We start from the raw sequence: 118,797 nt of genomic DNA, 5'->3' as shown, positions 1-118,797 counted from the left end.
TTTTACAACACTTTCCCACTTCTTTAGTTCTTCTTGTCTTTAAATTTGGATTTAGTAAAAATCTGTTCTTGTTGTTTTAATCAATAAAACAAACACCTCGTCCGAGATTGCACCCTCCCCTTAAAATTTTAGATGAAATTTCCGTGCGATCAGTCATAATCCGAAGGGTTGGCGTCGTTTTTCGCCCAAGCGACCTATGCTAACGAAATTAGTCCAGTCGATTTAGCGTAGGCATCGTCCAGATTGCGAAAATTCGCAACTATCAGAAATATTATTTGGGTTGGACTATTAGTTATGAACGCTTATCTTCGCCGGAATGCGGCCGATTCGCGCTCGACGCGCTCGAGCCAAACCGGAAACCGCAATAACTCCGGGTGAGGGCACTCATAAAGCACCGGATCATGGAAAACTTGCACAACTCTCTGCGCTTTTTACCGCTGGCGGTCGGTTAATTGACAGCGAAACTGTCGATTGAGTTCGAGCAAGTCGATTGTGAGAAACAGCTTGGTTTATGTATCTGCATCCAGGGCCGGGTTAATATGCAAAAATGGAATGCAACGTGCACAGGCACGTATTTGTTCGTGGTTTTCGTATCGCTACGGGATTTGCTGCATACGTGGCCCGATAAATATTAAAATATAGCGGCATTTGCATGCGGATAGGCTCCAATTTTACTTTTGTCGCTTTTTGTTTAAATTTTTACCATTGACAAATGTAATGACGGTACGTTGCGGCTCGCGAATTTGCCCAAAAATATTTGATTTTATTAAACAAAGCAAAAATAAAACAATGGCTTTCGACATCCTTGTCCTTTGATCCTCGGTTTGTATTAGCTCTCGCGACACAAAAACATACGGATTTTTTTCAATTAGGATATTCGTTAATTAAACATTCTTTTTGTCGGCGTGTTTGAGCGTAAATAAAATATTTTCGTCCCGGAAGCTTCACTCGAAGAAAATTAGTTCTGTGCATTGTCGTCGCTTTTTTGGGTCAGTCGACTTCATGAATATATTATTTGTAATATTTTAGTGTAGGCATTCTACGATTTTACTCTCCGAGTGACCCTTCGACGTTTCGAGCGAGATCAGTCGGATTACTGTGTCACAAAAGCTGACAATTGAGACAATTAGTGATAAAATAACCAGTATTATTCGCAATGGCTTCGAACTAATTTTGACGAAATGCCCAACGGAACAAGCGACATGCTCACAATAACGACTACACAAAAAATGAGACACAATTTCATTTGGAAATTTTAGACAGAATTCACTTTTTTTGATCCTCAAAAAATAACACACGCAATTTACTCAAAGTCATTAACACGTTTATATATTCTTAAAATTCATGTAATTAACTTATTTGCATTTTGATGTCTTGTATGTTTGCTTTTATTTAAAATTTAGATAGCGACTCGTATAATGTAAATGATTACAGTGGTATAGAGTTTCAGCACGATACATAAATAAAGCAAACTTCGCGTATTCTGCGGAGCATGCTTTCTGATTAAAAAGTGTTTAAGGAAATAAAATATTTTGTTTAATTTCGCTCCGCAAACAAGTAAGATTTTAGTAGCTGTCATAAATTGCGGAGTTATTGTTCCGGTGTTTCATGAGTGATTTCATGCCAATGTTCGTCATAATAATAACGCTGAGCATTGTAATAATTTTAATGACGAGACGTAGTTGAAGTCAGTGACGTGTTCGAGTAATTTGAAACAAAATAAGATCGCACAGAAAGCTAAGCTTCAAATTGAGCTTATTTCATCCCAATGAAGGCAGAGGCAGGTCTAAAATTCAGTTCTTATTAGTGTTATAGTTTATAATTTATTACGTCAGGATTATAGGGTAAATAAACTACGATCTTCTCAACAGGACCTTTTAATTTTACTTTACTCTACAAAAGCCAGTTACAGACTAACTTATTTTCTAAAAATCCAGACATTCGGCATTCATCTTTAACACATGTTTCCCATCTTTCACACTCGCCCTAAAAGCCCTCACACACACTAACCATTCGGACCTCCCAAGCATCCCTTACAATTCTACGAATTCATATCAACTCGGCCTTTCCTGACAATGTTCTCGTCCTCGAGAACACATCCCAACCATCTAATCACTCATTCCCCTAATGACACTTACCATAACTTAAAATAACGAAACTAAACACTCTACTTATGTCCCCAAATTTTTCTAATAATAAAATTCCGATAAAAATTTAACATTACCCTTAACACTTGTACAACCTACTTTATCTTAATTATTACTCCTCTAAATTACTAACTAATTTTAATCTGTCTACAGAAATAATTCCTTTATAGAAGCGACTACTTTGTTGTTCGCCTTCTATATCTTGCACTAAATATCTATCATTCCCTATAAATTTAACAATCTCATAGGGTCCTCGATACTTAGGGCTCAATTTACGACTTTGGCCGGTCGACGGTACCTCAGCCCGTACCAACACCAAATCCCCTTGCTTGAAAACCCTAGCCTGACGCCGCGATTTATTAAAATTCGCGCACATACGATCCGCATTTCTTTTCAGCCGATCCGCAACTAAATTTTGCTCTTCTTCCGTATTTAAGCGTGTATTTAAATCGCGTATTTCGGCTGCTAACGGATTATTAGTGAACCCGTCTCGCGTGTATGTCCGGACCAAACTAAAAGGCGTTCTTTTAGTGACCGAATGGGTTGCATTATTAATAGCCCATTGTACTTCGCTTAATTTTTCGTCCCAATCACTACCTTCTATGTCATCCGTACTTGTACTTAAGCATGTTATTATCACGTCGTTTACTTTCTCCACTTGTCCATTCGATCTAGGACTTGCTGTTGCAATTTTTACGTGTTGGATTTCACAATCACCGCAAAATTTTTCGAACAACTTCGAAATGAACGCTGTACCTCTGTCGCTAATTATTTTATTGGGCTTTCCATAATTAGAAACGAATTCTTTCAAAAAACTAAGAGTTCCCTCGGCTCCTACATCCGGCAGCGCTTTTAATACTGTGTACTTACTAAAGCCGTCTATAATAGCGCATACGTATTTGTTTCCTGTTTTACTTGACGGAAAAGGGCCCAAATGGTCGATATGCACCACCTGAAACGGAGTACTGCCTTTGTCTAACGGGTGCAGCATTCCCGGTTGCCTCCCCCGCGGTGTCTTACTATACAAACAGTTAATGCATCGATTGATATATTTTCCTACCTCTTCCCGCATTTTTGGAAAATAGTAGCTCTCTTTTATTTTGTCCAACGTTTTATCTATTCCCAAATGCATAAGTTCTCTATGAGCGTTACTAATTATATCAAATCTTAAATCGACAGGTACATACAATCGCCACTTTCCATCTTTTACCCGATAAACACGACCATTGCATAACGTAAATTTAGAGTGCGTTGCCTGATCGCCCTCTTCTAATTTCTGTAAAACGCTTTTAGTTTCATTGCAGGTACGCTGTAATGCCGCTACCCAATCCGTATTTATCTTTATCCCCATGACATCTGGAAGTCCACCCACTGGCACGGCCCGACCAGCCTCTACCGCATTTCGGCTAAGGGCGTCTGCTACTTTATTGTTTTCGCCCCGGTGGTACTCAACGGTATAATCAAACTCTGACAACCTAATAAACCAACGCCCTATTCTTGGATGCATATCTTTTTTATTTGCCAACAATTTTAAACTGTTACAATCAGTACGAATTACAAAATGAATCCCTAACAAATAAACGCGAAATTTCTCTAGTGCCGCTACAATTGCTAAGCATTCTAGTTCATAGCTGTGGTATTTCGCTTCCTCGGGTGTCGTTTTTCGGCTGTAAAATGACACCGGTCGCAATGTTCCGTCATTCTGTTTCTGCAGAAGCACGGCACCTAACCCCGTTGAACTCGCGTCTGTATGAAGTTCTGTATAGGCGCCCGTGTCGAAAACGCAAAGGATTGGTTTGTTCATTAACGCTTTCTTTAACGACTCGAACGCGTTTTGCTGTATTACCCCCCATTTAAAACTACCTCCTTTTTTTAATAAGTCACTGAGAGGACGGGCAATAATTGCAAAATTCCGGACAAAACGCCTGAAATAACTAGCCAACCCCAAAAACGATCTGACCTTGTGTACGTCTGTAGGTACCGGAAACTCAGCCACTGCCCTAAGTTTATCCCTTCCCGGTTCAATACCCTCTTTTGAAATTGTAAAACCCAAATAATCAATTTTTGTCATAAAGAAAAAACATTTTCGCAAGTTTAACGTCAAGTTCGCGTATCTAAATCTATTAAATAACAATTTTAACTTAGCTAATCCTTCCTCTACAGTTTTGGACGGAATAATAATATCGTCCAAATACGCCATCGCAGTGTCATATCGCAAATTCCCAAGAACTATGTTTATTAATCTTTGAAACTGCGAGGGCGCATTCGCTAACCCAAAACTCATTCTCTTAAAACAGTAGACCCCATCAGGGGTAATGAAAGCCGTCTTACCTCGCGCGTCCCTCGACATTGGTACCTGGTGGTATCCCATGGACAAATCCACTGAGGTAAAGTAGATTTGGCCCCGAAGTCGATCCAGCTGATCGTCGATTAACGGCAAGGGGTAGTGCTGTTTCACTGTTTTCTTATTGAGCGCTCGATAATCGACACACATCCTCACTTCCCCGGACTTTTTCTTTACGAGAATTACCGGACTTGCAAATGGAGAATCAGTTTCTTCAATTATATCGGCCTCTTTCAATTCGCGCACTATATTTCGCACTTGTTCTTTTTCGGAAAACGACATACGATACGGTCGATAGACAACTGGTTTATCGTCTGTTAATTCAATGTCCATTTCTACTAGATTCGTACATCCAATTTGCTTAACATTTCGGGCCACTAAATCTCGATAATCATTTATAAGTTCCAACACTTTTTCCGCGTCTTTCCCGGCCAAATCAGTGTTGATTTCACACGCGTCAATAGGTTCCGTGTTAACATCTCGCCGATGTGTATATTCTCGACACACGTCCCCTCGCGCAACACTTTGATTTTCAACAATTTTTATGTCCTTTCCACTTATATTTAAAATGGGTAACACCGTGTCACCGTTCCTGTCTGTGCTTATTACACATCGTGGTACCCACTCTCCCGACTCGCGTAGTCCACCTTCGACACAAAGGGTACTTCCTGGTGTCTGTGTCCTGACTGTGATGTGCCCCAGGAAGTTATTTCGAATTACAGACGCCTCACTCGCCCACAAAACCGTTCTTGGAGCATTATTCGCACCGTTCTCTTCACATTTTCTTATTATAAGTTCGTGAGGTGTTTTTACAATTTCGATGTGCGGCTGTTCGGTGTATGGATGCCCGATTATCACTGGAATCTCCTGGGTTTCCCTCGGCACCACCAGGAGTTCGATCTGGGCGTTGATGCCGTCGATTTCTACATCCACCTGTGCGGCTCCTAAAACACTTGTAACTGCACCGCCGTAGCCCGTAACGTCCTTCTTCTTGTCCCAGTCACACATAAGTTTTAATTTGGGTACATAATCATCCCGGATGACACAAACTTCCGCTCCCATGTCCACGTAACCCCTAACTTCCACCCCGTTAATTTTCACGTCCTTAAAATACTTTAGATTGTCCGACTGAGCATTTATTGTCTTTACTTGCGCCGCCACTTCGTTTGCAGTAGCACCCCGTTGCGAATTTTCGTTTCGCCCTACTACTTGTCTTTCTCGCGAATCGCGACCCGGTACTTGGCACTCGCGCGCGAAGTGTCCCATTTTCCCGCACTTAAAACACGGAAAACATTTGGTGTTATTTTCCACTCTCGGAGTGTTACAGTTTTTAGAAATGTGGCCCTCTGCTCCACAGCGAAAACACTTTCTCTTCTCTGGCAAAATACGCCTCTCTGGAACCGAAATTAAATCCAACCGTTCATTGTTCCTCAAATCACGAAGAAGCTGCCACTCATCGTCGTGTCGAACAGTCAGCAGAGATCTCGCAACTTCCCTGGACTTCAACCCCGTGAGCAGCATTTCTTTCGTTTCCGCGAACGACAATTTTAAATCGCGACACATCGCCATTTTTGCGTAAAAATAATCTTCCGCGCTTTCACTGGTTCTTTGTTTTCTCTCCGACATCTCTCTAAACCTTTCGGCGAGCGTTCTTCGATCCGTATAATTTTCGCGGAATCGCATCTCAAACGCTGCCCACGTTGTTAAGGTATCCTGGTGATATCGATACCACAACAACGCGCTATCTACGAGGTGTTGACGCGCCACCTCCAACAAAATTGCATCACCCCAAAATTGACGTCCCGCCATGGTTTTGATGTCCTGTAACCACTGTAATGCGTCTGATGCACCTCCTTTTCCATTGAATACGCGTAAACTTTGCGTTAAATCGGGCATTACGCAATACCCCATGTTTCTCGACGCCCCAGGCGCCTCCACCCGGCCCAACGGAAGACTGTTCTGCAGGCCACTTGTCTCCGACACCACCCCGTTTCCAGACGACCCCAGCGTCCCCGACGCCTCCTTATCTCTGGACAACTCCTGTATGTCTGGCGACCCTGCTACCTCCTGGTCAACCGCCGCCGCCGCCGCCGCCGCCGCCGCCACTGTCCCTGTCTGAGCCTGTAACGCTTCGCTCACCGCTGCCTTCACTAATTGTAAAATTGTCTCTAAGTTCAAAAATTCCTGTCCTGATTGAGGGATGATTTCCTTCGGGCTTTCTTTATTCTTATCGTCCGTCATTTTCCTTTATTTCTTTGACCACTAACAAACTAACACTAATAAAACCAAACTAAGTCTCCACGAATAATTTTTTTTTTCACGATCCCACTTCTGATAAATTGTTATAGTTTATAATTTATTACGTCAGGATTATAGGGTAAATAAACTACGATCTTCTCAACAGGACCTTTTAATTTTACTTTACTCTACAAAAGCCAGTTACAGACTAACTTATTTTCTAAAAATCCAGACATTCGGCATTCATCTTTAACACATGTTTCCCATCTTTCACACTCGCCCTAAAAGCCCTCACACACACTAACCATTCGGACCTCCCAAGCATCCCTTACAATTCTACGAATTCATATCATTAGTGTGTCGAGTAACTGGCGCACATCATGTTACCGAAATAATTGCCACATGATATTCAGGCCTCATAATCGCCCGTCAATTTATTTAGCAATTAGGTGAAGCAGCGAGAATTGTCTTAATTAAACTTTATCCACGTTGCGAAGTGTAAAACACAATAAAAATACTTCGGGACGTAATTTAAAACTTAATAGTGTCGTTTCCGAGCCGCTGATTTTTCAGAGCCAGGGCGCAAACAATCTATTGATCGTTTTCTGATCGGTTACTTCATATTAAAATAACCAAAAACCCAACTTTTGGAACAAATAGCCGTCGAAAAGATTGATGGTATTCGGGTGAGTGAAAAATTGTCTCGAGGAATTATCCTTGATAATTATAATGGTGGCAGCGGAGTATTAAACTAAGCGGAAAAGTCGCTCTCCATAAAAAAATTTGCTCGCCATAAATATCATTTAGTGCACAGCCGTTGTTTCGCATTAAAGATTCGTAAAACTGTGTACATAATAAATTTCAATTATAGAGTTATTTGAAGTTCCCAACTTAGCATGAAAGTATAATATGTTAATTCTAACGCTCTTTTCATTGTGTTGTGATAACGCTGAAATAATGTAAGCGCTACACCAAAAAGCTGTTAACAATTAGCTAAACAAAGGTTTTTTTATAATACCATGCGAGTGGTCGTGCTTCATCCGTATACGAGTTTTAGTACTATTGATCATGTTATGTTAATAATCAAGCATGGTTTTAATTTTGACATAAAATTTTTATTTTTAGAATTTGTACAAATATAATGACAATTTAGGTTCGATAAATAAATGATTCGATATTGTTTCCAAGTTTATAATAAATGAGTAAATAAAACCTTTTAAAGCTTTTATAAAGTAAGTCACATAAAGTATTAACTGGACCTCTAACGTCTCATAAAATAATCATTTGACTTTTTAGCTCCGTGTACGTACTAGACTTAATTTAGCACAAATTTTGTTCTATTTCTGTGTTTTCGAAAATTGCGTGTCGCAAGTGTATTTAAAATTAAGGCAAACAAATTAATATTTGATGGAACTGAATTGGAAAGTTTTGTATAACTATTGATTTTTCCACTAATTGAAATATTAGAAACGTTATTCGCTTGATTTCTTGGTAGTAGAAATTCTGCTACCCATGTGTGTTTATATGTTATGCCTCCCTTATCTATAAGTCATAGCGTATTCAGCATGTTTATTTAATTATATCAGTTCGAGTCAACATAAATTCTGCACTTTGCAGCGCAATGGTGACAAACATGTGGAACCACAAACCGTGTTGCAAATGTTCGCAACAACCCAATTAAAAATTGATCAAAACCCTATATTTAGTTTTATGTTTTTTTATTGAAGACAAGTGTCGAGAACTGTGCACCAGAACATAGTTAAAACTTTGAATTATGTTCATATTTTCAAGCTGCAGCCAGATAATTACTTTTATGTCCATCTCTGAACTTTACTACTTTGCAAAATGTTTTAGTATCGTTGACAGCCCGAAATTAAAAAAGTCGGGAAGAAACTATAAGCGAAATACGGCCGGCTCGTGCATAAATTTTAATACAATATAGTTAAAAGTAAATTTTCCCGGGAAATGAAATGATAATTAGCATTTATATTGAATAATTATTGTTAAACTCACGACACAACTAAAATGTGATAAGTGTTATTAGCAAGTAATGAAATGTAAACACGACACTGTGATTTGCACAAGAATGGGGCTATGATACAAATTATTAAATTATGTAAATAAGATTGCTGCTAACTTTAGCATTGTTGTATTTGGACGTGGCCTCATGACACCCAAAATTAATCACAATGGTTTGATCGAGCATTTTTTGCAGAGTGCATAGTTTCCACCAAGAGCAATAAAACTAAACGCTTGCAGAAATAATGTAAAGTCGGAACGCTAGAAAAAGCACAATATTTACGGCCAAGTTTGCATGATGTGATAACACGCTTTCCTGTAAAGCGGCACTAAATCTTTTAAGATTGAAAAAATAAGTTAATACAAAAATCGTACTCCTACAAGCAAAAAGGTTTAACGGCGGCGTGTAAAAAGGCAGTAATTAAACCATTCCCATTCGGTATGAGTTCGAGTAAAATCGAGCAACAGTCTGAATTTTAATCCAAGTTGGTTCAAAATCAGATTAAAACATGTATGCACGAAATTGTGTTTGTGCTAACCCAACAAAATTAATTGGAGTAATTAAAATTACTAATTACTTGCGCTTTTTTCGCTATAATAATAATGATGCTTTAATTTCGAATGGATACAGATTAGCGGGGGATAATCGTATCAATCTAGATCTGGCCTGAAATATTTATGCTTCCATCCACCTGAGGTCGAGGCAAAGTGACTTATAGAGGGCCCTGATCCCTCTTCGGCTTTATTAAATAAGGAAAGTCTGTGTATAAAATAGCGTGCGGATGACGATTTATCAAGGATCTGTCAGAATGCATCATTGTTGGAATATCGTGATCGCTCAACCCACTTTTTCTTCAAAGTTCTTGATTTTTCGACATCTGGCATCGATTGGCTCTTCAGACCGATTTTCATTATGAGAGATAAGACGAAGACACTCATGTATAAAGATAATTAGAGCATCGCCGGAAAGTGACAGCTGGAACGGAGATTGATAACCAAACAAGATAAAACTTTTATATTTTCTCTCCTTCGATCAATTAAATACGAAATTTCTAAATTAAGCGATTTCAACCAGGAATGGTAATTATGCAAATTGAATTAAACGGATAAATATACAGCCCATATTAATTAAACCCCACTGATTAGTTTACACGTAATTACACATTATACCTGTACTATTAGCGAGGCAGATCTTTGCTTCAGATTGCTGCTAGAGGGTACGCTGAAAATAAAAAATCGGACGAGACAGTTAGTTGAACTCGGTTGAACTATTATTCAAAAAACTGCTCTTTTTCTAGACTAAAACAAAATCGATACACCTCCTGATAGGTGCTGTCAGCAGCATCCAGCGCAACAAAAATATTTCTGTCAATATTTCTTGCAAGCGTACGAGTTTAATTATGTATCTCCTACAATTTCCATAAACAATGCAAAAACTGGGCAAACTTTTAATAACTTTGACACTGCTGACTCGATTTTTTAACACACAGTGATTGCTTAAATATTTAGCAAATTACATTCGTTCGCAGTAATTTTGGGAGGCTCTTGGTGACTGTGAAAATCCTCATCCATGTAATCCCAGCCCTGACCAGCTAGAAAATCTCTGGAGCATTAATAATTGTTTGTGGTCGCCTGCGGCCTCCATAATGAACCAGGAGACGGTTGCCTAAGAAGTGCCCAGTCTTGGACCATGTTATTTGGCCAGCGATTTTAATGTAGTTGCTGTTTATTACAAATATTGAAACTGCAGTTATGTAAATATTTGTCCTCCACAAATCAATTAACTAAAAACACAAAAATGCCACATTGTGTTAATTTATGAAATTAAACAAAATGAGTTTCATGTAATTAATGAATGACTCTCTAAAGCATCCAACCAGACCCTGCTAATTGAAGTACTAATTAGTACGCCGGTGTAGTACCCTTTGAAAACAACAAATCGTGTCGATAATTAAAAACACAAGCGGCCATTTATTTGTTTCACAAAAGAGATCAAAGTTCACGTATTTACGGGCTTAATTAGTTTAAAGAAATTAATCCCACGTATGAGCGTATTGATTTTAACGAGAATACATTTAATTATCGCTAGTGAAATCTCGAATAACACATTAGTAAATTTTATAAAATGGTGCATGACATGGCGTTGCGTAGGTGTTGCACAGCGTCAACCTTTCTGATATGTATGGAATCACGTTTTATAAAACTTTCAAAGCTCCATAAATGAATTCATTGCCAGATACCATCGCACACTCGCGTATTATGTTTAAAAAGAAGTAGTTTTTACCGTTGACGTGTCGTGTAGTAAACAGACATGCAACTTTATGAAAAACTTAACCTGCTATTTGATATATTGCGCGAGAGGCGTTTTTTGCAAAGTCAGTGCTGGTAATGTCTGTATTTGCCGTACACCTATTAATACGAATCTCAAATACATTGTAAAACACGGATTAGAAGTGGACACTTCAGGAAAGTTTCCATTGTGCGAAGGAACAAAACTTGGCTAAAGCTCTAGTGCAAAACTTAGCAGTCTTGTATCTTAATTAATAGTCTTGTCATAAAATTATTGCCAAAAGCGAAGTGTTACAAACGTTTGATTCAATTAACCCGACTAGAAAACTGGGACATCACAAAAGATAAAACTTTAAAATCGAATTAGCATCTAAAATTTAAACGTCACTCAGATGAAGGAAATAAGAGTAGCTACTTTGAATGATAAAAGCATTTTTTGTGGCTAAATAAATTAGAGCGTCTTCAAGCAATTTAACGAGAGTGACAGAAATTTTCAATGCGAGTTACCTAATCTAAATTAATCCAGTTAGCTTTGTGACGAGAAAGGAGCAAATATGGGGCTTTAATTGTTATTTTAACGAGCTAATTATTTATTATGCGTCCACAGCGGAAAATGCACTAATATTTAAAATTTTCCAACGCGACAATTGATGGATTAGCGAAAATCAATTATAATTTAATTAATAAATGAGCTTAATCGAATCAAAAATACCAACTCAAAATACTCATAGAACTGATTTTGGTTTTTTCTGCATTAAAAAAACAAATACACAAAAGGGAAAAAAAGCCAAATTCATGCATGTTTATAAAAATGGTACATCATATTCTCCATTTTAACAAAATGTCGCAATTTATATTACTGCGCCCTCTGCGTGCTAAGGGTTTAACTTGCTGAAATCGTGTTAAAGGTACTTGTAGGGTGAATTTTCCAATACAGATTTCTGTGCCAGTTCTTCTATAGAATCCTAGAATGCTGGAGGAAATTTACTTAGAAATCGGCTACTAATTTATAGGTGATTTCATCTTCAACTAAAATAATTAATTGTAAAAAATAATAAATAAAACCGCACAAAAATTGTGCACACAAGTCACTCCTAGTATTTCACAAAATAAAAGATACATCTTTTTTTATAAGAAAAGATACACAGTTGTTTCCTAATAACATAACAGTTTACTTTGGGAGTGATTACTGATTATGTTTATTAAATTTCAAGGTACAATATTTAATCTGGCGGCACCGAATCTTGATGAAAATGTATGCCCTTGATAATCCCGACATTTAATTGATGTTTACTTAGGTTTAATTAATTTCTCTGTTAAATTAAATTCGATTTGGTGATTTAGTGGGCAACAATTTGTTGCCTAATATTTATAGGTTTGAAAATAATTACATACTTTCTTTGCACTTCCTTCGTATAATTATTATGTGATTGTTTGATGTTATCCTACTTTTCATTTAGATATCCTTTGTGATCCATTTCTCTCAGTGGGCGGACAACACTGAACTTACCTTAATAAAATATTATTTTATTTCTTTGTAACATACTGTAATCTCTAATGCAAGCTAGGCTGTAGCTATGCTTTTATCATTCTAAAAATGAAGCTTAAACTTGACAAATTCCAGAAATGACAAGATAATCGATGTTGAATAAGAATCAAAAACGTACTTTGTAATTGTATTTGTTTTATTTTTTTAATATTTGATTTAGTTGAAATGTGTCCCCAGTTTTAAGAAAAAAACTTTTAAAATCTTGTCTTTTGTTGAATGAAATAAATTTGTATCTTTGTGAGGAGCTTTCTGTTACTCGTCTTTATTTTATTTGTTGTTATTACAAATTAGTTATTTATGATTATTATTATTATTATTATTATTATTATTATTATTATTATTATTTATTATTATTATTATTATTATTACACGTTTAAAGCAACAATCGATTTTTATTACTGCGCCCTCTGCGCGCTAAGGGTTTAACTTGCCAAAACCGTATTAAAGATACTTCTAGAGAGGATTCGAAATTGAAATTTTTGTACCAATTTTTCGATAGAATCCTTGAATACTGGAAAAATTTAACTTAGAAATCGACTACCCATTCATAGGTGACTCTATCTTTAATTAAAATAATTAATTGAAAAAAAAAACGCTCACACATTCACCAAGAAATTATTCCTAGTATTCCACAAAATAAAAGATAACTTTCTTTTTTTAATAAAGTACAGTTCATTATTTAGTAATAGTAATTTCGGAGTGATTATTGATTACGTTTATTAAATTTCTAGGTACAATATTTAATCCGGCGGCATTGAATCATGATGAAAATGTATGGTCCTGATAATCCAAGCATTTAATTGTTGTTTATTTAGGATTAATTAATTTCCGTGTTAAATTAAATTCGAGTTGGTGATTTGGTGGCGGTGTCATGATGGGCAACAGGGTTCATAATTTGTTGCCTCATATTTATAGATTGAAAATAATTAAAAAATAATTAGCTAGATTTTTTGCACTTGCTTGGTGGATGCTATCCTACTTTGCATTTATCCTTTGTGGTCGATTTCTCTCAGTGGGCGGACAACACATCTCACCTTAATAAAACATTATTTTCTTCCTTTGTACACACTGTAGCTGTAGCTACGCTTTTATCATTCTGGAAATTCGGGCTTAAACTTGACAAATTCTGGAAATGACAGGCTAATTGTCGTTGAATAAGCACCAAAAACGCAGTTTGTAATTGAATTTGTTTTATTTTTTTTTTAATATTTGGTCTGAGTTAAACACGCCTACGCGAAAAGGCGGCTCTTTTGTCTCCTATCTCCGTGAAATGTGTCCCCAGTTTTAAGAAAGAAACTTCTAAAATCTCGTCTTTTGTTGAGTGAAACTGAATTTGTATCCTTGTCAGGAGCTTTTCTTTTACTTTCCGATTTTCTGTTACTCGTCTTGTACTTTACGACTCCTTTATCGCCCGTTAAATATAAAGCAACAACCGATAAGCCTTGAATAGTGCGTTATATTTTATACATCTCTGACACAGTGTTTTCAATTTTTGATATCAATTTTTCCCCCGTCTCGTGCCAGTCATAAAAAATACTCCTTAGTTGGCGGTCCCGTCCCACCGGTCTTTATTTATTAACAGCAACCCTGATAGCATACATCGTCCGCGACTAAACAAAATTTTACTTGAAGCTAAGAAATTATTAATGCGTGATAGGGATCGTTAGGGCTGTTTGTAAGTGAATAAGTCGCGTTTTTTCAGCCCTCGCCCCTACCTTAGAGACCGGCGTTATAGCCCAACGTCATGTGATGATAATGATGATCTATACAGTGTGGTTGCCCTGCTGTTTTTCCATTTCCAATTGAAATACGAGCCTGCCGGAAATTAAGGACGCAAAGGCACAAGATGTATCAGTTACGGACGTCAAGGAAAATCATCTTTTTACTTGGAGAAAGTGAGCACAAAATAGAAAATTGCTTGTTGACAGATTTGTTATGTTTCCTCAAAATCTGGAGGCAATATCGGCTGAAAATTGGAAAGTATAAGTTTCGAATAGGATTTTAAGTGAATCAGGCTGACAATGAGCGAGCTGTCATCCCTTCAAATGTAGCGAACATTGAACATTCTATTTAGGGCGCCGGTTGTATGTTAGCGTCTTCAATTCCCTCTTTACGACAATTCGAGCGTTTAAAATCCGCCATATAAAGCGAACAAATTAGCATATTATAGCGAGATAGAACCGGCTGATGACTAATACTTTACACCCCCGATACGGTATAATATGCACCCTACCCGCAATTCCGCAGAATTTATTGACTGTACAGTATTAAACATTGAATAAGTGTGATCTGGTGGCGTCAAGTCGCTTTCGCGTCCCCTTACACGTCCCCGAGGGGCTTTACAGGACTTATTTAAGAATGTAATCGGCCTGTTGTGCGCCCACATATCCGGATGTTGGTAATATCACCAGACGAAAAAATTTCCTCGTATAGGAAAAATCAATGGCTGCTAAATGAGCTCCTGATTGTATTTTCCGTCAGAAGCTTTATAACGTGCTTTCAAAGTTTTTCATTATCCCACGTAGAACAACAGTTTGTTTAGTTTCTCTAATCCTCGGTAATTAATCCTTTTGAGATTGCATACGTGATTCTCCCTGATTTAATTCTGATTTGTTCCCTGATTTGTTTAGTTAATATCTCTATTCTCAAAGTAAACAATAAAAAAGCCTCGCCAGGAATTAAATTTAAGTCACGAGAGTTATCGATCGACATGAAATTATTATTATGTCAGAGAATGAAACGAAAGGTTGCTTTTAATTAATAAAACCTACAGAATGAACAATGAATAGCGGCTGACATCTATGTGGAAAGGTAATGAAAAATGTTCATGTCAAATAAATAACTTCACAAGGAAATGATTGGAAAAGTTTTAATTAGGTAATAGGAACATAACAGGAGGGCTATTGTCTGACAACATCAAGACAAAACGCCAAATTCAAAAAATTTATTCGAGCGTAGCTATTGTCCAATTCGAAAGGGTGAATCCTATGAGATGTCCGTTCCCCTAGGCGATACACTACGAGCTCATGCGTGTTTAAAATCTCATAGGACAAAATCTTCAAGGGTAAATTTTTAAGGGATGAGTCTATAGAATATAGATTCAAAAGAGGGGACTTGAAGTGCACTTGACGGATGACTGCAACCGGTGCGGAGCTTATGCAACACTAGAAAAACTTAATAAAAGCTTTGTATTCACAGTTAAGTAAACCCAACTTCGCAAGTTTAAAGCTGATTGAAAAACCAAATCAAATGATTAAAGACAAAAAATCACACAACTAAAAATTTGCACAACATGACACCAAGGTTCGAGAAGTTTGCCCAAGCAGTGCTCAACTCATTTTAATTTTACATTTTTATTTATTACAATGTTTTCTCCAACTTATTTTACATCCTATTTTATTATTTTTAAAAAGACCAATTTAAAATTAAACTAAGAAACTCCCTTTCAACAATTAGATCAGTATGGAGCTTTGCAAAAGCTCAATACGCCTATTATTGTTTGATAAAAAAATAAATGGGTACTAATAATGCGATCAGTAGTAAATTCGATTTTGATCATTAAAAAATAATAAGTGATTAGTATTTAATTAATTTTTGCACAGAAAAAAATTTAAATGACAAGTAAATTACTCACAGTATTTAATTAAAACTCTTCAGTATAAAGTGCCCAATAAAAAATCATATAAGCACAGTATCTAATTTCCGTTTGCTCAATTTAAATAATAAACGCTCAGTAGCAAACCTGGAGGTTGGGGCTCGAAATGTGGGATTTTAGACTCTCTAGTTCTGAAATGCTATTAGTTACTGTGCATTTATTATTTTTACTTTGCATCTATCGTTTTTACTGTGCATTTATTATTTTTACTGCGCATTTATTATTTTACAGTGCATTAATCACGTTAACTGTGCATTTATTATTTTACAGTGCATTTATTATGTTTACTGTAGATTTATTATTTTTACTGTGCATTTATTATTATTACTGTGCGTTTATTATTTTACTGTGCATTTATTATGTTTACTGTGCATTTATTATATTTGCTGCTCATGTATTATTTTTACTTTGCCTCTATCATTTTTACTGTGCATTAATTTATTATTTTACTTTTGGACACTGTCAAAATTTCCGGTTTTTCTTCTGTGTAGGTCAGTTTTGACAACAGTTTGGTATTTTTCAATAAAAAACGTCAGATTATTTTTAACAGATTTAAAGCAATTTTAGGCTTCGTTGAGTCTAATTCGAAGAATAAATTGTTGTATTCAACTCGTTTTCGTATAAATCGGTTCATTTATTTCACCTCGTGGATGATAAACTATTCGTTTTCATTCGCTGTTTGATAATCCACTGGTGAAATTAAACGTCCGATTTACTCTTAAACTCGTTAAATAAATGACTATTACTGTGCAATTATTATTTTTACTGTGCATTTATTATTTTACTGGGCAATTATTATGTTAACTGTGCATTTATTATTTTTACTGTGCATTTATAATTTTTACTGTGCATTTATTATTTTTACTACGCATTTATTATTTTACTGTGCATTTCATTTGTACCCAAAATAAAATGAGCCCAACAATTTAACTTCGTAAGTCGCCACTTTGTAGATGACGATAAATAAAAAAAAAATAAAATTTGTGGAGTGTGAAGAAGCATTGCAAGTTTACTAATTTGAATCTGCAGTACTCATATGAACTCAGAAAATGCATTTTTACTTTTATGGACGTCTCTGAAATCCTATGTATTTGACGATAGTCTTCTAAACTTATTACTTTAGGAACAAAAAAATCAAGCTTTGCTTTGAACGATGTTTTGAGTCGGAATTATTAGGCTTCCTATTGTAAATTCAACTTTACTTGAGTGCATTCTAACATAGTTAGTTATACAAAATTAACCACCTTTACGTAGTATTGTAGGCAAAAGTCAGTGTCTTACACATTTTTGTATTTTTTTCCGTTGGTTTAAAATGGACTGCTATTTAAAAAAAAGTGTGAACATGGTTCAGATTTATAACATTATCACTCCGTCGATACAATCACGGCGCGGCGTCACGGCTCGTATTTATTAGCCTTGTCTTTGTACCCTCATCAGCCCCTAATTTCTCATACGCGCAGGCTGCACAATGCACTTAACCGCAGCGCTTCCGTGACAGTCCAATTTGCATTCGTTTGTCCTCATCATCTGCGTTGTGTAAATTCGAGCCGGTAATTTTTCGCCCAAGTGGCCTAATACCAACATCAAAGGTCTGGGTCTTTGAGTGGCGCAAGAATCCGGTGATTGAAATCTGGCATGATATCCATTTTCGAGACAAGTGATAGTGACGCATCATCCCCTTCGGGGCGAAAACATCCCCGTGTTTGGCGTGCGTGTGACGTGAGTCGGCTCGCCGCAAGGTCCCCAATCACAATTGTAAATCAATTAGGTGCTGCCTGAGGATATAAGCGATCCAGACGTAGACTTCGGGGGCGAACTCACGCGATAGTCTTTGTTGAAAAGGCAAACAACTGCTGCCGAACGATAAGAGATTGTAATGATAGGTTGCGAGCTCTAATCACTCAAAATTCAATTTTCTTGGGGGAAAATGCAGAAGTCGCCAGGTGGAGTTAAATGTTTATTTTAATTATGGAGGGCTGCGCTCTCGGAACGCGATAAACTGCTTATCAACTGCATATTATTAAAACTGCAGCACGAAAATGTTTCGGCCCTTGGGCTGAAAAATCGCGGCAGGCGATGCCAAATCGGGAAACAAATAATAAATCACGCCCTCCGAACGGAATGTGTTATAGTAAAAGATGTATAAGTGAGTAGGGTAGCTCGATTATCGTCTCAGTTACTGGCGATCTGTCAGAGTCTCCCTTGACAGCGTGCCTCATGGGCGCAGAGGCTCCAGAAAGCGCGCCTAGACAGATTGATAATCGGAAATGATAAAGGGAGGACGTGATCCACTTTCAAAAACGTATACTCGTAACTGACCACCGCAGAAAAATGCCCCGTGCGACCTCCATTTGTGTACACCCTCGAACTATTTATCACGTAAACGGAAGATTAATGACTTCGGAACGAAAAATAAATAAACTCGCACCGTTTTTTCGATTCATTTCGTTTATTGTGGCTTCGAAATTAATTAATTTCAGCCGAAGGGAGTGAAAGACTGGTCACAAAAACACTGGTTTATGGTCCTTTGGTGAGCCGCAATCTTTATTTCTGCATTTTAATAGCTGTTTAAAGTTCGGAGATAAATAGCAACAAATTATTCACTCCTCGCACTTTGGCGGTGGTCAAGTGTAATATCGCTAGTTTCGTGCCCGAGTTAAATAAGCGTTCAATATGCATAGCCAGTTTTAATGTGAGAGTTGTTGATATTTTGGTATCGCGCAAGAGTTCGTATTCACATTTCGTGTTAGAATGATCAGATAAGTATGATACATGAGTTTTTCGTATCTTTGGACAGTAGTGGAATAAATTGTGCCTTAGGCGCACGACTCCGTTTAATTACAATTAAATGAGAAACACACGGATGGTTTAATAAAACGCCAATCTTTTCGCAACTTTACAAACACGCCGCGACTCCGGGAACGTTACACCCTTCTCACAATAGCTTTAAAACAATCGTTTTCTTACTGCTTTCCCAACTGGGAAAGGGAAGAACCATTGTGCCCTGTAATCGAGCCATCAGACCTGACTATAAAAGTAATACAAGGCTGAAACTGATTGTTTCGAGTTAATTACATTACTGCTTTGACACAACTCCTTTCAGTTAACGGAGTTCACATCCTGGAGGTAATACATTTTTAATAGAAAATCGATTCTTGACGATGATCTTGCGCGTCTTAATTAAATATTTGAGACGACTTGATGAGGATTAATTGTTGTGTCGCCTTGCAACGTTTCCTTATTATATTATTTAAAATGGCTTAACGGGGGCATTATTCACTCTTCTTCCCACTTATTAATTTAAAAATCTCTGATTTTTGTCCTGAGTTAATAGAATTTAATATTAATTAACAACTCGGGCCCGTGTTTACTCCCAATGCATGATAACATTCCTTATACGCGTACCAAAGCTGCCGTTCATATTTATTTTGAACGTAAGCTTTTAAACTCCCGAATTGCTTGGGGCCTAAAGATCGAATATCGCCGACTACAAGCTCAAAAACCTGCATGTTATTCCCAAACAGAGATGAGATCAAACTAATTACATCCTTTGATTACACTCATTCCAAGTCGTAGTTTCAAGCATTCATTTTTAAAACACTAAAAGTCCATTCACTACTTGTGCTAACAATCTCAAACTAGTTACAACTTCGCAACTTTAAAACACCCTTTATTTGTCCAATTCTTTCAAAGTGATTCGTTCAGAAAGCACGTCGGGAAAAATTTAAATTTTGTTTCAACTAAGCTACATTTAATTATTACTACCGTAATAAATATCCCGTGGCCGGATAATGAAAATTTATGAACAATTACTGCAGAACTATTTTCTGCTCAACCGCCTGTGTTACTAAGCTGAATAGGAAGCAAACGATGAGGTTGTGGTAGGCTTAAAACCCCTTACCAAGCGATACTATCAATTACAAGCTGCGGTGTATAAAATGACAAATAAAGTTTAGTTTTTATTGCCTCACGTTACAAAAGATCAAAGTTTAAAAATACGCATGCGGGGGCGGCTTATTTTTAATATTCACTAAAAGCGTTTACGTATATTGTTAGCAGAAACGCTTTGTAGTAGATAAAATGAAACAGTAACTCATTTTTATCTAAATTAAATATAACTTTTTAAAACACACAACACAACGCGAAATGGTTTGTCCCTTCTTTATACGGAAATTAACTAAAACGGGTAAACAAAATTCAAATTGATTTAAAAAGTTAGTTTTCTTTGCTTTTCCAGTTAACGAGTGACACGCCCATCTGGCCACAATGATTACCAAAGAAATAAAGGATAAACGAAACAAACGCTAACTGATAAAGAATGATCAAAGATGATTGTTGTTCGTGTCAGCCGGTAATTTGTATTTTATTTTTCGTGTGCTCCTTTAATATGCTTTGACAGTTACATGAGAAGTAACGCCCTTTCCCAGATATTAACATGTGATAAGGCTTGATTTTGTGAACAAAATAACTATTTGAACAGAGTTACCCACTTTTCGATTTTTTTTACTGCCGGGTCGCTAAAAAGATAAATATTTTTAGAACGGTTTAACAGAGAACTGTGATGGTCCGGTGATGGGAAAGAGAAACTCCAGCACTTTACTTCTAACTACTACTATAATTTATTAAAACTTGGAATTTGGAATTGACATTAGGTCGTACAGTAACAACTAACTTATTCTGACTGCCCTATAACATAAAAATGATTTCTTATATATAGAGGGATGAAAGGCGATAAGCGGAAGAATGTACAAATAAAAGTGGACTCGAGATAGTAAAGTAATTAGGTACAAAGTTGAACATGCCGGATGTAGATGATACAAATTAAATTTAAGACGTTTGCTAATGATAATGAAAGATGTTTACTAATGATAATGATAATTATAACGTTAAAGGGATATTTATAATGGGTACATTACACCTCCCTCCGTAAAAGAAAATTAAGAATACGATTTATCGGTTCTTAATTTTGGTAGTGATGACGATGTATTTGGCGCAACCGGACTTATATCTACTGCTGATGAATGAGATTCTGAATGTGAGCCTGCTGAACTATCATATTTTACATTATAAGATGGAGCTGATGATGATTTTTTACATAGATTAAATATCGAGTGATTTGAGTGACGTTTCTTACAATATTTGGACAACGAATATAATGAGAATATTATGAAAATTACGAAAATCAAAAGAAAAATATGATTAGTATAACTAGTATCCTGGAAGAAAGTTAAATCTTTATTTAATAATAATTCGTCTGTTGATTTGGCAATATCTTGTAATTTATGGCTTGCTTCTTTTAATGTGTCGATGTGAAGATTAGTAGGTGTTATAGGTAATAGATTTAAAGAAAAATTTTTTGTTTTAGTTAAATTAATGCAACAATCGTCATTTAATTTTAACTGAGGTACAACAGCATTGTGTGTACTATTACGAATTGTTTTATCGGTTAAGAAAGTTGCGGAACTTGTGTATAATTTACAATTTGAGTTAATTTTTAAAATTCCAGTATTTTCTAAGAAAAGGGTTATGTGTGACATTTGAAAGCAATTTAAGGCGATATCAGTTCTTTTGGGTAAAATATAAATCCATGTATTCGGTTTATCCAATTTATGCCAAATTTCTAAGCGAGAGGTTATAATTCTTATGTTGCAATTTATTGGGATATTGAGAGGAGATTTTAAAAGTTCGGTTTCACATATAGGTCTAGAATTTGTATAGTAGAAAGGTTCCGAAGTTACACAAATAAAAGTTGATTCATCTAAATTTTGACAATTAGTTAACTCATTTAAACCTAAATACAAATTATGGTTTTCGGAGATTGCTAGATAATTGAATGACGGTAAAATAAATTTATAATAAGAGGTTGAGTTGTCTAAAACCGGTAATGGAATTAATTTATAAAGATTAAATTGATTTCGATTTACAAGAGGTATTGATAGAACATAGCCAATTCTGTTGTCGGTGAAGAAACATTTGATTGTGAGTAATTCTAAATATTTGTGTGCATTTTCGCGGCTAACTGGTAAAGGATACGTAGATGAACTAGGTAAATGTGGAATTGTTTTACTCAATTCTTCGATCAATTGAAATGGTGTTATGACATAAGGGTGTAAAATGTTTGATCTAGAAAGTAAAATCGTGTCCATAACGGTCGTTATTTCGTTTTGTAATGTTGTAATAACTAGATTTAATAAAGAAAAGTGTTCGTCTAAATTTTGTTTTAATTCTAATGCAAGATACCTATTGTTTATTTTACGGGAATAGTTACTTATTTGTATAAGATTTTCTTCAAAAATTTTGGAGTTCTTATTCAAATCTGTGATGGTATTGTTAAAGTTCGCTATTGTCGAATTTACTACCATTATTTGTTGTTTTAAAAGTTTGCCTAAATTATATTCGTTTTTGTTTATCTGATTTATAATTCCATTATAATATTTAGCATCTGCTTCATCAAGTGTACCAAAAGCAGTTTTTAGAGCATCGCCAACGATATTTAACCAAGCGCGTTTAGTTCTCTTATTATTAATAAGATTTTTGAGATCTACTTCTGATTTATGCAAATAAGGTACTATATGTTTTAATAGTTTTAACGATGATTGACATAACGCCATTAATGAATGTTGATTACTTTGGCAAAGATGCAAAGTTTGATTATAAGCATGATCAATGAACGATAACTTATCTTCTAATGAACTTATATCGAGGTAGGATACTATTTGCCAATGTGTCTCTTGAAATTTCACATTATTTATGTGTTCAAAATATATACCAGAGAAATGGTTAATCGGTGTTACGGTGTACTGTTGTTGATCGGTGATTTGTGCGTATTCAAGTGTTGCTAATAAGCTGATAGACAGAATGAGTTGCCTGGAATAATAAAGGAAAATTAGTGATAAAAATTGATAAGTAAAAATAGTATAAAAATGCCTTAAATATAAGCAAGTTTTAATTTATTACTATGAACTTTATGTTTTTTATTTTTAATCAAAATAGTGTAATTTACTGGTGAATTAATTTCTGTAATTTCATAAGGACCTGAATAATTTGGAGAAAGTTTCCTTGACCTATTTAATTTTGATTGTTCGTTTAATAGGAATACTTTGTCACCAATTTTAAAATTTTGGTTTTGACAGTTCTTATCATAATATTTTTTAGATTGTTCTTTTGAATCTAAGATGTGCTTTCTCGCAATTTCGTGAGATTTTTGCAGTTTTAAAGTTAAGTTATCCATGTAGTCATCGTAAGTGTACTTAAATTCAGGAGATTTTGTTATGCTTGTAGGCAAATTTGCTTTAGTTCCGAAAATTAATTCAAAAGGTGTATATTTGGTTGAAGTATGAACTGTTGTGTTGTAGGAAAACATTGCAAAATCTAACCATTCATCCCAGTCTGTTTGGTTTTCTCTAATGTAGTGTTTTAAATAATCAGCTAAAGTGTGATGACTTCTTTCCAATGCACCATTAGATTGGGGATGGTATGCCGTACAGTTTATCTGTTTAATTTTAAACAGTTTTGCAATTTGTTTTAATAAATTTGAGGTAAAATCTTTTCCTTGATCAGTTACAATTGTTGAAGGTATACCGTGTTTGCAAATAAAGTCGTGAACTAATTTTTTAGCAATTGTTCCTGCTTCATGATTTGGAATTGCATAAGCTTGAGAATATTTAGAAAGATCATCCTGCAATGTCAAAATAAATTTATTACCATTTTCTGATAACGGTAGCGGTCCTACTATGTCCAAAAATATGCGTTCAAAAGGAGTTTCACTTGTTGTTGTAATCACCATTGGTTCTTTACTTTTCTTTCGAACCAATTTATTTTTTTGACATGACTCACACGTTTTTATAAAATTCTTGATATCAGATTTCATTCGTGGCCATTTATAATATTGTTTGATTCGATTATAGGTTCTATGAAAGCCCGAATGTCCAGCACAAGGATTTGAATGATATTCCGTTAAAATCTTCTTAATTTCTTCTTGAGTGTTCGGAATTACGATTTCATTTGAAAGTATGTAAATTTTAATGTTAGTTTTTCTAAAAATGTATCTTATCATTGAACGAATTTTGTGAAAATGGAGTTTATCAAAGGAAGAGTTTAATTTAGGTAAGCTTATGGATTTTACGTTATCAGCAATTAATCGGTTTTTTAATTTTTGTAAAATATTAAACAAATCTTCGTATGATATAGATTCCCAATAATGTTCTTTTGTTATCATATAGTAAATATTTTTGTTATTTGCTGAATTTATTGGTATTTTGATTACTTCGTTGACGTTTAAAGTTTCTGTTTGTAACATTTGATAGCTGTTAGTAAATTTCTCTTTTATTTGTATTTGGACTAATTCCTTACATTCGAGATCCTTTGAAATGCATAAACAGATGTTATCGGTTGAGTCGATAATATTACCATTAACTTCTTCAATATTATCATTGGTGATAAGAGTTGTTCTTATTTTTTTTAAGAAATTCGCATATGATTCATCGTCGTCCTCAGTTCGGAAATGATTGACACACAGATTATCTAGAGGAATTCGGCTGAGGGCATCTGCATTTTTATTTAATTTACCTGGTTTATAGAGAATTTCGTAATCATACTCCTCTAATGCTAGTCGCCAACGTATTAATCTAGAACCCGGATCTTTCACATTAAATAACCACGTTAATGGACGATGATCAGTTATGATTTTAAATTTTCTACCATATAGGTACGGTCGAAAATGTTTTACACTCCAAACAATAGCAAGAAGTTCTTTTTCCGTCGTTGAATAGTTTGATTCGGCCCTATTCAAAGTTCTACTAGCGTAAGCTATTGGTAAATCATTAGGAGGTTCACCTTGCGACAAAACTGACCCGATAGCAAAATTACTTGCGTCCGTTGTCAAATAAAATGTTTGTGTAAAATCTGGATACTGCAATAAAGGTTCATTGGTTAATATTGATTTTAAATTTTCAAATGCGCGTTGTTGTTCACTAGTCCAAATAAATTCTGCGTTTTTTCTTAATAATTTGGTTAACGGTTGTGTTAAAAAAGAAAAATTTGGAATAAACCTTCTGTAATATCCGATTAATCCAAGGAATGTTTTGACATGCTTTTGTGATTTTAGAATAGGATACTCTGAAATAGCTTTAACTTTATTGGGATCAGGTTTAACACCTTGATCAGTGATTTTATGTCCTAAATACATTACTTCGTGACGTAGAAATTCGCATTTGTTTGGTTGAATTTTTAAATTGTGTTCTGATAGTCTTTGAAATACCTCTCTTAATTTTTTATTATGATTTTCTAAAGTATCTGCATGAATTACTATGTCATCTAAATAAACAAAACAACGGTTATTTTGAATTCCAGATAAAACATTATTCATTAATCGTTGAAATGTCGCTGGTGCATTTTTTAATCCAAATGGCATACGATTAAATTGATAGTGACCTGTGTGAGTAGAAAAAGCAGTTTTAGGAGCATCTTCTGTAGACATTTTTATCTGATGAAAACCTGATGTTAGATCTATTGTTGAAAAATATTTTGAATGTCCTAACTGGTCCAAAATTTCAGAGATATTAGGAAGCGGATATGAGTCACCGACAGTTATATCATTGAGCTTACGATAATCGACAACTATTCGCCATTTTTTCATTCCGGAAGAGTCTGATTTTTTAGGTACAACCCATATAGGAGAATTCCATGGTGAATTAGATGGTTCGATAATATTTTCATCGAGCATTTGATTAATTTGCTTATTGACTTCTTCTTTATGAACTTCTGGAAATCGGTATGTTTTAGCGTTAATTGGTACTTTCGATGATGTAGGAATATTATGCGCGATTGTATCTGTAAATGTTAGTTTGTCACCATCGATATAAAAGATATGATTAAATTCATGACAAATTTGTAGTAAAGATTGTTTTTCTTCTGAATTTAGATGATCAGTTCGTAATAAATTTGAAATTTTTTCTAAACGTTCTGATTTGAAATTATTATCAGAGGTACTCGTACGTAATGAGGAAATATTCGCACTATTTTCACTATAATCGATTGGATCTAATGTGACTTCGATATTTTTAATATTAACGATTTTTTCGGTAGTGTTTAAAATTGAGGTTATTATGTTGCTATCTTTGTCAACCTTTACAAAACTTGGACAGAGATAAACGCCTTCAAGTATATCAATATTTGGACAAATGCCTTCTTTTATTTCTCCGTTTATGGCTTTAATTTTTACAATTGTTTCTGTTCTAGGAGCTAGTTGAAATTTTACATTTGAATCAGTTTGATTGTTTTTTATTTTATTTGAAGAAAATTTTTCATTGTAAGCAGGAATGTTCTGACTTAATGGAGGATTAGAATTAGATTGTGAAAATTTTGATTTGTAATCGCGTTGAATTTGCGCACGTATGGGATATTCTAAATGGAATATATCTAGATGTTTATCATTTATAAATAGTTTATCATTTTGATAATCAATTAGGCAGTTGAACGATTTTAAAAAGTCGTTACCTAAAAGACCGTCGAAAGGAATCGGGAAATTATCGGGAACTGCATGAAAAATATGTGTAAATTTCTGATTGCCGATATAGAAATCTAAATAAGTATAGCACAATGTTTTCGTATGCTGAGTCACGTTTATATCAATACCCTTCAGAGTGATAAGATTGTCTTCATAACAATGAGTTTGACCTTTAAGATGAGAAATTTTTACAAGCGAAATGTCAGCACCGGTATCTAAAAGGAATTTACCTGGATGATTTTTTAATTGAGCAATATTTAATGGAATATAACTTGTTACAGCAGCAATGTTTAATGTTGCAATTCGGCGGAAATTTGGTGGGCAGTCCTCGAGTTCTCCGCCAACGTCGAAGAGCCCGGGCAGTTTAAATTACTGCCGTTTGAATTTTGTAGGGACTGTGATGAAGATCTAATGCGGGAATTATTATTTTGTTCCTTTCGCGACTGGTTATATTGTAATTTACGACACTCGTTAATTAAATGACCATTGTTCTTGCAGTAATTACAGAATTTTCTTTGAAAATCATTGTTAGATCTTGGCTGGATTTTAGAGGAAGAATTATTATTATGGAAATTGTTACGATTAAATTTTGAGGAATTACTGGTACTTGGAGAATTGATATGTGTGTGATTCTGAATTCGGTGAACATTATTAAAATTTTTGTTCTGGTTGTGTTGTTGATTTTTGTTCCGACAATTAAATGAATTATGACCCGATTTGTTACAATAATTACAAAATCTACTTGACGAATTATTATTTACGTTTTGATATTTATGAATTTCGTATTTGGATTTAAGTTCCTGTTCCTCGTTAATCGCGATCGAGATTGCTTTTTCTAATGTATCCGGTTTTTGAGCTTTAACTAAAATTGACAAATCTTTATTTAATCCCGTGATAAAAACGTTCAAAGCTTCATTTTGCAGTAAATCAATGTTTCCGTTGCGTACTTCTTCGGTTAAATTGTCACTTAACGAATTTATTAATTTTACGTAGCATGTTTCTACACGATTTGAAAAAGAAACGACACTTTCATTGTGATTTTGCCGACAGGAATTTAACTCCAATTGCCATTGACCAACTGTACGTTTATCTGAATACAAATCTAGTAAATGTTTCTTTAATTGTTTCCAATTTGTAAATTCTCTATTACGTGTTAAAGTTCTCGCGTTATGCGTTAATTTGGTTTTAATAATTGAAAGTAAAAGTGGTTGATTTGCAACTCCAACAAGATTATGAGCTTGATCACAATTATCTATAAATTCGAACAACATTGATTTGGTTCCATCAAACTTAATTAACATTTTTTCTGCTAACTCTAGTGAAATCGACATGTTGGTGAGATTTAAGTTAGGGTTAATTAAATTACTAGATGATTGAATACTTAAATTATTGAGGCTACTTTGATCCGAATTGGGCGTAACGGAATCAATCGTGTTAGTTTCTTCTGAACCGATTGAATGTGGATTAGACGCGGTAGCTCCTTCTAAATTCGTCGTAGCTTCCTTTTTGTGTTTTGACATAGATCTCGTTGTTGGCATCAAACAAATAAATTCACTTACACAAGGGAAGATAACTGCTGGAATCCCATTATGTTACACTGGACCACACGATTTTCGAAAACCTTCACGTCTGGGGTTGAATATCGCCGTTTGTCACCTATAGTAGCGACGATGCAGCAGGTAGCACGAATACACGAACCTTGAAGACCTGGATGTTGCACCACTGGATGATGGACGATAGCCCAAATCGAAGTTTCCCAAACTTGCTGATTGAAATTTCAAATTGAATTTGAAATAAATTTTCCAACCGCACTATTACGATCCCACTTCTGACACCAATTTTGTGATGGTCCGGTGATGGGAAAGAGAAACTCCAGCACTTTACTTCTAACTACTACTATAATTTATTAAAACTTGGAATTTGGAATTGACATTAGGTCGTACAGTAACAACTAACTTATTCTGACTGCCCTATAACATAAAAATGATTTCTTATATATAGAGGGATGAAAGGCGATAAGCGGAAGAATGTACAAATAAAAGTGGACTCGAGATAGTAAAGTAATTAGGTACAAAGTTGAACATGCCGGATGTAGATGATACAAATTAAATTTAAGACGTTTGCTAATGATAATGAAAGATGTTTACTAATGATAATGATAATTATAACGTTAAAGGGATATTTATAATGGGTACATTACAGAACCTTGAAATTTGGGTAACTGTTAAAAGTGTTTAAATATTATCATCGGAGAATTTTTTCAAATTTTTATCGTCATTTATTTTGAAAATACAAGGCTGACTTGATTTTTTTAAATAGCACGAAGGGTGAAGTTTAATCATTATTAAAAGAGCATTTTTTTCTGAATTCAGGTAACATAATACCCACCTTTACTTTAATTAAAATGTAAAAAAATTAAAATTCTAAAATTTTCTGTAATAGTAAAACTAAGTAAGGTTTGAAAATGCTGTTATTGGCGATATCTATCACTTGATATTAGCCAAAAATTAAACTTGGGTGCAATAATTAGTTTAATAATGGTATATTTAAGTAAAACTGAGCTAAAAAAATTCTCATGTTGGTTTATCATGGAGACAGAAGGCCAAAAAGTTAGTGGAAATCATTTTTAACATCTTTTGTAGCACAAAGTTTTTTGTGTTTATTTTTTTTAATTTAAACGTGTTCTTTTTCAATTAAAAGTGTTATTTTAACAATTATTTGTAATTTTTACTTATTTTTTTCAGCAAAGAGCTAACAATAGTTAAAAACAACATTTCCAAAAGTAACAAAATTTTACAGTGTTCAAAATTTTTCGAATTTTTTTTTAAGTTTTGAATAAACTATAGTATGCTGTGTTACACCATAGAAATCAGAAAAAAATGCTCTTCTTAAAAATATTGAATTTAAACTTTGCTGCTATTTACAAAAATCAAGTTAGCCTTGTATCCGAAGAACAAATAGAAATAGAAATTTAATAAACATCTGAAACGATACATTTTATATACTCTTAAGTATATACCAGATTTCAATAAGTTTTGATGAATAGTTCTAACAATATTTAACTGAATCCATACTTTTTGCGATCCTGTATAGCTAGATTGGGATTATTTGTTCCTTGCTGTGTAATTCACTTTTCCCCTGCATTAAGAAAAACGCAATTACTCAGCCTGCAGTGCTTGATGAGCGGCATTTCCATGCCGAGGCCCCAAAAAACGTAAAATTCGTGTAAAGATTTGCACAAGTGTTCGAAAAATTAACTTAATTGAATCCGGGAATGCATAATCTGGAAAATGCAGGACGGAGGTCCTGCGACGCATACAAATCCGTCTTAACTGGAGTGTTAACTGGTAGCTTTCCTCCCCTGCACTGTGCTAAGTGCATATAAATTGCAAGCAGTTAGCCGGAAATGTAATTTTGCACGGCTCTAATCTAATTTATTTAAGATAATGCTATCAATTAAATCTAGATTGGCGAGAGGCATTAAGGTTTTATTGTAGAGCCAGTACTTTAGTGAGGCAATGAATATTTCATAAACGTGACAATAAATTTCATCTGTTGTGAGAAGATACAGTCGGAAGATTTGTTGATGGGAAAACAAACACATAAATATCAAAAGCAACTCCTGCACCTAACAAACGCTTTCAAATTCGGATTTTTCCCCCTCGAACGTCATTAGGATGCGATAGCGTGTCGATACAACGCAAAACCTGCACTAAATGTTCCAATTCCAGCAAATGAAGGATTTGGTGATGGTTTTTTATTTAATAAGTGTCATCAACATTGCATTAGCCCCGAGTTTTTACCGCTGGGGTGGTAAAAATGTCTTTGGACTCTTTATAGTCTGATAATAATTGACTTTTATTTAGCCAGTGAAAGAAAATGTCTTCGGGGTCGGGTCGATGACTTCGAGAGGGGAATTAGGCGGTATGTAATATTCACTGGGAATTGTACAGTCGTGCCGTTGGAAATTCAACAATTGAAAAACTTAGACGGGGCAAATGTGGAAACATAATTAGAGTGCAAATTCGTCCATTATGGAGACAATCAAATCCATTAACAAACAGTAAGGAAATGTCCGGGTAATGGCAACATCAGCATGCTTATGGATGGCCTTATAATATTATTCACTTAGTTTAGGACGTCCTACAGCCCTTTTAGCAAGAAATTTCCCAGTCAGGCTGCCAGATGTTTGAACAATAAACCTCCTGTTGTTTGATTATCTAAAGTTCCGTAACTAGAGCATACTCATATGATGGTTAAACTTCGTAATAGCAGTTACTTAAATATTGAGCTATTAAGCCGTTTTGTGTCAGCGCTGACCTAAAAAAGACCTTAAACTAAAAGCTTCTATGAAACAGTGACTGTGTTATTGTCTTTACGGCGTTGCTTGTGCTAGGTAATGGCCAATTTTCCAAGACTTTCATTTCAAAAGGCTTACGGGCCTTGCCATAATAAAATGATATTATTATAGACACACTATTATTTTGTTCTATTAGTTCTGTATTATTTCTCGCGCTACGAAATGGGAAATATGAGCCATTTCGCAAACATGAACACTTCTATTTGTGTAATGTAGCGTAAATAAATTTTAATTAATTAAATAAATGTGGTGCGGTTTTAGTGCCAGGTGCAATTTTTTATAATGTTTATTAAATTATCTACTGTGTCACGAAATGGGCGTATTTAATAGAATTTAAAATTCAGCTCCAAGGAAACGTATCTCGAGCTTCAATTCTTGCCAAAGCCCCAGTGAAGTGGCTGTCACATCGTGTGTTAAATGCACAAGTTCCAGTCGCTATCATTCAATAGCCATGTGCAGGGTGTTTGCATATAGTATCGCCAACTGTCATCTCCGGCAGGAACTAATTTAACTTTGACAAATCTATAGCTCCAATCTGGCACAGAGCTCGTGGGACCAAGTGCAGTCTCTGTATTTAAATGGAAATTCGCAAAAACTCGCGAGGGCGAAAAACACTGGAGTTAATTAACATTAGTGTCTTCGAGTCGCCCCATAAACCTCCTCCAATAACTCAAAGCTACCGCGCAATAAAAGCTTCATTAGTTAGAATCGTCATAGCTTTAATAAAGCAGAACTTAATGGTAGCAGTATTAGATGAAATTAGAGTGAATAAATCAGAAGTGTAACGAGTAAAGCGGAGTGTGAACCCCGCTCGGAAATGTGCCCTCGGGACCGCTCGACACACGACCTCTTGGACTACGTCCCAGAAAATTACAGATGGGACCAAAAATGAAGGGTTGCCGCCACTTGCGAGGTGACGAGGCGGACGTTTATTAAAACTTGTTGCCAGGACAAAGGAATCTTGGATTAATATGCCCTTAGGCCACTCAATATTAGCAGCGATTCCCTTGATTAAACGTGTCGTAACGCCCATCAAATATTTACAAACAGGCATTTCAGCTAGACTTCTAAATAAGTAGTTTTTCCTCTCGGGTTCATGTATGCAAATGTCCATAGCCCACCACACGATTGATTTCTAGGAAGAATTTCCATAATCGATTAGCCCCGAAGATTGCGTTTGCAAGTTGTCTCCAATAAGTTTTTCGCGACGTAAAAATATTCAATAACCAATTCAGCTTGGCCTCACTGTCGTTAACCAGATTCGCTTCCTTATTAATTTCAAACTTATTTCCTTGCCACCTCATGAGATGTTCGAAAGTCCGCCGAAATAAATTCTCGCCGCTTCATAAGAGGAAATTGCACCTTGCTCTAACACTATTAAATTTGGTGCTTGAAAAATGAATAAACACTTTGTTAAGTCGGTCATTAATATCGGTTTAAACCGTGCGTGGTGTCCAGTCCACTTTTAATTGACACGGCCAGCTAATAAACCAGTTATTAATGATTTAATGATGACGATGTAGAAAGGGGAGAAAACCCCAATTGTCGACACGGCCACATAAGAGTAAACATTACAAACAGTGAGTAAGCAAATTCCGGTGATAATTTTATTATTTAACACTATTACACCGCACCTGAAGTTGACTCATAAAACCTGGCCGCTGGTTCAAAAAGTTCGCTGCAGATTATTTGATAAAAAATAAGAGAGTGCGAACACTTTCGCAAAATGCCTCTGTTGGGAGTTATCTATCATCTCCTAAAATTTTTATAATGCGTTACCCTAGCGTGTTGCTCTACAAGCCTGTTTAAAATTTAATTTAAAAAAAAAACGTTACTGTAATAATTACAAGTTTAAAACTGTTCATTTTGATATCGACAGATTGGTATTCGGTGCCATATGTTTCCGTTAGTTTACGGATTTTCTGTGTTTACCGAAGTTCTTTAAACCCCATTCAAAAGGAGCTTAAAAATAACCATAAACACACAGACGTCTCTCATGCTGCCGAAACAACCCTGTACTAAAAAGCTTTCTCAATTCCCGATCCAAATTTACAACATAATCTTGGCCGCTCCGAATGATTACGTTATAATTCGTGGGAATCTATTCTGCATTAGTTTTAAATCTTGAGGAAGGTGAGAATGGAGTGCGCGGAGTGGATGTTTTGTATTCGTTTTCGGTCTAAGTCCCTCTATGGAGACGTAAACTGAAGATAGGTCATGGCCTATAAACCCGAGTTTATCTCTTTGCATACAAACAGCTGTTCTTTAAAACAAAACAGCGTTTGTAATTTGTAAAGATGGGGTCTGTTCTCACCAGGATTTTTCGGCCGTTAGGCTGTAGTCATGAATTGTTTTTCGAAACAGTAAAATGATAGTTTACTTGACCCTTGGAGAAATTTTAATGAGGTTCTTGCGGGTTAAAAAATAAATCTAAAATTCAGAATTCATCCAACGGGGTTGTTTTACGATTGGAAGTGCGATTTATAAGCTTGGCGTACGTGCTGTTCGAAGTTAAATTAACTTCCATGTCCTTAACACACGAAATAAACAAGCACTCGGAAACCTCGATAATTTTCCGACACGTATTATTATTTTATTAGTAGAGCGCCGCCCTCTTCAGTATTCCGTGCATCTCCAGGTATCCTTCACCACGTTAATTGACTCCTTCACTGCCGTTTCCAAACTCTAATGACCTAGGAACCTCTCTGAAAGCTTACGCCGAGAAAATTGCTGGAACGCTAACAGGAAAATTTCATTTGGAGGCATCTCATTAGAAAATCTACCGACTGAATTTAAATAAAGGTGCATTGTTTATAGTGTTAATAAATGAAAAACGCCAGCTTTCCTCATGTTTTGGAGAACTTTATGGTGCTTCAAATCCAATTGTGATGGTGATGTAACCCTTGCATATTCATTTAACGAACACACATTTTAAATAAAAACGCTGATAAGCCAGATGTGCTTTTCCATCTGTAAAGCGAAAATCACTGCACACAATGGGTGCCGGCAAGCGGACAATTTGTTCAACGTTATTTTTCCTATTTTTATTAATGGCAGTTTTTCCATATTCATATCCGCCGACTTTTATCTCTTTCATTGTTCATCTTTTTGGTTTCCATTTATTTTAATGTAATTGCCGCCGCAATTAATCCGCGTACATCACAGAAACTAATCCAGACGGATGACACACATGAATTGATCTAAAACGCCAGCATTTATAAACAAAACTGTTCAAAAGCCAAGCGGTTAATTATTGATTGACACGAAAGAAACTTCTATCAATTCAGATCCAAATCGGAGATTTTTTTGGCCGTTTTTGGCGAAACAAACTAGTGCATTAATCACTCGCCATGTTTCCACTTGTTGTTTATTATACGGAATGCTGAGTTGGTCTAATTTAATAACATGTCCGATGTAGTAAGCGAGTAGTTCTGCACGTCAACTTTTGCTTTATACCGTGCCATTCATCTAAAAAGTTTGCCGGTCCAGATCTGCCATAGATCGTTAGAGTAGATTCATGCCATCAGACGAATAGAGTGATTCAAAACTCCGTTAACTACCCTAGTTTCAAGACAATTGTCTCGCGAAATTTATGAACTAGAGCTTAAACGCTTTTTAGCAAGCGTTACGTAAACGGGAATAAAACGTTCAAGTTGTGCGCTCCGGAGATTGTAATATAATTAGCTACATCTCCAATCTCTGATCAAGTAAATATTTATCGGAGATGCTAGACACGTTCCTAGACGCCCTTCCATAATCGAACCTATCAGTGTTATTAACACGAGTAAGAAAGGTTTGAGTGAGCAATTGCAGAAATCTGAATAAACAAAAACGGAGACTTTATTAATGAATGTTGGAACTGTCCGTCTAGATAATGAGAGTTGTAATTAGAAACAGCACTTAAACGGAGATTAACCTAAGGGATTTAATAATTCAGGCTTGCAACAATGATGAAGAAAGAGTTTCGTATCCTGGGGATCCCGGCACACTCCAAATATTTGCCCAAGTTATTTCAACTTTTCATATATTTTATTTGAAGCGCCGTTAATCTTGGCAAAATCGTTAGGAGGCGAACTAATTACCGTTCGCTTTGTGGACTTTTTCGGACTTCTTCAGCTGCTCCTCGGATAAATATTTAACCCAGCTCAAGGAATTATCGTGTTGTTCGTGGCTCGTAAACGCAACATTCGATCGCAATAAAGGAGATCATCGTGACAAGGGGCCAAAATTGCTAGGGCGGCCGGCCATACATTCGGTTTTAATTTGTAGTAGCGGATCTAATAATGCGGTTAATAAATGTCCCCGGGATGGCTGATTTATTGCGCGGCCGAACTGATTTTTGCGGCGAAGAATATCTTACAGTGCTGTCGCACCTAACGGTCTGCATGCAAATTGACCGAAGATAAGCTCTATTTATAAAACGCTCCGATATAAAACGACATGATGTTGCATGCCCGACAATTTCTATAATTTACGGTTATTACGCGTTTGCGGTAGCGCTACGTTTTGACGTACACTTGTATATCTTTATATGCTAATGCGAATTCTTTCACAATGCAATATATTCGAGGTATAAATAAGAGGTATTAGAACTGCGACGAGGGTAAAATATCGGGTCGGAGGTTAAGCTTGCATTTTAAACCGGCCGCACGTAAAGATACAAATTACTGTACGAGAAACCGTGGCGACTGCTTTATAAGAATTGGGACAATAAAATATAAATCCGATTTATTCGCTGCGAAATGAGCAAAGAGCGCAAACACATTTAAGACCCAAATTTGCAAACTTGGCAACACTCGAAAAATCAAAACTGTGATGTCTTTCATCACAAAATCCAAATTAAAATCCTTCTTGTTTGGATCGATCTTACTTTTACAAAAAAAATGTTCCAAAAAAAATACAGGCTGGTCCAGCCCAACTCCCATCTTCTGTAGCTCAGTTATAATTATCGTTAGAGTTTTGTTATTTTATAGATGTTATTTATACTCTAGGACACATTTCAGGAAATTATTTTTGATTATAAACTAGACAGAGTGTCTTCTTACATGTCTCTTTTTTCAAATCGGTTTAAGGATTACTGTTAAAAAAATAAATACCAAAAAAATCGGTTTCACAGTTTTAGTTTTAAAAATTAATAAAAAAATAGAAACAGAGCTTTTTAATGACATTATTACTTATTACTAGGTAAGTGTTTAAACAAGGTCTAACAGACATATTACGTGCTTTAACTGATTACTATAGAGTGTTTACAATTTATTTCCAAATTTTTAAATTTTTATTTTATTTTATTTTATTTTACTTACTTTAAATGACAACCTCTGTTTATTTTTAGAACGTTTGATGGGAAATTAGGAAATGAACATTGTTTTTGATTACAACTCTAACGTAAATCCTAACACATTCGGAGTTATTTGCCACAAACTTGTTTTGTCAGCAATTTTATTGACAAAAATGAATAAAAGTCAAAGATGGCTCCAACCCTGTTGGAATTAAAAAAAAGCAACATTTTTCTTATTACAACTCTATTGCAAATCCTAACACATTCGGAGTTATTTGCCAAAAACCTTAACCATGTTCCACTTTTAATCATTAGTCATTTTGTTATTGACAGAATCAGTTTTTAGCAAATAACTCCGAATGTATTAGGATATTTACGTTATGATTGTATAATAAAAAGTTGATCGTTTTTTAATTCAGCATCGAACGGTATAAAAATAAATAGGGGTTGCCAAGCAAAATAAAAGGCTCTAAACATTAAACTGTTTGGAAATAAATTGTAAACACCCTGTAGTAATCCAAATAAATCAAACTCACTTAGTAAGTCCCCTAGATCTTGTTTAACACTTACGTAGTAAAAATGTCTTCAAACAAGCACTATTTATATTTTTTATTAATTTTTAAAACCAAAGGTATTTTTTTTTATTTTTATTTTTTAACAGTAGTCCCTAAATCGATTTAAAAAAAACTTTAGGGACATGTAAACAGTTAAAAAGGTATTATGGTATTATAATGAACACAAAAAAATAATAGCTTGCCATTAAAAAAAAATATGACTACGACGTCATACTTTGTATAGTCAAAAATATATTTCTCAAATGTGTCCTAGAATATAAATAAATACCATCTACAAAATATCAAAACTCTAACTTTATTAATAACTGAGCTATAGAGGGCTGGAGCTGAGCTGGGCCACTCTGTATTATTAGATACAGAGTGATTTTTCTAACGGAACACATATGAGTATGAAGAATTCACAACTGAGAATGGAACATCCCGTATCTAAATAAAATTAAAAACCATCCGTTGTTTCTACTTTACGACGTACGAACATTTTACCCTTGTTAATGATAACAAGGGTATATCTCACGACAAAAACACATGTACCTAATACATATTTTTTGTAATATCCAATTTGTTGTTCCATTAAGACCCTTATTCCAATTTCGCTACTTTTACAAAAAGCGTAAGCATTCCATTCAGTCAAATGCCTTCAGAAGTTTATTAGTCCTTTACTAAAAATCCGTCTAGCACCTCCTCATTGCTCTGGCTGAGTATTCCGAACCGCATTGCTATCCGCCGGGTGTTCTAACTCACAATTACGTTCTCTAAACGCGATGATTACGCTGTTGAGCTCCTAAAAGAGCGAATTTTTTGTTCGGCGTTTTCTTTCCGTTGAAACGTTTCCTGTGTTTATTAGTGACCATATTAGTGATAGTTGTATCATCCCATCAGCGGCAGCGTCGCTGACGTTCCATTACCAGTGGCGGACGCTCCCCGAGTTCCCTCGGGAAGTGCGACCTTCTCACTACCGCCGTAATCGTAAATCTTCCAATAATTCATTAAGCTCCTGCAATTACTCGACATTGCACGCCACTCGCTTGCCTCGACTTATGTCAGTGACATTCTCGCCCTGCTATAGCGACCCCGTAATGGCCGTGATAGTCAGTCAGGACAAATATTTGACACGTGTGCCGTCCACAAATTCCCCCAAAAATCAAATTAAGCCCGACAAGATGAGAACGGATCAAAAATTCAAACATTAGCGAGCTTTAGCATGCGAGTTTTTAGCCTACTGCGTGTTGTTTTTGGATTAATTAAATTTAAAAGCAGCAGTTTCGGGTTTGTTTGCCACGTATGGAGGAGTGGAAATGGCGAAATGCTTTTGCCAACAACATGACGTTTGAAGATATTCGTATAGGTAGTTACTAGCGATGAAAGCTGAAAATGAGGCGCCAACTAATGTAAGAGTTTCGCGGGCTCTCAGCTACACCATTCAGTCATAAATTTAGCTAATGAAGCGCAAAATTAATTTCATTTAAATTAACAAAGTGCCAAAACAGTACAGAAATTTCATAACTGAAAGTATCTAAAATTGGCTAGACCTTCAGCAAAACGCGTTTCCACTTTGATGTCTTACCCACATTTTTTATGCGCCACTTTAGTAAGCTACCAAACTAAAGAAATTAAATTCTCTCGTCGTATCGCGCTCTCGACGCGATGAAATATCCTCGGTGTAATCCTAAGATGAATATAAAAATGAGCAACCTTGCAGAGGCAGGTCGCAAATTCATGCGCACAGCGCTTTGTTATTTGGAACCACTCGGGTGATTAAAAAAATTAGAAAAATATGTTGTGGGTATTTAAGGTAAAATATTACTTTCAAACGTAATTTTATACCACAGAAATCAACAGCTTTCGATTTGCGTTCACCCCAAAAAAGTATACCTTTTTTTCTAAAGGAGGATTTTGGTGTTGGAAAACAAAAATTCGAAATTAACCAGTTGTCAGAACAGGTGCTACAGTTCTGATAACAGTAAATAATTTTTGGAGAGGCAGACATTTCCACAAAGGAATGTTGACGATATCAGAAACTGTCATTATTAAACCAGCATCGCGAAAGCGTTTTCCGAGAGAAAGCCTTCGAAAAAGAACGAGCCAATAATGAGATTATCAACGAGCCTCGGCAGAGATTAATTTTTTGAGAACATCGTGAAAGGAACTCTAACTATTTCAATTATATTGTTGGCGACAAGTCGAAAAAATATTAATACCTGATGAAGACAGAAAACTTTTCTTGCTCCCACCAGTTAGATCAATGAACCCAAAGTTCGACAACGACCCGTTTATTATGATTTCCCAAATAAATAAACACAAATTTGAGTCTTTGTTCTTTAAACACGCTGTTAGGCGCACAACGAATTCGCCTCACAATCTCCCATAAATTTGAGGAATGGCAATGATCAGAAAACAGCCCTCTGAGGAAATGCATGAACTTTCGTTCGATTTATGCGCCCAACCGAATATTTGCTGGAATTACCAGCAAATCGTGTTAAACATGACGAGAACTTGTTATACCAAAGTCAACTTGCCACTTACACATAAAACGGCACTTAACAAGGTGACAAACTATCAAAATGAAGTTGGAAGGCGCAAGCGCCTCCCTTTCAACTGTTGATATCCAACCGAAGAGAGTCGCGATATTCTGGCGCACCGAACCCTCCAGTATTTCCCCGGCGTTTGTCTGAAATCTATCGGAGCTTTGGAGGTTTCGGCGCGCTTTCGGCAACTTTCAAACTCGTGAACTGTGCTCTCGAGTGAGAATTGTGAGTGAAACTGTGACAATGTACGTAACGTGTCTCGGGCTAATTAACCTGGTGGTGCTCACCTGGAGCGTAGGTAAGTTCGCGACGTCTTGAGTTTCCATTCGCTGAAATTACAAGGATTGGCGGCCGTGTGCCTACGAATTAATTAATTTGATTTAATTGACATAATGAGCGTTAACTTGAGTTCGAGGTGATTTAATTCGTTTTTAAACCGTGCAGTCGGCGGTGCATGAACTGATTTGATTGATTTTCAAATCCGGAGATATTAATTTATTGCTGCACAATCTGCTCTATTTTTTTTAATAAACAGTTGAAAGCTTTCTCATCTGAAAGTTTTTTTAATTTTTTTTCAGTTTTTTTCAGTTTTGAAAGTAAACATACTTCAAAGTTTACATGTAAACATGTCATTCTGGTAGCTGGAGTGTTAATTAAACAAAAACATTCGAACAGACGTCGAAAAATGGGCCAAAGTCTCAGCCGATGCGATTTGATAATGAGGCTGCTAAATTATAGCCGGTATCACTTAGCTAATAGCTGCGGGATAAATCTTGCTGATACAAATTTATGAGAGCGCTTGTTTCGTCGAAAGACAAATTTCTTCCACCCACATACTCAGCATATTTTGAAACGGAATGGAAAAGACAGTAAAAATATTTTACTTTGCAATCATAGAGTTCGCGGCTCACATTTTTGTCATAATATATTACTGTTATCTCGTACATTTCGGTTCCATTATTTTAAAAATTTCTAGATTTTTCCAATCGAGGTATGAAAAATGTGTTACGTGACTGAAATAAGAGTGAAAATCTAAAAGTGGCTCTAAAACTAAGGGAATTGAAGGCGTATGTGGCTGGGGTAATTTAATTGTACTGTATTTTATGGAATGAAATCTTTTAGAAAATTTAATTTTGTGGGTTGTGGCTTTCCAGCTAATTTCTTCCCGGGGTGGTATTTTGGGTCAGAAGCCTTAAATATTAATTGAAATCGTGGTTCCTGGTTTCATTCATTATTTAAGGCGATTGTGGCTGGAGGAAGATAAATTGTGACAGACAAGTGGAGCCGAGATAATGCGTGTTTTTTGACCCCAGATATACCACTTTTGAGCTTTTAACTGGGAAAAAGATTCATCCTAACAATAATAATTGCAGCTCTTGTTATTACTTTTGAAAGAGTCATTTGCTTGAATAAAAGTAATTTTTTTGCGCTCTTTAAATGGTTGTTTACCTGCAAGTTAACGAGTAACGACTTGCAAGTTGTTTGTTTATTGACTCTTATTGCTTGCCCGTTATGAGTGTAACTTTTCCCAACTACAAAGCTCAACTTGCAATTTGCAATATTGGACTTGAAAGCAACGCAAAAATAAACTCAAAGTATGTTCAATACGCACAGTTCCAGTCTTACCAACTTGAATGCTTCACTTTTGATTAGATTAAAAAGTCTGCTTGATCTAGCAAGTAATCAATTATTGTTTTATGACCGACTAGGTCAGGGATGCACATTTATTATTCTATTTACCAATTTTCAATAAAAAATGTAATCAAATTTGAATTATGCAGTTATTTTTGAATCGATAGTTGAACCTAAGCAATTCAGTCAACAACATTTATAAAAATTTCATGACCGTCGACTTAATCTTTCTCCAGAGAATACAACTTTTTATCGCTCATGTTGCTTATGCATATTTTAAACTATTTCTGTTTTAATAATTTACGGAAAATTTGCTGAAATTTAGAGCAGCTCACGCCAATACGTCACGCGTCCGAGAGAAATTGTGAAAATTTAATTTAAGCTTTATTTTTTTTAATCGAATCTCAGAAAAAAAATCCGGAGCGCCTCATGATGAATGGCAGTTTGTTTGAGGAAAAAATCGTAGCTTGTCACTTCATCGCGTGAATAGTCGGGTGGTTCCCCGTGTCAGATCTTGGGCATTGTCTGCAATAAAGCGCCGAGGTTGGCAACCTGACCAATCTATTCACCCCAATGGATGCATGGAGCTTCCGTCCGCCCATGTGTCAGTCCAGCGGATGCCGTCCGACACCATTCCAACGTGCGGTTTCTCTGCCAATTTGGCATCAACCACTACTCCCAACACTAAATGCGTGAAATTTCCGACCCGTGCCACTACCCTAAACAGATGTGGCGGCTGTTGATGAAAAAGCCCGCATTACAAACCGCACATTAAAAACTTAAGTACCTCCGGCAAAAAGAGCAACTGTTTGTGCAACTTGCTTTGTCCCGGGATTAAAACGGATTTATTCCGACCCGGGCGATGATTTTTTCACTATTTCTCCACGATGGTAAATAAAAGTTTATCGGCTGTGAAGAGACCAACATGTTTGTGGACGGAATAAAGTCGGCTTTGTTTGGCGGATTACGGGCAAATGTGTTGGGAGTTAACGCTGGGACACATCTGCGATTTTTCAATGGAACACCTTGTAGCGCCCCATGCTAGGCCCGGCAATGAGATTTTAATTAGGGGATTTATTACTTCAATTAAATTTCATCTGCAAATAAGGCGGCTGTTATTAACCAAATTAATGTTAAAGGCCTGTACTTAATAATGAACGAAAGGAACAAAGGGTTAAAGTAAGAACGGAGAATTTACGACTGTATCAGCTGCTAACGGCGGGGAACAAAAAACACAAGTGGAGGCTTTAAATCGGAGGCCCCTCATACATTTTATGACCATTTATAATAAATCGATTTTTTGGTTTGTAGGACATATTATGTACAAATATTAACCGATCCCTAGGTCCTGTGGGATTATCATCACATAACAAATCTCCCATTGCTGGAGGGTAACCTATCTTAATCGTGACAATATGGCTTTGGAACGTTCGTACAAACTAAAGCTGGCTGTCACAGTTCACTAGCCATAAATCCCTTCCTTCTCTTTTCTGATTATAAAAGCACAAGATCAGTGGCCATTGCTAGGAAAGATCGCGAATTAAGCGAGTTTTAGAGGTTTTCGCTATTGATGACTTAAACTATCCGGAGGGATAATGAGGTCAGATGAAGCTCGAATCATAAGTGGTTGGAAGCGAGTCCACAAATGGGGCTTCATTTTGCTGAAGCTTCAAGGAGATTTGCTTGTTTCAACAAATATAAATTTTATTTTACATGATTAGCAATTTTTTTATGACCACATTACCAAATCTAATCCTCATTAAAAATGCACGACATGCTTTAAAGCTTAGCTTTATTGTTACACATACGTAGTAATATAAAATTCACTATTTCTAGCTTTTTAAATTTTATATTCTTTCAGGAAAATATAACATGATAACTTGCAATTAAAGTTAGAATTCCTTTCCAAATGCTACATTATAACAAAATGGGACATGTATTTTAAAACTATGCGTCTTTATCAGGAATTTGAAAAATTAAATTTTTTGAAGGCATTTAATCACAAAAATTTGGAGGGTACAAAAACGCAAACTCTAATTTATTCAACAATTTTGGCTTTGTTTGAAAATAAATGTGTTGTGTGCATGCTTATCTAGGTACAGTCGCGATCAAAAAGAATGACACCCCTAAAATCGCAGTCATATATCTCTTCGATATTTATTTATTTAAACACCACCTTAAAAAAATTGCTACAAAAAAATTGCTACACTTTAAACGAATTCTTTTTCTAAAGTTACATTTGTGTGACTTTATACAGTCATTATATTATTTTATTATATTTCTAATTGACAATACAATTATCTGTATTATGAAATAAAAATTATTATTATTATTATTATTATTATTATTATTATTATTATTATTATTATTATTATTATTATTATTATTATTATTATTATTATTATTATTATTATTATAAAACGCTTAATGTGTACGTTTGGCTAGTCTATAAACTAGGTGGATATTATGTAACCTAGCAGGACAATTTACAAACTAACTTGTTTGTTGAAACTTATGACTTAAAATATTTTGCTTGTATTTTTGCTATCCGGTCTGGTTAGCTCGGGTGTTATTCTTTTTGATCGTGACTGTATATCGTAGCTATACAAATGTTACAAAGTTGTATGTTTTTCTAAAAAATATACAAGGTGAATCTGCTCAAACAAATTTTTTTCGGTATCACAAAAACGAATAATCACACAGAAACCAATTCAGTTTAACAGAAAGTGTTTGTGTAAAACTACGAATCAGAATAAAAAAAATGTTTTTTTTAATTTATCCTTCAATTAAATGATCACGTGACCGAAATGAACAAAGATTGGTGTTAACTTTTAACAACGAATTAAATTTTATAAAGCTTTCTATAAATAAACCGGCCCTCAATGCTTTAATGCATTAAATTTATTTATCTCCAACTCTCAAAACGAAAATTTCGTTCCGGCCAAATAAAGCTGATTGGCCATTTGTTCCTCCGACCAGTATTTGCGAGCGTGTAAAATAAATTTAAGATCTCATTTAGTAAGTTGCCGCGAATCGTTCTTTAGATGACGGTATAAGGGCCCGACTCGCGGTGTTATAAATAACGTCTAGTAGAAGGCAACCCAATTCAATTTTCTACAAGGAATCTCTTCGGCAACTCCATAATTTTCACATGTTTTAAAGCGTCCACTGGAAAATTCATTACGGCCACCTTTAAAAATTCCGGTCTGTTTTTCTCCATTCCGGGAAATTACGGCCGACATAAAAACACGAGTAACGAATTTACATGGAAGACGATCGAGAAATATGAAGTGAGCGGAAACTGAAGCAATGACTCACGTTTCGGGGGTCGAGTTGCGTCCCCTGGGACCTCGCGCTTCCCAAATGAATAAATAATAGGTAACATTTTGTTTACGGGGGAAGATAAGTACAGCGCTATGAACTTGACGGGGTTCGAATTCAATTATCCGCGCACGCAAATCACAATAACTGGTTTTATTTTCGAGAATTATTTAGATTTATGGATGTTTCCGAACTGTTTCGCCGAGCTTTTTATTTATTGACCGAGCTGGTATTCCTTCCTGTAATCCCACATTAATACCCGAGACACTCGAGCAATTAGGGCTGAGTCATTCCGACACTTCATTGCATTAAAAAATATCGGCGAAATTACGGGAACAATAACCCCTCCATTAATTACATTCCTTCGCTCACACAAGCTGTTCGAAAAAATCTTGTCCACTTAATAAGGCTTGATTGGGGCACGTGGCGACTGCACGCCTGTAAATTTCGCTGTCAGAAGACAAAAAGGCCCATTAAAACGAGCTTTACAATTGGGTTCGATTTCCATCACCCTCTTTGTTGCAAATAATGTGGGACAAAAGTGCTGTTTGCGATGAGAAACGGGACAGGACGTTACAGATGGAGAGTAGGGAAATTGATGATGTTGGGGCTGCTGATTACGTATATCTGTGCTGAAGCAACAGATGCTGCAAAGTCACAAAGTAAAACGCCATAAATAATACACGCGGAATGAGCTAAAGAACTTCTTTGAAAATTCCTCGCTAATCTGCCGGGAATCGTACTAATTGAATGCGTTACCTGGACTAAAAACGCATGAAAGCCATGAAAATAGGGATGCATTCTTTATTAATTAAATCTGTAAAAGCGGTGGAGCTTTGGAAATGGAGCTTACGGGCTTTCGACTCTTTTGTGCAAGACATGCAACGTACAACAATTACTTTTACCTACACTTTGTTTCACAAAAATTTACTTCAAATCTTACAAGCACAGTACTCCTAGATTTGAACTAACCGACTTTAGTCCCAAAGTAAACGTGGAAATTTAGTGTCTACACGTTCAAAATCAACAGGAATTTAATTACTTGAGAAAGCTCCGGCAGTAAGCTCAAGAAATGATGAATTTCGGCAATTCAAATAACAGTGTTGTTGATGCCCCATCGCGAGTTTATGAGCCTTGGGATTGTTATAGTTGGGTTCGCCTTATTTTATTTATATAAAAACCGTCTTTGTTTCCATTACCGTTTATTACTTTTTTTATTCGCCTAGATCACGTCATCGTAAAACTTTGCCGTTTGCCGAATACCTGGCCTGAACAAAGCGCATGTTCGTGGAAAGCTCGCGTAAAAGACACTTAATAAGATAATGAATACATCAAAACACGGATGGAGAGAATTGAATTTTCACTCTAGTTTCTAAGCCCGCCGTGCACCGGAAATTAGGCGAGAGATGTCAGAAACAGGCTCGATAAACTCGCAGTCGTGCTATTTTGCCTTCACTTCGGCTGTCTGTCAGAAAACGCTCTACTCCTTGAACTCTTGAATATCAAGCATTCACATGTGCGCTTTCCTCGGGCTAGCTGCGAATTAATGGATTTCCCTGTTAATTTTTGTGACTTGTTTGTGTTTCGAACTCTTGAACTTTCGACGATTGGAAGCAATTAAAGCGCTGTGCTGGATTAAGCCGAAACTAATCGATTCGCTCTGCTTCGATCCATCTGCCACTATTGTCAGCATCCAAATTGAAATTCGTCGCGCGGTTGCTTTTAAAATGCACCCGAAACATTGTAATTAGAGGGAAAATGGAGCTTTCGTTGGAAATTTAGTTCTTTGGCGGGGGTCGGACCCATAAACTGAAATTTGTTTATTCTCAGAGGTGTCATTCCCACATATCATCATTAGTTCGGTTTTTTGGCACGGCTGAATAATGGGGATTAAGCCAAACTTTTGGGTCGGTTGGTACCCGACTATTGTAAAAATGTCCAAAATTATTGTTTCTCATCAAAACCACAAAAACAGACATCAGATACAGTTTCTATACGTAATGGCGCATTATTGATATTACAAAATTTATTACCCCAGTGCACAAGCACATTTCCATCTTTACATTACTATTATCGGTGCATTATCGTTTATTACTATTAGAGTGGACACGCATTAGAGGGATGCTTGAGAACTGCCATCAAAAACATTTGGTTTTGTACCATCCATAAGCCATTATTTTCTACAATGCATTTCGTGCTGATTGTAATAGTGGATAAAATAATAAATTCATTTGGTCTTTATCCACAAACGTCTATTGCCTCAATTTTCGTCACAAAAGTGTAAGCAATAATCAATACTCAGAGCGGCTTACTCTAAGTGTTGCTTAAAATATTGAAAGCTCGGCGATACCGTTAGCTTATCTTAATGGTCACAGTAAGCAGTATCCAATGGTTTCCCATTTTTGCATTTAACACTCACGACCAGTAAAAATGTCTTTGTTATTTGTCTCTATGTGCGCTAAGATAGGAACACCCGAATGGAAATAAATTATTTCCGTTCGCATCGACCAAATAAAATGGAATTTATCGGCAGGCGAAATCAAATAAATCTTTTATTTAACATTTTATCCACTCGGGGTGCACACATCGGACTTGTGGTTTATCAAGTGATCTTTCGATGCCGCAGCTAATTAATTTTGATGAATGACGTATGTATTTTAAGCATTTTGCTTATCTTTTCTTGGAGGCGTGAGGATATCTCACGAACAGACGGCCGGGGTTCAAGTGGCAGTGTTAATTGATGAACTTGGTGGAAGAATTTGCCACCCGGTCTATAAATTCTAGCCAAGGAGATCGGGATTATCTTTTGAATAATTGGCAATGTTCTGGAGACGCTCTGTCAATCTTAATAGACTCATCCTAGGTGCCAATCAGCGGGATTTGGAGCAATGTTTCGGCAATGAAAATTTTCAACGAGCTTGGAAGCAGGCTATAACCGCTGACACTTCAAATTTACGGTCTAGTAATTAACACCGTTTGGGGATGTGTTAGTTGACACAAAGGAAAATATGATTTCATAAAGCTTCTTTATTGTACGTAAATTAGGACAGAAGGGACTATTTTTGTCGGTGGGTTTTCATGTAGATTGGGGACTGATATGTAAGCGGAGGCGGTACTTTCTAACCTTCTGATTACGTAGCATTCACATAGATAACATAAAAAATTCATGCCGGAGTAATTACTATTTGTGGAGGTTTATTTTTATATAAGCTGAGTTAGTCGTTAAACCTCGTCATTACTTATTTGTTTGAATTTCCATTTATGTAATTTGTATATTTGTGTATTAATATTCTAAAAATAAAACAACATATTAATTAATAGTTTATTATTTTATTTATACCCAACTCAGAGAAGTGGGGTACGAGTATGACAATTACGTCGGTTGCTCAAAACAGTTTCCATTTTATTGCTTTGGGAGTTTGTCAGAACAATTCTTTTATATGCGTCTAAATGTCTACAAACTCCTGCGATACGGAAGCCCGATTGTAGTTAATAAATCTCGAATTTAGTTAGTGGTGGGTTTTACATGAGAGATACTGTTTATGTCGAATAGAAAGTTTTAAAAGTTTGATAAAGGCCAGTATCTGCTACTGACGTGCTGTTACATTTATTCCAAAGGTGGATATTATTACTTCAGATTCCACGCTAGAAAATGTACAAAAATGCAATGATAAAATAAACAACAAGATTTTCGCATTGCTGATGAAATGAGGATAATAGTGATTTTGTAATTTTCAACATTTTGGAAAGGCACTCCTGAAAAATCTTGTTACCTCTATAGAAAAATGGTTTTGTTTGTAAATAAATCCATTAGTGAGCGTAGAATGCAGCATTGTTGTATGTTTTATAATGGAATACCCGACTTTGTGAAAATACACAAGATTATTAAAAACATTTCCTGCGCCAACAAAGCCTTGTTTCGGCTGACGCAATAATATTTTGTCAGTTATCCCGTATTATCTTGTCCGAGCTACAAACCCATAATAGCAATTCATGTGTTGGTTTGATTTATCCGTTTTGATTTTTATTCCGTTATATTGTTTGCTTTAGTTATAGCACATTAGCAGAATCAATCGACGTTGGAAACCGTATTTAGCTTATATTTTGCCGGCCACAAAATCAACACGGCTCCCAATTTCGCCTCATATTACCCGACTAATAAATCAAGCTAATACGCGAAATTAGAAAAAGTTCCTCCTCTTTATGTGGGAACTGGGGCTAGGAATTGGCCGCTCAACAATCTGCTCATTGTTCAGGTCGCGTGCAAAAGCATGTGCGACATGAATAACCGTTTCCATCTTGCTTTCACCCTCGTAAATCAAATAATTACATGGGGAACAATGCGCGAATCTAGATGTAATCCGGTTAATTCTGCCCACGGGCGGCCACCCACAAATCGATCGAAAATTATTTTATTGGAAACGGCTTGGGAATATCCACACGTTAGCGAGGTCTTTCCTAATCGAGAAGAAAGCGTGAAATTAAGCAAAAACCTTTAAGGAGATTGGCTCCAAAGTACAAAGTGTCAAATGTCTGAATCTCACGGCTTCGTTGCCTGAAACTAAGGCTGGCGGAAGATCGAAACGGAGAGAACCTCAGGTGTTCGAATTCTCTTTTTAATATCTCAGACGAAACTTACTTGTTAACGCCGGGAAGTTAGACACGTATGCTTCTTATGCCTTGAGGGTGAAACTCAAGTCCATTGCGTCAGGCACACCACTGATGTTTAATTAAAACTCATACAGGGTGTACGTCTAAACCCCACATTAAAAGTATTCAAGTTCTAGTAAAGGTAAGTATTTGAAAGTTATCAACTTTTTTGTTTTAAATGAAAAACTATGTTTTTCACTGCGTTTTTGGATTAGTTAAGTTATTTTAAGGCCGTCTTTGTTAGCTTTTCCTATACCTAAGTTTAACCTTTTTCGAGTTATTTAAGCTTTTTTGAAAATTTTTGGATTTGCATTTGTCACTTAAAAAATCGGCAACTCTCTTAGTTTTAGGGATTTCAAAATTATATTTGGAGAATTAAAAGAAGGAGTCTATATCTATTCGTCAGTGTGTTCAAAATTTGAAAAGAATTTAATAAACGCAAAAATTTTAAGATTAAGTTTGGACAACTTTAAGTACCCATAAGTTAATTTTTTTAAATGGGATGTCTCAATTTTTATCTTACTAGGTGGAGGAGAATTTTTTCTGCGCCGATCTGTATTAGTATCCCCTATACCTATCTGTGATAGTTTTCAACCTATGTTGTTTTTTTTTGACATTGTAAAAATTTTCTTACAACAGCTATTTTTGCATAGTTTGCCATAAAAAGATTTCTGATTAATCAAACAACAAACTCTGTTCAAAATTGTATTGTCCGTCTTGTGAAAATAAAATAAATTTATTAAAAAAAATATTTTTTACATTTTTTCTCTCCTTTCTATGACAACTTATGAGATATGGCCTATGGCTAATGAATTTCTAATTTCAACAAAAAGTTTTTGTAACTAAATATTAACCATACGTATAAATAATCCTAATACAGTTCGATGCAGAATTAAAGTCTCTACGATTCAATGAAATAAAACTTGGCATTTCAATTGAAAAAAGTGAGTTATGGGTGCTTGAGGTTTTAGAAACTTAACTTCAAACATTTGGAGTTTGTTATTTCTTTTTTATAAATTTGAAAACACCAAAGGAAAAATCTAGGCTTTGTCTTTGTCTAAAAAATATTTCTGAATTAAAAAAAATGGTAGAGTAAAAGTGGAAGGTGCATATTCAAAAAAAAAACTTTAAATATTTCGTAAACTGCTAAATTTAAGTATAGAGAAACCTTATGAAAACTACCTTAAAATAACTCTAGTAATCTAAAAAACGCATTAAAAAATATAGCTTTCCATTTAAAAAAAAAAGGAAGTTGATAGTAACCAACTTGAAAATATTTTCATTGAGCTAAGAGATTATGGTTATATACAAATTTTCAGATAACTATTATTATTAGAACTAGCAGTACTTCCAATGTGGGGTTTAGACGGAACACAGTATAACAATCGTTAAAACTAGCCTAATTTTTTGTTAAGCTGAACTTCTAACGAAAGTAAATTAAAGGATTAATTGATTTGACATTTAAAAAAAGTTGTAAGGGTGCACGGCCAGTTGTCGCCCTGTCGGGGATTGGTGGATACCGACAAAAACAACAAAAACTCTCCTCTTCTCTTAATGTAGAAAATAAGATAAATTGTTTAGAGATTGATTAATTCTAGCTTTGCTCGACCTAAATGTACTTATCTGTGATTAACCACAAATAATTGCATTACAAATTAAATCTTAATCACATGAATTTACCCAAGAAAGATTCGCTATCTCCTGTGTTTTGTGATTTTTAAATAAGCTTGCTTGAAATGAAGAAAAATAATCAAACACATATCTATAACGCGAATTCGTTCAATTTGGAAACACAATACGTTTAGTGGGTCCCTGAGCGCTTTTTTCAGTCGCTTTCCCCCGAATAGATCTACAAGAGTACGTTGTTCGAGATCTATCAAATTTATCTGGTTGGCTCTTTCAGCGCGCATCCATTATACCGAAAAAGTCGTCTTATACCCGGCCTATAATATATTTATCAGCACCTCGCCTGGCTAGACACGTCCTCCCGGAAGCAAGTTTGCAAGAGGTGACGAAGGACTACTTTTTTCACGTCCGCGCTTCATTAAGAGCCCTACTCCATTAGGAAGACACTGATATATGCAAACACACAGGAAAGCTCTTTGCATACATTAATACCCAACCTGAAGCCCGTAAAATCATGCCACTGAAAACATCTATAGACGTGTTAGAAAAAACGCTTTAATTCAACCAAACGTCTTTATTTTACGAGAGCTTTCAACTGCGGAAAATGCACGCTTGCAGATTCGTATCGCACGCCTTGGAGCAAGTCGATTTCAATTTATAACATATTTTAAATTGTATTTTTATTTAGAGACGATTCAGCGTTTGCCTTATTCGACACCTTTCTGACACGGTTGAAGCAAGTGTTTTTTCAGTAAATTAATATCACGTAAAGCTGGTTCGATCTACCAGGAATTTGAAATAACTACCTGAAAACATCATTTAGGTGCATTTTTTAATTAATTCAAACGTGCAGTAAAACGCAATTTATATTGTTTGAGTGGAGCTTACTCAAAATTCTGTGCAAAATGTAATTAAAATTGACGAGTTGTGTTCAGGACGCAGTTGCCACGGTTTACGTTTTAACTCAGTGACAAAGTTTTGAATATGTATTTAGTTTTAAACTCCACATGTAATTGGGTTTGGTAAACATGCACAAATAATAATTTTTTAACAAAAGCAGTTATAATAATAAACAAACTCGTTACAGTAACTTCTTTAAAAATTGCAAAAAAGCAGGGAGTAATTTTGAGAGTTTATCTAATGGATGGAGCAAAAGAATTTCGAGTTCAACGTCCGCTTCCAATATGTTTGGATTTAGATCCTCAAATATTTAACTTTACTCTATCCTTGTATTTCGCTTCATACATCATATCCTTCACCAGACCATCAAACAATCTCGCCTTTCTGTTAGCTCTGTGTCCAAATTTCAGTTATTTGGATTGTAGAACCATTAACCCTTCTCACACTGCACTATTTTTTTTGGGCTTAGACAATTCTTACGTTTTCGTCCTGAATGTGTAATGTCGGTATTTATAGCAAGAATGGGTATTTTCGTCTCCTGGTTCTATTTTTAAGCCTTCCTGTAACATCGAACCGAACTGACCATTCGAACGCGATGGCATCGCATTAAAAGGATAATCGGGCGTCCGATAATGTGAAATTTTAAATTTGGAGAGCGCACTGTCCGAGGTTTACGTCAGCAAAACGTGTTTGTAGTCACGTGAAATTGTCGTTACCGAACGTGCACGTAATACCTAGACCAACTTATGATCCGTTTAGTTCAGCCAGACTGAAGAGATTTACATATTAGAGGGACACTTAAAGGAATAAGTCTCCTGTATCCTCTTATTATCGCAAATTTGCCACTGGCGCTGTCCTATTTGAATATTATTGGGCCAGCTTCCAAACTTTGCTGCCACACATTTTTTTAATTTGTTTAACAACTCCACAGGATATTTTATCGCTGCCATAAAATTTCTTTAATGGATATTCAGAGATGAGATATTATTTCACGGAAAGGGGATTAGATGTCATGTCATATTTTACATCCGGAATTTCTCCTTCGAAGAATTTAATTTGGATGTTTTGTCTGTTTTGATTTTTAATAACAGGAGCACAAACAACATTTAGCAACTTTGTAGAATCTTTTGTTAGGAGAGACCAGTAATTCCGATAATTGACCGGCAAGTAGTCATTTGACCTGTTTCGTCCCGAGAGCCCGGTATTAATTATTATAGCACAAAACCACTTGCAATTGTGATATATGAGTGCATTTGTGATATCCAATTAAAACTTTATTTATTTCATTAAAGGACGTCTAAGAAAGGAAAATTCAATTTTTAGCAAACAAGTACGGAAGGTTTCATGCGAGGCAAGTTACACAAATTACGCTCAGGAGCATGTTTGCCTGAATTTAAATATCTAAAATTGAAGACGCAAATTGAAGTCGCTCTGAATTATTTATAACTAGGACTTGGGTTATCTTCGAATCGTTAAACAACGCAAGATCTTGTGTTTGATCTGAAATATTGGAATTGTGTCTGAGTTCGTGTAAATAAATTGTGTAAAAGGCGCTTGGAATTAATGAGTTATATTTCTGCCAGGGCCAAGCGGGTAATGACTGTAACTCGCGTTATGCCTACCTTTGAATCAATAAAAATAATTTATTGATGGACACAAACCCATCAGCGCAAACGTCACGCAATTATTCTTAGGATCTCCTAACAATTTCAATTATTGATTGGATTAAATATTAAAACTCATCATTATTGAACTCAATGTACCGTCGCTCCCAATTAGATAAATGCATACCATTCCATTTTGCTAATTTTTTTATTGCAAATTGAATCGAACTAACTCTGATACTGACCGTTTGCGCTGGCTATTCATCCAGTTGGCCCCCCTTATTTTAATTTACAGCCATTGTTAATAAATCCTACAAATAGAGTAACGTATAACGGTGTTAAGTGTGAGCCATCAGCCTCCACCCTTGTGACAACTCCATAAATTCTGTCACTGCAAACAATACAAAGGGTGCATAAGCCCGAGCTCACCCTCATGCCCTCAAGTTATTTTTTAAATTCCCCAAAAATGTGATAGGGTCGGATATTTACAAACATTGTTTCGAGACATCATCCCGAAAATTGCCAAAAATGTGATATTGAATATTGATAGAATCCCACTTGTTTTACAAAGATGAAAAATCAGCCACGGTTTGGTTTATACATCGACGATTATATTGATGTTCGGTTTATAATAACCGACTGCATGTCGAATGAAATGTTTTGAATGGGGATGTTCATTATTTAGGTGTCACATGTCAATAAGTGTTGGTGAATGTGTCGGGGCTCTTTATCGCAATTAACTCCTAAATGTTGCCATGACTGCGTTTTTGAAATGGAAGTGCAGTAAGAAAACTCTAGGGGGAAATTTAATAAAATGACATGTTTGCTTATCTAAAAGATATCGCTGTTTTCGCAGAATCTAGACTGGAAATGTTGGTTCTAGCGAATGTTATAAAGATCGAGTGAAAACACAAACAAATAAAATAGGTACACATACACGAGCAATGTAAAAACTAATCGAATTTCTTGGTTTTTTAAGGACAGTTGTCTTAATAAATAAAAAATGAACGAGCTTTGAGCCTATTTTGCGAAACCAGTACCGTTAGTTTTAATAAAAGTAAATTAGAGCTGATTCCCGAGGGTTAATTTTGATTTAGGCGGCCGTTAATTAAACCAATTTACAAAAGCAGACGGATGTGTTGCATTAACGTGACATATAAAATAATGAAATATACGGCGGTCCACTCTGGATTCCAAACTTTTGATGAAACACTTTCATGCGAATATCTCGTTAGTTGGCCCTCTAAATTATTTTTAGAAGACCCCATTCTCATTAAACTTTATTTAAGTTTCATACACAAAAGCCTACAAAGTCGCTGCTCCGCATTTGATCCCTTTCACCAGCGGAATTTCTTAATTTGAATATTTGAAACGTAAAGTTTTTAACTTTGAGTTACTTGGGCTAGTGTCCTAACACAATTAACTTGTTAGTAACAAACAGCAAACAATTATGTTATTCCGTAAAGCAACATCTGGACATGGTTTTTTCCACAAATTGCCAATTTGCATGAAATCAGGGCAAGATAAATGCAAGCGGAACAATAACAATTAATTCTTAACGAGTCATTCTAACTTTTTCTCAAGGGCGTAATTAAAGGAAAATTGAGAATTTTACAAGCCCTTTGTGCGATGCTTTACACTTTATTTTACTTTAGCGGACGTAAAAAGCATTAATAAAACTGCACAGACTGCCGGTTAGTTTGTGGTAAAATTCAAATCAACTTTACGCAAGTAAATAGTTGACGAAATGAGGGGTCATTTTTTGGTCCCTAGTGTCCGGACAAATTAGGGCTTGCTGCGAAAATAATTTAGCCTTCATCAATTACCGCGTTTCGAAATTCATCACAACGGCTTAAGCCCTCCAGATATGTGAAAATCGTTGATTAAACGTAAAAAACTTTTACAGAATTTTTTTGTTTGTCCACTCGACGTAATTGATGGACAGGGTATCGAACGGTCGGATAAAATATTCTGATCGTAACCGAATTTTCCCGGACTAATTAGGTTTCGTGATAAATAAATTAGAAAAGTTTTTTCAAGATTGAAATATCCAGCGCGTCTCAGCTTTAACCGACATAAATCAGGAAAATACTAAAGGCAGGTGCATTGTCTTGTCGTTTGGTATTGTAGGCACAGACACAATAAAATTGTTAATACAGTTTCTTTTGTTGGTTCCTTGATAATGCATCGCTGGTTTATTAGCCACCTTAATTTATGTACGCGTCGGGAGCACATTTCGGGCTTTTGTGCCTTAAAAGGATTTTCTATGGAAAATAGCTTAAGCATAGTGATGTATCAATACAGTGTTGACGTGTATCAGCATTCTGTGTATAAATAGTGTATGGTGTCAAGACTCGCCGCCTATAACTCATTCTGACACGTGGAAGGTAAACCATCCCTTATGTTGTATTTTTACAAAACTTCCTGTTTACCGTTTTATTTGTACTTCGTCCCAAATTTATTAACCTTTTCCTATGTTCTTTATTTGTCGAACGCGGAACAATAAATTCGCACCTAAAACCCATAACAGGACGATAATTTTCGTAAATTATTTTACGCGGGAAATTGAATGGGGCCGATTCAGCCGGAAAATAACAAATCTTTCATTTCAAGTTATGTAACTGAAACGGCCAGCGCTTTCGGTGACCAACAGCCGGCAAAAAATACGACCATTGGGAGCAAATGGATTTCCACAATATTGGAAAATATACATGTTTTCGTTCGGATTTAACAAAAACGTAATCGTGAATAATATGACAAGAGTATCGCGAAAATAAATCATCTTTAAAAACTCTAATTTATGCAATAAATTCAATTTTCTGCGGTCACTGCTCATCGCATATGCTCCAATTACGGGGGTAATAGAATATGCAGTTTGTCATAATTTAAATCTATGAACCCGAATCATCTGCTGGTAGCATTAATTAACAAAATTAATTCACTCCGGATCAGTCCTTCTGCATTTTGTTGTTAATTATTAGTTCCATTTCTGGATTAAAAACCCTGAATAAACTGAATAGCAGAGCCCAAAGAATGATTTTTTGAAAGTTGTGATTATTTGGCGGCTTTGGGAGCGTAATAAATATAGATGAATTTCGGTTTTGATTAAGGCTACAAAAGGGCCTTTTCCATACTTCGCTCCTCATACGGCGGATTAGTTTAGTTTCGTGCTTCTTCCCTAGAGGATAGCACTTAATTTCCTATCGCAATTACAAGCAACGGGTAATATTGAAGTTATTATAGTGAGAATAACTTAGCTCACCGTTCATCGCATTAGCAAAATAGAGCAAAAGCCATTACAAATTAATTGAGCTTTGCTTCGGTGTTAATTCCTTATATTTTCACACCCCCTGGCTAAAAATACAACTGATAATGTTTTTACCACGTTTTGTTGGTAACGTGTTCCGCAGCTGGTTTAGAACACACAAACTATTGTCACGACGATTGATTGACGTTGTTCATTAACAGCGGAAAAGAATTACGTCCCACCCTTTGCAGTTGACCGTTAACTAATTAAATGTAGTATCATGGTTGTGAATTACATGCGCCCATATTAGATTAGTGGTCCGGTGTAATGGAGGGGTGGACTTGAAATTTCATTAAATTTTTGCAATCGGGACTTTACGAAGATTAATTGGAAGACTGCCTGATTAATTAAAAGTGGGGTGTTTTTAGAAGGACCAAGTTCTAAACAAAAAAACTTGCGAGGTCGCAGCCAATCGATAGTGACAAAGGGTTTAATAAATCACGTTTATGATACCTTTTAGGGGCGGAAATAGATTTTATTTATTTAGTTGGAATTTGCAGAGTTTGCAACGATAAATTTAGAGGAAAAGTGCCTCTCTGGAGATGCATTTGCAAATGAACACTCGACTGTTACAATTATTGAGTGAATGGCCCTCTCATCGAGTGTCCACTCGCCTTTGATGGCCAGTCCGGAGTCTGACATTTTCATAATTTAAAACATTAAATATATTACTCATTTTGTTATCATTTGCGCGGTTCTTGCAATAAAGATGCCAGTGCGGCTCGAAAACTTATAAATTATTACCAAATTCAGCAAAACCCCAATATTTTAAAGGAGCTAATAAGCTGAATAAAGTAGCGAATTCTAGGAATAAGGTGCAGTAATAAAACTTGAAGAAACTACTTTCCACTTACCGCATTGTTCCCACTTTGTTGTACTTTGTAATCCCCAACTCTCATTAATTTTCTTTTTTTTTACATGCAAGTTGCGTGCCAGACTTGACCTATTAGGGAAGTGACAAACTCACATCATCAAAAATTAAGAGCGGACGCTATCATAGAATAGAAACTTTTTTAATGCAATTAGACTTCCTCTTACATGTTCAGGCGCCGATAGTATGATTAATTTAATCGAAAAACTGCAATTTGACATGCGAGAAAGAAATTTTAGTAGACCAATTACGGAAAGTTTGCAGCCGACTAGTTTATTTTTTACAAGATCGGTTATAAAGACAAGTACTGGGTAAATTTATTGCCCATTAAAATAATGAACACTGCAGACACTCAACCAAAGTTCTTGCAATTTATTGTACTCAACCGTAGTAATAATTTGTTCTTACTTACACTTTTAACTCACCTGGAACTGTTCATATTAATTTCTGCGACCTGTCGTCATACGTAGGAGTAAATTTTCAGACGTTTCTAATAAAAGGAGAGGCTTCCTCAAATAGAATACCGGTTTGATTGAATTATTTAAAATTTAGCGGTTTAATAAATAATCCGACGTTGGAGCTGCGAGTTTTTAAAACGTTTAATTATAAACTAAAACTAAAGTACCGTAGTTACGTATTCATGGCTAACTCTAAGATAACTAACAAAGGATTTGGTTATCAATTTATAATTACTGTTTACGTGGCTTTGATTTTATAATAACTCGAAGGTTTCTTTAACTTGCCTATGAATTTTTCATGACGTTGTTTTGAATAAGCTGCGTCTTTGATGTATTATTTAGGAGCAAGCAAGTTTGCAACTACTCATAGGAAATAAAAGAAGTCCCCCGATTAATTTTTTTAACAATACATTTCGAGCCGTCCCTAATTCCCACACTGCACCGTTATTTACTGCTTGTTTGCAATTAAAGCGGCCCTGGTCTTACATTATCTGCCAGGTTCATCTGAGCATTTTACTGATTTACAACATCCGATAGCACAAGAGGGCCAGTGTGTATTGCGGACCTTCGCCTAATCCGATAAGCGACCACTTGCTATCAGGGCGTCCTTAATTAAGGGTCCACCAATCGGCGTTTTTTCAACGTCCGAATGGACTACGTCATGCTAATTGGGTTGTTTCTTGTGTCGTAAACATGCGGAGGGTATGAGCTTTGACCCAGTGGTTTCGGTTAAAAGATGGCATTTTTCCGCCTTCCTTTTGTGTTGTTTACGAACAATAGGTTAAAACTCTACTCTTTAACCGAAACGGAAAAGCGGGGCTGTAATCCAAGAGAGAGCACATTAAAGGGGAAATTCGACGATAAATGATGAGATTTTCGAAAGACATGAGTGATAAACTGGCACTTGACCTGCTTTATTGACTCGTGTTGCGGAATTATTTTATAAATTTTGGATAAATTCGGGTCTGTAGTGCGGATAGTTTGTGCAATCAGTGCCGGTTCATCATCATCAATCATACAATGCTTGGATTTGATGAGTGGGGGCTGATAAAATACCCTTCTCTTTGCTTTCGCATTGTTTTAGTTTATTTGTAATCATCAATGTTTTGTACGATGGGTGGTTTAATACGAGTAAATTGCAGTAACGGTAGCTTTACATCCAGTTTCAGTGACACTTTATTCATTTTTATATTGTCGTAAATGTGTGCTATGACATTCAATTAATGGGCAATGAAATAATTATATTTTTAACGACACATTTGAACGAAACTGAAAAAAACCTCGAGTATCGAGGCCACTGCATGAAATTAGTCTGTTTATTAGAAAAAATAGTCTCTGCCAAGAGCTTATATCAATTTTGATTTTGAAACTGCAACTCTCTATTTTCAGGATTGCTTTTTAAAAAACGTAATTTGAAGTGAACATGACTTTTATTAGAATGAAAATCGCTAAACGTGTAGTACACACTTGTTTAGTGTTTGAAAAATCGACTCGCAGTTTAATTAAATTAAATTTATAAAATGCTGGAAAGTTAAATTGGTGATAACAGGAATTTTACCATTTAGCATTTTATCAGTGTTTAAATAGAGCCGATTTTAATTTGCTTTGAAGTTATGTTCACGTTACAAATGCAATTTAAAAATGGTAGGAATGTTTTCATTGAATTTGTTTAAATAGTTGGACCAACAATTCAAACAAATTTTTATTTCAGTTCTACGGTCGGTGCTATTTATAGTTCATCAATGATTTGCCGGATTAGTTTAACTAAAACCAGCTTTAATCTTGACACTGTATTAATATTTATTTTCGCAATAACGTCTCGCTAACATTTTTTGGCTGAAATGTGGATTTCTTGCATGCCATCGCAACAAACAACCTGGGTATTTAAGTTACACAAAAATTTTGTATGAATATTTACAAGTGAGGGCCATAATTTCGTTTTTGGTTGAATACGGGGTTCAAAAGTTTAATGTCAAGCACTTGAAGAATGGGGTTAAGGGAATACAGACAGAATTGCTGAATTAGGTTTCGCCCACTTTGTCCCAACAGCTAGCTTTGAAAATCATTCAAGCATCAATAACAATCTAGGCCTGTTATCACCCGAAACTCGGCTTTGCGTTATTTTGTATATTTTTCGCAGCTTCGCCCGCTTTTTGCCATATATCTGAAAGTTTATGGGTGATTTGCTGGAAGTGACCCTGTAATAAACTAAAATTGCCAATAAAAACATATCACATGTTCAAAGGTGGTTCGTGCCATCCGTTTAATGAAGGAAGTTTAATTGGATCCAGTTAGTTAGGCAAATAAATAAATGTAAAGGTAAATCCATGCAGCTGATAACGATCTTGCCTAATTTGTTTTGTTTCCTTTGGATCTGTTCGCATAATTAATTTACAATTTTTCCCTTCAACTATGGTAAAAACTCGATGCACACTTCGTATTCTGCATAATAAGCAAAACATTTCCGCTGTAATGCAATTTCGGAATAAAAACAGCGTTCGCACTCTTGGAATAATAAATCGCGAATTTTTACGTAAACATTTAAGAGATAAAATCGTCTGAGCCACTCTGTTAACATGTACCTAGACAGCAATGTGTCTCTACATAAGCAAAACTGCCCGATTATTTAATTCTATTGACGCGCATGTTTGTCGTGAAACTTTATCAATTTGAAAGCAAGTCGGAATTCAGCTCGAAGAACTTTCCGATCTCATTGAAGTTGTCGAGTGGATTCCGACGCGTTATGAGCTTGAATCCTAGAAATGTTTCAGTCAACAGTGACAGCTTTGCGTTTTCTAAATGCCGGAAAAATAAACGGTAACGCGATATGATTAATTTAAAAGTCGCCAAATTGCATTAAACGAATCGATTGTGCAAACATATTTTGGACGCTCTGCTGACGCAAACACAGCCTCACAATCAAGTTGACGCGATCTTTAATATAAAAGCCCGGCTTAGTAAAATGTCTTTAAAGTTTGATTAATTTTATAATGAATCCATTAGTGCGATAGGTCGGCTATTATTTGCGCGCTTAAAGAACAGCTTAATAACAAAATTCCGGACAAAATTGATAGGGCTAGTGATAACCGGTTAAAGAGTAAAAACAGCCAAGTACGAGCTTTATAATGTCGTCTCGGGGCCGCTTAATGACTGATGATTACGATCTTTTTGAATCGGTTTCCAAGAAAGGATAAACGTCTTCCTCCCAAAGACACTGAAAAATTATTTTTGCAACAATACGACAGTTTTATTTTTTGACAATCGTTATAATTTTTTACTGTCGTTAATTTTACTGACAAAATGACTATATGATTGTTGTTTTATAAAGCTTTGGAAATATGTCGCCCGGCGCATCCACCATTTTTGACTCAAAAGCATGTGTGTGTGTGTGTTCTGATAACATACAAAATAATTTTGCCGTGTTTGTTGTGTAATAAAGTTGGCGAAACCGTGTTGTCTCGTATATTTATGCCCCTTTTATTGCACGTGAATTGATTCAAAGTAAACACGTAGGTGTGTTCCGTAACCGTAATCGAATAGAGTCCAGAATGTGCGCGATAACAATTTCAGGCAAGTCCTTTCAACCAGTTCAAATATTCATAGTGTCCAATTTTAAACGTAACAAGGGCGATCACGTGCAAGATACACGAGGGTAAAAACGTGCCTCGGAGTATCACCGCCTCCGGAGGTGCCAGAGCAATTGTGGCCCGACCCCGCCCCTGTTTTGCCGCCGGTTGCGACGCAACATGTAATTGATTTACAATAAAATTGCATTTTTTCTCTGAAGTTATGTATTGGGTTGTTGATGGAAGGGCGCGTGGGCGGAATACGCTTCGTTACGGCTGGTTTTATTGTTACACACTTACATGTTTTTGTGATGAAACTTGTAATAATATTTTCCCGTGGGGTTCTTACATTCCGATTACTTCTGCGGCCGAAATGTGATTTATAAACATGGTTCACATCCGAATGACTTCGAGTGTGTTTGCTCCGGCAACGGGAAAAATACCGGAATTGCATTCGAATTATTCCACAAAAGTCGATTAGAAGGCCTATGGAAACTTTATGGAAAGCAAATTTGTTCAAAATGCAATCTTGAAGTAATAACAACTTGGCGATTGAAAATTCATGGAATATTCAGCAAAATAGACTCCACAATATCGGCGTTTTTAATGGAAAATACACACCACCAACCACTATTTTTAAACAAGATAACGAAACGCGGTTTTAATTAGAGAGTTGTTGCAAATGATTTCCCAGGCTGTATCAAAAATGCGGCATTAGATTTTTTAACAGTATTTATTGTTAAAATGAAATGATTTCATTATATGAAAGTCACAATTTTAATTTTGCGTCAGTAGCTTTAAAAAATAGATCACAATGATTTATTTTCCGAATTTGGCATAATTAACACCGTAAAACTGACAAAATGAAATTGAATTCACATACGTGAATAAATTAAAACAATAAAAAATATTTGACGTGTTATTCTCTAAATGCAGACTTATTTACATAAAACTGAAAATATTTACTCACAAGCCTTTTAACTATATTTTCGCATTAGATAAAATGTACAAGTATAACATGATATTTAATGAAGCATTGCATATAATAAACAAGTCAGATTTGCATCCAACAAAAGCAAGTAAATTCAGTTCTTAATTTTGTTTTAATGGAATAATATTCTTATTTTTGTGATTCCAACATTTAAACAGTTAATTTCAGACTCGTGGGATTACTTTGCCGGTAAAATTATCATTAAAATTCAGATTTACACATTTCTTATAGAGTCTGCGATCCACAGTGCAATAAAACTCGACGATATTGCCCCACTCACGAGAAGTAATAATCGTTGGGGTTTTGAGGATAATGGGATGAGTTTATAAGTCGTAACAGGTGGAAATAACAAACCCAAAGTCGGCTGACTTTCGTTTTCAGGGAGCACCATTTCAGTGGCAGGGGGTGCAAAAATAATGATTTTTGATGGTCTATCCATTAGAACAGCAAGCATCCCTCTTGATATATCTGCGGCAATGATGGCGTATCGTTTGCACATCGTCCCCATGATACATTAGCCCGCAACTAATCTAACGACCCTGTTCTTGAGCAAATACGAGCTTTACGTAATGGCCCAAAGTGTTGAGCATACAAGCGATATATTTAGTTCAAATCCGTGTCAGCTACGACGTTACGTTGCTCCACGTGGGCCCTGTTGGTATAATCATGTTAACTGCGGGTGGCCGGTTTGTTCCACCACACTAAATTACATTACTCAGCCCCCGAGCTTGGAAATTTTTGTCTAGTCACGCAGGTGAAACAAATTACGCGTTTGTATTAGCAAATTGGAGTCTTTTATTTCCACAAATTTAAATGTAAAATGTCCTCAATCTAAACCGACGCCGGAAATTAATATCAGGGGTGTCCCGTTTTTTCATAATCCGGGAGAGCATTTGAATAATTGCGGCACGTTTCTTCACACCCTAGCGTTTGACAAGTCTATAAAACACTTGAGGCTGACTATTGTGCAAATATTCAATGTTTAATGTCTCACGCTCGATAAAGCCGCCACAGCCTGGGAGGAAAGCCGCTGTTTTTCCAAACGCCGAAACAAACAGATTTACATTAAAAGCGTCAATTTTCACCTCGAGTGTCATTCATAATTACATTTTTACAATGGACTTTCTATGTAAATGCACTTTGCCGAATTTAATGGCCATGCATTTCATTTGTTCCATTACCAGGGGAATTACTGTGCTGCAAGCTCATCTAAATTCAAAATTTTACTATGTGGTAACACTATATCAAGCTCAATGTCTTGTTCAACACGGCGACGGAAATGTGTTTACTTTGTACCGTGGTCCATTACTGCAGTTTACTGAACAGTTAATCTAAATATACAAAACTTAACAATATTATTATAGCGTCCAAATTTATTTTTTTATGCAAACAAGGTTTGTTCTTTGAAAAATCACTTGCGCTTCGAGATAACGAATATCATTCCAGGCGGAGTGATGACGATGTAGCGGTTAAAACTTCATGAATTTTTCATGAAGCTGGAGCAACAAAAACAAACATGTTTTAAACAAATCTCAGATAATGAGCTTCCAGTTAAGTGGATTTTTTGATTTCGGGTGAAACATGTTTCAATTACTGTCACTTTGGAAACGAATTACCGGTGTACCATAGGCGCTAAGCGCCAGAGGCGCTCATTTAATGGATGTTTAGTTTAGCATTAAAATCTGTTATTACAAAATTTCATTAAGAAAATTGTTAATAAAATTCTGCCCCAAGCTAATTTAGATTATTTTACGACCTGATTTTTAATTCAGTGTAAACTCCTGAATTCCACTCAAAGTATTCGTGCTTAATTACATAGTGGAGCAGAAAGGCGTTTTTATTATTTTTCGATTTTTTTACTTTTTGAAGGAATTTATAACAATACTTTTAATTGGACACACAGACTAGTAATAATACAAACTTCCACCAATAAGTTCCAACAATTTTTTGAATTAGTATGTTTTTATTGGAGGATCGAATTCGGTTGTAATCTGCGCCTCATTACAAATAAGCTAATTAGTTTAAGCTCGCGTATTCAAAACTTGGGTAATATCGCGAAAAGTAAAACATCTGTTGCAAAGTTTTAATGCAGTTTGCATTTTTGCGAGACATTAATACGAGCAGCTAGAACACATCTTGCAGTAAATTAATTTGGTGTAATTGGATTGGGTTTTAAAAAGTAGACACACTTGCAAAACCCAGTTAGCAGACATTAAAGTTGTTATTACACGGTCCACGCGGCCTAATATAAACATGCCGAATCAACTTGGCTAATTACCATATCAGATCTCGCATTTGGGCTGCAATTTATAGAGCAAGCCTATCCATTACATGACAACATCCATTATTTCTATGCGTGACAGAATTGTGGAGGTTTTCCCCAATAGCTCGACAGACATCCCATTTTAACCAGCACGTTTGATGTGATATATTACCTTAGTTTATTAGCTGTGAAATCGCACTGTGGCGAATGCAAATGAATTACGCATCCTCGACGGCGAATCCACCGAAAAAATATTTGCAGGAATGCAATACGTTTTAATTAACGTGGCAAAAGTATTTCAATTAAAAATTCTCGTGTTGTGTAATTTCGACAGTTTTTTATCATTTTTGCTGTGATTTCTTCGCGTTCGGAATGGAGATATTTATTTCAGCGCCGAGCTCCGGGATGATTTATGAAACGAGAAATGTTAAAATCAACACGGAGGAGCATATTTTGTGTTTGCGTCTGTGTACCTGCTGCTCGAACATCAACCCAATTTGTCGTGGAATGAAAGATGCATTTCACCGACATTATTTATAACCGGTTAATCAAATATTTACATTCCGATAAATAGGACAAGGAGGTGCATTATTTAAGTAACGATTTTTAAACGACTAACTGCAAAAAATCAAAATATTCATAATGTATGCGATCAAGAGATAAAATTCAGGCTAATGGCCAACAATTTCAATAAGCTATTTATGTTATATTGGTTTCAACTCATTGTATTTTAATATTTGAACACACTGCTGGAAGTTGGAGTTTTATTTCCGATGAAATGAACATTATCGACGCGAAGTTTATCTTGAATTCTTAAATTTTCATGTTTCAAGTAGTTTACAGCAAGCATGATTTGCAACTTCTTATCTTTCTGTCACATTTCGCGAGAATAAAAAGTTGCCAAAGTTGGGTTTGAGAGGAGGAATTCAAACATCTACATCTAATTTTAATGAAGTCGTGAGCTGGAGTCGTAAAAAAATGCACGTTTTCGGCGAGTATTTTATAAATTTCGAACTGGGTGGGTTTTTATTGCACTTCCTTAACTAGTTTATTATTACAAGGGCAGCGGTTTTTCGATTTATTGTTAATGCCGCCAGAGAAAATCGCTGTAATTACAGCGGAAAAACTTCGTCAATTTTCCCCTAATGTCACTTCTTTGAATATCCATCGAGAGAGTGGTTTGTAATCGACAGAGGCTTGATAAATGGGAGTTAATTAAGAGTTTACGTCAAGCCATTTGTGAATATTTTCAAGAAGTTGCTTTAGAAAACTGTCATTTGCATCAATTTGAATCGAATTGTGCTAAAACATTAGGAACTATTTCTAGGCCAATTAATCATTCAGCGCTTTATCCGGGAAAGTTCCTAAAGGATGACTACGGTTCATATAACTTGAACACATAATTAATATCTAAATCATATAACTCAGTAAATTAGTTAGGGAATTTTCTTAATCTTTGCTTGCCGCAAACATAATCGTCGCGGATGCGGCAAAAGTAATTATAACTTTGCGACGTTCGTTTCAATGACTCCATCATTGTTTCGTTCTATCAGTCTTGGTTTGAACAATAACCAAGTTATTTTGCTAAGCACGGCATTTGCCGTAATAAACCGTGTTTTGTAATTTCTTACCGTCCAATTAAAAAAAGCAATTCGGAGTTTTTTAATTAAAGTAAATTCCGCGACTTCCCACCTACACTTACCTCCAAAATTAATTAATTTTAGAGCACACAACTTACGATTATCACATCAAAGCCCCAATTAAACAAACCTCGCCTCAGTTATTGTAACATGGTGAAACCGAGCACCTTTCGTTTATTGCCACTTATGTGTTTAGTCAAACATTACGCGAACGCTGTTTGAATTCTAATTGACTCGAAAGCTTCCGAGCTTTTTCGGATTGAGTTGATTTCTGACTGCAACATATGGCTTCGTTCGGAAAATCTCGAGCGGATTCCGTAAAGATTTAATACATAACTCAATACCTAAGGGGCCCGATGTATTGAATATTGTTGCCAGAGTCGGATCCTTGAGCTTGCAATTCGGTGGAAAGGGAATTGTAATTCTTTTTTCGGGTTACACAATGTTATACCGATACACAAACTCTCCACAACAGGATTTTGCGATTATATTCGCAAAAATATGTTCGGTTGTTTAACCAAATTTTGCTTAAATATTTAATTTTCGTTGCTGGTATGAAATGCTAGCAAAAATGTTGATTTCCTGGTGGAAAATATGAATAATTCAATAAATCAAACGTCACTCATTTTTTGCTTTTGTTTGGAAATAATTTTATGTATGTCCAATATAATACAGAGCAAACAGTGTGTCACACTATAGGATATAGTGTTGAAGGCAATTTGTAACTACTTTACGTGTAAACATAATATTGGCACATTTATTTTTACTTTTGCCCGGCGCCTCCACCATTTTTACAATTACAATTTTTTTTTCAAATCGAGAAAATAAAAGAGTCATAGTGTATGCTGACTATTAAAAATTTAAAATGATGCATTAGAAAAGATTTGTATGAATTTTTAAAAATTTATTTGATTCAAACTGTGAAAAATGCATGTTATCTGAGATAATAAAACGGATATTCTTTATTCCAATTCAGCGAATTTACGAGGGATAATACGTCGGTTCGAATCTTGTACAAGACAAATATCGCTGAACTATAAACTGTGCGAAACTTTTAGACATCACAGAACTTGAACAGGAAGTATGATTCTTGCTGCGTTTTTCCTGTCCTATCTATTGTCTCCAATTCCAAATTTTCACTTTCTGAAAATTTATGTATAAAGGTTGTTCTTGGTAGTTTCATAAAACCCCAATTTTGTTTCAGACGCCCAGCACTACCAAGGCCTCAATGACCTGGACATCCTCCCCGAGGGCAAGCCCCCAAGTTTTGTAACTCCGGGCCAGACTTACCGCATAGCCGCCGGAAGCACGGTGGTTTTACCTTGCAGGATAACTCCGGCAGGTGATTATTTTATTTACATGCTAATGGAGTTTCTCGCTCTTGTTTTACTTAGGCGCTTACGTGCTGGCGTGGAAACGAGGAATTGCAGTTTTGACAGCCGGACCAGTGAAAGTCACCCCTGATCCGAGGGTGAGACTGCTGCCGTCCCCGGTGAGCACTTCGAGCTTAACCGGAATACCGGAACTATCCGGAGAAGGATATAGTTTGGAATTGAAGGATGTTAGACCGCAAGATGCCGGAGATTATGTGTGCCAAATTGGAACAATGGAGCCGAGAGAAATTACACATACTTTGGAGATATTGGGTGAGGACTGGTTGTCTCTGTAGTTTGATAGGAACGACAGGTCGTGGAGGACTTCACTGTTTTGATTTTTTCACGAACGATAGATGAGTTAAATTCACATTACAATCGATCTTGTAGCGTTTTCGTGCCAACAACGTGACATTATACGTTACGTAACAAATAAATTAGTTATTTGAGTGTTTGTCGCCTAATATTCAAATTGTTTGTAATTACTGAACGACTTTGATTTCATTAATTTGGAAATAGTCACCGCTGCGACGAACACAAACTGGAAATTGCGGTTTTCCTAATGTGTTATTTGATTCAAACTGATGAAACTCTAATTTGGTTATCTTTGATTGCAGCTAGACTTCAACCAAATTACTGCGTAATGCGCTCAGCAATAAACACAATGTCTCCGACAGTGTTTTGAAACTTGTTCAAAACTTCACGGCTACTTGTTAATTTTACAATTGTGAGAAAATAATTCTAAATAAACGCCACTCAATTTCATAATTAGTTGTTTAATATTTCATCAATACTGTGATGATATTTTGCGCAAAGATGAATAAATAAACTGGCCGCTGATCTGATTTTGATTCTAATTTGTTAATATGAATCACTTATTTATGGTAATATTATTTGCAAATATGATAATTTAAATTCCAAATCGTTCACCATGATCAAATATTTTAGTTGATTGACGATTTTATGGGTAGATATCGTTTAAAACGAGTCTTATTTAGTCGAAAATTTATTGTTGATAAGATCGCAACCCGAAACAAGGAAAACTTAACACGTAAGAAATAGGCCTTTTATCGTGTTTCCCTTTGTTGCTATAAATTTATCCCGATTACAGGGCACACATGAACGATTCAAAATAAGCGAAATAACAAGTCAAACTTAAATTTGGTCGATGTGACTGAATTAGTAAATAAGGTAATTAATTCACCAGCGCGCTCATTAATTATCACGTTCGTGACTCTCTTATTTATTTCAATGATCACACTTTTCAGACAAAGTTTCTTAAATTATACGTAATTACAACATTAGGGCATGGCTAATTAAATGGGTAATAATTGATATAATTGAATTACCTCTCGTCTCCACTCATTTATTTAAGCATCAGCGCGGTATTTTTACCGATTAAATTAATGCGAATAAAAAACTTTTTGTGTCTAAGTATGACAATTGGAAACAGAAACAAGACTGTAGTTCATAAAAATAAAATAATTTTATTGACCGCGTTCTTCTATTCACCAATCGCAATTGGAGATCTTGCCTAGGGTCGCTATCAGTGAAAAATTTGCACAGTGCTGCCATTATCAAGATCAGATAATATGAAATCACTGGAACCTAATCCCGCTTCTCTTGTACTCTCTGAAGATATCTTACCAATACAGCGGTATTATCTCCTCCTCATATATCTCGGAGAGCTTAACTTGTAATCGTAGGATCACAAGTACCGCTTTGCAATCAAATCAGTACTGGGGTTGAAATTTGCAAAAACTTGCAGTCAGACCCATATGTTTCTCTAATTACGGAGAAATATTACAAAAAGCGTATTCGAGCTGCCACTAAACGGAATAGAATCCGCACAATTGAATTAAATTTAAATGTTTATGCACTGTGAAACTGTAGTTTGTTTGTGACAGCTTACATTAACATATTTTTGTTAATTAATACCATTATTCGGAATTTTGAAGTAAAATATGATTTAATCTGCTACGTTATTATTTAACACGCTACTATTTTTGATTATTATGTGAAGTTATAATAATCATTAGTTCACTCAAATCGGTAAATGATTCAACATTTTGTTCAATAAAAAAAAATAAAACAAACTCTGTTTGCTTTGATGGTGTTATAACTGTCAAATGTGAAATAGTAGAAATAACTTTCCTATTGTGTTGCTTTTGAGTCTAACTTTTGCTTCGTTGCCGTAATATATCTTAAATTTTTTAATTAAATCCGTGGAAAAATAACATTTCTTTTCCGGCCGGCGCGCCCGGAATAATCCTATATGTTTTTCCAGCTGTTTATGAATCACATTTCTGTTTTCAGTGCCTCCCCGAATCCATTACGTTTCCCACACCGGTCCATTGGAAGTCCTCCAGGGTGCTACAGTGAAAATGGAGTGTCGAGCGTCGGGCAATCCCGTGCCGACCGTCGCCTGGACCAGAAAGAACAACGTTTTGCCAAGCGGCGAGCGTTCGGTTTCCGGTTTATCTCTCGTAATTCAGCGAGCGGACCGCCATTCCGCAGGCCAATATCAATGCTCGGCTGATAACGGCGTCGGCCAACCTGACACACGTCATATCACCCTTAACGTTTTATGTAAGTACAGCCCCTGTTTTGCTGCAAAAAGATGCGACTGGCCCATCGAGATAAAATGCGACATCGTTTATTTCGCTGGACGGCATAACACTATCGTTTCGTTACTCAAAAAATTACGTGTTAAAGCCATTGTGACACAATATTGGATTTGTGACAATGGCGCTGCAAAAATTACACTTCCGGGCAAAACTGGTCAATCACGCTATTGTCAGACACACGGATTGGGACAACATTTGTCCTACTTTTTTTAATATCAGACGAAACAGTTATGGAGTTGCTTCTAATAAGCGATCTCTAATTTGGTTTCACAAATTACTGAAAAGAATTTTTGTGCAACAAAAATAGAAAGTAGAAAAAATTGTGTATTACACTCGTTTAAGACTTAATTGTATAATAACATACTATTATTGTATGAAACAGCAAATTACCAAAATTATTTATTGGAAATAGTGCTTAACGCTCGGCAATTTTTAGCGTATTGCCTGGTGATAGCCTAATACTGAAACCCTTCTCTAAAACAAACTTGAAGGGCCTTATGAATAAACACGAGTTAATTTTAAGTCCGGTTACAGGTGCTAAATTTAGTTGTATAAACTTGTGGACAACCAGAGTTTGCTTTCGGTGTAAATTGAGTTTTGCGTAAGACCACTTTCGAACTTTAAACATACAAGATTATTATCAGTTGTATTATTGCAAAAGTTTGCCCAATATTGCAAAAGGTGTCAACGAAAATTGTTAACTTAATTACGTCTTTTTGAAAGGTTTGTCTTTGAAAATAATTTTCGAAGCATGAGAACCTTTTAAGCTGTTTATGTAGGTAAATAGCGCCAAGTTTTATACCATATTAAGAAAGTTTGTCAAAGAGAAAACTCTTCTAGCTTTCGTTTATTTTTAAGTTAACTCTCAAAGAACTCTTTAAGCGTTTCTCTACTTTACCACATTTATCCGGCAAGACTTGTAGCACAATTATGTAATGCATGTAGTTAAAACTTTAAATTTTAATGTAACATTGTTGGAATAAAAGTCAGGTGTTTTTATTTGAAAATTTATTGCGACATAAAATAGCCCAGTGGTTCATAAAACTCGTGTCATAATTGCGCATTTAATTCGATTTGATGGTCTCTATAAAATTATTTACTGCTGCGTGGAGGGTAAACAAATGTGGAATTTTTGTTAAAATCATTGTTTCTTATGTTTGTAAAACAAGAGAAGACGTTACATCATGTTTCGCTTTTCCACAAAAAGTACAACACATAATAAAGGCACTAATTTAAAACAAAGTTCGACATGTTTTGTTTTTTATTTTGCAGCATCAGGCTCTTTGATATTTGGAGTTTCTCGGTAATTTAATATGAAATTTGCTTTCAACTCACACAAAATAAAATTGCGTTACATAAGATTGCAGCAAACTTTGAAACAAGTACAAATAGCTGTACAACTTTTGCTTTGATATTTGTTAAACGCAATAAATTATTTAAATCACTTTGATATTTTTTGCTCAACCGCGCTCTCAATTTAAAACTAGGACTCGAGTTATTGTTCGGAATTCCAGTCGTGTAGTACAAGACAAGCAATACTTGTTTGAGAGATAATCGTGTGTAGGATTCAAATCCGTCATAAAGTTGGATAAGGTGTACGATGTTGCGACGTGACGAAATTCCCTTGCTAACTGGAAGCATTGTTAGTTCAGCTCGAAAATAGAAACTTTATATACGGGATCGATACTTTCGGGATTTTCCTATTTTTATCCTATTAGGTTTAACCGTAAACACAGCTTCGCGTTTTCCCGGCGCATCCACCAAAATTATATTACCAACTAGCAAGCATTAAGTGAAAAAACGCAATTATCGGCGCTCTTCGAACGAAACAATTCAGGCACTTGGGAGGGAAATACTGTCAGATTGGCGAAGCTCATTTCGCTTTATTAGGGTTCGGGAACCTCGCACTTTAAGAGCTTACACCTAGAACTAGGTATTGTAAATCACGCGGTTTTAGGCTGCTCGCTATGCGTTCGAGCATTACATGTCTTAGCGCTGCTTAGATTAGCAATGACAAAGTTTTGGCTGTTGACTAATCCGCGTGTTAGTTGAACAAACTCCGCCAAAAACTTACGCTCTAAATGGATTAGCAAACAGGACCGGCAAATATAATTTAATTGCTTTCTATGAAAATGAGCGCTGAAACAATGAGCCAACATTTAACGCCCAAATTTCGGCGCGGTCTTGGACACTTTTCCAAATTATTAAAACTAAATAATAAACAATGTTGATAATGGAGATGACAAAAAATTTAACACTCCGAGACGGCGATTGAAAAATGTAGATATTTCACGAGCGCACATTTCTTACATTTTCATTCACTCGCCGCTCAGAAATATCTCTCCACTCTTCTTCTCGTTTCAAGTTAGTGAACATGATTTCCTCTTGTCGCAGAAAAGGTCGCATACAATTTTGAGCGCTATCACATTTCGCAATAAAATCCGATTTGTGTTTGCATAAATAAGTTGTAGCAACAATGACGGAAGCGTCCCGATTGTTTCAACCTTGGCATGTTTTTACTGTTTTTCTCTTACAGACGGACCAGAAGTGGAAACTGAAAGAGCGACTGTACACACGGGAATTGGACTTGAAGCACAGTTGGTGTGTATAGTTCATGCAGAACCAGCTCCACAGGTAACTTATTTCAAATATTTAGCGTTAACGCCGCCGTTATTGCATTTTACGTGTTTTACTTTTCGTGAACTAGAACTGAATTTTTAATCCCACGATATCAGCGCTTTTTCTCGACGCGGAACCGGGGGAAAAGTAAACACAAAGACAACGTGACTTGTGTTTATTGGAGTGCTTTTAGCGGAAAACCGAGTATTACAGAAATAATATTTTTAATTGCGGCGCCGACAAAATATGAGGCTTTAATTCCGAAAAGTCGAATTAAAAATTATAGAAATCGTAGCTCGGGGCGAGTTTCTCAATTAAACTTGCACAGTTAGTTTTTATGAGGTCATCAGGATTAATTGAAATATTCCAGGCAATATTGTGTAACTGCAGTTCGCTCTCAAGAACTTCGAACGTAACAACTTGAGGGAATTGAAATGTCTCGTGGGATCTCTTAATGAATCGATTGGCCGAATGGTGGTCGTTAAGGGTAATGGGTTTTTTACGCAACTGCCCCTTTGATTAAGAATGATAATCGCTGCTTATTAAAACAGAAGATGTTCATGCTTGTGTGTACAAAATCTGGAAAAGTTTTTATTTTCCGGAAGATAAACAGAAAGGAACACTCCAGAGTTACTCACAACTTATTTTATGATTTTTATTGTGGAATAAACATTTTTTACTGTGTTTGATACATTCGCCCTCACACATTCCTCTTTGTGTGCCGAAAAGTTGCGATATAACAATACCAACGCAGTAAATATAATAATAAAATTCTTAGTTTGTTTACTGTACGAAAGTTCATAAAATTTTTATGGACTCGCTTGGAAATCACTTATTTTCCCTCGTTTCAATCGTCGGCATTCGGCCGTATTTTTGTCTGGTATTTACATTTTATTTTCGGCACAAAAAGCCAACGAGGAGCTAATCAGCGAGCCGTTTGATGCCGTCAAGCTTTCGCAGTTAAGTTCTAATTGCCGCTTCCTCATTAAATTAATTTGTGCTAATAAGACGCTCGCGTCTAATTTTCACGGTATGGTGGGTCTTAAAGTGATAAATTTGAATCAAAATTTCACTTTGATAAAGCAGTTTTTATGCGAGATACGGATCATATCAGTTTTTAGATCGTATCAGATGATTCGTTTGCAAAATATGGAAAGCTTCCTTTTGCATAAAGCGATTTATTTTATTCAGCCACATTGACGCGACTCGGGGGATGTAAAACAGTTCAAAACTCGGATAAGGCGGCGTTTGCGGTGCCGGGAAATTAAGACTGAAACCTTCATTTAGGACCTTCGAATAATGGAGTTATTATGAATAAAAATAATTTTCTTGCGGCGTGTGAGTTCTTGCGAAAATTGGGTTCCCGTGGAAATATTTTATGCGTTGTGGAAATGCCAAATTATTCAGGTCGTGTCAATACACCGTCTCGAAATATTTAACAGTGTCTACTTTTTCTCCCTCGTCACAACTGTGTGAAAGACAAGTTTTTGTGTTATACCAAACCGTGAATAAATGTTTGGTATATGTCTCGTTAATTTTAAATTGGTAATCGATTGGAAGTTTGCTCTTTAACGTCGGTTACAATTTTCCTTTTATGTTCAAAGAAATAGCTAATATAAAATTAATATTCTCTAGGGATACGAAGTGATCTCGCAAGTTCAGTACTAAATTATTTTTTCTCTAATTGCTTTCTTCATAAAAAGTACATGCAACGAAACTCTTTAAATTTATCGTAATCCTCACCCAGGAGCACTTTACAGAATTGCTGTTTTCATTTTGGTAATGTCGATAATAGCACATCCGTTTTGCTCTTTTATTTTTCTTAAAGTTAATCCCACTCATCCATCAAACTAGTGTACTTATATGGTTGCGTTTATCAAAGCCAACAATAGCGTTGTCTTCATTGAGTTTGCCAATTCAGCAGAATAAATTTCAGTAAAATGGTATTACATATAAAAGGAAAGAAGTCAAAGAGAATCGCATCTGTAAGGAACAATCAAATTACGTAATATTAAAGCTGACTCTCTTAAATCCGCAGAAATATTTAAAAGATTTATTCTCTAAGTCGGGATGCTATATTAGGGAATATTTTCTACTAAATTGGCTTGTTTACAAATGAAATAAGTTGTAAGTATGAAATATTGTTACTGGAGAAGCCGGCGAAATTGTGTTCGCTGGTGCAACCTTCCCGGAAACTACGAAAAATTTGAAAATATTGTTTTTGTCTAGATTGGCGCATTATTTATTTTAAGGGCAATTCCAAACGGCAGAGCTGTGCGGCAGAAAATATACGAATTTATTCACTGATATTTAAAGTGCATTTTCTTGAAAGCAACATATTTTATTTAAAAGCAAACTAAATATTAACTACGCGATCTGAGACCAAAGATAAAAACGGTTCAGTATTTTTTCAATTTGAAGTGCATTTTTCCATAAAATATTCACAATGTTTGGCTTTTTTAGGCCGACTTTATTTATTTAAAACTTGTCGCAAGGTTTGGTATTCCTAATTGAATTACATTCTTGCTGAAAAAAAAAACAAGTCGATCGATTTGGACGTGTTTTGACCGGGTCTCACAACTTCGCCTTTACCATTTATTTCCAAGATAATTTTTTAAAGTGGAATTGACATTTCTGGTATCGTCAGATGATTTACTTCAAGTTTCCAAAAGTTATCAACAAAACTTCTGTATACTAAGGAACGCTTTTTGCATCTTTTACGGTTGTGTGAAAAATTCCAGAAATTGTAATTATTTGTAACACAGATTATTGCTTCAAAAGGGCGTACAACCTTGAGCGTTCTTCAATTATGTTTTTTTCTAAAACCAATGTCGCATTTTCGGAATTACATATCCGATCTAGTCGATTCCTTAAAGTTTGCAAGTTTGAATGCGACCGGGAATCGATTCCCGCCCCGAGATAAAAAGCCCTTATTGGTAGTTTCAACATTGCAGTTGCATTCGGATTTCACTCGGGCATGTTCAGTGGTAATTAACGTCGAAGCTGGTAGACGTAAATCAAACGGTGCGCCCGTGCCGTAATTGAGTTTTCACGTTAGATGTTTTCTTTGCAGGTGCTTTGGTTTAAGGATACGGCCCAACTGGGCACCACAGAACAACATGCAGCGCACGCAAGAGGCAACAGATACACCCTCGTTATTCGCAACGTCACTTCGGCGGACTTTGGAAACTACAGGTTTGAAACTAGTTTCCGACTTAAACTACTCGAGCACTTTGATAATTTAATACTTTAAGTACGAGGCCGCTGGAGTGGATTAGTGGAGGGCCAAGTTAACGCGACGGTTTTTCATTTCGCCGAATTTGCAAGGCAAAATTCGCCACAAAAATGTTGTTTTACATTATTGCTCGTTAACCTCCTTATCTCAGTTTTGGCGAAAGGAACCATCGATCCTTAATTATCTGATTGGGCGAACGCGAACAATGGACAAAAATTACTGATATAATTAATTAGCTTCTTCCTGATTAGGAGAGTTTTTTTGATTTCAGCTGCGTTGCGAGCAATTCGCACGGGAAAGGCCGCGGACAGCTCACTTTAACCGGGACTGCAGGACTGGCTGTCTTCGACTCGCCGCCTCTTAGCTCCGAGAAGGACTCGTACAACGTGTCCTGGTCGGTCAACAGCCACGCCGCCATCACCGAATACCGCCTGTTTTACAGACAACAGCCCCACCACCACCACGGACACCACGTCGAAATGTACAACAACACCAAGTTTACCTATCGCAACGACTGGAACAGCGTTGTGCTTCCTGGGGCCGGGGTTGTCAACGTCCAATTCCCCCTACCGCCGCCCTATCCAGGGGTGACCCGCCAACGGATGTTTTACGTTATCAAGTCTCTGCAACCCTCCACAACCTACGAGGCAAGAGTTCAAGCCAAGAACCAGCACGGTTGGAACAAGTTATCGCCCATTTTCCACTTCACGACTAGATCAATCGGTAGTTTAGCAAGTTTTTGCAAACTTTTTCTGATTTTTTCTTTCAGAAATGGAAAATATGGTAGAACCATCCGCCCAACCGGCAGTTTACGGGGTGAGTCAGCAGGGAATGGCCCCCTTCAGCAGTGGCGTTCGCGAACAGTTCACCTCCGCCAGTGTGATTCTCGTGCTAGTGCTGAAGTTCTTTTAAACCGAAGTGAAGTGAATTAAACCAAAGTGTTGGTACCACGTACAATATTGTGATAACTGTGGATTTAAGGTGAGAATTGACAACGCCTCGATTTTTTCATGTGACAAGTGACGATTTTTTCCGATGTTGCTTATTAAGTGTATAGATATTACATTTGTTCATCTAAGATAATTCACGTTTAGATAGAGGCGCGGAACATTTTATTATTTCTAGGCTTTGGAAGACACTTTGTTTCAATGAGAGGGTTCAGTCGTTCACTACGTGTACTAGTTATCATAGGACTAACTTTATATCGTTATCACTCTCCATGGTGTCTTTTCCCTATTGTTGTTTACGAGTGTTTTGCGTTCGAACCAATTGTCAATGTAAATTCGGTTACATCATTTATCACTGCTTTTTTGCTTGCACATATTCGTAAATGTCATTGTATATAAAGACTGAACTATTTTTATAAGAGTGCAATAAGATGTATTAGTTCTATAACTGTTTCAATGATAACGATGTCGAATAACATGTAAATAAAGCTTAAATAGTACCCAGAGAGACTTTTACTCCCACCCCTAAAACCACATTCTTTTAAATTTAAAGCGCACTCGCAACGGAGAATCAGTCAACAGTAAGTATTTGCTTCTTTACTTATTATTTCTTTTTTTTTCTTGTGTTAAACGATGACAACAAATGGATCAGCCATTTCTATTCTACCAGTCCTTACGTTCCTAACGCTATGTTATTCAGCACTGATCGAATTATCCGAACGCAATAACTATTATGAACTATAAAAAAATGGGTAATTTTTAAATATTTTTTGTAGGTAACATTTTGTAATTTTTTTTAAATATTTGAATTTCACTATTTTAACACACGCTTTCCATAGCAACGTGTTTTAAATGAATGTTTTCACAATTATAAAACACGCTTCCCATAGCGTATTTTAAATTAAAATTCTATTTAAATTCAAATTAAAATGTTTCAACAAAAAAATTTTTAATAACACTTACGTGAAAACGCTTAAAGTTCTCGGGTGTCTACGAGCGTATGCGAGTGTGTTATCCCACTCGTATTATTTTTGTTGATAACATTTTAAGCCTTATTTTTAATATCTGAATTCTAGAATATAAACACTATTTTAAAACACGTTTCTAATAGCAATCTGTTTTCACTATCCTAAAACACGCTTCCTATAGCAACGTGTTTTAATTAAAAATGTTCCAACAAAGAAAATTGAGCAACACTTAAGAATCTAGGTATGCAACTCGCATAAGCTCGTTGCATAACGACAGTCTTCGAACTTTAAGCTTGTGTTTTCGCACTCGTATTATTAATAACTACTGTGTGTCGAAGCACCAAAATTCGTTTAGGGTTGGAAGTGCGAATCGCATAAAACTGATTTATGTGAAAAATTGTTGGCCCGCCATGTGTTCGCAGGATGTTGTCCGCCTTATCTTCAATTTGTTCATCGAACAGTGAAACGCAACAATCTGTCATCCAGAGGCAGGCACAGCGAATAAATCCCTTGGAATTAGAGTTCGAGTTCGCATGTGGCCCTAAATGGCGTGTTTGCCGAGTGTCCGTTTGAAAAAATGCGTTTGATCGTGCGATAACCGTAATGACGTCCACATTTATAAATATCCCCCCAAGTCACTTTTTGCTTGCACTAGAGATAAACCCATTGTTTCGACTTTAACAAATGTCCTTTAATTGTGTGGCGAAATACGGCTCTATTTCGACCGAGCTGGCACAGATGCCACGTATTATCAGCGCCAGACAAATCGCTATTTCTAACGCCAACAATCCGTTTACCGGTCGGAGTCCGGAAACGCTCTCTTCACGAACGTCTTCCGTCACTTCAGCTCTCTTTAAGTGTTTTAATGACGTGCTTCATTTCATTCTACCGTTTCGCTTTGTTAAATTTCGCGGATAAATCGAAATGGGATTGTAAATCGGACTTTGACGTAATCGGAGCGAGTGGATTGTTTGTGTTAAAAGGATTTGACGAACTGGAAAAGGGAGCAAGGTTTCAAGTTGATAATAAAACAAACAAATTTGCTAAGATTCTGACGAGAATCCAAGGACTTGCACAAGTTTTGCCTGATGGCGAATTCTCTAGCGATATTTGATACACTTTGTTCAGATCTTAGCTAAATAAAACCTTCTCGAGGGGAAAATTTACTTTGCAAATGAGAGTTTAGCTGAAATACGGTTTTACGGAAGATAAGTGAAGCCACAATTAACATACTTGGAACAACTTGACTTTTTCTTTCGAAAACTACTGAAAGAACAGGCACATAATTTCAATTTTGTGAATCTTATATGTAAATAATTTTGCTTAGAACTAAAGCGGCGCCTTCCTCTAAATTGTTTGTTTCCTGTAATTCCAACGCTTGAAAGCAAAGTTGTTACCACGTTTCCGACTCTCGACTTAATGACAAAAATAAACATACAAGAATCTGCAATATGACATATTGTTCCTTCTGCAAAAAATCCCTAACATAATTAAACGACTCGCTGATTAGCACTACAGCTTTTATTCCTCAAGCGTTAAAAATAATTAGATTTATTTTTATAGCACCACATATAAACAAGCCGTATCCCTTGATTTTAAAATTTATACTCATCATAAACTACGATTTTATTTCTAACACAGTCGATAAAAAGTAATATTTAATCGTGGCGTGTAATGCAAATGTGAAACATTGTGTAACGAGAGAAACATGCACACCATTCTAAGCAAAATCTGATTTTTAAGCCACTGTACGGCACTCCATAAATCAATTATTCGTGTAACTTTGTCGAGGCAAAATCGATAATTTTGATTAAACTCAAACTTGTCCTTTTTCCGTTGGTTTATTAGTCGCTTCTGACTTCAAAGGGCTTTCGTAGTCTCAATATTCTTTTTTATTGTGCCTGCTTTGTTAGGTTCGAACGGATTAGTTTGCTTCTAACACCAGAAGTTCAAATGTGTAAATTGTTAGCAACCAAACATTTTACATTTGTCAAGTGTCGCTCACAGAATAACCAAAGCGCATCAGAGCTTAACAGGTGTCAACATCCGTTGCGCTAATTAAAATAGATTTCCGCTTTAGCCCGAGTTTAGATACGTAATTTAAATTAAATTCGAAAACACGGTTTTTCAACCACTTGTCACGGATTTGCAGAAATTATAGGAAAGATAAAACATTATCTCAAGAAGTACAGTTTAGGGAAGCTATGAAGTGTTAACTAAATCAACCTGCCTCACAATAGGGCTGTCCCTTTTGAACAATAACTATTGTTGTCGATGTGAGACACTGGGACTTATCTTGTTTACAACTTAGTTTTGCCGCATCTATTATCATATTAAAGCCAAATATGTCGTAAAATAAAAATGTTACAAATGTGCTACATGGTTAAAAAATTACTGTAAATGGATAGATGTTTCCACAATGTACCGAAATTTACTCGATAAATTATTAAGTTGCACTTTTAATTACAGGGCGCATAAATATCGTCTTTGTGTTTGTAATTATTTTACTGCTAGTACGGCTTTCTTGTAGCCGCTCTATTCATTATTCAAGAAATATGATTATGCTGCAGGTTAATTAATGATTAGAATTTTGAATACGCCAAGCAACATTGGCTTATAAATCCGTATTCGGCACTCGATTAATGGGCAATAAGAGCCCATTTTCTCCCGTTCTCTATCCCACAAATATCATTTTTAAACCTTCTGGGATTACACCCCGAGAAACCCACTTATATCTCGCCGCCTGTGCGAACACTTTCCGTGATTAACAAGTTTTGTTGGCGAAATCCGTCTGGTAGCAACATTTTTGCACGGAATTTTTTCCCTTGTCGACAAAATAGAATATATATTGTTATGACGAAGCTCGACACTCGCGAGATTCCTGAATAAAATATTGATTCCAGCTCCGATAGAATGCCGGCATTAATAATTTGCTGCAGCTCTGTCTCTGGACGACCAAGGAAAGAACTGTAAACTATTATTAGGCGGGTGGACGTGTCGAACTGCACAGGTGCTTGAGTTGCTCAAAAATGCAAATATTTCACCAAAATACGTTTCATTATACCCGAAAATCCACTTTATCTTGAAGTTTTCATTATTCGGGCTAAATTTATGTGCAATAACCTCCCTCACCTGTCGGTATATTTTATAAAAATTCCATCGCATGTCAGGAGATATCGTAAGTTTGTGGTGAGTGGGTATTTGTGTTTCCGTCCGTATTATATTGAGTTTTACATGAATATTCAAAAGGTGTTTGACGAATGATACGCCGCCTGTAACAAAAACTGATCACAGGACACCCAAATTGATTCCGACAACATTCTTCCACCACAACACGAGTTATTTAAAATAGTAATTAATATTTTCTACCAAGTGGAAAAACACTGAAATGGAAATAGTGTGTAACGTGTCATTTCGAAGATAGAGTGCATTTCCTAAATCCCCAGAGATATAATCTCTGCCGAGATTAGAGAGCAAAATAAAAAAACGACATTTTTTATAAAATATGTATTCTACAAAGTTGCAAATTAAATAAGGCTTAATCCACATCTAAATTTTTAAATCTGTTTTTTGCAAAAATAAAATAAAACTGAAATTTTATGACAATTAAAGACACTGTTTTGTATTTTAGGGTTTTACGGTCTTTGGAACTGCAATTAAGCGCAAATATTCCGTAATGTCCAATCGATTTATGGCTACTAATACTGATGAGAAAAGTTTTATTTCCATTGCGCTGGAACGTTGGAACTCAGAAGCACTTACAGGCAACTATTTTACGTAATTTTATTGTTTGAAGCATATTTTCAGAAAAATTCAAACGACGAGTTTTCCTTTTCCAGTTTTTGCATTGCTGGTATGTGTTGAAAGAGCCAGAGACGGATAAGATAAATAAGTCTAAAGACGTTTATCGAGATATTAAATACAGTTGAGTAAGCAAAACGGATATAAAAGATCGTCTGTATTATCCGTTGATCTGGGGAACTTGTTAAGGCCTTTTCGAATACGAGCGACATGGAGCTGGGGATATTTTAGCATATGATTAGTCTATATTCCCGGAGATATAAAAACGTGGTTTTTATTTTATTGCAAAAACTAAAGAATTTGGACGACTGACGTATTTGTAGAGGTTTGCTTACTTCAATGTTAAATTACAAGAAAGCCACGAATAAAAGCCAGCAAAATCCCCACAAAGGAAACGTGAATTTTAACAAATCGCTAAACCTAAAAGGACCTCATCTAAAAACATATTTCCTGTATTCAATTTCAACTCTATCATAAAAGTATGAAATATGCTGAATCTATCTGAATATCTCCTCCTTTCATGTGTAATTGATTGAGACAGGATAACAGGACGGTTTTCATATATAGTACGATTGAGAATTATCTAAATTATAAATAAAGAACCAACTTGTCCTTTTGAACGCGTAAATTGTGACAAATTGTGTTTTGTTTGTGGAAATAATATTTTTCTTGTGGTTTGATTTATACAATGGCAAACAGAAATTAATTGTTTTACCGTGTAGACACATTACACTATTTACATACCAAACAACATGCAGTTGCAACGCTACTATCGATTGCTCGTTTTTGCGAACAAAGGCTTAAATACTTATCCTGCTGGTGCATGTTTTGAGCAAGTGCTTGAGTCGATATGACAATTTTAAATTTAATGCGACGCCTAGATGGCACCGGAAATAAATCGTGGACATCCAAGCAATAATTTCACTTCTTTCGGTAGTTCGAGCTCATATTTTACAACCGACCCAAGCATCTGTACATGAAATATGGGGCATTCGCCAAAACCAAATAGCGCTCCTTATTGTTGCTCCGATAAAAGTAGTTAATTAACAGCAACACCGACTCGGGAAGTATACAATCTCGGCTTTGCCGCCGGTTTACTTCTTAATTATTTCATTAAATGCATTTTGAGAGGAACCGGCTTCGCGCCCTTATTCTTAATTCTAATTAGAGTTCTCATTAAGCAGGAAGCCTTAATTATTGTAAATCGCCGCAAAAACTCCGTCGACGATTTTTAATTAAGCATTACTCGCGCTGCGAGTATGTGAAATCCTCGCTGGCAGCGCCACTTTATTACATTAAAATGAATTATTTAGAAGCCAGTTGATGCCCAATTTCAAACCCCTAAGAGACGAACAATGTCTCGGAATTACTCACACTCCAGCTACTAGCTTAACATTTACATAATAAAACATCAGTAATTTAATAACAAAATGTAAAGCCGTCGTAAACGTACATGACCTAGACTTAATTTGCAAATGTAATTGTCTGTTTTGTCTAAATTCATATTTCAAACGGCTTTGAATAACGTGCATGCACAAGCCACGGTAAATATTAATTTAATCTTCACTTTTTAAATAAATTTTAACAATCCAATCGGTTACGTTATTTCAAGCCTATTGGTAAACATTAACGTTATGAGTTTCGGATCAGATTAAAGCACTGAACCATTAAATTGGTGAGATCGCATCGAAATATTTGTATTTACGTTAAAAGCCGATTCTGATGCATTTTGATGTTTGGACTGATTATTGGCCGATATATTTGGCACAAAATAATTTCACCAAACGAGGAGATAAAGCCACCAGCCATGGCATGTAAATTATTTAACATTTTGCAGAAATTTGTTCCGCTTTAATAGCCAGTTTATTTCTTCCAGTAGACAAAAACTATGCATATTATTAGTTATTTTGGTGAATAGAAGTGGGCCAGTTTTTAGGTCATGCTGTACACAAGCATGATTGATCTTTAATAAACGTTATTGTTATCTGCGTAAAGCAGTTAAATGCTCCGTTATTAATTCTCTGATGTGTTTGTTAACTCTAATAGTGTTTCTCTAACCACTTGAATTAATTTTCATGGTGGACACATTTGCACACGCATAAACTAACAAAATTTGCTATTATTAAAACCAGAGGATCATTTCATTAGTTGAAATTTTTACAGTACATTGTATTTATCAAATGAGCATGTACTTTTCCACGGCGAATTTTAATTGCAGCAGTACCTGCGTTCTTATTAAATGTAAATATTCATAACCTGATTAAGTATTCATGAAATTCAATAACGGAACCGAATAGAATAGTCTACAAGAAGCCATTATTGTTTTCGTGTCTAATTATTTTAGTAAATTATGTGTTGTACAAGGGGTGGACTTGCCTAAAAGTAATTAATAACGTGGAGCTTACACTAGTGAAAACCAACTCAGTGAAGTACATTAATATTTCCGCAGCCAAAAGGACAATCGCGATAGTTGTCCTGGCTGCACATGGAAGCAATTTGTGTTGATTTTCGATTTTTTGGCCGAGTGTCGGCTGTGAGCAATAAACAACACCACCGCAGTATCTTTTTATTAAAATATATTCGTTTCCTTTCGTTGTTCCCGTTAAAATCATGCAATTATTCCAAAGTTAAAATGAATAATGCATCATCTTGGTCTCGAGTGAATCCTTTGTGGTGATACTAACGAGAAGGATATGCAAATACAGAAGAATATACGCACGTCAAATAAGCCTTGTTTGTTCGTATGCGTATTTTAACCAATACGTTTTGTTTATCTCATTATTAATTTAACTTTCGTAATCTCTGAGAACGCCACTGTTTACATTTAATCTTTAAATCGCGAGTTGCGTTGGTGCGACTTTTAGAAACAAATTAGATTACAGCGAGTGATAGACTTGTGGATTTTTATTAAAAATAAATTAGAAAGACATTAAATCAAGCAACGTGTGGATAAGTAAATTTCTGTTATTTCCTTTTGGCGCAATATCCGCGCGGCATTTTTTGCCTGGCGCCCTTTCATTTTCTACAACATTTAGTTTTATTTAATATTTTTCTTCCAGTCGTGTTCCGTGGATATTTCATTAGATTCAATGTTGTGTGTTAATAAACTTCTCGAAAAAATTCCCAAAAAAGAGCGAATAAAACAGCCCAACAATAAAATTCCTCGCCTGGCCTCAAGGTATAAAAACCGTAACTGTAATCATCGTCCTAACAGTTTAACAAAGCCTCCCTTGTGCGTCCAGAGAGTTGGCAAAGTTTCTTGGATGACCGCTAAAGCAAACTGGGTTAACCGTTAATGTCCGTCTGAAAACATCCCTGCACCGCAGATAGCATCCCCAAAACTGACCTTTAACTTATCGGACCGCATTGTCCTTTCTTGTTGTTATTGCCGGACAGAATAAGTTTAAGGCTGGCAGAATTAAACTTGCGAAACAAACGGTCTCCGTTTTTGTGGTCCGAGTATAAATAACCGGGCGGTGACAGATCGAAAATTTAATTATTTCGCGAGACCGCAAAAAGTCGAAGGCGGAATTCGTTTGCTTATTTTTAAGGGTAAATTTGCGGTCACAAATAATGAAGCAAACGCGCTATTTACGAACGAGGCTTAATTAAATTTGCCGAATCTCTAAATTTCAGTCAACTGAACACGCCCAACGATCGGCCTGATTTTTTAGAGTTAATTACCGGCTGAAAAAGCTGCAGGTCCCGGCGTTACAAGCACCTTACAGCCACCGTTACAAATTTTTTACCGTTTTAATTGCTTGCTGCTGCAAAAACTATTCCGTTTTTAGAGCACGACGTGGAAATGGATACACATTGGACACTTTTCATTTGCACGTCGTCCAAAGCCGACAAGCATCAATAATTTATTTCAGGCGACGATATCGTGTCAAGATGTCTCGTACTGAAGTGACCGAAATAAATAATTCACCATTTGTTTAACTGAATTCACCAGACATTTACTTCCGTCGATCTGCTTGCGCATTATTTTAAATAAAAACGATGTTTCTTACGCAAAGTTTTAAAAAACTTTGATAAAACAAAGTAAACAAACAATATTTATGTACCAAAGTAAAAAAAGTTGTGGTTTTGTATCAATAATAAATTAATAAAATTTCTATCCCGGCGCATCCACCATTTTTCGCCCAGACGTTTAGTTAAAAATAATCGGTAGAACAGCAATTAACAAATGCACTATACTCACTCTAGTCTTAAAACGCGTGGAATTTGAGCAGCAAACGTGTTTCAAAAATCTGTGCTAATCTTCTAAATTATTAATGGTGTAATATAGGTTGTAGGCGTATTTGCACTAACTGCCAACGTGGGATGTAAACACGCGCTTGAAATTATTTATACAATGTAATAAAATCGTAGAGATGTGGGTAGTTATGTGGGCGCATGTGTTTATTTATTAATGAACTGAAAAAAAAATGAAAGCTTTCGGTGCACTTTTGTTGGCGTGAAAAATAACGCCGATATTATCACTTTGTGATTCCCTTCAGACCGCGTTTGTTTCGGCTGCACAAAATTAAAATATCTCATTTAATTAAAACTGTGCTTAAGGAAGTAATAATTCCCCTCGTAGCTACCATTACATGCTGTTATTTAAAACATTCCACTCAGAAAAAGGGCAGAAACGTACACATTGTGGCAGATTAAAATGAAAAAAGTCTCACGCTCGGCATGTTCCGCCAACAAAGACTTTTTCCGTTCTTGTACACCGACATAATTCATGATAAAACAGAAATGACACGTCACCCAGAAATAATAATCAAATTACATTGCTGTTCCGTTAGTGATACAGTGTGCGTGAAGTTATTCTTATAAATTGTAAACATCAAAAGAAACTTTGCTGACAAATTATACCGTGACGGTGTAAATTAGGTCGTCGGTGAGAATTTATTTTTTGAGTTTTTCCAAAGGAAATTCCTGCATGGGAATGGCACTTGGCAGACACGATATTTAATATTTCAATCACTCGCCGAAAATGCGAGCCATTATTAATACATTGTGTTCGGCAATGGTGAGCGAAGGCTTATTAAGTCCTTCAGTGGAAAAGGAAATGAAACCGTTTTCAGGCAAGTTTTCAGCGAAATTAATCAGTGATTCGGTTTTATCTAAATGAAGAAATGGAAATGTGCCACGGGCTGTTTTAACGACATAATGCCAAGTTTTGTGCACTGGCAGATTAGATAACAGATCATATTTAAAAAGGTTCGACTTAGACTACTATAGAAGCTTCGCTTCCAGACCTCCCCCACATCAGACAAATTTTTTTGGCCACTTCCTCACACAAAAAACACAATTAGTTATGCAATATGTTGCAGTCTTCGTGTCCCACTACAGTCATTACACCCTTAAGTAAAAAGTAAATTTGTTTCAAAGTGATTTATAAATTATTCATAGATCGTGAGTGACAGTCCTGAAAGCTTTTAGAACGTCATCTATTGTACTTAACATTTTTGCTCAATTTTTAGAGACTTTCCTAATTAGTAAATAATCGAATATTACGACAGTTAGGTTTTCTAAAAAATCTAGATTTAATAATTTATTGAAAATGTGGCCAGTTTGATAAATATTTAATAGTTTAAAAGCACACACGCTCTGAGAATAATAATTCGAAACTTTTTGTTTTGATGGCAGTCCATTAAAACCCACACTTAATGTATAACGTGAGGACGGATCTAATGAATTCATTATCCTCCGGACGTGTTTTAGAGTGTCTTCTAGAACTGACAATATTACACGGAATTGATAAATTCTACCAAAGGAGCAATTCTTTCCTGGTCCAGGTCCCAAGTTTAGCGTGCCATTAAGAAAGCAGGACAAGCGAAAGTGTTCAACCTCAAGAAAGCAGCCATTAGGCGAGCACCTGCTGCCATCCGTTATAATTCCGTATCGGTTTGATAAACTTCTCTACAAATCTATGTAAATTGTGCAGCAACCCCGTCACACGCCCTGATTTATCACGTGATAGAATATTAAAAGAAGCGACCCTCGAACGCTTAATAAATTTCGGCAGCGCACGATCCGACAGCTACATTTATTCTTTTTGTGTTTGGCAAGTGTTGGAAATAATAATTTCCACAGCGATTCATTGAGAGTTGTTGTAATACGTCTTCTGGATTTTCTATAAGAGTTGCTAAGCTACTGAAAGCGGATATTTTCCCCGAGCTGAACGCCGGATTGGAGCCGCCGTTCTCGTGCGAGGAATCGCAGGAAAAGGCAGGACTACGTGGAGGCAAAGTGGGCTAGGTGAAATGACCGGGCGTGTTTTGTCGACAATCCGGAAAAGGACACGGAGACAAATTGATTTCGGTTAAAGACCACTTCTATAGCTTTTTGGTGCGTCAGACATTATGTGGAGGCGCTTTCAGCGAAACAAATTCTGAAAAAGGGATTTATTTGGCTTTCTGGAGAAACCCAGATGGATTAGCAAGGGTACACAAAGTAGTGTACTTGCCTCGAATTGGATTTTGCAAAAACAGGCACACGAGTAGTTTTAATTCGAGTTTCTCCGTCATCAAGCTTTGCAATTGACGTTCTGAAAGGCACAGAAATCTGAATCCATTTCGTCGAATAAGAGACACTTCACGTAACCATAATTGCAGCTGAAGCGACATCATTCACCTTTACTTTGTTCTCTACTAGAATTTAATTTAGTTCCTCGTTAAAATTGTCAACTGCAGTGAAATGGACATAATCATTCTTAATTCAGCGTTTAGCAGCGGCACCGTGTGACCATTCCACAGAAAAATCGAACAACTTAATTAAGCACAAATTATGCTAATCCATTACAGAAGTACGAATCGTGTAGTTCTTTTATACCGACTTAAGCTTCATTAAAGACAGAACACGTCAGGTGGTCGTTTGCATGTAGGCAAAGCATAGAGAAAAGAGTTAAAAATAACGGCCCTATTTAGTTTTATACAAAAAACGCACGCATAAATGCTATTAAACTGATTGGTATAATTCGGTTCAACCTGTGACACGGGTAGTTTCCTTTTATTAATATTTCTCCTAGTGTTTTCTGATTTGTTTGGCGAATTCCGTGCACGAATATTTTCACAAGTATTTAATTATTACCTCGGCCATAAATAAATTAAGGATTGGGATCAGGCGAGTACAGAAAAGCCCTTTTTAGGTATATGGTCATGTAATTTATAGCATTTGAAATATGAATGGAGCACAAAGAAAGTATTAAAATCCTATAAAAACGTCAAAGTTTGGAATTCAATTTATGATATGCAATAAACTTTGACTGTCAAGTTTGCCCAATGGCGTCTAAATCAAATTGAGACGTTTCAATTTTCGACGCTGTTCTTATGGGCACATTCTCTCGAAAAAATGTGCCCAAAATCAACAAACAAATTTTAAATTTTAAATGAGCTAGAGAGCAATAATTGTGGTGTTCATATTATGCGTAATGCAGAGGCACCTTAGAAATTTAACTTAATCACGTCAATTAATTTCCTGACCTGTGTACACCCTTCATGCATTTCTAATTTCTAATTATCAAGAAAATTAACCTGTTTCCACACACGTTATTTTAAAAATCCTCTCCTGTGCACAATGCATGTCGATACCCATTGACTAAATATCTAATTAGTTACTAGTCGGTTTACCGACAGATGTGTAATTAAAACCTTATGTCTGAACTGTGGTGTTCATGAACCATTAACGTGTATCACGTGTCAGTTGTAGACTGATTATGTCGAGACGGATAGAATGGCATTAATTTATTTATTCATGACAATGATTACAGAGCACTTGCGCATACATTGCCAGAGCTACGTGTAAGTGAAGAACTTCAATAATTACATTTACCGTCAATCCCTCCCTATAATCGAAAACGCTAAATTGCAAGTTTGATTCTGTTTGTTGGGCCCGAAGTAGGTTCCTCTCCGAAAGCGGAAGATATATGACTGATCTCCCACCTCCAGATGAGACGAATTGCCAATAGTTTTCGCATATATTACAATTCACTTACGTAAAAGTGAAAACTGATTTTGAGAGGATCAGCGCTATAAAACTGTGACAGGTAGTTAAAACTTGCAAAAATAAATCGTCTTCATAATACATTATGGTCCTATCCATGACTTAATCTCGCACTGGAACTGTCGGTAGGGTAACGTAATGATAATGGCAGTTTGGCATGTGCTGCAGGTTTAAGTTCCACTTTAAAAAAGTCGGGCTTTAACCGATAGAGCTCACAGCTTTATTAGCAAAGCCTGTCAGTGCCCCAATTTTTTTAACTGGAAATTATTAACTATTGTGAGCGGTAACGGAATCAATAACTCGTTATTAATTTCTCGTTAGACGTGTTATAAAATAAATACGCGTTTTACCTTATAATCACTTTTCAGCGAAATTAATTTCGGGTAATTAACACAAGTGATTTCTATAGAATAAAGACCCATTCATCGGGTTTTTAACCAGTGTCAGGCAATTTGTCCAAACATTTTACCAAACGATGCGTTGTGTGCGAAATACAGAAAAATAACTAATGTGACATTAAATTTAATGGTTTTGTTTTTGCATATTTTTCTTAGTTAGAACGGGTTCTGGATTAACGCGGCTTTGTCGCGAAAGAAACACCCAGCAAAATGTAAATGTTCGTAATCAAGTGCGAATTCGCGCTGGAATTGGGTCACATGAAATATTCCACATATTTTTCTGAATTTTAATACGCACTCTCCATTTCAGTTTGAGTTTTTATCTTTGGAATGATTTAATTCTGTGTGAGCGCAGGGCCGGTCGCCGCTGGAGATAAGAATTGATTTCTGGGTAAACTTTATTAGTATTGCATTGTTCGGGTAAGCCGTGCTCTAATTTCCGGTTGAGATATTGAAATGATCCGGGTATAAATTTGGAAACTAATATGTTTGGAAGAAACGAGGGTAAGTTATTAGGAGTCCGTTACCGCACACATAACTTACAAGAAATACGTGCAGAACGATCCATGGCGCGCACCTGAATTTAATATCAGAATTTCAGAAAGTTCCAGCAGTGACAAATGTTACAATTAATATAACAGTGGTTCCGGATAAATCACTCCAGTCTTGAGTAACATTCCGCAATTTCAACTCGCAGATTAATTATTGTACACGATGAGATGACGGCTTACGAAATGTCGCCGCGAATATTCTTACCTGCGATGAATAAACAAAATTGGATACATTTCGGCCGAGACACCAGCTTGCATTCTCTCGGCAAACAATGATAACAAAGCGCTAAACGTACTCCACTTTACTGCAACAAAAGCAAAAACGCGACGTACAAATGGCTGTTCTCATGGCGGAAACAAAACCGATTTTAAATGGCCGCGTAATTAAGAGACTTTTTTCGAAACGGTTTTGATTAGGGATTTTATTAGCCCGGACTTGGCCCCAAATTGTCTAAATTCCCACCAATTTCTCCTCAAACAATTAAAATATGTGTACGTTCCATCAAACATAATTCAACAAAAACACTTGTTTATCTTCCAGTTTTGTTGTTTTATCAAATTGTTAAAATTATTAATTGTGAATTGAAATTTTGTTACTGTTATCACTGTTTATTCTGATCTGCGTTAATTATTTACATTAGCAAAAAACTGTTTTATTAAAATCAGACACAAAACAAATAATTTGAAGGGTGCAAAGTGATTAGTTTAATTAAATTTTTATGGGAACGAAACTTTCTAGTTTTAATTGTAGTGGTTAGTAATCGTAGCGTTCTTGTTCTCCACTAGAAAAATGAAAACTATATCGCGAGAATCAGAAAAGGAAAAATAATTTCGCAGACGCAGTCGTCAGAAAGTTCGAAAGAAGATTTAAAGTACGAAAAGATGTTACACATACGTTCCACGTTTCCATTATTTATTACTATCTATTCAATTATTCTTCAAAAGTACAATGTTATTTTTATCAAACTGTTCCTGAACAGTTTTGGCTCCGCAAACACGAAAGTATATCTGAAATCTTTGCTCAATTTTGTAAGTGCATGCTGGTAATGTTGGACTTTCGTGATTTATGGGATTGCCACACAAAGCAAACAGATTTAAGCTGGGACGCATATAAAACAATTGTCTGGTACAAAAATAGCGCTTTGAGTAAGATATGAAAGCTCGATAGGAGTCAATCAAGTCGTGCTTCCTGTCATTATCTGCCAAACGCATTCTCTACTTTACTCGACCTATTTTCAGACCTGAAATTAATCAATAGGGATTCGCTTTTTCCGGACCAATTACACACGTCCATTCAAAAAAATTCCCACTAGCTTTCGAAGCCGACACCGCGTTATTATCAATTCTTAATGCTCCTCGACACGCGACCTGGAATCCCTTCCCGGATTAAGGTGAGATTGGAGCGACAGCGTTTCCGGATGTCCTTTCGAATTTTTCAAGAGCTGCAATAATTGCGGAAGTTTTGTTTGTTCCCAAGTCGCTGGCTCTGACCGATGATGCCACTCAATCGATTCTTAATTTCATAAATCGCTATCACCGGAAGCCATCAATTATTTTATCAGCGCTGAAAGATTTCGGCTTGACGTTAATGTGTTTGGGCATTTGATCCGCAGAGAACGAGCTTTCTCCTGATCAGAAAAATGGGCTCAAGCTGACACTCTTTGTGCCACACTATTTAGTATTAAAAATTAAAAACAACTTTTGGTTAAAGCACGACTTGATCACTGAACACTACTATTAAATTAAATGAAACGTTTATTATTAAAATTGTATTTTGTGACAATCCAATTGAAGACATTACTAAATAGAATTGGTAATGATGCACGAACTTCCTGAAAACGTCGCTGAAACCTGAAGAATCACGACTTTCCATTAGTTAATACGGATCTTGTGATATATTAAGAATATTATTCACAAAGACAGCTTACATTATTTTCAGTTTTGATTTACTCTTGAATTTAGTCCGCTTGGCGTCTAAATCGAATTACAGTTTCAATAAAGAGAGGAAGGAAATCGCTCACAACACAATACATCATTTTTTCTAAAAACTATTAATTCTAGGTTTCCTCACATTCTGAACCCGCCAATTTCCATAATTTTATAGTTGACATGTTGGGAATTTTCTTGTTCATGCGTGCTTTACATCGTGTTATTTTCATTACTCGTACATGAACGCGAAACTAATCTCACGAAATTATGGTATCGGGTTAAGAATTACACATGAGATATCATGACACGCTTATTTATTGCTGTTTAATTACAGTCATCAACACAAATGATCCGAAGCTTATAAATTTTGTTTTAATTAAACTTGCGTTGAGCGGACATATTTTGCGGGAAACACCGCAATTTTAATGTTATTTGCACTTTTATGAAAAATGTAATACGAATGTTGCTTTGCGGAAACGTCCTTTGTTATAGTTGCGCTCCGAAGAAATTTAATAGTTACTGCTTGAAGGAAATTAACTTTAGATACGAGGAGAACGTATAAAAGGAACTTAACATTCTCTTGTAATACGAAATTAAAGGTTTATTGTTTAGCTTGTTAGATTAGTTAATAACGCTTACTATACTAGCTTAGCCACTTACTAAAAATAGTTCAAATAGTTTTTTGGACGAACTAACACTTTTAACAGTTTTAATACTCTTCTAAATCATTCTAGGTTTTTCATGTTTTATGGCACTATTTCCAAGTTAATCCTATTTGCAGCTTAAACTAAGTTTTATCAATTCCATCAGCAATATCCGGTTCAATTCCTTCATTGTTTCGGCTCACTTGCCACATTGCTGCAGACCCAAGGGCGCAAAATCAATTTGTTTGAGGTTGAATATGCAATTACATATGAAAAGTCGTACATCTTTAAAGTGTTTATTTTTACATAGTTAGTGTTATATAATTTTGTATCACAGAAAACTGAAATACAAGTATTTAAAAATACTTTCGTTTTGAGTCAACAGGCGCCAGATATCACGTTTGTAACACCTTTAGAGCCTATTTAAACGCCCCATAAAACTTTGCTTTCCTGTTAAAAAAATAGCCCCTTGCAAAAAATCACTTAACTTTCTTTTAAAGCTCCATAAAACGAAACATCCAAAACCCTCCCTAATTATGAATTTAAAGACGCTTTTATTCCGGAGAAAGTATTTTTCTCCCCTTATGTAAAATCTGCCGGTTTCACTGTTCTAACACACCCTTTCGTGACCAACTCTCGTCTATTTTTTCCAGTGCCAAAGCTTATCAGTTGATAACGTGCTGGTTGGTCTTTGACTGACACAAAAGCACTGCATTTCTAATTAGTAAAGCGGCAAATTCTGTTAGGTTTAATGCACACAGCATGGCGGTTCGGACGTAATTTATTTAGATATTTGAAAATTTATACGACCCGCATGAACGCAAAATGAATATAAAAGTCATAAGAGGGAGATTAACGGCAATTTCGGGCGGGAACGAAATTTTATGCAAGTATTTCATATAAGTGAAAGTATAATGGAAAAAAGAGCACATACAAAGTAATCAAATTTGAGGCAAAAATTGAGTTTCGAATACATTATATTTAGAGGCCAAAATCATAAATAAAACTGTGTGCTACTTGCACTCACCCGGCGCCTCCACCAAAAATGAATCAAACAAAAATTAATGACAAGCTGTTTTAACTTGATTTCACCTATCAATTATTGAATTTAATTGTATTTAAAAGTTGTGGTAATTAAAATAATTTCCTTTGTTTAGGCAAAACTGGCAAATTTCTTGGGTCCTCCATTTGCATAGTGTTCGGATTTAAGTGGAAGTAGAACTTGCAGTGCCATAAATTTATGCATTTAGTTTCTGAAGACAAGGAACATATAGCGAAGTTAGCTACAGCAGGTGGTGGAGACACATTTGTTGAATGTGTTTGTTTACAATTTACATTTCTTGCACCGGGGTTTAACCCATTCCTAATAAAATGAAACAGCCACTTCATTAATTGCACTACCCTCCGAAAATTCCTCGCAATTTTACTGTTATTGCTCTCATTAATAAGCAATCGTGATAATAAAAGGGCAATTTGCTCGAAATCTAGGCTTAAATATGGGAAAATGCTTGCTTTATGGGAGATTTCACACAAAGTTGGACATGACGGTGCAGAATGGGAAAATTTCCGCGCCTTTGCAGGCACAATTAAACGGAAGTGCACTGGCGTTAAAAAGAGAGGAAGCTGGGGGTGTAGTGATAAAAGGTCGATGCACCACACCTTAAAAGCAAACTTTGCCATTCTTTACTTGCCAGGACGCCACACAAAGCCTTAAAACCCACCAACATAAAGACTCGCATTCCGACCTAATTTCTCTAATCTCGCAGTCCCATCTTTTTGTCGCCACTTTATTAAAAATAATAAATCGCAATGTGTTTGAGGAAAAACAACACACTTGACCGCTGTGTGGGAAAATCGATGCTTGCAATTAGACAAAAATAATCCGATTTAATGGAGATTGTATTAAAACGGGGAAATTGCGTCTGGGGGTAAATCTCATGCACATTACTACCCCAAATCCCGTAATGCTGCCTCACTTCTTATCAACAAGCAGACAGTGGGAGTGGGGCTCCCTATGCATAATCCTGCCGCCATATATTTAGATATCCTGCAGCAGGATTACTTTGCCAATACAATCTCGGGACAATCCTTGTTGGGATGTCACTCTCAATGTACGATATGTAGTCAGGAGTATCCAGATCACGAGATAACCCTAAGCTAGGCTTTGCTGGACCACGGCCCGAGTATTGAAAGATTCGGCGGTTTGTAAAACTTCGTGTTTCCCAAACATTCAGCTATTTTCCGTCAAATTATTTATCAAATTTTAAGCTTTAATCTGACTAAAAACAAACAAAATTTCAAAATAAGCACTTTATTCACTCTATTTTCAAAAAAAAATTTCATGTAACTATAAAAAAGCCCCCAACCGGCTTATGAAATAAATCAGAACCCCAACCGGGATCCTTTTAGATGGACCCTAATAGTTGAATTTAGGATGTCACTAGGACGAAACAAAGGTAATCTCCAAACATATAGCGTTCTCAACAGGATGGCTGGGTCGCAATCCGTTTTCCCCCGAGTCAAAAATTCGTTAATTAAATATTTGAGTATTAGCAATCGCACAGTCGCGTGACAAAGCCGTATTAAGAAAAAGTTTCCCTTCAAAGGCTGATGCACGTGCAACTTCATCTTTATAACTCAAACAGAAACGTATTAATGGCGCTCATTAATAACGCATGAATGCGACGTGAAAAATTCTTTGCCGTTGGTTGCGCGGTGCTTGATTTAGAAGTGCGATAAGTTGTAAGATTATTCAAATTTTAGTTAATTTATTGTCGCACCCAGAGGAGGCGGAATCGAAACATGTTGCGTTAAGTAGGACTGCTCTAACCAATTGCGGAAGACCATAAGTTTCAATTTACACTTAACTGAATTTGGAAACTTAATTTAACTTAGTCGCTCGCGCCGCGTTCATCCCGTTCCTTACCCGATGCAGATTGTGCATTTGTGTTCGGCCAACAATAACAAATTATGTTTCCTTCCCGCGTCTGCGTTTTTCTGCATCGTTCCGGAAATTAAAAGCATTATCACCTTGTAATGACCGTGCATTTTTCCCGTCGAATCCAATAGACACTCGTTAAGAACGGCGGTCTTCTCCCAAGTTAAGAAGCTTTAGCCCGTGGCATCTATTGATTTCGATTTAGAGAGCGGAAATTTTCATACAATATTTTATTCTTATTGTTATCTGTTCTCAACAACGCGCTGGAGTAAAAAATACACGGCGAATTTATTCGCTCGGTTTCGGTGGTTTAATCAAAGTTGCATTTGGCTGGGGGTGTTTATACACTGTGGGCTCTAAATTTAAATGCAACATTTTAACAAGGCGTAACGTTTAAGAGGATAATTGTAAGTTATGATACAGTGTGGTCATGTAATCGTTATTTACGAGTTAGGCCACATTTTAATAGGGTTTTATTAGTAATTAACTTAATTTGTTGTTCTTCAGGTTAATATATCGGAAGTTAGCACAGGTGGGAAAGTGCAAACTTGCAGGCTCGAACTTACAAAACTAGCTCCCAAGTTTAATTATTATTATCGTATTTTATTTCGTCCTGAATGACTTTACCGGGAGTTAAGGTGATTATATTCAAGCCAGTAGACTGAACTTAAAAGGAGTTAAATGTGAGACTTGATAAAATGATTAATTAATCCCGAAATTGAAAAAACGAAGGTAAGGATAACACTTTTCGATCGTGTTTACACGTGGAAAATGCAGCCAACTTTTCTCTCAGCTTTCATGCATAATAGAGATAATAAAATTACCCGATTAAAATAACAAGCTTTCATAAAGTTTAGCATGTTTGGAACGGTTCGGCTTTTTACGACTCTTTATAATTTAAAACTAGCGAACTAATGAATAAAGCCACTTTATGGTGTCGTTAATAAAAGCTGACCAAACCGCCCGATCAGGTTTTACTTTTCCAAAACCCTCTATTAAAGAACTTTAACTCGGTGGTGTTCAGATGTTCCAATTTCCTCAGTAAACTCAAACAATAAAATGTAACTATTCTAAGTATAATGAAATCGACTGAAACTTCTCTAGCTGAATGTGTTTTAGAACATTGAGCACGTCTTTCATCCAATTAGAAAAAGAGCAAGTCACAATTAGTTTGCCTAGATTAAAATAAGTTCGTCAATTTATTTCTCCTCGATATTAAAAATCCTAATTCTCAAGTTTGAGCTTCGAACAAAGCCACTCGTTCTATATTAAAATGTACAGGAGATAAAAGGATGATTGAAAGAAAAGCCAGAACCTTATTTTAGCTGACAGGTCTTCGCTTCATAATGCCGGCGCCGGTGATAATCCACGTTACGATAATCGTAAAAACGATGAATGGTGGCATTACGACCGGAAAGGAATTAATTAAACACATGGAGACATAACGAACGAACCACCTTGTGTTTAATAAAAGTGGCTCCAGCTTTGGCGAGGAAAAATGATCACGCAAATTTCGCGAAATAAATAGTGAAAACGAGACACCAACTCACTTAAGCGTAATAAACGAGGGACGTGCAGACGCAATTTGACTTGAGCTTGTTAAGATAGAAAACAATAGAGGACAAACAATGTAACAGAAGTGACGGTAGCGCACTCAAATGTGTTTTCCAGAGATCTACGCTAATGTACTCCATAAAGCATTACAACTGGGTAATGGAAAGTCAAGGCTGTCTCCTACCTTGCGCGCGGTTTTGTTAATTTGAACCCAATACTAAACGGAAAAAGTTGCTGGGACCGTGAAACTGTGTCATATGTGCAAATGAGAAAATAAAACGGAACTATTAAGCTCTGTGACCAAGTCGACGGCACGGCATTAAGGAAATAATGACGTGCACTTCCCGACGTGGTTCTCATTTTAATTAATACAAAGTTGCAAGCACTGTGGGTTTTATTCGTCTGTAGTCGGTACGTTATAATCTCAGAAATCTATTCCCACAATTACCATTTGCAATAAAATTAAATCAGCTTTAACAAATTGTTAGATCAGATTATGAGAGCAACTCGTGCAGCCACGGTTCGCACAACTGGAATTACAAGGAAGTTTTTAATGGAGCTGGGGCGGTTTACACGTTTTTTGCACTAATAGCAAAGTGCAAATAATGCACAAAGTAATTAATAATTAACTCGTCTATCCCCCAATTAATATTGTTGCTAAATTTTAGCCTTTGACTAACAACACCAAACCGGGAGTATTCATTAAAACGTGCACAATTACTCTTGAAAATGGTAGTTCGAGCTGCATTATGTGCATTACATAAATAACATCTGCATTAGTTCTATGTGGTTGCTGGATTAATTTATATGTTTATGGCGGCCCAGACAATGCATCATCTGGATGCGTTTAATGGCAGGGATCTAAAAAAATTGTTATATTTATAAGCTAAGTGCTTATCCCTGTTATGGATCGCATTCGTATTGGAAAAGCAGTTATCCAGACATAAGGCCATTAGTTAGAGCGCAGTGCCACGAAGTAACTCTAAGGATAAATATAAACGACTTGATTTTCTTTATATGGTGAGCCGATTGGCCTATTGAGATAAAATATTTTCCGAAGCATCTCCAAATATTTATTACAATAAAGTGAGGCGTCTTTAGCAGTGTAAAGTTTCGAGTTATGAAATTCCTTGCCAACGCTTGAGTAGGCGGAACTTTGGTGATGGCATTGTTGGCACATGACAGATTAGCTGGAAGTGCAGTTATTAAATCGCGAGGAATTGTTTGTAATGCAGAGCAAACTGAAAATTACTAAAGTTGGGGAAAAATCAAGCCGGCCCAAAGAAAGTAAATTAAAACCTCGCCAAGTTTCCCGCACAACTGCTCCAACTCTTTCGTGTACTTAAACCATAAATAAAATTAAAGATTTCTGCCGGTGATGTGACTTTAAATTATGTTTGTATTTTACTAAACTTGGATAATTTAATAATGGGGCCGATTCTCCCGAATCAACTAGAAATACCTTGCGCTTTTTAAGCCCGAAACCGAGTTACATAAACCAGATAAACCTCAAAGATAGCGCCGCAAAATTGTAAATGTAATAATGACTAAGTTGATGGAAGATTTATTCACTCATCAGCTCCCATTTACATAATTCCTCAATTACGAAAAAGCTGGAATTTAGCGGCGGGCCAAATTTAATTCGGCGCTAAATTAAACTACCTGACGGGTGATAATGGCAATTAAGGGCTATTCTCTAAAATTATGAAACCAACTAATACGAAAGTATTTATGTTTTTTACCGTTTTACCGTCTAAACCTAATCGCACTCCCTTAGAGTCGGTTATTGCAAGTATTAAGTTATAAACTCCCATAATGGCAGCTATATGTCAAGAAACAACCAACTAATCACCAGAAACCTACCTCCTCCAGCTTCCTCCAAGGATCATGCTATTAAAGTGCGCTCATTACAGCGAAGAGAGGCTTATATAATTACCGCCGGAGATGCTCTCATTTGTCATTCCGGAAGACACAAAAGTTGAAAAAACGTACATGTTTCAACACAGCTTTAAATATTTATATAAATTGAAAGATCGTGTCACTTTGATGCAAACCAAATTCTCTTTTACGCATCGATTGTGAATTCTTAATAAGACGTGCGAAGCAATATCATTTCACATTTACAAGCCAGTCAGTCAAAACGTTATTTTATTGAGTTGCTAATGCAAATATTTCCATTTTTTTTATTCACAAGATAGTTTATAATTTATGAGTTCTAGCATTATGAATTTGCATTTGAAATTTGCATATATGAAACTTTAGATTTATGGGCGTAAGCGAGTAAAAGATATATTTGTGCATATCAGGTGAACGCCACCATGCATAGACCTACTTAATAAACCAACTCCTTCACCCCTGAAAGAAGTATCAAGACCTAAGTTAATTTTTCCGACCCTGATGCGCTCCAGTTTAGTTGGATAAACTTCAAAATATTTGAAATTCATAACCGGCTTGTGATTTGTAATTTACATTTCAATGTTGCTCAAAGTGTAACCTATTTTGTTTCCGATAACGATTTGAATAATCCATTCCCGTAACGTTTAAAAAAGTTTTTAGTTTTAAATTTTATTGTGAAACATGTCTCTTATTTAGCCATAAATCGAGAGAACATTTTCGCGGACAAATTTAGGCAGGAACATTTCTCAGTATTACCATCGTCTCGCGTTTCTTCCTTGAGTGGCGCGGAGGAAAAAGGCACTTAACTGCTCCTCAATCGCCATAAATTTTCATTTCTGTCGAAATCTCCTATAAACCATTACTTTTATTCAAAAAAATAATCGAAAATCCTTAAGCTCTCGAATGGGCTTTCCCCCGACAGGTTTCCCGATTAAAACAAGCTACAAGACCCGCTTGTTGACTGCACTCAATAAATATAAAACCTCACTGAAATGTTTTGAATCCTAGTCAAGTCATTATTAAAAATTGCAAATTTCCAACTACTAATCTGGCTTTCATTTCCGACCGAATCGTGTTTTTAAGTATCAGTTTTATGGCACTTGAGCTTTTATTGTGATTAAACGTTGCACAAATCTCAGAACAGGCACTGGTTATTTTAATAATAAGGGTTTACAGAACGTTTTATCGAAATTAAAACCAGTTGCTGCAAGATTGTAGTCAAAACGTTTTTATTAGTGGGAAAATGTTACAATTTCAACAAGTCATTTGATGACACGTAAATTGAAGCCACCGTCAAAAGCGATTACTCACACGCAAGAAGAAGAGACAAAAAAATAAATACATCGAAATTGAATTCATTACACTCAAATGTTGTACCACTTTCTGTTATTTTTTCCGAATAGATAAATGATATAGGAAGGGTATTTCCGTCGAAGGCAACCTTTCGTAGCATTACTTGTTCTCGTGTTTGCCCGCAGCTAACGAAACGAAACTTTTGATTTGGTTATGCAAACCGGCGTTTTGTTTGACATTGATCATTATCCAGACCCGCCCCGATTGTGTCCTCCTGACTTAATTACGCACTTTTTCGATCGCATTCTCCGGAAGTGATACGGCGGGGCGTGTTTCCTTAACTGGGAGCGGTTGTCGAGCGTGCAGAAGGGCACTTAGGCCGGTGGTAACTCCAGGTCGAGTAAATCAATCTGACGAGGTGGGACACGCACGAGTTGACGTCGGTCTGAGCGTGTGCGTGCCGATAGGGCTTAACACGGCCACATGGTCATTTACAGACAGCCTCTAATTAGCTTGTTTACCGATGCCAAAGACGATACTTTCAGCCTTTCCGAACGAGCTTTTTCAGTTTTTTCAGCTAATTAGGTGCAGGCAACCAAAGCACGGCAGATGCATATCAACGTTTTGATTTAAACTGCGCCATAAAAAGCACTATTACCTCGCTTTAAACTCATAATTTTTACGCCGAAAAGATGGCTATCTGGGCTAACACTTTATGGTAATTGCCCCGATTTTTGGGGAAAAATTGCGCCTCGTAAAGGTGGAGAATTGCTTTGGCGGAATAACCAGTCGCAAATTCTTTAAAGGAAGTTTCCTTTTGTAATTTGAGTTACTGCACAAATTAGCCTCGGTCAAGCCGTGATGTGTAACAAAAGATAAATCCAGACAGTTACACAGGATGTGTGCTAGTTGGAAACAGGAAAGTTATGTTTGTTTAAAGCTCAGCTAACTACGATCACACAAAAACTCCAAATCAAGAAGCACCTTTGAGTGTGTGCTCAAACCAGAATATCAAGTTAAATCAAGAGAAGTTTGGTTAAATGATATTACAATTGTGTATTTTACGAGTTTTATATGACGCTCTATGGTGGCACGAATAGTTTTGGAGCACGACGAAGGAGTGTAATATACTATTTTTTTACCTTCTATTTTTGTTGTTTGTTTTTGTTTAGTTGAACTCATCAAAATTATTTCCTCTTAATTTTGTTAATTATTTGGATTTTATCAAGAAACGACTTGACGCTGTTGACAGATCACACACGAAATAAATTACAGTGATAACTAATGACACCCCGCCTAGCACTGCCAATACAACTCCTAAATATTTGCACAAAAGTTCTCACAATGAACAATTTGCGAAACCAAAGTAAAAAAAATACATGCCATCGTATAATAAAGTTGTCTTGTTCCATTAAATACGGCTATAAATATGAAACATTTCAACATGTCAATACACAAAAAGCAGACGAATTTAGGCAAAAATAGATGACCTACAAAGCTGAAAGCGTAGCTAAAAATCCCTGATCGCTTTATAGTAACAGTAAAGATATCATTATTGACAAATATGTTCTTTCCGTTCGGTTGCGTGAAGTAACGGAATAGTGGTAGTTATCTACCCATCTTAATGCGTTCCTCCTGCAACCAGCCAAGTGGTGTCTCACTGAAGCAATGATGAGCGGCGTACAAGGAGTATCGACGGATCGATATAACGCCATCAAGGTAATGAAATTAACGTCGGAAAGCCTTGAATCACAAAACGAAGCCGAATCAGAGGGCGAATTTGTTTACGAGTCACGTCTCTGCGTCCGAATCAGTGTCCTTCATATTGTCAACACACCGGTTTTTTCTTATCCGCTGAAACGCTACATTCGAATGTATTTAACTTTAGGCACACGCGACTACAATCGACTTCCTAATGCATCAGCGGCGGTTTCGTGACTTGCCATCGTCTGTTTGCACAACGACGGCGAAATATCCGTCAGCCTTATCTTGAAGTCTTGTCGTAAGGGTCTCTTGCAGGCCACCTCGGCGCTGAATTGGCGACAGAGACGCCTTAGGACAACTTTGCCAATCTCGCCACCGTCTATTAAGAACTAAATGACGACCGCTTTATTCTAGACTACAAATTTCCGTCTCCATGACGCGAACTTTCGCAGAATTAGTTTTAAAATACTGGCGATTTTTCAGTTTGAAATCTCTCCAACATCTGTGACAAACAGCCACTAATTTTTTTGTACTGTTTTCATATTAACAAGCCGTCACAAGCAAAAACATTTGCATTCAAAATGATGCGAATTGTTCGGATATACAATCCGAAATCAGCCTGAAAAAGATTTTTTTAGCCGAAAGTATTAGAGCGGACTGTAATAATAATAACATTCCCAAATAAAAAACATGGCGTGTTGACTAGATTTTAATAAATTTAAATATTATTACACGCACAAAACAACAAATTTCGATTTTCTAGTCTAATAAATTTTGATCGATTTGCGAATCATTTTGTTTGTTGAAACAATTGCCTTAAGAGATAAAAGCGAGGCAAGAGCAGAGAAGTTTTCATACATAAATCGAAGTGCGGTATGTATGTACTCGTATTTCAAATTCCTAAAACATAGAGCGAGCTGCGGCAATGTTCTGTAATCCTCAGCTGAACAAATGCTTATTCCCTTTTGGAAATTTCTATTTCTGCTATTACAAAGCTTCATTGTTCCCCCTGATAGCGAAAATAACTAGTCAAACCTCCTCGGCTAATTTAATGAGTTTTATTTTTGAGTGGAAATGCGAGGGCTCGCAACAAACCAAAAAGACCCAAATCAAAGTGCGGATTTTTTACTAAAGCACCTACACGGCGAAACAATTATCTTAATTAAAACCACTTACACTGCAATTAAGCAGATTCTTCGAGCGGAACATTTGAAAAGTGCTCGACAATTACAAGTTAGCAAATGCTCGAGAATCTGCCTCTCCGCCAAGGATAATAATTCATCTCTGCAATCCTCGAGAACATTTATGTAGACGCAGACTAAACAAGGAAAAAATAATAATAGCCGTCGTCACTTTGATGCATTGTCGCTAATTCCACAAAGCGCCGCTTTTAGCGCAAAGTGTGATTTTCGGAATCGCATAAGTGCGAATATTAAAGAGTAGGAACGGGGCACTCGGCCCCACTTCTCCGATCAAAGCGCTGACAACAACCGCAAATCTCGCCTCCCACTTCGTGTTCGTTTTTTCCGAAAACACAAGGAAAGGGGATGCCTGTCCGAAATTGCCGCTCGCTGGGGCTGATGCTCTCGAGTCGAGTGTTGTCTCAGGAGAAGTAAATAACAATCCGTTGCACAAGCATTACAACCGCTGATGGCAACGAGTTATGACACATTCATTCTACAATACAGCCCGGCGTTGGAACCACACCAACTTTTATTGCTACATCTTTCTCAGCTCTTTAGACTTTTATATTTTCATGATACTTTATGAGAAAATAAATGATTTTAAAAACGCCAGCGATGCGTCAGCTGGGATGTATGGTGTCCTCGAACAACACTTGGCCTATTCATGACGAGAAAATTTTACTTGCTTCATCAATTTGTTTGCAAATAATCAATAAAGCCCACAAATATCACAAAAAACGTGCCTTGAGGCCATTCATAAAACGATGTTTTTCTTGATTTACCTGTCGATGAGGTCTATTATTACACCGCCGGGATATAGCTTCCCTTTCACTGTTTATACGAGGGGAAAAATGATACAAAACAAATATTGTAAAAGATAGATCAACACAAGCGAGCGCAAAAATCGTAGTTTCCCTAACCGAAAACAACTGCGATTTCTTGATTCTAGCCTAAAACAACATTCAAATTAAAAACGAATGAAAGCTATTTTTGTAAACAATCAAAGAAAATAAATTCCAGGCTTCCAGTCAGGAGTATTATTAAAGCGGAAGTTCATCTGCCAGCCGGAGGATTAATTAAATTTCTGATGCTTTCGTAAATTTTTATTAGGTTCACATAATTCGCGCTCGCAGTCTCAAAAATGGAACAGCTGACCTAAATTTTTATTTTCTTAGCGTTATTAAAAAGTCCGCGGGTTATTTAAGGTAATTTAATTTACGTTGTATTTAACCTGCGGGATCAATCGGGAGCGAAACAGTTAAATATGTAATAACACAACAAGCTCCTTTATTTAAAAAGACTCCTGCATGCAATATTTCCTGATTGCTTTTTTACGAAAGCTTTTGTGCAATCGAGACAAGCTTTTGATCTGAAAACAGTTATCATTATTTTAGTGACTTATTTTTAGAGTGCTTCTTTCACTCAGGACGCAATAGCAACGATTGTAACTTGCCTTAAAAGCTCCTCGATCTGCTTACTTGCTATAGAACTGTAAAGCTTCAACAGATTCAGCGAGAGCTTTTTTCTATTTACTTTTCTTTCAATTTCCGTGTGTTAACTTAATTGTTACGCGTACGAAATACGGATTTTTGCGGATTTAACAAAAGATAATATTTCAGCCAAGTCTGTTTTTTCTTGTTTGTGGCTTTGAATACCGCTCATTATTTTTCATTTGAACAAAGTGGAGAGCCGTCCAAATGCCTGTAAACGCCTGTAGAATTCAGGTCTTTATAAATATTGGGTTTTATTTCGGCATAATTGAGGTATGGCAACTGGAATTTTATAAAATTCCACTTCCGGCTTAATCGGGTAAAGCGGAAAAGTAAAAAATAATTGTTTAGTAACAGTTTTTGTAAAAAATGTACTGTTTATAAAGTCCATGTTCTATTCAATTCAAAGTCAAAAACGTTGATATTTTCACTCAGTCATTTATTTTTCAAACATTTCGGAATAACAATGTTGCCTAGTTATATATTTTTCGTATTTTTCTCCAATTTCTTCCAGGGTCTTTCTCTAGTGGACAGTAGGATGTTAAAATGGTCCCCCTGCCTTGGCAAAATTTACGCAATTTTGCCTGGTTTAAGTAAGGGTGGCATTCCACCTGAAGTAGATTCAAGAAAACGAAAATCCAGTCCCACAAAAACTTTCCACTTCTTGTCTGTTACCTGATTTGTCACTGGCACAATTGAGGCCACCTTTAAAAGCCTCTCAATTTGTTTGCTATTGAAATTCGACACTCCCAACGACCTCGTCAGCCCTTTCCTTTGCAACTCCTCTATCGCCTTCCAGGTGTCGACATAATCAACGTCACTGGGAATAACCAAGCCGGGATCAACTGGAACGAACTCGCTCCTGAAAAACCCCAATCAATACCGACCTAATTCCTCCAAATATTATCACTTTAAACCCTTGAGGCCAATGCATCAAGTAAAGATCGGGGTAATCCAATTGTAGGTTTTTAAGTGTTTCTTTTAGAGCCGGCTCGACTAATGGCGGTCGATGTAAAGTGCTCCAGAGTTTGCCCACGATGAAGAGGCCCTTTATCTTAGATTGTATCGCGTCTCCGATTATTTTTTCATTGTTGTAAAGGTGGGCGCAATCGCTGGCGCCTCATCTTCACGACCTGGAGGACCCCAATTAACCAATTAGACGCGCAATCGATAACAGGACTCCAAACCAGGAAAGTTGTTGTTAGCTTAATTAAGGGGACGTTTGGCTGACGATAAATGAAAACACAACAGCACACAATCATGATTGGCCAAATAATTAGAAGCCAAAACTAAGATAAAATAAAAGACTTATCACGCCGTGTGCGCACAGTAGTCACGTGCAAGTGCAAGTACCACTGCATTATTCACTCCTCCTGAGAAGAATTGTTTGCTCCAGATGCGAATTACTACTAGTTTTTACTTTGAGACGCTTGAGACACACAAAAACTAAATTATTCACGTCGTTACTCAAATATCCTTAAACATTTAATTTGAAGCGGCTCTTTATTTCCGGATTTGCATTCCGGGCATAAGTTTGTCATAAATAAAACGCTTCCAGATTTAGGAACAGGGTTATTTGCACTTGATAATTCCCAAGAATTGTGCAAGTCACGTAACGGAAATATTCTAAGGATCGTGTGGTTATCAGTTTCTATAAATATCATTTATTGGTTTTTGTCAATATTACACAACTCGTAACACATAATCACAAAACAAAACGTATTAAAATTCAACTCCGGGCTTAAAGGGATAGAACGGGTGCTCTCTGGCCCTGAAAAAGGCAACGCAATTAGCAAATTTAATTGGTTGAACGGGTTCGGACTTACTCAGCTTGTGGACAAATCCTGCCATTACAGTCGAAAGTGCCGATGTATTTCATGTCGTCCTCGCTCAGTGTGAAATCAAAAATGCTCATATTTTCCACAAGCCGATTTCTGTTGGAACTTTTCGGTATAACAACGTTTCCTAACTGCACATTATACCGGAGCAGAATTTGCGCGGGTGATTTTCCGTACTTATTTCCGATTTCCTTGATTTTAGGGTCGTTAATGACATAGGGATCGCCGGGTTTTTGCCACGGCCTCGCTGGGGATCCTAAAGGACTATACGAAGTTACAGTAATGCCCCTATCAGAGCAAAATTTACGCAACTTGCTTTGGTTCAAATAAGGGTGACATTCAATCTGAAAATATTGGAATTAGGCGAGAGGGTTTAAAAACACGAGCGTACCTGATTTATAACAGGGGCGATTTTGGCCGATTTTAAAAGTCTGTCGATTTGGTTACTGTTGAAGTTGGAAATGCCAATCGATTTGGTGAGATCTTTTTCGTGCATTTTTTCCATGGCTTTCCAAGTGTCGACAAAATCGACATCGCTTGGGATAAATAGGCCTGTTTTTGGGTCGATTGGGTGCAAACTAGGGCCTTCCTACAATCATTTTATGTTTTTTTTCTTAAATAGACAGTGTAGTTGCACCTTGAGAGCATGTGGCCAGTGCATAAGATAAACATCGAGATAGTCCAACTGGAGGTTTTTCAGCGATTCTCTAAACAGGATAACGAAATGTTAACTGATGTGTTGCATGTGTTTGGTTGGTATTTATACTCGGCAAATAACCCGATTTGTCCAAATGTTTGAGATAACAATAATCTGATCACAACTAATGTTGTGATGGAATATTTGGAATGGTGATAAAAAAGCTCTAGGCTCGATATTTCCAAAATCAATATGACGTGAACACGTTGAAGGCAAAAATGATTTACAAAGTTTTAATTTTAACTTCAACAATGTTTCACAAAAAATTGAAATCGGCGGTCAAATATTGAAATATTGAGCGTGTTGACTCGTATCTCGGAATATTGGATTCCATGCAGATATTCATGCATCCATCTAGCCGTTGTAATCATTAGTTTTTTATTAAAACAAATAACATTTGTATGAATTTTTGATTTCTTACAAAAAACAAATATTTAAATTGTGGTGGCGAGAACAACATTTAGCCACAAATAATTAACCAATTATACAAGTATTAAATTTACCGATATTGAAAGTAAACTCCAATTAATCGAGTTAATTGAAATGCTGTCTGCTTTTTATTTACATACACTGAAACACAAATCGAATTTTACGAACTAAACGTTGAAATGTAACTCATATCTTCAGGTGCTAAGTAAAAATCGAAAAAATTCGCACTTTCGATTAACATGTCCGAAATGACAATATTTCCTAACTGCACGTTATATTTTAGCACAATTTCTGTTGGTGTTTTGTTGTATCTCCTTGCAATTTCTTTAATCCTGCAGTCACTAAGAACGTCGAGACTTTCAGGTTGAATATTATTCCTCGCACCCAACGGACTGTAACTTATTACAGCAATTCCATTGTTCGAACAATACTTTCGTAATTTAGCTTGATTTAAGTAAGGGTGACATTGAATCTTAAAAAATCAATCAGTCCAAACCGTTTGGTCTCCAACCACTTACTTGATTAACTTGCGGGCGAATTGTGCAGTTTTCTAAAATGCGTTCGATCTGTTTACTGTTAAAATTTGAAAGACCAATGGCTCTGGTCAGTTTCTCACTGTAAAGCCCTTCCATAGCTTCCCACGTTTCAATAAGGTTGTGGTCTTTGCAAGCTGGTGGTCGCTCAATTAAGTATAAATCTAAATATGCAACTTGTAATTTTTTCAAAGTGTCTAAAAGAGCAGCCTTGACTAAATTTGTGGTGTTAGTGCAGCAAAATTTGCTCATGAGAAATAAGTCTTTCCGTCTGATTTTTCCTCCTTCGATTAGTTGTTGAAGAGCGACTCCAAATCTTTTCTCATTTTCAAAAATAGAGCAATCCATTAGTCGGTAGTTTGAACTTACCACAAGTTGCACATTTTCCACCTCAAAAAAATCCTGATTTTGAATTTAAACTTAAATTTCAATGTTATCGAAATCAAAAAAGAAAACTGTCTAGAGTTAAAGATAATATTATCTAAAAACTCAAATTGGCAATTTTAGTGGAACGAAAGCGTCAGAGTGACTTGTGATAAATTCAGAAGCAATGTCAAAATGATATGCTGACTCACCTGAGGTGCCGCTAATCCAAAAACTGGAATTTCTATCCCATTATTTAACTTAGCAATAGGAATATCACGCATTTTTTGTGACATTTTTAGAGTGCACGGTCGGAAAAATCAATGAAATTAATTATGAGGTGTGTCAGTAGAGATAACACTTGACAAGTGAATTGTACTCACCCAGATAAATATCAAACACACATTTTGCAATATTTTCGGGTGTATTGATTAGTAATTGCCTACAAGTTTCCACGTAACTAAATCAGTAAAGCAGTTAATGTAATTAGGCTTGCATTATAAGTTTTATTGAGCTTTAACGAAGCTTGAATCATAAAATTTTTATTTTTTCTGTAACGCCTACAGGCAACACAAGCTTTGTAAAAGTTTGAACGTGTATTTTACGCTTCCATTATTCAATGATTGCGTTAAACGAGTGTTAAAATTTTAATGTCATCTGTGAGAATTTTTCACTTTTGGTCGAAAATTTACAACACTCACTAAAACGCTATCAGTTTTCCCCTCCACATTTTGAAAATAAGAGCCGCCATTTCTGTGCCAGTTTCTTTGAAAGCTCGCTTATCTCGAAAAAATACGCCCTTAATTAAACACCGGTTGTAAAAAATCAGAAGCATTTATAATTTGTTCGCGGTTCATTTTGTCGTGTTTGCGATTGGTCTGACGTTCGTAAAATATGTAGCGATAACATTTTATCCGTGTTATAACTGAATATAATAATCGCATAAAAAATAATGTTTGTGTATTTTGTGCGTGATTTTGCATGTCTAGCGGTAAAAGGTTTTATTAAATATGCAACACTTGGACCTAAACGTGGGATTCAAGCTAATTCAATATTGATGCATTTGAAGCGACCTAACATGTACATGCATATTTCAGCACAATTTCTCGTAATGGACTTCACACTGAGTTATTTGTTTTTCAGTTTTATTCAGTCATCAATGTGGCGTTTAAAATTAAAGGGTTAACATGTTTCTCAATGTTCGTGTTTGCGCTCGTAGCTTGCACTTGTCCCGGATTACTGACTGTTTATAAAGCTCAGTTTATGAATAAAAAACCCTGTTTGCGCTGCTCTTCAGATTTTCGATCAGAGTTGAAAAAGTTTTATTTGCTCATAAGGGCGTTAGGGCCGCCATGCGACATTTAAACATTTTGCCGAGTGCGAACGATGTCAATCGATGTACGTGGAAAATTTATTCATCGTCGAAACGAAAATGTTAAATATTCCCAATGCTCTTGTAACCTTATAAAGACATAAATTCGATATATAGTCGAGTTTAAAATATGACATTTCCAAATGTCTGCGCAACAAAAACAAAAACGCCGTCTCTCTATATCGCTTATATTCGTATAAATTTTGATAAATTACCCCACTTTTATCCAAACAAATTTTTGCTTTAGAGATACAAGTTATAATGGATCGCAAAACAGTGTTCGCAGTTTTCACACAGTTCGTTCTTTATTTATAACGTTATTACGCTGGCCCACATAATATCTAACCTGTTTTTGAAATATTTAAGCAAAACAAGATTGTTTACTTATAAGCTTGTTGACTCGCATTATCTTACGTAACAGGTTGATACGTCTGCTGGAGATGTGCCCGATGAAAATGTTCACTTCTATGACTCCTACATTACATTCTGTCAATATTTATGTAAGGAATAAATACAAATAGAGATATACGGATGCGTTTTGGCATACGGAAATATTGGAAAAGTCCAAAGATAACACCGGAGCGATGTCACAGTAACAAGATTTATAACACGGGCGAAAATCGTAAAAATATTTAAATAATATTAAATAAATTGAACGCAACCTATTCAATAGAGCACCTGATTTCGTCTCCTCGAGAGCCCACAACAAGTACAAGACAAGTTCTCATATCATTTTCAGCACAATTCAAAACAATTCCTGGAAAGATGGAACAAATGTTTTTTTGTTTCTTTCAGGAAAATAACATACAAATAGACACACATTTTATTACATCGCAAATAATAGTAAACTATTCAGTTTATAAAATACAGTTTACAAAAATAAGCAAATATTTGTAATAATATGAGCCACATGCTTACATTTTGTTATTAATTTATTTTAATTTTTTCTATTTTTTTTTATTTAATTTATAATAACGCCAAGCAAAATTTAAAAAAGTGTGTTAATTTTGTTATTTGTATTTTATTTTTGTGCTCTATAAAGACTTGAAATGTATGGAAAACAAAATTTTATAATTTTACCCGGCGCATCCACCATTTTTGCAATAGTAGAATTTAAGAAAATTGATTTATTCACGACTGTTTAATAATTATTTACTGCACAATTTACTTAAAAAAATGCCGAAAATAATTCTTTTTAAATTATTTGAGAATTTATTTCTATTGATTACACCTGTAATGAATATTCTCTGAAGAATACCATTGCAACTTGTTAAATATTTCAAATAATTTTTAGCGTTTGAAACTGTCTGTTTTGAATTGTGTTTTAAAATTTTGTGATGGAGACTTTCTCCGTACAAAGCGTGTCACAGTAATTACAGCCGATCGTTTAGCGCGTTAAATGCCCCCATTTATAACCTGTCAAAAAGTGTGTACCTCCGAATACGTTATCGCTCCTTCGGCTCGTTTAACTCGCCATCACCGTCTCATTTCTAAAGAGCCATCAAGCAGCTTTCCTAAATGAAATCTCGAATACACAAGTGTGATGGCTTCCACGGCGAAAAACTCCACGTTTTATTCTGATTACTCCAATCTCAGGAGATCTGCTTTCCTTGGCGGCTGCACTTACATGTCAAGGTGAACATTAGTCCGATATTATGATGTAATGTGAAGCTCGCGATCAATCTATCTTGATTAGGCCCGTTGACAGGCCTCATTGCTGTGACTGCAGCTACTTTAAAGGCGAAATAGAAAGGAATCCATCATTCTTCATTACACAAGATAAAATCGGAGCTTTAATGTCCCAACCACCTCATACAAAGTGGTTCCGCTTGCACAGTTCAACGATTATATATTTACGCAATTTGTCCCCGAATCGGGCACAATTCGCCCGATATTATAATTACAAGAGAAGGCTCAGGTTATTAATTCTCATTTAAGCCCGGGAATGATTTCCAAAGTTCAATTAGCGGTTTTCGGGCTTTTTATGTTCGCGTATTTCCCGAGCGGGAAACTTTCTTTGTAGGTCACTTCCTTTCAAATGTTATATTTATCAAGCTTTCAGAATAGAATTTCAACCATACTAACAAGGTCTATCAAAATTTCATAATTTAGTTTCGGGTGGCAAAGCTCTCCTTGCTAAGCCCTGTATTAAATAACTTTCATTTCAGTTAATTAATACGCGGAAATTAAAGCGGATTGATCAATAATAAATGAGACGATTTTCCCACAGCCTTGGTCACAAAATGTGCATTTGACTTCGTTTTACTATTCGGCAAAACAAATAATTAAACAGCGCAGTTCGGGGAAGCCAATTCCACTTTGTAATCGATGTAATCACCCACTGTTTGCTAAGACAACAAAAGATAATTAGTAAAACAAACCGATTGATTAGATATTCTATTTGTGGAGTGGTGCACCCGCCAATGCACCCCATCTCCGACATCAAAGTGTTTCTTCGCATTATTGATTCTTGGCATTTTATTGAATTTTCTCGTTAATTTCACGCTGACAGGGCAGCATGCACATAAATTCCGCGTCTAATGACGCTTTTTCTCCCGCAATTCGCCACAACATTAATTCAAGACGACAAAACAAAACGAGGGAAAGCTTATTTCGCCGCAAAAAAGCTTTCGCATAATTGCATGATCGATTAATTAGCCTTTAACGGCATCTTTATTTGGCTTGTTTATACAATCACTTAAATGGCGGTCGGCTCCTCAATTAATTAAGATAATATTGATTAAGGGCGCGCGACGACTTGCTCCAATTAATAAAGTTAATTTTGTTTAAGTTTGCCAATTTTCAGTTAGATTTTTCCAAACGTGTTCAAATAGAAACATTTACTGCAAAATTATCAAACACTGCAATTTTCTTCGAGAAAATTGCCTTCGTTTAAAATTTTCTGGAAGGATTGGATTACGGGGTTCATTAGTATTTTTAATTAAATTTGTTAGACTATAAAAAATCGCCGAAACTTATGCAGAAAAAACAAATCATGGAGGTAATTCCCTAAGAGCTTTCTAAATCAAGACAGGAAATAAAGAAGGCGGAGCCGCGGCTATCTGAAAGAACAGCCTGCACCCCCAGTCGGCGGTAATAATTGATGATAAGGGTGATAAGAGGGGCTGTCATCTGTATTTGTGTTACATTTCTGCACTTGAGGGACGAGGCTTCATTACACAAGCCTACAGGAACAGGAGGGTCCAAGCCGCACGATAAAGTCGGTTTCAAATGGATATTTATGTATTTTTAATAAAACGTCAATATATTGAAAAGACGTGAGTTGCGTCAAGCACGACAAAATCCAAATAACTTTATTTTGATTACGGTTAAAGGCAATTAAGTTTAATTAATACCGTGGGCGAGGGGCTTTGAACAAATAATTTCGACACTGTGCTTTTGTAATTTGTATTAATGCATCTGAGCTGGAGGAGAGGGCCATTAAAGGGTATAGTACGGCCACTTTATTTTAAATTAAGATTAAATATTGCATTATTTTCCGCATCTACTTATATTAGCCAACACTAGAGATTTATACGGAAAATGTTTCTGAGTTTTGTGTTTTCCTAAACGATAGAGACGTTTCCCGACCCCAGTTTCCAATTGCTTGGCTCACAATCTTATAATTCCTAAATAATTGCAAACCATTTATCTTGCAGTCCCCAACAAACGGCTCCTATAATGTAAAGTGTTCTGATAAGTCTGATAATTGGCCGAGAGCACTTTTCAGCCCATGGTAATAAAACGGGTTTTTTCAACTTTAAACTAATTAATTTACAATATTTTTTCGAATCCAAACCAAATTGTGCTGCCGTCGTAAAATCTGCTTTTAATTGAAATTTTAACCTGCTTAAGCGCTCGGCGGTAAAAAATAATTTCTAAATTAGAAGCGTGGATTTCAGGTTTCTTCATCTGCAAATGCTGCCGTTTGTGGGAATTATGTAAAAATTAATTATCCCGGTGGATACTTCCCTCCCTCATTTAGATGCACTTAAAGATATTATTTCGCTTAAAGCGTGTAATTCTCGAATAATTTTAATTAAATTAAAAAGTTGCGTTTGTACACAAAATCCTGCAATTAATTTGGCTAATAAGATCGCGTCGCTCTCGCGGCCACCATAATCCATTCATCATCATAATCCGCCTTAATCCCATCCATCACTTAGTGAATAAAATAATTTCCTTGGGCCGATAAAAACCTCAGCGACAGCTCTCAAAGGTAGACAAATACGGCTAAAGTCGCCGTCAACAAGCCCAACTTGGAAGTTCCATCAAACACCTATGCGCTATCGATTTCCGGGCGGTTCGGGTTACGCGGTCAGCGAAATGTAAATGAAGATGTGATGTTAACATCTGCAGCGTGCACATGTGTAGTAGGTCAGTTTTCATAAATAACGCAGTTTTTAATTAAAATTTTATAGCCGCCTGCCGAGATAAAATACGGTGCATGATTTGTTAATGTACCGCCGCCGCAAATGGAGAACCGGGCGCTCGTCTATATGCGAAAAATTCATAAAATTGCTTAATGCACTTAATGGGGGATTATTCCGAAGTTATGCGGCTCAAAAAACCACAATGGCCATTTGAACAAATGCATTCGCCAAATGTTAATTGTAAATTTTGATGAAATATTTGTCACGGTATTTAAAAGCGCGCCCAGGACGTTTGTAACTTATAGAGTAATATCCTGCAAACTGGCGATGTGTCCACATAGAGCATATTCGCAGCGTCCCCGCGACCCATAAATAACCATCCAAGTGACATTCCGGGAAAACTCCCACAAGAAATGCGAAACTTTAATTTGTCTTTGTTTAGCGCCAATCAAATAAAATTCCGAAATTGCGTTTTCGTCCTTTTTAATGAGAAAACTTGAGCGCTTTGTCTCCAAAGGTCGAAAAAAGTCGAGAGGTTAATAAACGTCGATCCCGGGAAGAAAATGAATAATAAATTCGTTTATTGTATTAAAGAAATCGTTAAATCTTATATCTCGTTATTCTTTGTTCCGGAATTGTAATTGGGTTTCCACAAATAAATTGGACTTGATTATATCATGCGCTGCCGCATTATTGGAAGAGGTTATTAAAATTACGTTCAGGAGACATCCAGACCGAAGGCGAAATGCAAATCTTTTTATTATCATTTTGCGATGTTTCGACGGCTGAATTGAATCGTTAGACATTGTAACACAATTCCCAATGAATAAATTACGGGCGTAAAAACAGGAAAACATAAATCGCAACATTTCAGTCCAGACATAATTAATAAGTTAAATTTTTAACAGTTCTCGGCACGCAATGATAAAATAGGATTTATTCATTTTCGCGCTTTATGGCGTTTTTGGCCCGAATCCGTCAAATGGTGTCCGAATTTCCTTTTAAAATTTATGTAAATGCCCCGGTTTGTGTCGGGGAAAAATTAGCACAACAAGTGCTCATTTGTCCGATTATTTCCACAAAACCGTTCTAATGTCACGAAAGGGCGAAAAGATTAAAACTTTATAGTTAGCAAGTAAATGTGTGCACTGGAAATAAAAAAGTATTTCCGCAATCTGCCGTAAACTAAACACGTCATCGCGGTTATGCAAATGGCCGGTGTCCTGCATTTCACAGTTTAAAAAATAGCTTGCTATTTCCACTCCCAGTTCGAACAATAATTAAAATCTTAATTAATGGCAGCGAATAGGGGTAATTGTTTATTTTCGTGTCTCAAACAATTGTCAAACATTATTACGTCCATATCTGAGTGAAAAATCATCATAATTGATTTTTGCGCACGAACAGTCGTTAAGTCTAAAGTTTATTAAAAAGCCATTACCGAGGTGTTGGTAATTTGGGGTCAAGAATGTCAGTCGGGGTAATTGGAAAATGAGGGAGGACACATTAAAGTGAGTTACATGTCCATCCAATCATGTAGTAATCCCGGGGGATAAGAAGTTGCGAAACCCTTTGCGTGATATTCCTTAGCATCAAACCGAATTTATATTAAAGAAGTTTACTCAAATTATTCCGCTGATACTCTCCACTAAAGCAGTTGGGAAGAAATTAATTTCGTCGCTTTGAACTTTTATGGACGTTATAGTTGCGGAGATTCGGTTAACTCCAACCAGATTAGTTTTCCCATTTGAATGCGATCCACGTAACGTACGGGACGCTTACTTCCCGGTTAGTAACAAGAAACGGCTTTATTGACCAGTTGTAAAAAATAGTCGAGATATAATTAAAATTCGTGGCGTCCCGAATGCAGAGGGTTTTAACTCGCCATTATTTCCCGAAATATATATCTTTTACGAATGTAACTGAAACTCCGGTCTTTCCGGAAATTAAAGCAAATTTCAGTTACATAGCTTACGTCTCCTTAGGAGATACTTTTCGTTATTCGAGGAAAAATCCTCGGTCGTTATTTCCTCATAATTGTTCGTCGACCAAAATAAAACGTCAGTTTAAACATGGCCCATTTCTTTATAAATCAGCAATACTTAACGTAAACACAGGAGTAAAAAGGAAAATCTTGTATCGTATACTTTGCGAAATATTGTTTCCTTTAACAACGGATGTGGAAGTAATCTAGATGAAAAGAAAGTCGTGCCTCATTTTCATGGTAGGGCTTCATATCCTCGCCAAATGTCAAATCGGCCCGATATTACAATTAAGACGTTATGAATTTCTGAAGATACTGGCTTTTCCATAAAAATTACACGACAAATTTTCATTACTTTTGGCTGGGGCAGAATATAGAAATTAGCATTCCTAACAGAACGAAAACGAGAGCGGAGAGAGTAAAAACTTCAATAACATCCAATTCGAAGTATCAAGAGCTCCCCGGAGATCAAGGGAGACACTTAAGCTGGAGAATCAAGACGTTATAGTGGTACAACTAATTAAGTGTTCCTACAAAGGACAACGAAAATTGGTGTCAAGTGAGTGCGAATAGACTGCAGAATTCCGCTGCTTCTAAGTATGTGCACAATCGAAACACAAATACCAAACTTTACGGCTCGAATTTATGATTGACTTTCAGGAGCTTTTACTTTTTATTTGCGGTTTTATCGCAAATAATAAAATTGTATTGGCCATTTCTTTTGTCATTTTATTACGTACTTCTCTGAGCTTGTATCCGGATTCCATCAGACACTGGGATATTATTATTTTTACGACTCCTAGCTGCAATTAAAAATTACTCTTTCATCACGAACTAACGCAGATTGAATCGGCAAAAATGCAATTTTCGACGCAAATTCCGCTTTATTTATACATGATTTTTCCGATATAGCTGAGTATTGTCGAATAGTCGCCAAACAATTGGATTTTAATTTTGAAAAAGCGGCGTGACTGAAATTGTGTGCGCTTAATTAAGAAACGTTGATTCGCGCTTGATCGTGAATAAATAAAATTTAATGCAGAAATAGTCAATCATTTTCTTCCTTTCCCAACTAAACCGACTGGAGGCTCGAACAGAGGGATCACTCACGGTTTAATTGCACATCACAAAGTCAAGTCGGAAGCTTTGGCTTTGAGAGCAATTTGTGTTTTACACGACAACTGCGGTTTTTGAAGCATTTGCCTCGGAATTCGGACTGATTATTTTTTACAAAAATATTTCTCTGTTTACTTTAAACCGTACCGGACTGCATAAGTTTGCAAACTCGGAAGTAATCATTCAAAGGTGAATTCTCTTGTTCTAATAAAAAACCAAGAGACCAACCTCACATAAACATAAAAAACGAACAAATGTTTCTTCCCTAGTAGACGCATTAGGTTTAGGTAAGAAAGGAACATAAATCTCCTACCGCTGTCCCGAAATGTTTATGTTTAGTGTTTTAGTCACAATGTTTATTAACCAACTTTTTTATTGTAATTATTGAGATCATTACGGTAACAATAAATACTTCTCCAAATTTAGTTTGTACGTCTTCCTCAGAGCACATAGCTAAGTTAAATTACTGAAACCTCATGCAATTCAATTCAATTCAAAAGTTTGATTAATTCAGCCAATGCAACACTAAATAACCGGCAACCTGGATTTTGAATTTAGTTACTTAACGAGCTGAGTTAAGAGCTTGATTGATATGTTTAGAGGTGTTTTTTTATTTTGTGATGAATGA

The 118,797-nt window shown here is 36.1% G+C and overlaps 4 protein-coding genes across 4 annotated transcripts; 1 reads left to right on the top strand and 3 right to left on the bottom strand.

The window, feature by feature from the left end:
- Positions 1 to 39,583: 39,583 nt before the first annotated feature.
- On the top strand, positions 39,584 to 77,616 carry LOC664228 (protein amalgam). Its single transcript, XM_008198648.3, has 8 exons — positions 39,584 to 39,784; positions 67,520 to 67,657; positions 67,710 to 67,961; positions 70,005 to 70,277; positions 72,852 to 72,949; positions 76,008 to 76,129; positions 76,441 to 76,892; positions 76,939 to 77,616. The coding sequence occupies exons 1-8, from the start codon at positions 39,730 to 39,732 to the stop codon at positions 77,079 to 77,081; spliced, it is 1,533 nt and encodes a 510-aa protein (XP_008196870.1). The 5' UTR covers positions 39,584 to 39,729; the 3' UTR covers positions 77,082 to 77,616.
- Positions 77,617 to 105,886: 28,270 nt separating this feature from the next.
- LOC664236 (aldo-keto reductase family 1 member B1-like) lies at positions 105,887 to 106,825 on the bottom strand. The gene is made up of 4 exons (XM_064357458.1): positions 106,780 to 106,825; positions 106,382 to 106,583; positions 106,140 to 106,323; positions 105,887 to 106,075 (listed from the first exon to the last, which is right to left on the bottom strand). The coding sequence occupies exons 1-4, from the start codon at positions 106,823 to 106,825 to the stop codon at positions 105,938 to 105,940; spliced, it is 570 nt and encodes a 189-aa protein (XP_064213528.1). The 3' UTR covers positions 105,887 to 105,937.
- A 280-nt stretch (positions 106,826 to 107,105) lies between these two features.
- Positions 107,106 to 108,011, bottom strand: LOC664243 (aldo-keto reductase family 1 member B1). The gene is made up of 4 exons (XM_015982814.2): positions 107,940 to 108,011; positions 107,694 to 107,891; positions 107,291 to 107,646; positions 107,106 to 107,235 (listed from the first exon to the last, which is right to left on the bottom strand). Exons 1-4 carry the CDS (start codon positions 107,961 to 107,963, stop codon positions 107,187 to 107,189), a joined length of 627 nt encoding a protein of 208 aa, XP_015838300.1. The 5' UTR covers positions 107,964 to 108,011; the 3' UTR covers positions 107,106 to 107,186.
- Positions 108,012 to 108,528: 517 nt separating this feature from the next.
- LOC107398511 (aldo-keto reductase family 1 member B1-like) lies at positions 108,529 to 109,719 on the bottom strand. Its single transcript, XM_015982813.2, has 4 exons — positions 109,537 to 109,719; positions 109,045 to 109,351; positions 108,947 to 108,978; positions 108,529 to 108,900 (listed from the first exon to the last, which is right to left on the bottom strand). Exons 1-4 carry the CDS (start codon positions 109,618 to 109,620, stop codon positions 108,589 to 108,591), a joined length of 735 nt encoding a protein of 244 aa, XP_015838299.1. The 5' UTR covers positions 109,621 to 109,719; the 3' UTR covers positions 108,529 to 108,588.
- Between the last annotated feature and the right edge of the window lie 9,078 nt (positions 109,720 to 118,797).

This window comes from Tribolium castaneum, chromosome 6 (assembly GCF_031307605.1).
Source record: "Tribolium castaneum strain GA2 chromosome 6, icTriCast1.1, whole genome shotgun sequence".
Classification (NCBI taxonomy): Eukaryota; Metazoa; Arthropoda; class Insecta; order Coleoptera; family Tenebrionidae; genus Tribolium; species Tribolium castaneum.
Note: the sequence above shows the minus strand (reverse complement) of the source record. Positions and strands in the feature narration are given on the sequence as shown.

Excerpts from the sequence above, each read along its gene's own strand:
- LOC664228 (XM_008198648.3), top strand. The coding sequence starts at position 39,730 with ATGTACGTAACGTGTCTCGGGCTAATTAACCTGGTGGTGCTCACCTGG. Across the intron at positions 39,785-67,519 it reads GGTGCTCACCTGGAGCGTAG|ACGCCCAGCACTACCAAGGC; the intron begins GTAAGTTCGCGA and ends ATTTTGTTTCAG. Across the intron at positions 72,950-76,007 it reads ATGCAGAACCAGCTCCACAG|GTGCTTTGGTTTAAGGATAC; the intron begins GTAACTTATTTC and ends TTTTCTTTGCAG.
- LOC664236 (XM_064357458.1), bottom strand. The coding sequence starts at position 106,825 with ATGCAGTGGTACTTGCACTTGCACGTGACTACTGTGCGCACACGGC. Across the intron at positions 106,324-106,381 it reads TTGATGCATTGGCCTCAAGG|CGAGTTCGTTCCAGTTGATC; the intron begins GTTTAAAGTGAT and ends GTTTTTCAGGAG. Across the intron at positions 106,076-106,139 it reads TTGTGCCAGTGACAAATCAG|GTGGAATGCCACCCTTACTT; the intron begins GTAACAGACAAG and ends AATCTACTTCAG.
- LOC664243 (XM_015982814.2), bottom strand. The coding sequence starts at position 107,963 with ATGCACTGGCCACATGCTCTCAAG. Across the intron at positions 107,892-107,939 it reads ACTGGCCACATGCTCTCAAG|GAAGGCCCTAGTTTGCACCC; the intron begins GTGCAACTACAC and ends AAATGATTGTAG. Across the intron at positions 107,647-107,693 it reads TCGCCCCTGTTATAAATCAG|ATTGAATGTCACCCTTATTT; the intron begins GTACGCTCGTGT and ends CAATATTTTCAG.
- LOC107398511 (XM_015982813.2), bottom strand. The coding sequence starts at position 109,620 with ATGTCACAAAAAATGCGTGATATTCCTATTGCTAAGTTAAATAATGGG. Across the intron at positions 109,352-109,536 it reads TTGGATTAGCGGCACCTCAG|GTGGAAAATGTGCAACTTGT; the intron begins GTGAGTCAGCAT and ends GATTTTTTTGAG. Across the intron at positions 108,901-108,946 it reads TTCGCCCGCAAGTTAATCAA|ATTCAATGTCACCCTTACTT; the intron begins GTAAGTGGTTGG and ends TGATTTTTTAAG.